This window comes from Mercenaria mercenaria, chromosome 3, assembly GCF_021730395.1.
Source record: "Mercenaria mercenaria strain notata chromosome 3, MADL_Memer_1, whole genome shotgun sequence".
Taxonomy (NCBI): domain Eukaryota; kingdom Metazoa; phylum Mollusca; class Bivalvia; order Venerida; family Veneridae; genus Mercenaria; species Mercenaria mercenaria.
The window spans coordinates 29,481,373-29,625,551 of record NC_069363.1 but is presented as its reverse complement, the minus strand read 5'-3'; the positions used below and the strand labels follow the sequence as shown (position 1 = coordinate 29,625,551).

Here is a 144,179-nt window from a genome sequence, read left to right as displayed (position 1 = left end):
TACTCCAAAGTATTTTTAAGATTCCTTATGGTTGGCATTCTTCTGTGACAAGACCGTATGGTGGGGGTATGAGTCACTCCTGTGACAGTTCTAGTTTAACAACGTTTTCTCGACATTTTTCGGGATGTCAAATTTTCAGAGACTTATATTCCCACAATGAAAAAGAAAGAAAGGCGTTCATCTTAACATAAGAAAGCTACACTTAATTAAACACAACCCGGTAAATTTACTCCTTTTCGCTTCTTTCAATGTCTCTTTTCGAGGCATAAATATTTTAGGCAGCCATTCTTACCTATCATGCGACAGGAACATGCTGAATTTGACAGAATGCTACATATACATACTAAAATGCATTTATCATTATTATGTTAGTTTCGGGGCTTATGTTTTTATGGAACGTTAGAAATATTTCTTCGTCCATATTAAGAACAGGTTTGTTTGAATTATTGTATGACATATCCTTCTGATTTAGTTAACAACACCGTGATTACAATTCAAGATCTGGGAAGGGAGGAAAGTTTCATTTACAGAAATGAGCTTGATTGCATTACTGTATATTACAGCATATTCAGTCTGCCATTATTCAATCAATAATCTCTTAATATGCCGTCAACAGAAATATCATTGATAAACGCAGTATGTCTGTTCCAGTACTGCATATAACTTTGTATAAATAAATTGACACCTGATTATAACAGAAAGGCTTATATCAGCTGAACTGAAATTTCTGACAAACAATTTTTTGATATTTTTTGTTTGTTAAAGCACATTATTATCATAAATAAAAACTCTCATCGTTTTGGATTGGATAAGATATATTAAGCTGACAAATTAGCAGTAATTATTAATCAAAAGAAAATACCAGTCAAATGTTGCATGTAATATGTTGATATGCATACATTTATTTTCAGCAAACGTGAAACTTGAGTATTAGAACGGAATAAGTTCAAATGAGTATCAAAAAGTGTATACCTTTTATATTCTAAGTTACTTATTTATGCTGACATATCTTAATTGAAAAAGCTAAATATATCTTTAATGTTATTGTTCTTCAAAACAATAAGCGATTGTTTTGATCACAGTGAATTCAAAACCTTATAACAGAATCACGCTAAAGACGATGCTAGAGGACTTGAGAGGTTACATCTCCTGAACAAATTGGGTCAATCCGGTATATTAAAAATTTTCTTGGTTGTGTTCTTTACTTCAAAGAAATAATCAAAACTACATAATAATGAGTTTTAATCTTCATAGTTTCAATTTGCAAGGTTTTACTGTAATCAATTCTGCAATGTTATCAAGTTAGTCTTCCAGCGGACATTTTCACAGATTTTAGTAACTGTCACTACAACAGTCTTGGAGTACTCCGCGACGGTTGTAATAAGTCTTTCCGTACTTGGACTCAGTGGTCTTGTATTTTCTGGTCATTTTGGATCAGGGAGTCCATTCAATGTTTATGGATAACAGAGTTACGCTTAAGTCGGTGTTAGGGTCCGAGAGGGGTGTTGCATACCGCTAATGAACAGACTCAATCAAACCGAGTCTGCCGTTGCTTGGTTACATTCAGTGCTTCCAAAGGATCTTGGAATAAATTTCAATATTGACTTTATTATAATACGAACTGCACTATCATCGCACATCTTTTAGATGAAATTCATATTCATTTAATATTGAAACTATTTTATTATTTCCAGGAATATTAAAACACATTTGTTCGCAAAGGTAAATTTGACTGTTCGAAGAGTGTACAATAATTACTTTTTATCCGTTTTCAGTTAGTATAGGAACAGGAGGCCCAGGATTGTATATATATATATATAAGACTATATTAAACCTAAATCTCGGTGGTATAACTCTTTAACATTTCTTGAATTGGCAGAAATAACTGTAAAGTGGGCATGTTTATCTATCCGGTTTTAGCAAACATCTAAATGGGGAATTATGCAGTAACTGAATGCTTTTATAGACATCAGTGTGAAGATTGCAGATTTATATGAAATAGCATTATACATACCAGCTTTCCATATAAAACGCATTTCGGAGCATTCAGTAAGATTTAAATTGACGTTCACTGTGTTTGGTCTGTTTTAAAGAACAACACGTATATAACTGAGAGTAAATACTTGCTATAATGTTCAAATAGCTTAATGAGAAGTATCAGAAAATAATATTTTAGCTGTTCAATTTAACAGTTTCCGGAAGAAGTACTCAGTTCTACATTTGCACAAAGCAGTCGCTAATTGAGCGTTTGCGTGTGGAGGGAAGTACCGTAGTAAGACAATATCAGACTGCGGACTGGGATGACTTGATGAATATTGTGAGATAAGTTTAGCTACTTGAATATACAAACCATCCTGTTTAGTAAACGGCGTATGTTCGCTCTTGAAGCAGACAGCAATGAAGTTATATATATCAGGTCATGGTTGTAGAGCCTTTCCTGGCAATGGGTTGTTTAAGAGGCTTTTGTTATTCAAAGTTTGACTTCATTTTCTCTTTATTTTATTGTTCAAACTATATCTGTGTAAATACAGAATAACATGCATTGAGTTAGTTTCTTGGTACCTCTGTAGTTTTGTTATTGAAGTATTTTTCTGGTTTAACTGTTATTTCGTAAATACACATAACCTTTAGATTTAGTATAAATGATATTCGCATGCGTGTTCTTAAATTGAATTATTGTATAAAAACTCCATGTGAAGTATTTCCTGACCTGGGAATCCTTTTAAAGATATACGAGCGCTTAAATGTATTGTCTTTGATTAGTCGGAAGACTGAACTCTTATCGGTTCAACACGTACACTGCGTGACTGCGTATATCATACAGAATTGTCACAAGTCATCATTAACTCTCTAGTTATTCGTCCTAATAATGTTCACAAAAAGGTCTGTGTTATTTCCGCTACATAAGAAGTAAAAATGAATAATCAAGCTGCCTACTGTTTTGTTAGCTATTTCCCCACAAACAGCAAATAAGGTTGAAAACAATCAAGGATGACTATCAACACGATTAGTCACGAAGTTCTAGTTTTACTTGTAGTTAGAAAATAAGGATAGTAACAAATGAGACCAGAAAAATGACCATAAAGCCACATGTGAATAGTATTAGTTGCTTATATAATAGGATAATATATATTTCTGCTCTATTTATGTTATATCAAATTTCAGCCCGCCCGCTTAGCTCAATAGGTAAGAGCGTTGGTCTACGGATCTCGGGGTCGCGAGTTCGATCCTCGGGCGGGGCGTATGTTCTCCGTGACTATTTGATAAACGACATTGTGTCTGATATCATTAGTCCTCCACCTCTGATTCATGTGGGGAAGTTGGCAGTTACTTGCGGAGAACAGGTTTGTACTGGTACAGAATCCAGGAAAATTGGTTAGGTTAACTGCAAGCCGTTACATGACTGAAATACTGTTGAAAAACGGCGTTAAACCCAAAACAAACAAACAAATATATCAAATTTCGGATGAAAACGTCTGCAAGCCAGACATACCATTAAATTCTATAAAATGAATTTGAAATACCATAAGAAAAATACATCTTAATACATTTGTTTAGTCGTAGGAAGATCAGAAAAACTTGTTCCTGTTTGTCACTGCAAAAATCAGAACATTCTAAACGAGTGTTCTCCAAAACGTGTTTTGTAAATCTATTGCATAATTATGTAAAAACAAACAGGTATATATGACTCCTGTGATATCACGTTAAAACCCACGCATATGGGACTCTCTACATGCAGTATAACATTCTTCATCACGGCTGCCGTATTCATCTTGCTACCACACTGTTAGAGGAACTGATTGTCTATTTTTAAGATGTTTCATTAATTCTTTTCATCATGCTGTTGATAAATTCTGTGAATATGTACATGAAAATAAATGCAGTCACTTACAGTTTCTTTCGTGTCAGTGTATCGCCTTTCACATGGCGCAAAATAACAAGTAGTATAATAAAATAAAACTCTTAAAATTCCTATTATTTTCCTTGAAAGCATGATTACAACCTTTCTAAGTTTTAAACAGTAAACACTGCTTTGTCAGAAATACTTTTATAACTGTTATGACACGACCCGCAACTCTTCCAGGGGATATGGCAGAATGAGACGTATAAATACAATTAATTCTAGGATGTGTTTTGTAAATTTGCCACTGTCGAAGTATAAAATAAGGCTACATTACAGTACCCTTTGTCGAAAAAGGTCAGGAAGTTTGAGCGATATGTTAACTAACGATGCAGACTGTAATCTCAAAGAAGTATCTTAATTGAATAGGCAACAAAATTATTATTAAAGGTTATAGTACCAACTGTATTCTAATTGTCTTATAACAATAATCATAGTCGATTCATGTTTAGCACATTTATCTGAGTGTAATAATTTGAAATGAGTTTAACGTCATGTTGAAACAGTTATTTATGCACAAAGCTTTTATCGATTTCGATTCTGTACTAACATAGTTACAACTTCCCCTTGAGGACGAATTACTTAATAAGATGAATCCATGCGACAAAATGTTAAATCAACTGGCATGAAAGAAAAACGACTAGTCTTAGATACACTGACCCTAAAATGCTTAAACTAGATTATGATATCTAACAGCTATTGAATGGAATAAAATAAAAGAAAACCGTTAAATAGAAGTACTGTGATAACTTAAAAGCAGAAAACAAGGACAGTATTTCTGGATTTCGCGAGCAATAAAATCGTTGGTTTTAAACAATAGACTATAATAATTGAATACTACCGCTTATTCAATTAACTCATACTATATTGTTTGATCGATATGTTTGCAGCCGCAGTATCTTTGTTAAAAATGTCGCTTCCGGAGATTTAATGGACGATGATAACTATTTATAAATATGTGTGCAACTGCACGTCTAGCTATAATTGAAGAAAAGTACGTACTTAAACGGTGTTTAATGTTAACTCTGTCATTTGAACGGAGACCAGCTTCTGTAAATTGCGAATTAGCGTAACATCACTTAGTTTCGTCCGGCAAATTTTAAAGTTGCTTGCTTGCACACCAATATTTGATTAAATGCTATAGATAATGTTTTGTCTGTATTCAAGACAGAGTCTCCTCTACTCTATTGTAATGTAACAGAACAGCAAAAATAGAATATCATCTCATCGATTTCACATTCAAAACTTCCAGGTGGGTTATGGAATGCTAAATAAAATGGTTCAATGCCAGTTAATGTTCAAATCCTAAGATATTTTATAGGACCAGAAAGTCATTTAACACTCCCAGCAGTAATTGAGTGAAACATTTAGCGTATTGAATGTACAGGAAAATGGCGCTTTCCTTGACCAGTGAATATATGACAAGATCAAATCAAACTGTGATAATGTATTAGACGGAAATAATTGTTACATGTATACTCCTTCGATACTTACCACAACTGATTTGACTGATTTGACTGAAACGTATGGTTTCATTTTTGTGAAAACTTATCGTATTAAAGATAAAAATATATGTCTGATTATGTTGTTTGGTGTTAATTTTATGGCTTGTGGATTAGGCGGACACTCAGGTTTCTTCCATTGTTAATAATTTTCAGGTTCATTTGAAACATTATTTTAGGGAACTGCATTAGTTTTTAGGTTTTCGTGCGAAAACATTTTCTTTCAATATCTGTATGGAAGAAAATGTTTGTTAAGTAAACAAACCTTGAGGTTTATTCCAATATAGTTTTTATTTATACTGTCTTGTCTAACTTGTTGAAAATAGGGGCAATAGTAGTAGTAGCAGCAGCAGAGGTTGCAGTAGCAGTTACAGTAGGAGTAGCCGTAGAAGCAGCAGTAGTAGCAGCGGCAGAAGTAGCGCAGCAACAGCAGCTAGAAGTAGTTGTTAAAATCCTCGGAAAGCGTTATGCGGAGCGGTTTATGTGGTCTCACAATCAAAAGCTAGGCTTCATAATTGTTTATCTCTTTCAACATCCGAGAATAGGTCAGTAAATCAAATTGTCTTCCTATATATATTGCACTTACAAAAAAATCCCGTAACTCTAATGACATTAAAGCGAACAGAACTCAAAAGCGATATGCGCAACTAGGCTTTGTACTAACGACTCGTGCTAAGTGTTATGAAGACAAATAGACAGATAGATGGACAGACAGACTTCAGACTTCGAAGACAAAACAATGATAATTATATAGTAGTATCTGCCCTTCGAGATGATGAGAATGATTAAAATACACTATAAAGGCGCAGAGAATTTTTTTTACAAACACATATGTCACATTTGCAAATGCAAAGAATATGATCAGGATATGATTTAATTTCTCATACGTAACTGGAAAATGTTTTCTGGGTAAAATGAGGTCACACAGTGAAACTTGTATCTGAAATAAGACAGTTTTTCATGTTTGCATACTTGTATTCCTTTTCTATACAATATACTTTATACACTGAAAAATTATGTGGCTAAACTAAATTTTTCTCAAACTTGCATAGCACTGAAGAAATATTGTATATCATTAACTCTCATATAAATGCCCAAATGCCTTGTCATAAGTTTAACTTGGATAATAATGTTATATTCCTCTGTGATTTCATATCTCATGCACAAAATCTTTATTATATTTTCTGGTTATGTGATATCATCAGAACTTAATATCACGTGTGATCTTATTTTTGATATTTCCCGTTGGTGATATGGTACGTTCACATTGATTAAAAAAGACTACAACAATCAATTTTGACGAAACGTTCATACATATAATAGGCTTAATCATTTTCCTAGTGTTCATGCATGTGTGATTTTTCTTTTCTTCATGATTTGCTCTCCGTACCAAAACTTTAGAAAACAAAATTTGATAATCGGATAGGAAATGATCTAACTAAGAAAATGCGTGCTCACATTTATATGTTTTATTTAGAAATAAGGAAGTTTTCGACTTTTTTCAATTCACTCTCTCAGGAGTGCAATGTTTATATACTCTTAACGGCATTCTTGCAGATAGTTATAGCATGTAATGACACTCTTGTGACAACGTTTGAAATAGCCCATATCAGTATGGCAAATAATTTAGTTTGGTAGCTAGCGATGCAAAGATGTATACCATAATGAACTGCAAAAATAAATTAAGGTTTCCCCGATGTTGTATAACAATTACCCGTTACATGCAGTTCAAGATTTCAGTACTTAAAAATTAAAATAATTTGCAAAAACATCGTTCGATGCTTTTTTCACTGTGATGAGCTAGCATTACCCATTTTTGTATTTCACATATGTTAAAATGTAACTGTTGTTGGATTTTTGAAGCAAACGGTCTGCTATATTTTTCAGTTACAGTTTCATTTTGTTGCGGGCCTACTTTGCGATGTGTGGCTCTTTGGCTTGTTTTGAGTGCTCTGTGCTTCTAGAAAATCTATCGTTACCTTTTATTTTGTACATGGTGACCAGACTGAATCACGCGTTATGGACGGACTAAATGTCTAGACGAAAACTGTAAAAAGCCATCACGAAGACCAATAATTTTAATGTTTCAATAATAATATCTAATAATATTTGCGTGTTCATGAATCGTCAGTTCCTGAGTTCGATTTTCCGATCCTCCGACTAAAATAACTAACATGAAAGTCACATGTGAAGGGATGCTCTACACCTGACATGACGCCTCTTGAACAAGAAAGTCTTCTGTATAAACTACTGTCAATCTTCTTGACTTTGACTATGGACTTTAATTAAGCATAAATACAAACAAATATATCATTTGTTCGTCAAACGAAAAGCTTTTAGTGACTCATAAAATTTACTTGTCACTTCTGAGGTAAACCGCAGCACATCGGTATAAATATTCAATAAAACAAAAACTAAATATGAGAAAGCAGTTGGCTAGAAATTTAACTGTACTAGTAATTTGTTAGTCTGAGTGATAAGAACCAGATTTACATTAGTTCGATGCAAGTAATTCGATGGCATATAATATTATCTGATACGGTCCAATCCTTGCATATGGCCCTTAACTCCTCATTTGAGATCAATCATCAACCCATATGAGGGTCAAATCACTTAGATTATTGTCATATTTATTTATCGTTTTTGATATTTGATATGCATTTCTGCTGCTAGCGGGATATATATTGAGATATATGACAACTGTATTGAAATAGAATGTGGCATAGCATTTATTTTCTCTAGGAAATATTCCACAGTCATACTTATGATTTAAATTTAAATGATGTTTTCATAAGTTTAAATTGAATAACAACATCTATCGCCAAGCTTAAGTACATAAATATCACGTTTCTTTTTTTTTTTTTTTATGCAACAGGGCTTAAGATCAAGATGCATCGAGGTTACTGGTTAGGACCCATTTACAGTTGTACTCATCTGTCTTTATAAAGCCCAGTACAAGTTAATGCTAAAACAGACTAGAACGCTGTAACACAACTGAGCTAAAACAATAAATGGTAGATAGATAGAAAAATACATTCATCTGTTTCGCTAGCTTTTCAATTAGATAAAGAATGTCAGCTATTATGATTTTGGGAACACTTTTGTAAATATTATCTTATTAAAACTTTTTGTGTTATGAAATTGTTCTTAAAACTTTTGGGGAAATTAATATCTTATAAAAATCATTATTATAAGTTTGCAATATTTACTGAAATAAATATGTGTACTGAATAAAATACTTTAGTAGTCTTTCGACGCACGAAATAACCACTCAAAAGATGATTAACGAACAAAGATGGTAAACTTATACTGATTTATAACGGCCCAGCTTCAAGCGTTATTGAAATACTCTAGAGGTCACTTTTTGGAAAACCAGTACCGATGTCATATCAGGTTTGGTATTGAACTCAGTGGTAATCGAACCACAGCCCCCTAATTGAGCAGCCTCAACCTTTACAACTGGACCAAACTCATCTTAATCGATTAAATTGAATTTGACTATTCAATGTAACTTGAGAAGTAGTCAAAATATAGTACTTGAGTCATATAACAACGTGACAGCTACATTTCATTTTCTTTTTAGTTTTATTGCGGAAATCTTAATTACTTCATTGTGCATTTCCAGGCATTGGTGTTAACATCTACATAAAATCAACAACATTTTTCAATTGAGAATTTCAAGACGCCACTTTTTTGTATTAAAAACAGATTCTTTTTCTAATATGTAATGTAATACCATTTTTTATGTGCATGTATGGGTTTCATAGCTTATTAAACAAAATCGAAAGTACTGAAATCACATCTTATCTCACCTAGCGGTTTGCCACCAGAACTCTTTTTAGAAATACAATTTTGTATTGCAATCTTTTAGTCCATGCGATTACTCACTTGCGGCAATATATATAACACAAGCCGGTAAATCGGCTGAAAGGTAAATGTCTTCTTTTCGCTCGACCGAAGCCTTATTGGAAGAACTGGATAGTCCCAGCATCTATTTTACTTGATGTATAACTCAAAAGCAAAACTAAAGCATGTCTTGTATGTTTGAAACATTACGTAAAAATGGTTTAGTACAGCAGTGCACATCAATTGAAGTCATTATTTTCTAGAATTTGAATCTTACTTCAATGTGAAAGTCGTCTATTATATATATGGTATACTAACTGGAAAGTGTGCAAACTAAACAATATCAAGAAACTATTAAAATCAATTACTTTCCAAATAAGAAAAATATTTCCAATAGAAACTAACCGTAAAAGGTATAAAATTAGTCGCTGCCTTTCCGACGTAAATCCGATCATGTACGGTTATTTACGCTTCCGCTTCAGTGGTCCTTTCCGATTGGTTCAGTAAGTGCGACGTATTTTGCTGGCATAAGAATTATGTAAAGTCAAATCTTAAAAAAAAAAAATCTTAATTAAATACTCTTTTTAGTTATGTCACTGTAGTTCCAGAATAATTATACAAAATGTAAAATCTTTTTTTTTTTATATTTCTTATATTGTCAGTTTTTTTAACAAGAATTTATACATTTCGCCGCGTAACGTCACTCGTAGTATAATAATGTCATAGTAATAAGCGTGACGTCACTTGCTTCCAGCCTCTAGGAATAAAGGCAGTTTAAATTCATTTCTTTCCAAAGATGTATTTGTAAAATAGTTTTATCAATTTACCAATTTAAAAACGCCAGTCTCATTTGAAATTTGTCTGATAGATATGATTACTCTTACTGAATAATTAGTTATGTCTGATCTTAACTGTGGAGCAGTGTCAGTACCGGTAGTGCCTCAAAAACAACAACAACAACAAAACGGTAACAATAGCAATAAGGTAGAAAATATTCACAAGTCCCAACGGTGTATAAGTTTTACTTTGATATATGCATTAACTATAAACAGAAGCGTCGGGGTTTCCGTATTAAAATCATATCCAATTTCAACTATGGTATTGAAATAGTTTTATCAAATTTTATTCACCGTATGTAAGAGCTGAACATATTTGTATCGCTACCTTTACATAGTATAACCTTAGGACGGCCAGCACATATTTATGCAATCTCGCCGGTCATATGTATGTTTTTGACAACACAGAAAATGACGTCACTCGACCTTCAGCTATTTCCGGAAGTAAATAAAATGAAAGTAGAAATGCTAAATTTGAAAACGAAAGCCGCATTTTGATTCGTAGATAGTCAGGGGTCACGCGCAGGGGTCACCCCGTCTAAATGTATGCGCGTGGACTTCTTTTTTTTTTTTTTTGCTATTGGGGAGCCAATTTTCAGCACTTTATTACAAATTGAAATTACCTGGGCTTAAGTACAGCATGTCAGCTTTTAATCTATGAAAAAATATTTGAGCTCTGGATAAACAGAAATCCCACAGGGGTCCGTAACGGACCAAGGGTACATTGCTAATTTTGGAACTTCATCAAATCGCTCAAAATGTTATTTTTGATGTTGTCTGAGAGTGTCAGTATATGCCACAGATGTAAGATATAACCGTATTTGAGAGCTGCAGACCTAGACATTTCAGAAATATTTTCAAAATAAGTTTCGTGTAATAAATGTTGTTTCTACGGAAGCGTGAAAGGGCCATCAGACGCTAATACGTTTTAGTACGTTTAGGCTGCGGAAAGGATATGAATGAATTCATTTCTGGAGTTTTGGCAGCCCTATCAGAATCGTTCTACATACATTTGTACTGCTACATACTTACAGGATAATAAATCAGTTGGTTTTCGACAAACCTAAAAGATCCTTATTTGTTATACAATGATAACTAAAAATATGGCTTAGTATGGTACATTTAACGAAAAACATTCATCTTGCCAAGCATACTCCAGTGTACAAAGAGAAGAAAACCATAACATGTCATAATGCTGGGATACTTTTTTTTATTTCATATATAATTCTTTAGCGGTAGTATCACATGGAAAATGAATGGTGCTATTTAATAATACAGAAGTACACGTTTGAACAATATAATGTATCATCTAATATAAACATAGGTAAGAAAAACAGAGATATTGTGATAAAAACACATTTTTAAATTGATAAATTCGCAATGTCATGCGTCTTTAAAAAGCAGCGGTAGTAGCACACTGGAAATGAATGGCGCTATTTAATAAAACAGAAGTACACGTTTGAACAATATAAATGTATAATCTATTATAAAAATAGGTGTGCTAAACAGAGATATTGTGATATAAACACATTTTTAAATTGATAAATTCGCAATGTCGTGCGATATTAATATTACTTCTTTAAAAAGCAGCGGTAGTAGCACATTGGAAATGAATGGTGTTATTTAATAAAACAGAAGTACACGTTTGAACAATATGAATGTATAATCTGTTACAAAAATAAGTGTGCTAAACAGAGATATTGTGATATAAACACATTTTTAAATGTCGTGCGATATTAATATTCATTCTTTAAAGAGCAGCGGTATTAGCACATGGAAAATGAATGGTGTTATTTAATACAACAGAAGTACACGTTTGAACAATATGAATGTATCATCTGTTACAAAAATAGGTGTGCAAAATAGAGATATTGTGATATAAACACATTTTTAAATTAATAAATCCGCACTGTCGTGCGATATTAATATTCATTCTTTAAAAGCAGCGGTAGCAGCACATGGAAAATGAATGGTGTTATTTAATACAACAGAAGTACACGTTTGAACAATATAAATGTATAATCTATTATAAAAATAGGTGTGCTAAACAGAGATATTGTGATATAAACACATTTTTAAATTGATAAATTCGCAATGTCGTGCGATATTAATATTACTTCTTTAAAAAGCAGCGGTAGTAGCACATTGGAAATGAATGGTGCTATTTAATAAAACAGAAGTACACGTTTGAACAATATGAATGTATCATCTATTACAAAAATAGGTTTGCAAACGACTTTTGCAGATATTAAGCTCCATATAATATGCCGAATATTTAAGACATTGCATTATGTTCTGCAGATACTTAGGCTTATCAACCCAAATATTCATATTCATTTTGACATAATGGCCTTTTCGGAAACATGGTTATCGCTTGATATTACTAATGATCAGCTCCTTGTACCAACTTTTCAACTACCCGAACGTAAAGACCGTGACTTGGGTGGTTATAGTGGAATTATTTTATATGTGAAAAGTTCCTTGTCGTATAAACGTCGGTATGACCTCGAAATTATTGGAATTGAGTGTATATGGATTGAAATTTTAGTTCATAAGAACAAGAAACTTCTTCTTGGCTTGTTTTATCGTCCACCTAATTCAAATGCTCTTACAGATCAGCGTGTTGAAGAATCTGTTGACTTAGCATACAAAACTGGAATCGAAGACTTAGTTATAACTGGGGACTTTAACTTAAATCCAGCCAATACTACTTCCGCTAGGAAACTTACTGCTTTATGTACCCAGTTTGGGCTTACACAATGTATGGATGAGCCGACACACTTTACCGAACATTCATCATCCATTATTGATCTTTTCTTACTTCGTAACAAGAGCTCCCTCCTTTTATGTGGAGTTGGAGATCCCTTTTTAGAGCAGAATATTCGTTTTCATTGTCCCATATTTGCTTTCTTCAAATTTGTGAAACCAAAATCTATTTCATTTAAACGACGTGTTTGGCTTTATGACAAAGGCAACTATAACGACTTCCGTCGCGAGATCTCTATTACAGATTGGAATGCTTTGTACAATCAGGATATTAATGTTTGGGTGAATAATTTTACTTCGTATTTACGCGACCTTTGTGAAAGATTTATACCTAATCGAACCGTGAGTATAAATCCACATGAACCTAGGTGGCTAACATCATCGATTAAATGTCTGATCCGCAAACGTAAACGCTTATACCGCCGTGCTCGTTTAACAAACCTTACTTCTGACTGGAATAAATTTCGCACATTACGCAACCAAATTATATCGGATATCAAACTTGCAAAAAAACAACACTCGGATAAAGCTATAGACTCTCTATTAAATAACCGTGGTAATAAGTCGTGGTGGTCAGTCATTAAAGCATTTATGTCACCAAGCTGTACTAATTCCATACCACCCCTACAAGTTAATTCAGATACATTGCAGGATGATGTTGAAAAGGCCAATGCATTCAATAACTTCTTTGTTGCGCAAACAAAACTAAACGCTGATTCTCAAGTTGATCCCCAACCACCTCACTACAATATTAATACCCAATTATGTAATATACATTTTGAACCTGATGAACTTGTTCCAATTTTGCAGCCGCTTCCACTCGGAAAGGCTACTGGTCCCGATCTTATACACAATCGTATTCTAAGGGAAGGAGCCGATAAGTTGAGTGTTCCTTTAAGCTGTATTTTTAATAAGTCTCTCGAGGAAGGAATATTTCCTACTCAGTGGAAATTAGCAAATGTATGTCTTGTATATAAAAAGGACGATCCATCACTGGTTTCAAATTATATACCAATTTCTCTTCTTTCTACCATGAGTAAAGTTTTTGAGCGTGCTATGTACAAACATATTTTTAACCATCTAGTAGATAATAACATTCTTACAGAGTACCAGTCTGGATTCTTACCTCGCGATTCTACAACTAACCAGTTGACATATTTATATCATAAATTTTGTGAAGCTGTGGACCCTGGTAAAGAATTGCGCGTTGTATTTTGTGATATCAGCAAAGCTTTTGATAAAGTATGGCACAAGGGACTACTTTTAAAACTTAAGGCAATTGGACTGTCAAATAAAGTTCTTTCTTGGTTTGAAAATAATTTGGCGAATAGATATCAGCAAGTACAACTTAATGGTAAATCGTCAAGGTCGGTCAAAATTGAAGCAGGAGTTCCCCAGGGTTCTGTTTTAGGTCCCCTACTATTTTTAATCTATATTAATGACATTGTGCGCGATATTCAAGCAAATATAAGACTTTTTGCTGATGATACCAGCTTGTCGATATTAGTGGACGATCCTATTCATGCAGCAAATATCCTTAATAGTGATTTACAGAAAATAGAATTGTGGGCTAAAACATGGCTAGTTACTTTTAATGCCCAAAAGACAAATTCTATGATAATATCTAGAAAAAATAACAAACCATTTCATCCACCAATAGTCATGAAAGATCAGAATATTGTTGAAGTAACTGAACATAAACATTTAGGACTATTTCTTTCTAATGATTGTACATGGCGTGCACATTTTAATTATATCCTTGACAAAGCTTGGGGTAGAGTAAATGTTATTAGGTCAGTCAAATTCAAACTTGATAGAAAGTCATTAGAAACAATTTACTTTTCTTTCATAAGACCTATTTTGGAATACAGTGATGTTGTATTTGATAACTGTTATTTATATGAAAAACAAGAATTCGACAAAATTCAGACGGAAGCGGCAAGAATCGTGACAGGTACAACCAGATTAGTATCACTTGAAAAACTTTATCATGAAACAGGCTGGCAAACGCTTGAAAATAGAGGTTATATTCACAAACTCACATTGTTTTACAAAATTCAGTATTCTCTTGTCCCTGGCTACCTAAACTCTCTTATCCCTACGAGAATTAGTGAACCCAGATATAACTTACGTAATCCAGAGTGTATCCCCTCCATAGCAAGTAAAACGTCTTTGTTTTACAACTCCTTTCCGTCTACAATTACAGCCTGGAACTCATTACCTGATGAATTAAGAAATGCCCCGTCCTTGAATATATTCAAGAACCTTCTAAGTAATATAAATAAGCCACCACAAGTCCCCACTTACTTTTTTCTCGGTCCAAGAAAACTTCAAATTCTCCATACCCGCTTGCGTACCGAATGTAGCGCATTGAATGCGCATCTATTTGCCAGGAATATTGTGGATTCACCTCAATGCCAATGCGGAAGTGAGGAATCGAATTTTCATTACTTTCTGTTTGTCCGTTTTACATTGATGAAAGAAAACTTCTACTGGATGGTGTAAATTCAGTTGCTTCGGATATTGATATTACTACTGATTTATTACTCTATGGCAATTCTTACCTTACAGATGATACAAATACTACAATATTTAAATTAGTCTATAGGTTCATTGAGTCTTCTAAACGTTTTGAATAATACTTGAAATTAACCATCTGCCCATTCTCGTCAAGTCTTTGTGTCTCACACTTATTATTTTCACTTTTCTACAGTTATAATAATTATTATTACTTCATGACATTTATGAAAAATGACTATTTGTAATCTCATATACTACCCTGAATGTGTAACTGTTTCATACAGGGAAAGATCTATATAAGCCTTAGGCTTTCGATCCTATCCTAAGCGTTTTTGCGAATTTTGTTGATTGTATACGTATTTTGTAAACCATTTCGCTAATAAAATATGTTTAAACCAAATATTCATAAAACGTGTCGTCATATTGAACCTGAAAATATGGACCAAAGCTTTTCCTTTTGTAATGTTACTGTTATGTCATACCCCGATCCATGAGACTGGGCACATCTCCTGATTGAGGTATAGTACATCAGTTGGATAATTTAACTTCGATCAGGGTTATATAGTGTGCAAGAACAACAGAAAAACAAAAGTTTCAGTAGCTCTACAGAAGTGCTACCATTTACATTTTATATAGTTAATATTTTCATTTCATCTTAACTGATATATCAGTAATATGTTAATCTGTGTAAACGGCAATTAATAGGGAATCGATTCTACCGATTTCGCGAAGCGACGAAAATCGGGATCGATCCCTCTACGGTAACATGCGATATACCGAATGAGATATATACTATCGAATCAAAAAATGTGTACTTCCGACACGTGCACAGAGCGTCTGACTTCGGATTTTTGGTAGAATACGCCTTTCCTTGTGCCTATTAAGCATCCACATAACTTGTCCGAACCGCAACGTCTTGCACATCAGTACAAATTTTTTTCCAAAACCTACCTTTAGATTGATAGGGAATCGACCCTGCGCGAAACGACGAAAATCGGGATCTATTCCTCTATAGTAACATGCGATATACCGAATGAGATATTTACAATCGAAAAATGTGTCCTTTGGTCCGTGCCGCAGTCATTAGACAGTACTTTTCAAATGTTATGGGATGAATTGAAGTCGGATCGATTCTCGATTGAGACAGTGCCTTATTATTTAAGTAGCGAAGGAAAAAACTAAATTTTTCGACAAAATTTCCTAAAACTGATAAAATGCCGTCCGTCGAATCCTGACTTCATGTTATAAAATGATGTGTTTGAACAATTTACTAGACACACATGGCTGACCTCAGAAAGAGACTAAAATTTCTCATGAATTACAAATGTGCACGGGTTGTTCTTGACATACAAATGTCATGTCTGAATTGTTGACAAACATATTTACAGGTACGTAGCAAGTTGGGCATTTTGTTATGTTAGTAGTACCCGACAATTTTCAGCACATGGTGTTGTTCCTTCTCTTATTATTTATTTTTAATGATTACATATTACGAACTCAAAACTAATCTGGACTGTTGATTAAAACAGATGAGCATGTAGGTAAGTCAGTTATCATTCTCGCATAGGTCTATAAACACCATGCAGACCTATTCCTCGAACAATAACTATTACTTATGTTCCATGAATATAAGAAATAAAAATTCCATCTTCAAGTTATAATTTTATTATTTTGTTTTGTTTAATCACCCCTAGGATATGGGGCATGTCTTTTAATTTTGTCTTTTTGCAGTTTCTGTGGTGTGCGGGCTCCGTAGCCACAAATCCCCTCTCTAAATTCCAGTTTTTTTAGTTCTATGTGCACCGCCGTATGAATACATCTGTGAATGTCTCTAAATTATATTCTAGTACTTATAACATGTGTAAATGTTGAGTTCTGCTCAACCCGGGGCTAGAGGGCGTGGACGGTAGCTTGAATTTCACTACCGTCCATGAACAGGCTCAATCAAGCGAGCCTGCAATATTTTTGTTCATGTAATGTTGGGCGACCTGTGGTTTCCACTTTTTTTTTTATTTTAGTACATTATAAAAGACCAGTCAAACTGTAGATTTATATAAAATCTCATGTAATAAATAAAAAAAATATTTTCATGGAATAGCAAACAGGAATGCCAAGATTGACACATACTGTACAAAGCCCCAGCCCTTCTTTGATTACGAAATGATATATATGTAACAACCTATTAATTAACTTATTGTTTTACCTCATTAATTTAGCACTCTTTCATGTTTGCAACGTCTAAAGTGCTTATATTATGCTTTTTCTATTATGGTCATTATATTCAAAAGAAATAACACATTTATGGGACCTTCATGCATAACTGCGAGGTTAAGGTCGTTGAATTAGAACAACTTTTCTCTCACCGATGTGGGGTTAAAATCTCGCTTCAGGAACAAAATAGTTCATGCATGACAGCTTGCTTACAAAAGGTTGATGGCTCTGGCCAGCTCGGGCCTGAAACACGAGTATGATCTATATGGATCGCTAGATCACATTTTTGTGGTAGAATAACGGTCGGTGTTGTATTCTTCCGCTGTAAAACATCGTGGGTTATCTAAGATGCTGGTTAAAAACGGTTGTAAATTGCATACATTTAATGCATATTAGTAAAATATCTTATTATTGTTATATTTTCTGGTCCTTTGGGATCATGGAGGCCATTCAATAGATTCTTAATACAGTTCCGCTTAAGCCGGTGCTAGGGGGCGTGCGAGTGCAAAATATTTCATTGTATCATAGCTCGGTGTATTTTCTTAACAAATTTGGTGCAGGTAAATCTTATACACTGAGCGCAGGGTGTGGTAAATAAAAGTGTGCAGGTATTAAATACCCGCACGCTAGTTACCGCACTGTTGGATAGGAAAGTATGCCAGCGTGTATGGGCGTGTCTGTAACAGCAGACAGCGACGTGCATTTTTATTGATTTTCTGCGCTCGCATTGGTTTATTTTACCTGAGCTTTACACATTTGTAAAGCAAGGATTTTAAGTACTCACTGAACTGCTGTGTATGGCAATCAGGAACGCCTACTGAACTACCATATATGGATGGCTATGATACAAAACAGAAAGAACATTAAAACTCTCGGGTAAACGATTTATACTCGGGGGCTACGCCCCCTCGTACAAGTTGTTTACCCTCAAGTTTCAATGCTCTTTCTATTACTTACCTCTTATGAACATACTCAGTCGAACCGAGTCTGCTATTGTTCTGCTTGATTGCATTCTTTGCTTCCAAAGGACCTTTTTACAGATTTTATTATTCCTTAAACGAAGTATTTTATGAGTGATCACGGACACTAAAATAGTTCAAAGTATACTATTAAATATATTATAATCGTGACAGGAATTCATCAACATCAAATAGACCGTCATAGCTTTTACTTACAAACACTCTGATTAAATTAATCTCCAGTTAACGCTACTTATTGGATCTGAAGACAGCCCATAGAGGGTCACGCTCAGACGACCTCAGAGATTTGCTTTCAACATTTTGAAAGTGAAAGTAGAAGTTGAAAAGATCTCTATTTAACCTGGGATTCAGTTCGCGATATTCAATTATAACGGGTTTTATCATTCTCATTGCTGCACCTTGCAAACAAATAAGATAATGAAGCAAAACGAATATATGTTATGCAAACCCATGAGAATGAGTTATTTTTCTTATTTTTCCATCCAAAATTTGAAGCGTTGGTGCCTGAATAATGAAGCTTATATTTAATCATTGTGAAGACCGTATTCTTTTTAAGATTTTATTGCCACGGCGGCATGGGCTCGATTCCCGACGCGGGCATGATTTTTTTTTGATTTCGCATTTTAAGTTAGTTTAGAAACAAACGCTCATGTTCTTATGTTCATAATATGATGAAACTGGAGTCCAGTCCCTCTAAGCCAAACGCTGACAGATTGGTTCAAATAAAAATAGACTGGTGGAAAAAATAGCAATATTGGAAATCCGATTATACAGAAAGGAAATTTGAATGTTAGATCGATTACTCCAGTCACATTGACTTTTTAAAAGCCTTCATTCCAATTTTGAAAGACTTTTCCACAGCAGTGAACAAGTACTCATAAGTGCTTTCGTGCAGCATATGTTTTTCGACGACGTTAAAAATATTGTTTTCTCACAGGTTTGTTTGATTCATCTTATGTGAACATAAACATCGCTTGAGCTTGTGCAGAATACTGTGCTATTAGTATAACACCAGTTTTCAAACAGCCTTCTGATTTACTTCAGATGAATTCATAAATGGCTAATTAATACCGTGATTGTAATTCAAGAACTGGAAAATGAGCAAAATTTCATTTATAGAAATGAGCTTGATTTCATTACTGCAGCTTAGAACACCATTCAATCAATAATCTACTTATGAACAATCAACGGAAAAGCGATATGTCTATTCCAGTATTGCATATAATTTCCTTTAAATGAATTGACACTCAATTAGACTTTGTTACCGAGCACAAAAGATATTTCTGATTGCGTGTGAAGGGACTAACGTAGGAAGACGCTATTAGGCGGCGCGCCCAGATTGCTCTTTTATCAAATAAGCTTAGCCTCATAAAGATATTAACCTACCGGTTTTATATGAATGATTTCAGTTCGCGCTTTTCCCAGACAATGTACTAGATAATGATGTGACCAATTCAAATCCATAATGAGAGTGCCATTGCAGAGAATGAAAGAAAAATAAGGAATCTCTGTGAAATATTTTCCCGGTATGGGAATTAAAGGCTCAACAGGCTAAATCTAATTCATAATATAAAACTATACAAATATGTTCTACATTTGCTTTAACTCTAAACTCTACAAATATATTTGGCTTATTAGGTAGACTGCATGTGTAAATGGTGAAGAATGGACATATGAAAGTGCTTAACGTCCCGGGTATTTCCGAAACATAAAAAAAGGATAAGACAAAATGTCAGCAATAACTCTTATTTGATGCTTCAAAGATAAAACAAAATACCCCATATTACGTGGTAACTGGTGATTGCCATTAAGTAACGAGGACAAACAAACACACAGAGTGAATAAGTTTTTATACCTCGCCAGGTATATTCGTTAACTAACCTTTTAAAGCAACCGAAAATATGCTACACACTACGGAATACATATTTCGTTGTAGGTGAAATAAATAAGCGAAAACTATTTCACGTCCTTCTTAGTTAGGTTAGATATTTTCTCTTCATATACAAACAAGGTTTATCATGTTTTGCTGTGCTGTAAAGGAAACAACAGAATTATTAATGACTCTGTCTAGATTTCTTATCAAATATAACACCATATACGACAACTTCACACAATGCACACTCTACAGTAAAGAAAAGTTACACCGTGTCTAATTTCCATCTTATCTTGTCTCCTTTGTGATGGGGATCTCAGCATAATACATTCTGTAACATTATTGAAGCTGGCGTATTTAGCTTGATCTAAAAGTTATTAAGTACGGCTAACGTTACCCAGCTTATGCGGTATTACTTTAAACTACACTAAAGCACTTTAACCAGAGCAAAAGTACTAGTCATAAATATCTTGAATCCCAATTACATTCATTCTTTTAAGCGTTACCTACCTTACTTCTTTTAAAAGAAAGTAGATGTTTCGTTGTGATACATTCAATTCTTTGCTTATTGCTCTCAAAGAGTATATACAACAAATGAGGCGTTTTATTACATTTGTTCTTATGATGTAGTTTGTATATTTGCCACGTATTAAGGTCAAACTCCTGATCTAATAAATGGATGCATTTATCCTTGCTATAGAGCAAGTCATTTAGGGTTAAATTATATCAAATTTATGGAACTAATTAAAACTGAAAATGTTTCTGATTTCAGCGTATGTATACAAGGCGTTTGAAAAACGAAACTTGGTTTTGAATTCAATGTATAATTATAAGTCTATATTATGTTGCAACACTTGATATTTGCCATAGTGTTAGCTAATGCTCTTACAGTCTCTCCCTCTCTCAAAGATATAACATGCATTTGGTATGAAGTGTTCATCTATTGATATATTTATTGTCATCTTGCTTACACATCTTGTATATTTGCACTGTTATTTCTTCTTTGATTTATGTTATAATGATGCATGTACATGGGCCAGAATTGGCTTAATACATAATAAAGTTATAGAAGGAAAATGAGCAAAATTTCATTTATAGAAATGAGCTTGATTTCATTACTGCAGCTTAGTTTAAATGAATGCGATTCCGTCACATATAGAATATACAAGCATTTTTATGAAATAGAATGCCCAGTAATAATCACAGCTGTACTTATTACGTAGATCTAAGTAATACCAGCAATTGTTCAAATCCACAAATATTTTGCAGCATCAAACAGCCATAACCACCCGTAGAAGTGATTGGCTGCAACATTTACTAAAGTGAATGTACGCGGAAATTGCTCTTTTCTTTATAATAGTATGTACGACAGGGTTAAATGGATTTATGGTTGTATTTGACGGAACCAATCATTATACTCCATAGATATTATCCATAACCGCAGGTCAATGCTTTGAATGTGAGGAGAATGTCAATCGTGTAAAGTTTCAATTTATAACATATTTGATTTGTACAATTAGCTTCAGCTTTGTGAAAATTGGTGCATTGTTGCCATTGTAATAGAAACAGGAACAATAAAGGTAAAACTAGCCTGGCTCCCTGGCTGCATGGTTATTTTTTTATATGAATACTGCAAGCAAAATAAGAAAATCTTAAGCCTCTAAAATAGTACATTTTATCTGGTGGCTGAACCATCTATGTTCGGAGCCAGGGGCAATAAAAAATGCCAATGTAGAAACAACCTGCTGGAGTTACTTCCCTCTTAATGAATAAACATATATATGTAAATAAGAACAAACATAGGGACGGGAGCCAGTCTAGGGTAAAACATGTTACGTTTCGATTTCATGTCTCTATGATTTAGATCTTACAGACACTCAACTTAATTGACAAAAAGGCTGTACCTTTTACGTTTGCTGTGCTCATATCCATTATTTTTATACAGATCTGTGCATGACATCACCCCTTAGTTTGAGAGAAATTTGTACCTTTCATGTTTGCGGCTCTAATAATACCTTTCATGTTTGCAGCTCTAATAAATGTATCAATACTTGGTATTTACATATGTTTCCTATACCGTACATTTAACCATACTTATGTGAAAAATAGGTAAAGAAAAATGTTATAAGTATCATAAAACTGTGTACTGCTGTTGAATCCACGTTTATTTGTTGTTGGACAATTGACAAAGCTATGAAGCCTAATTACGTATTTACATACGTCTTTTATATCTTTCCTAGGCCACAGGTCATACACAAAACACGTGTTTATTAATATTTTACTGTTTTCACAACGGTAAGGTGGCAGGGGCTAGTTTCGCATTTGGCCCGGGTACGTTTTTTAAATAAAATAGACAGATGCACTTTAAAGGCATTTATATTCAACTGGCTAATTATGATGTTTATAGAACTGAGGATTCCTGCGTGCGAGTAGTTATTGTGTAAAGTAAATATACTTGAATCGATTTTCCTAGCTCCGTATAGACGGCCGGGTCTAAAGTCTTACCTGAGATAACGGAATTCAGACAATATGGAAACGGTCATTCATCCATCCAGATTCAGCTCAAAATATGAACAAGTAAACGGTTAAGAGACACCTTTCTTCCCACCATTATTTTCGTCTGGCCACATGCTTTAAATATATGCATGTGTTTTAGGTCAGTCATTTGCAGATAATATGGTACAGGTCGCGCAAGGTGTGCATTTTGGGCCATTTTTGCCTCAAAATTTAGTGTCCTGAAACCTGCGTTTTACTCGTTTTTATCACAGAAGCAACATAATCGGCAGGCTGAAAATGTCACACAATGAAGTGTTAAGTCTATGCAATACATTCGCTCAACACTTGCCTTGAATTTATCAAAATTGGATATTTCATGATTTTTTTCGCACTGGTATCAGCGCAGATTTGTGGTATTTTCAAATTAACTGTCCCTTGCCCCCATAAGTGAATTCGGCCAAAATTAAATTTCGAAAAATCTTTTGATTTTGCGCGGTTTTACATAGTTTAGAACCTCAAGATTGATATTTTAAACTATCTGGGGACTTAAAACCCTGACTGACGGCACAGCAGCTCAAAAATGTTACGGTGAGGACACATCAAAGTATGAAAGTCAATATGTACAGATACGATTTTTTAAAATTCTACCACCATTAACAATGTTTTAGTACCGTAAAAACACCATTTTCATTATTCTTAACCCACGTAACGCATATTTAGCCAATCAGCTCTGCATTTCGTCAATCAGGGGGATGCTTGGAGGGTGGGGACCCCATGATATAGGCAAATAGGGGGTGGGGGCATATTATTTTCGCAAAATGATGCGAAAATGACTTTTGGCATTCATAATGACGGAATATGTGAAATTACGCCAGAAAATGATAAAAACGGACGTATTTTACATTCTTTGTCTCGTAGCGACAAATTGTAAATTTTGGCTCATTTTGCGCGGGAGGTGTGGGCTAGTTTAGATGCTCACATACAGACATCTTCCATGCTACTAGAATTATTTTTGTCTGGTTTTATTTGCAAAAGATGTATTAAAGTTCACAAACAGTAAAATCCGCTTTTGGTCATAAATTGAAAAACCTTAAAGTGGCAGGGGCCAGTTTCGCATTTGGCCCGGGTACGTTTTTTAAATAAAATAGACAGATGCACTTTAAAGGCATTTATATTCAACTGGCCATTTGTGATGTTTATAGAACTGAGGATTCCTGCGTGCGAGTAGTTATTGTGTAAAGTAAATATACTTGAATCGATTTCCTAGCTCCGTGTAGACTGCCGGGTCTAAAGTCTTACCTGAGGTAACGGAATTCAGACGATATGGAAACGGTCATTCATCCATCCAGATTCAGCTCAAAATAACGGTTATGAGAAACTTTTCTTCCCACCATTATTTTCGTCTGGCCACATGCTTTAATTATATGCATGTGCTTTAGGTCAGTCATTTGCAGATAATACGGTACAGGTCGCGCAAGGTGTGCATTTTGGGCCATTTTTGCCTCAAAATTTAGTGTCCTGAAACCTGCGTTTTACTCGTTTTTATCACAGAAGCAACATAATCGGCAGGCTGAAAATGTCACACAATGAAGTGCTAAGTCTATGCAATACATTCGCTCAACACTTGCCTTGAATTTATCAAAATTGGATATTTCATGATTTTTTTCGCACTGGTATCAGCGCAGATTTGTGGAATTTTCAAATTAATTGTCCCTTGCCCCCTAAGGCTGGATATGGATCAAGTGCATTCATTGCAGGAGACTTAGGTGTTAGTAGAAAAATACTGTACTTTAAAACTGCCTCCTTGAACAATCTTCATATAGTGTAGAAGAATTAATGTTTGTGTATGGTTCTTTATCTCATCACGCATTAACTTCAGAAATATCTCAACATTGGCGTAGGAGCAGGGGGATGGGGATGTAGGGTCGCCTCTTCTCACCTTTTCCTAAAATAAATGATTTTGTCATAGAAATAACTGTAAATAAAGGGAAAATCTGTTTGAAAGGGCATTTTCATGCATTGGTAAGAATTTTATACGACGTCTATTTGATCCCTTTTTCTTGTCCAAACAATTTCTGGGAAAATGTGGATAAATTTGGCTGTTCGACCCACTCTTTGATCCCCTCCCCCTTCCCATCCCCGACATTGAAATTGCCCATATATCAGTGCTGGGTGTGAACAGCAACTGGTCATTTGAAAACGGTTTATAGATCAAGTAAAGGCAAGATATTCCAATAGTATTTAATATTTCTTACATATACACGTCACCTTCCAACAGCACTATGTTCCCACTTACTAACACTACATACAGTCATAACAAATATTCACAGTTTACAAAGACATGACGAGCACATCAGAGTTTAATGTAAACATGCAATACACACTAATATATTTTTAATAAAATATAAGCAATCCAAACATATCTTGGGATAGTCGAAGTCATATATCTCCAGGCAGGCAAACAAGTCAGTGAATAAAAGTAGTATTAATACATTGACTATAAATAAATAACAGCTTAACATTAGAAAAAATGTATGTATATAAGTCTATAACATTGTTTCCACATAACGAATATACGTCCTCGAGAAATAAAAACAGAAGTTAAAGTTTTCACCAAATATGATTTGCAGTGCATGAAACTATAGCAATGTGCAGGTAATTTTACATGCAGACCAACAAAGTGTAAGACAAATTGTAGACGTTATATTCTGAAATGACAAAAATCATATTACAAATAAGTATATTTAATACAGTATACGAGACGCCAACTAGTGAAATGGATTTCATTACAAGTGGGAAAGCTAGCTCAAAATAATACATACAAAACATATGTGCCATTATGTCTTTTTGATACATAACAAGCCTTTTAAGTAAACTATAGACAGTCGTTTTACATGTCATATGGAACATGCTTACACACGTCGTTATCTTTAGAGAAGCAAAAGGAACCTTTACGACAAGAAATTGAAAAAGGAATTGGAATTATTTGTAGTTTAAATCATACGCAATGCAAATACATGTACATATTACCATGCTTAATGCAATATAACTTTTCTTAATGCAATACGATGCTATGAAGATACACAACAATGATCAGTATCCCATACTAGCCTGTATAGACTGAATGTGTATATTCCCCATCTTACTTCAATTATTTCTCAAACAATATACCTTTTTATTCTATTTAAATATATAAAATATATCAGTACATACATTAGTAATGATAACATACTACTATTTAAATTAAAATGTTTATTTAGTGCTAATGACATGTAGAGTGAACAATACAAAGGATAGCATACAAGTATGCACATATTTTCCAAATTATATATATCAGTCGATACTCACAAATATGAAAATATCAGCCAAACTGCGTATTTAGTAATAAAAACGCATTCAGTCTTTTAACTGTAAAGCAAATATATAATTATTTTCAACTAGTTTTGAAATGATACAGTTACCTGGTACATTTGTTACTCTTTATCATTTATTTTCAAAGGAGTATTACAAGCTCATGGCGATATATACATGCCACACTTAAACTATTTTACAACTGCTCGTGTTTTAGCAAATGCTTAAGCTTGAAGCAGACCATGTTTAATTCTGAATGATGCGATAATTCTGTGATTAATACTGCGAAATGAACAAAACAAATATTTTTAATCTGAAATCAATATTCATCTTTTGGCTGGTATCAGTAAAATGTTGAACTACAGAACATTCCAGGAAATACTGTACACTTAGATTTTTCACAAAGCTGTAAGTTCGACATATTTAAAACTTAAATCTAGAACTGATTTGCGAGGTAGAGTATACGTGATATATTTAGCCACCACCTGAAGAATAATATAATGCAATGCTATCTATTATAAACAACGTTCATGAATATTTTATTTGCGAATACGGGCAGTTAGTGAATATAGAAAATATATCCCTCGGTATAATTTCTAATTTTATTGGTCACGGGTTACAGTACCCATGTAGATTTTTCGTACAAGTCGTTAATTTTTTTCGAATTTGTTGATGCGCAGAGTTAATCATTGAACGTTACATATTAAAGCGGAAGCATCTTTACTGCAAATATAAGTATTAACTTATTCTTTCCAATGTTCATGCAAATGTAAACCCTACCTTTAACACACACCTTTAACATAAAACCTTTCCGTGCGTTATGTGTGTTTTACATAATACATGAACACTAAAACAAAATATCGTGCTTATGAAATTACAGTATGGAAAAGACAGCCTATACTAATTAAGTATAATACAACGCATTTTAAAACTGCGATCGTTTTGAGCTTCCTGTATTGTTTACATTCCAATTTTGTCTTGTTGAATACGTGTTCATAGAATATCGCTCTGATCTTGTTTGTCCATTAGTGCGTGTAATGCGAAAATTATACACGTTAACCGGTGCTTTCACTGGATCTTGAAACGGTGCGTGACATCTACTAAATGCTGCTCGAAACTCCTGACGGAATTTAGCTACAAAAGAAAATATAAAATATGAACTAAATAAAACTTTGTTAACAGTGAGCGACAAATGCCGTACAGAAGCGCTTGATAGGATAGAATATAAAATCAAAAAGAGGCAAACTCCAAAACAAAATCTGATATGAAGTTCTCCCAACAATGTGCATATCTACTTCATGCTAATGATAGATACCAAAATTCTGATTGAACTGGATGGAAACTGTAGGAGGAGTTGATTGCAAAAGATACAGATTTACTTGTACTATTGTTGAGTCACAAGAAAAGGGCATATTTGAAACAAATCATGAAAGTTTCGATAATATGCGCGTATTCACTTCAGTTTGACGACGTACACCACATTTTGTTTGAACTGGATGGAAACTATAAGAGAAGTTGTGTAAACAGTGTATATATGTTGTTGAAAAAAAATGGAAAAAAGGAACACTACTCAAAATTGATAACCGGGCATGAACGTCCCGAAAATATGCGAAAGTCCATTTCATCTTAATGACGTTACCAATTTTCATTTAAATCGGAATAAAACTGTAGGAGGTGTTAGTGTAAAGGACGGACAGACAGTTTATACCGGTAGTTTAAACCGAAATATAGGTGGTGGGGGGATAATAACGTATATGCTGACTTTATTGGCAGAATACTGAAGCACAAGAATGTACAAGAGACTTATTTTGGTGGTGGTAAATGTAGGGATGGATAAGGGTCAGGACTGGGGAAGTAATGTGGGTTGTTGCGCTACGCACATTTTAACCCCGCTTTCTAAGACTCCTAGTTTCAAGTAAATATCTTGAATATATTTTAGTAATGTTATTCAAAGAAATATGACGAGACGGACAGATTTTACCACTTGACTCAATTGTAATTTTATTATTATAATATTCTTTGATCTACCTACTCGATTTATTAGCTCTAACATGATGTGTCTCACCGCCACCTACCTACCTATATGTCAAATTTAAGTTGAGACTATGATTTTGCGCTCTGCATAATTATATTCTTATCGCCACCTAATTATACGCCGAGTTTAAAGTTAGTATCTTGGATGTTGTTTCGGTACGCTCGGAAAACGAAATATGACGTCAGATTTGACAAACCTCAACTTTTGACCTTTGACATACTGACCCGTGTGTTTGCGCTCTGCGTATCACCCGATCGCAGCCTACCTATATGCCAAGTTACTTTGAATGGTTTCTTGGACTATGCTCCTGGCATAAAATATGACATGACAGACGGAGGAACGGATGGACTGACGCATGCCCAATCACAATTCGTTCTATTTTTTTTTCAAAACAGGCGTATAAAGATAAACGTGTAAAGATATTCTTTTTCTTCTTTTTCGCGTAAGGGAGATTACGAGACATTTACATATTATTTAGATAAACAATATTTATCAATTCTGACCAGGCAAGATAAGAGTTAGATTTCAAAATTATTTAAAATCTTAACTTTGAGTAACTATCAGATTAGATAATAAATACAAAATGTATATATAACGGATAAATCTCTTTTCGTAGAATACTGTTAATAAAACATATTCCCTGCTCAGGTGTCAGTAGTTTGTTTTAAGTGGTTCTGCAAAGTCATCTATACCGGTCTGTTGCTCATGGACATTTCTAGCTATTGAACGTTTTTTAATTGAAACTAAAAAAGATCTCAATTTTGATACATACTCTATGAGAGAGAATAATTTATTTACAAAGTATCTGATTTTCGTATTTTGCGTTTCGTATAGCTTCTTACTGCTGTAATATATTCTAGCGTTAAATCATTTATGTTCGCTTACCGCTCATGAAATTGTATATTATGGGATTGAGCGCACTATTTAAGTAGCAAAGTCCACGGGCAATAAGAGCATACGTTGTTACCACAGCGTCATCCCATTCATACAGATCCCCATTGTATCTGAAAATAAACAAACACAAGGTCAGTTTTTTGTAAAAGCTGGCCAGCGGCCCGTTGTTATGGTACAGTTCAACATAACTGAGACTGGAATATCTGTGGTTATGACCTAAATTTGAACAGTATCTGCTTTTACTTCAGAGTCATAAAGTAAGTAAACACATGGGTTAATATCAATTATTGTTCCTTCTCATGAGGTGAACATGTCACACTTGACTGAGCAGGTAATGGATACAACGGTATCATCAAAGGCATCCGAATTCCAGTAGGCGCCGCCATTTTGTACTCATGCATATTCATTACAAATAGCCTCTTTGCCAATGTGTTTTACGCATCTTTAAGTCAATCTTTAGTGAAATACAACTACGTAATAAACAGACCTACAAAAAAAAAAACAGTAATTAAGTTAAAACTATCTAACCCCTAAATCTTACATGTTATATTGTAGAATCGAGATTAACTAAATGAATATTCATCATTTAAAAATAGACACCCGCCCAAAAATATCGTCTGCTATTATTCTTCTCGGTTACACTCTTTGCTGCTTCCAGAGGTTCCTTTTACGATTTTATTTCATACCAACTTTATTATTTTGATATTTAAGTATAACCATCAAAACACACTGTACTAATAAAGTTATTCGAGATTTTTTACTTGTCTGTGAATGCTATTACACGATACGTACCGTCACCGGATAACAACATTTCAATTACTTCCCTCGTTTTTATCTAGAACTGTATAATGCATTTCTTCACTTTACTGAGCTATAAATATTTCGAACTTTGTAATTTCATGCCTTTTGATTAATTGTTTTGTAATTTTCAAGTTGTGAACTTTTTGTACGCACTTTTTTCAAATTCATCAGTTTGTTTGTGCTGACTTATATAAAAGCCCTTTTTCTCCTGGTTTTGTCGTTCGGGAGCTGTAAGTATCCATTCATGCAAAGCAAATACTGGCATATGGCAGAACTTTTCTTCCACTCTGTTGCTAATTAAAAATAGGCAAACATACGACCAAATTCTGATCTGTGCCACTAGGACAGCATCGAGGGCTCAGAGCGAAACTAGTCCAGCTGCTGTCGACATTGGTTCCCGAAATTTTGACAGAGTGATGTTATTTATTATTTATTGTCCGCTGATAATATTTAGGTAGGATCGCTCATCTAAAGGTGTTTGTTTATGATTTGAAGTTAAATAAATGTTTGTGCGAAATAACTTTAAGTATTCTTATGATAAATAGATAAGAATGCACGTAAACTAGCAAAACACATAGTTCATAATTATTTTGTTAAAGATCCCTTAAAAAGAATATTTAATATGCGCTAGAAGGAACCTTTTGGTAAGCTAAATCTTGTAACAATAACATTAATGCTACAGATACAAGCACTGACACTAATATCAGTAACACTACCCATCTGTGACAGGAATATAGTTTTGATTTCGATAATTTTCTTCAACAAATGTTTTCATTTTCCTTAAAGACCTGACCTGATTAAGATTTAAGATAACAGGGAAAGCCTCGTTCCAAAAACACAGCCTCCCGAAGCGTTAACCCAGCACGCGGACGTGCACACGACCAACACACACGCTCCCACAAAACAAACATACTAGTACAAACAAAACAAATATGAAACACAGTGGGGCACCGACCAAGAATATTTTCCACAAATTACCTTACTTTAATTAAATATAATATCAATTTATTCTTACTTGTTTCATCAAAAACATCGCACGATTACTATACGTTTCAATTCAGTACACGTACAGCCAAATGTTATATAACACGGAAGATTTCACAAGTAGTCATTACTTTGACATTAGATTACCAATAAATAGTTTATAGGTCTTACTTCAACATACTTTGGGCAAACTTTCTTACTCAGACCATGTACATTATATTTTTTATCAATTCAATTAAAATACTCACTTAAAAATGTTCACCTATATATAATATGCATGATTTATGTGGGTAGTCGATTCCTGATAGTGATCCAAAGAATTTCTGAGTGTGTGTGTTTCTTACGTGTTCGAACTGGCCAAATCATTGATTTACCAATTGGAAACAAACTGAATTACCCAGTAGAGGGAGAAAAAGATTTTGGTTGACCAATAAACAAATATAATAATATCCATATGACATATCAAATGGCCCACAAAAGCAAGCATGCTGTTCTACTCTTAAAAGGCTAAATCACATATACATTTACATATGTGATTCATAAAGTGTATCAGACCGCCTTTCCAACATTTGATAGCAGGTTTTGGCACTGACATTAACAATGGACTCCTCTGTTAAAACTATTTTTATCTGCTCTACATCATTTAAAACCTCACATCCAGAGAACTACTGACTAGCTTTGAGCATCATTTGTAGTCTTATATCATTATATAAAGGACAATGGAGTAAAACATGAGCCTCATCTTCTATGACATTGATACCAATACTATTACAATAAGTACAGTTTCTGTTTTCTTGTAAAACATTGTTATATCTCCCAATTTCAACATTAATTGGTGCTGTACCACTACAGAATTTTGCCAACGCACCTCTGTGAGACCTATTATATGTATGACTGATGTGATTTTCTGCATGACTAATGATTCTGTTTATTGCATGTGTCTGTATGATTTATGAGTTAGTTTAATACATTTGTCTGTATGATTCATGAGTTAGTTTAATACATGTGTCTATATGACTGACGAATTTATTCATTACATGCATCTTTTATGACTGATGATTTCGTCCGCTGCATTGGTGAGTTTGTTTAAAACATGTGTCTCTAACACTGATGATTTTGAATGTGAATGTATGAGGGATGAGTTTGTCTGTATGTCTGAAGATTTTGTTCAATGCATGTGAATGTATGAGGGATGACTCTGTCCGTATGACACAAGATTGTGTTCAATGGATGTGACTATATGAGGGATGAGTTTGTCTGTATGACTGATGATTGTGTTCAATGCATGTGACTGTATGAGGGATGAGTTTGTCCGTATGACTGAAGATTGTGTTAAATGAATGTGACTATATGAGGGATGAGTTTGTCTGTATGACTGAAGATTGTGTTCAATGCATGTGACTGTATGAGGGATGAGTTTGTCTGTATGACTGATGACTTGGTCAATGCATGTGACTGTATTAGGGATGAGTTTGTCTGTATGACTGAAGACTGTGTTCAATGCATGTGACTGTATGAGGGATGAGTTTGTCTGTATGATTGAAGACTCTGTTCAATGCATGTGACTGTATGAGGAATGAGTTTGTCTGTATGGCTGAAGATTGTGTTCAATGAATGTGACTGTACAAGGAAGGAGTTTGTCCGTATGACTGTAAATTGTGTTCAATGAATGTGACTGTACGAGTGATGAGTTTGTCTGTATGACTGAAGATTGTGTTCAATGCATGTGACTTTATGAGGGATGAGTTTGTCCGTATGACTGAAGATTGTGTTCAATGCATGTGACTGTATGAGGGATGAGTTTGTCTGTATGACTGATGACTTGGTCAATGCATGTGACTATATGGGGGATGAGTTTGTCTGTATGACTGAAGATTTTGTTCAATGCATGTGACTGTATGAGGGATGAGTTTGTCTGTATGACTGATGACTTGGTCAATGCATGTGACTATATAAGGGATGAGGTTTTCCTTATGACAGAAGATTTTGTTCAATGCACGTGACTGTATGAGGGATGAGTATGTCTGTATGGCTGATGACTTGGTCAATGCGTGTGACTATATGTGGGATTAGTTTGTCTGTATGACTGAAGATTGTGTTCAATGCATGTGACTGTATGAGGGATGAGTTTGTCTGTATGACTGATGATTTTGTTCCATGCATGTGACTGTATGAGGGACGAGTTTGTCTGTTTAACTGATGATTTACTGCATTGATGAATTTGTTCAATGCACGTTTAATTATGTATGACTGAAGCGTCTGGTCAATGTATGTTACTATATGACTGATGCGTTTGTTCAATACATGTGACTATATGATTTAAGTTATTATATTGTAAATACTGAGTAGACGTTCACATGTCACACTTAAAACAATGATAACATTTTAAACTCATAAAAATACATTAAAATGTCTAAAATTAACAAACTAGCGAAAGATGTAATACGGGAAGAATAAGACAACAAAATATTGTCCTTGTCCTGTATTGTAACAGATAATTTAAAATATGGATGATACTTATCCATTTTCTAGTATAAATTCAAAATGTTTTTTGTTTACTACTTACCTTAAAATTTGAAAGATGTGAATAGGCAGATAACAGGTTCCGAACAGGACAACTATGGTCATTAACATCTTAGCGGCTTTCCTACGAGCATTTAATTGACTTTCTGGTCTAGAAGCCGAGAACTGTGGTCTCCTACCTGTAATTATATAAGGCAAATAGCGGATAGCGATGCGGTACAACCAATTCTACACAAACGTAACCTTAGTTCCATACACCAGCAACAGTCAGGAAGAGGTTTAAAAGCATCTATGCAATTTCTAATAATGCCTTACTTGTAACGTTGCGTAAAAAGGCAAAAGTGAAACAGTCAAGGTATCAACCCCCTTTTTCGTGTAACAAGTGTTTAGGCCACTGCTGACTTAAATCAAAATCTGAATTACAAATTACGAAATGGACTTCAAGCAATGCTTTGTTTTTTTTTCTACTTATTGTACATAGTTAAGATAGTATATAATGCTTTATGAATCTTGATATTCTTAATGTCTTCCAAATGTATACGTTTTCATTACATTTAAAACAATAAAACCTTTTTATTATCATAGTGATTCAAAGTGCTTAGGACGACGAACACATCTAGGTAACTAAAATAAATACAACGCACTACTATGTTTACAGCATTTTCGTGTCAAAAAAGTTCAAAATATGTCTTCCAATTCATTTGGTTGGATAGTATATACTATTACAGAGGTTACACCAATTTAGCATAAATAAGGACATGTAGCTGAGACAGGTAAGTTTTTATAAACTTGCTCAGGCTCATGAAGTGTACAAAATGTAGTAAAACTGTTGGCTACTGTGGTTACTTAAAGCTGCGAGCATTGTTCAAATAATGCTGATGGGTAAGACATTTTTCCCTTTAGTGAATTCCATTTCCTTGTAGTTGTAAGAGTTATAATCAGTATGAACTTATCTATTAAGAGATTCAAAAGATATATTGTTTTAATATAAAAAAGGTAAAATACCTTTGAAGACTTTTTATTAATTTATTAATAGGACTTAAAAGAACCTTACTAATTCCACTTTGTATTCAGTGTTAACAGATTGTACTCACTCTAATTTGTATTGCTAGACATGTACAGAATCATTCAAAGGCATGCGTTTTCGGCAGTTACCTACTCTATTTGTTAAATACGTCCACTAGTGATTAACGACATGTCTCAACAAACTACTTTGTTTTACTGTAACTCTTCAAGGAATATGAACCAACTTTTCTACTTACACAAAACATAAAAAGGGGTAAAACATAATAACTAGCGTCTAATAATGTCAACATACCCTTCTGTTGTCATTATTTAACCACATGCAGAAACAAGTATAATGCACAAAACAGTCAATTAGTTATTCGCACAGATATTTTCGCTTGCCTAATACAGTTTGTACACAAAATTACAGTTTGTAAAGTACTTTGTTGAATGGTCGCGTTTTTTCTTTGACATGTTCTACCTCAACGTGTAATGGTTATATTGTCTATCTGATATCAAAATATTGTTATTAGTATCTTTTTACTATATATGATACAGATTATATTGAATACGTCTAAACTGCTACTGATTTTAATGGAAATACGTAAGGCGTGTATTATAAGGGCGTGTGTACATTATCATCATTTTGCTCATGATTTCCTAGCAAACAGTGGTTTTGCCACTGACCGTTCCAAGGCGGTCCCCCCACCCCTTCTTTATTTGTTTGTTTTGTTGTTGTGTGTGTTGGTCATGTGCGCGTCCGCGTACTGAGCTTACGTTTGGGGAGGCTGCGTTTTTAGAACGTGGCTTTCCCTGTTGGATATACATCCTTGTTTTAGCTCACCTGAGTTATTGTGATCGCTCGATGTCCGGCGTCCGTCGTCTGTCGCCCGTCAACATTTAGCTTGTGCATGCGATAGAGGCTGTGTTTTTCAATTAATCATCATGAAATTTAGTCAAAATGATTGCCTTGATAAAGTCTAGGTCGAGTTCGAATATGGGTCATCTGAGGTCAAAAACTAGGTTACTAGGTCAAATAAAAGAAAACATTGTGTATGGGATAGAGGCTGTATTTTTCAATTGATCTTCATGAAATTTGGTCAGAATGATTATCTTAATGAAATCTAGGTCGAGTACGAATATGAATTATCTTGGATCAAAAACAAGGTCACTAGGTCAAATCAAAGAAAAACCTTGTGTATGCGATAGAGGCTGTATTTTTCAATTGATCTTCATAAATTTTGGTCAGCGTTATTGCCTTGATGAAATCTAGGTCGAGTTTGAATATGGGTCATCTGGGGTCAAAAAGTAGGTCACTAGGTCAAATCAAGGAAAACTTTGTGTATGCGATAGAGGCTGTATTTTTCAATTGATTTTCATGACATTTGGTCAGAATGGTTACTTTGATGAAATCTAGGAAGAGTTTGAATATGAGTCAACTGGGGTCAAAAATAAGGTCACTAGGTCAAATCAAAGAAAAACCTGGTGTATGCGAAAGAGGCTGTATTTTTCAATTGATCTTCATGAAATTTGGTCAGAATGATTGCCTTGATGATCTAGGTCGAGTTTGGAAATGGGTCATCTGGGGTCAAAATGTATGTCACTAGGTCAAATCAAAGAAAAAATTTGTGCATGCAATAGAAGCTGTATTTTTCAATTGATCTTCTTAAAATTTGGTCAGAATGATTGCCTTGATGAAATGTAGGACGAGTTTGAATATGAGTCATCTGGGGTCAAAAAGTAGGTCACTAGGTCAAATCAAAGAAAAACCTTGTGTTTGCGATAGAAGCTGTATTTTTCAATTGATCTTCATGAAATTTGGTCAGAATGATTGCCTTGATGAAATCTAGATTGAGTCCGAATATGGTTTATCTGGGTCAAAAACTAGGTCACTAGGTCAAATCAAAGAAAAACCTTGTATATGCAATAGAGGCTGTATTTTTCAATTGATCTTCATGAATTTTGGTTAGAATGATTGCCTTGATGAAATCTAGGAAGAATTTGAATATGAGTCATCTGGGATCAAAAAGTAATTTGGTCAGAATGATTGCCTTGATGAAATCTAGACTGAGTCCGAATATGGTTTATTTGGGTCAAAAACTAGGTCACTAGGTCAAATCAAAGAAAAACCTTGTATATGTATGAGAGGCTGTATTTTTCAATTGATCTTCATGAAATTTGGTCAGAATGATTGCATTGATGAAATCTAGATTGAGTCCGAATATGGTTTATCTGGGTCAAAAACTAGGTCACTAGGTCAAATAAAAGAAAAACCTTGTGTATGCGATAGAGGCTGTATTTTTCAGTTGATCTTCATGAAATTTTGTCAGGATGATTACCTTGATGAAGTCTAGACTGAGTTTGAATATGGGTCATCTGGACTTAAAAAGTAGGTCACTAGGTCAAATCAAATAAAAACCTTGTGTTTGCAATAGAGGCTGTAATTTTCTTGATCTTCATGAAATTTGGTCAGAATGATTGCCTTGATGAAATCTAGGTCAAGTTTGAATATGGGTCATCTGGGGTCAAAAAATAGGTTACTAGGTCATACCAAAGAAAATACTTGTTTAATCTCAAGAGACCACATTTTTGGTCCAATCCTAATGAAAATTGGCCAGATTTTTTCCATGAAATCACTAGGTCAAACATGTTTGTGTGTGTTTCTCAGGTGAGCGACCTAGGGACATCTTGGCCCTCTTGTTATACTTATGTAACGGTATCCTCAGATGCTTCTGTTTTGTCAATCTCATTATTTCATCTGACTGTAAAATACAACGGATGGGATAATGTGCCAACCAGAACGCGGATGTCAAACTGCTATTGCTGTTTTCTTTTATTCTCCCCGGGCATTACCTGAGTGCTTGAATCGTTTGAGTGTTTATTTACATTTTACATTTTAAGCATTAACACCCTTTCGTAGAAATTAAAGAACGTAGCTCGTTCACGTTCTTATGTATAACAGCTTTTGATTTCTTTACTAATTTGTGTATAAGGAAACATAATAATTTTCAGAACTATAAAGTTACTAAACAAAATATGTACAATTTGTTAACATTGTTATTTCTAGTTAAATAATGTACTTGTATGAACAGTTACTCTCAAATGTCTATAGTTTGTAAAATAAATAGCAAATTGATGCATATTGGTGGCATATTTAACCTGATGTCAGTAAAAGGAAAATGTTATTTCAAACGTCTGATGTATGTCATTGCTTAAACCTACATTTATTGTTTATAAATCTTAAATACATTTAACAATACCCGTAGATAGACAATTGCAACTACAGAAAATCTGTCTAAGGGCCTCTGTGCCGGAGGGGTTGATTTCAATTCAAACGACTTGTCCCTAACCGCTGTGAGTTCAAACGTTGCTTGCAATTTAACATTCTTTCATGTGTTGAACCCGTCCAGCTGACTGTACGTTCGTACCTGAAATTGATACCCTAAGGAGTACCTGGTGTCTTCCCCCACTATCAAAAGCTTAAAAGTCGTCATATGACCTATGATTATGTCAGTGTAATGTTTCAAAACTTTCGGAAGAATGAAGAGATTCGCTCAACAGTTTGCAATAGACAGTGGCAAATCGGTTTCATTTTGTGTATTTCTTTAACTAGATCGTTGAAATTGGCTCGTTATTATAGAAAGACGTAACATTAATTTAAAACAAATAGCATGTAAAACATCATAAAAAGCTTAAGGCTTCCGTTGAAACAAATGTGACAGGAAAACTAGGAATCATGACCTTTGGTCATAAATTTTATACCTCAAAGACTACCTGACATTTCAATGTTTTATGCTCTTTGTTAAATGGCAAAGCAACAAAAGATTTGCTAAACTCCTTTCGTTCGCTGATTTGAAGGGTTTGTATCAATACAAGATTGACATGTACATTTAAACCTTAGCTTTTGAGTATTTCAACCTTGAGTTTCAGTACAATACGCAGTTGGCAAGCTATGCAATTAACAAGAGAGGCAAACGTAAAGGCAAGTTGTTTGCTAATGACGGTATGCCTCGGTATACGCAGTTACAAAAAAAAAACAAAGACAAATATCAAACAGGGAATGCCACGTACCAAAATCGCAGCCTCCCAAAAATGAAACCTACAGCACGCAGACGTGCACACCACAAACATAAACACATACACATACACGTGCACACACACAAAGCCAACACACGAGGACAAAACGAACCAAGGAACACACACACATACGCGCACACACACAAAGCCTACACAAAAGGAGGACAAAACGAACAAACAAAGGAACACAGTGGGTCACCGCCTTGGAACGGTCAGTGGCAAAAACACCACTGGGGAGCTTTAACCGGTTTATGGTGCGCACCCAACCTCACTCTTACCCCCACCATGTTCCAAAGACACGGGACAGTGTAAATAAAAGTAATCCCTTCCAGGTGAATCTCTAACACACGTAATGGAAACAAAAAGGCATGGCATGTAAAACACAAAAATGCTCGTGTATAAAAATATAAAAAGCAAACCTTTAGAACCAAAAACGTATGTACTCAATGCCTTTTCAGAAGACAGAGCAACAAGAGAAACACCCTTAAGGGCCCGTCGAAACAGGCCAGAAGACAGATATCAAAACAGTTCAGTCCTCGTAGGATTTAAAAACTGCTTATCATAGAGTCCTCCCTCTCTTCCGTCAGACACAATCAAAGAGGGAAGCGTAGTGTCCAACTGTAAACGGGTTGAACACTAAACATGCGGTATGTCTCAAAACAGTTGGGTCGTAACCTCTTTTAATAAAACGTTTTATAATTTTACCAAATACATTGGGAAAATTACCATGACCCAAGATCTTACGAAGTTTGTAAACCACATCCCCATAAAAAACGGGTTTAGAAATACCTTCTTGCAGAAGTGTCTTTAAATTACTATTGAATTTTAAAACTAAATCAGAATTACGATAGTAAAATTTAGCAAAATATTTACGCAATTTGTAATAACGGTAGCCTTGCTGAAGAAGTTTTTTGTAATATAAAGATTACGTTCATTGAAATGCTTGACATGACTACACGCTCTGGCAAACCGAATTAATTGAGAAATATATACCCCATAAGATGTAGCCTGAGGTACATCCCCATCCAAATGGGGAAAATTTACAATACTAAAGTTAAAATCATCCCTCTTGTCATTAATTTTGGTATGTAAAATATTGTCATAAATAGAGAGATGTAAATCTAAAAACGAAGCATCAATATCCGAATTGTTAGTTTTAATTAACTGAAGCTCCCTAGGATAAATAGTACCCACCAATTGACCAAACAAACGGATTATCCATATTAAGAATATCATCCAGATAGCGTGATGTATTATTAAATGCCGTTATAATAAAACTGCCTGCGTACCTGTAGAAAGGCTCAACATAAAGTCTCTTTCATAACAATATAAAAACAAATCTGCGACAAGGGGTGCACAATTTGTTCCCATGGGAATACCAACTACTTGTCTAAAAAAAACTGCATTCCCAAACCTGATGTAAATGTTGTTCAATAAAAAGAAAAGTGCTTTACAAACTTCGTCACAGGTCCACATTGTATAATGTTTAATAACATTGCTAGTAAAAAAAAGCTTTATCAAAACTGCAAGCGAGAAATGTAGCATTCTCTCTGGCAAAAGTCTTTTCAATTAGGGCAGTTAGTTTGTCATTTATTAAGTTTGTGGTAAAGTGGTATACAAAGTAGAAAAATCGTATGTACTGACTGTAGATACCTTGTTATTATTAATTTTAAACTTATCCAGGATTTCGCCAGAACTTTTAATCGACCAAAATAAATGTTTACCAGAGTTTTCGTATACTTTATCACAGTATCTTTCCACGTGGGCTTTCACAGCAGTTAGACATAATGTTAATAGTTTTGAAATATTTGTAGCTGTACAAGAGCTTGAATTAGCGATGATACGGGCAGTCATTCAAAGCTGTGTATAGATATAGAAAAGACGCCTGTTGAAGAAAGTTATCTAAATGAAAACCATGAAAACCAGAAATCCTGTCATAAATGTGCATAATTGTTATTTTGTTTAAATGGGTCGCTGACAAACTTGCAATATAAACCTAACACTGTTAAAAGGTGATACTGAGTAAATCAAAAGATGCCAATAAATATTTTTGCAGCCAAAGTAGATTACGACGTTTCCCTAAACAGCACGCAGTTTGGTTGAGAGTTTCATAGGCAAAACGGACATATGCAGTTTTGTATTTATATTTGTATTTCAGCAACAACAATACCACATGATTAAAACAGATACTTTATTAAGTATGTCTTGAAATGAAACTCGTGATTAAAATGGCCTTCATAACTGTTTATGAGAAGTCCTACCTGTACGAAAATAGGACCTGTTTTACAGCTGTAAAACGTCTGTAAAAGACAGGTTTCAAAAAGACAGCTGAAGAAAATACAGTCGAAAGTTACAGCACTAAAATGGTCATGTCTCAAATTACAGCTGTAACATTTTTTGTGGAGGTAAACATGAGTTTTGTCAGCCATCTTTAATGCACTTTGGCGGGATATAACTAAAATTCGCAGAGACATCACATCATCTAAAATATTGGAATTTTAGCTATTATGGAGTAAGTGCAAATATTCAATTATCGAATACAATTGTAAAAGGACTTATGTAAGCACATGCATTAACAATTTACACTTTATTTGAAACTGATCAGTTTAAAAGAAATAATTACAAGATTGTCATATGTTTTCACGACAAAGAAAGTTTTATAAACAAGATTTGATGCATAGTTTCTACTTTGTATCCTACTCTTTAATGTTGCCATTGCTATACTATAAACATATTTCATATTGTTCTTTACTTACCAGACCATTTATTTTTTCTATTTGTGTAGTAATTGCTTTTTAGAGAATCTTATTTCATCTTAAAACGTTTCGTACCTCTGCTTTCGTTCCTTAAAATAATGTTCTCTTTTTCAACACCTGTAATATTTCTACAGCTGTAACTGTTCGGCATTTTTACAGCTGCAAGATTTTTTACAGCTGTATCTCATTTGCATAATTAGACCTGTTTTACAGTCGTTTTACAGCTGTAAATTGAAATCTACAGCTCTAAAATCAACGTTGTTATATAAAATCTACAGGTGTAAATTTGAAATAATCATGACTGTAATTTTAAACAAAATTACAGGTCTTTTACAGCTGTAACATTTCGCACAGGCACTGTCTACTACAGTCCCTATATTTTATCATTTATCTGCTATTCATCTCCTTCAATGCCACATCATTGCCTAAGTGAACGCTTTGTGGAAAGAATGGTTCAAATGAAATAATACAGCAAAATAAACTAACGTTGCGGTTGTTCTAATTAAGGAGTTATCTGTATGGTCTCATTTAGATACTAAGACAGTGCATTCATTTGTAGATTGTCTCTGCCTTTGATAGGCTAAAAAGCTACGTTAATTTCTAAAACATCAAGGTGAAATCTTACATTATTGCAAACACTACTATCTTCCAACATGAAATTGTTTTTTCCCTCAACCAGTATTTTATTAAAACCTGATATATGTTAATACTTTTATTTCATATATTGAAATGGATACGTACGGGTTCATTATTTCTTTGTAGCTGTGAATTGTTTGTGACTCTTAATTTATGTGATTGATAAATACTAATAACACCTGCTTTGTTCCCGGTTAGAATAACACTTAATATGAGAATTGTAGTTTTATGGTGAACAGAAAAATATCACTGGTTGCTGGAACAAAATTGATACATATCTGTTTTTGTTGTAGTTACTGTTATATCGTTGTTTAGATAATGGTCTTCTGTATATGTTTATATAATATTGTGGAGAGTTCAGCTGTTACAAGGGACATATAATTGTAGCATATATCATTTTGTTCGTTTGTTTGTTTGTTTGTTTGTTTTGGGTTTAACGCCGTTTTTCAACAGTATTTCAGTCATGTAACGGCGGGCAGTTAACCTAACCAGTGTTCCTGGATTCTGTACCAGTACAAACCTGTTCTCCGCAAGTAACTGCCAACTTCCCCACATGAATCAGAGGTGGAGGACTAATGATTTCAGACACAATGTCGTTTATCAAATAGTCACGGAGAACATACGCCCCGCCCGAGGATCGAACTCACGACCCCGCGATCCGTAGACCGACGCTCTACCTACTGAGCTAAGCGGGCGGGCTCATTTTGTTCGTAGCATATTAATTTTACAGCTTAATGATTATAACAAACTTGGCATTTACGAACATTCATCACCACAAACGGCTTTGAAGTTTTGATCTTCTTCATCACCTGTCGTATATTAATGATGCATGGATTGTGGGCGACATCAAAAAGGGACAACATTATTGGACACCATTATTAGAAGTATCAATGTTTCTTCATAAAAATGACGTGATTTTATGGTACACTGTACTAACATGTATTTAGAAGGTTTAAAAAAAAAACTCTTTCTATAAATGACTTGAAAAGTCTTTATTAGGAAGGCTATTGGACTATTAATAAATATCTACTTTCGCAAGGAAGATGTTTGAATGAGCATATAAAACTTTAAGAGATTTTTTTTCTTTTGGTTTATCTTATGCAAGTGTCACAGGCCTTTAATGACTCGACTAAAATGTAACGAGTAGAGATAGTACCTAAGTTTTTCAAATCATAGGTTTGAAGTTAAAAAGCTTTGAAATGAAGACAAGTGTCCATATATTTTTCAAAAACAGAAATATAGACAATATTTTAACCAGAAGTGTGGAGTTATGAGCATTTAATATTTTCATGTTAAAGAAAATTTTGTGATCAAGGAAATGTAACTCATCTCGAACATGGAGAGCATAAACATCAAAGGGACATAATATAGTGAATATTTACTAATTGGGTGCATTTGATTTAACATTCAACTTTGATCTGGATTGCTAAATAATGATCCATGATACTGTGTGCTAAAAAAATAGAACATCTGGAACAGTCTATTAACAGCAAAACTATGCTGTAGCAGAATGCAAATAGTGAAGCTCTAACTGGGACTCGAACCCAGGACCTCTCACACCTAAGGCAGATACTCTACCACTTCCCTATCCAGTAGCAGCTAATAGCTATGCAGTTTAATTGCCTGGATTACATTGCGCGAACTGGAACAATAATCGGTGACTCCGGATTATCGGCGTATTCGCTTTGTTACCTAACGGCAATTTCCGTGTAAAGAAAAAATATAATCTAATGCTGCCAACGTCATAATCGGTCAAATCTGCCCAAATTTCTCTGACGTGTTGTTCAGAGTATGAACTTACTAACTGGTAGTACCAGTGAAATATAACTTACACTGAATCTTTTATATTTGCCCTTTTAGCAGCTGTCGAACGGAAAAGACCGTGAGCTTTGTCCAAATATAAGTAATTATTTTACCAGTTTTGAGAGGATTTCAATTGATGGGAAATTACAGTTACAAACTAGATACCTTTCTGCAACACATGGAGTCATTAGCATTCACTGTCAATAAGTATTATGACTAAGATCGAGTGTCATTCATACATTTCAAAGATTATAGACAGAGTCTTTTGTTTACATTTTTTATCGTAACCGGTGCATTTGTAAAAATCACTTTAGTTTGAAAAATCAAAGTATGCGAAGAGCTATGGTACGGTCTCTATAACGAGCGTGATGTTATTTATCGCAATTCTGCTCCAGCATGTAGTAGTTCATCCACAAGACAGCCAACAAAAAGATATAACGCCCAAATCCTAGCTACCTGGCTGGAAAAAACAAGTCCAACTACAGCCGTCAGCGTAGAAATGATAAAGCAATCTACATCGTCCACATGTTTATTCACATACATGTTTATTTAAGGTATAAATCGCTATCACCACAGGGAAGGAGGACAAACTCGTTAAAGAATCAATCGGAAACGCTTAAATTAATTTTATAGACATTGTACAAAAATATTGCGATCATGGTCCTTGCAAAAAGATAAGTAAATTGTAAAATTAAAAAAAAAACTACAACGATTGTAAACTGGTAAAAAGAAAATAACATGAATGATTCAGCATGACTCTCTGAATTATTTAAAATATCGCATTTAAATGACAACTTGACTTTGCACGTGCAACACTGTACGGAGTTTTCGATATTAAGAGCTCAACTATTTTATAAAAAGCGTAAAAATAATGTCAAAAATACAGACACATATTATCAGATCTCATTTCAAATGAAATCACACTAACTGTACATATTATACTAATATTGTTGTGTTTGTTGTTTCAAATCAATTTATTTTCCTTCAAAGAAGAGTTAATATATTGTTTAGTGTTAATGTATCACTCCTCACTCTATCTATTATCTATTAACAGTGGTGATTTTTGTGTATGATTAACTTTTCTGGTATTAATATATCTCTATACGTCCAATCCCGTCAGTAGATATATCGTAAATATTGTCAGGAAATATATTACGTAAATGATTATTTGTAGACGCATCCGTTAATGTATGTATTACGCAGGCCATTGTCTACCAAATTGTAGATCTTATGTCATCTATCTTTATTCCGCCAACACTTCTACGTAAATCTGAGTGCAGTAATTTTCAGTCTGTCGTTGTGAGCAGAAATTCAACTTCAAAATATTTGTGTTTCGTTGGCTTGTATTAAAACGAAAACACGCATCTGTCGACAAAAAGACAAAAATGTTTCAAAAATGCAGAGGTGCTTATAAAGGATTCCTACAATCTATACGTTGGTCAACAACTTTTATTTTACATGACAACATGCTTTACCTCGTAGAGGTATACTTGATCTGGTACTTTTAATTAAAACAGTTGACACGTTGTAAGCATGTCTATATAGTTATAATAAGCTGGTACAAAAGGCATTAAAAAGAAAGTCTTTATTCTTAAACTTATGCATAGCACTTTACTGTTTAAAAATATTGCTTCTATTTGTTAAATTTATCTGACACACTACCGTTCTGTAACGTACCAGCCTTGTCAGATACTAAGTCGTATGAAAATCGCAAGATTTATCGGCGTAGTAAGTCCTAAATCGACGCCCACTTACATGGGCAAAACAGCCTTGTAGACTAATTGAAGAAATGTTCAAAATACTTTTTAATTACATATGATTCGGGAATTTCTAGACATTTTCTATTCTTTTTTATCTTGATGCGTACAACCAAAACACCATGCAAAAAATAAAAAAAATAAATGATCGACGTTCTTCCTATGAACGACAACTAAGAATTCAGTGTAAGGACAGTGGGTTTGTCAAAATTTAATTTTTTTGTATTGGTTGTTTATAATGAATATAAAATATGCCGTAGTGAAAGCAAGTTGTTGCCGTCACGTGAGATATATGGTACCGGGTTTAGAAATTTTCTCTTAACAAAATATCTTTGCAAACTTTATACAAATTAGTGCATGGCTCGGCTATTAATTGCAAAGTAAACATTAAAACATAATGACAGATTATTCCTTGTAGGTATGCTAATGAATAAACCTCAAAGCAAATAAATAGAATGACAAAAAGAACATAAACCCGTGTTTAGCTCGGACGAGTTAGATATACGATAAGCTGCGATTATGTAGTCTTTGTACACGATGGTGTATTCAGTATCCAATTAAAGATAGGACCTGAATTACAAAATATACTGGGTATCAACCTCAAGGCAAAACTAGTTTTTCTTTAAAGAAGTCTCAGTAGTATAAGAAATGGCACTTCTGGGACACTTTTTTCAATTTTGATTAACCACCCTCTTCTAAAAAATCCAAAGTCGACCAATTAAAAAAAACAAAAGATTTTAATAAATTATTTATTAAAATCTTTTGTTTAACCAAATGAAGAAAATATATATTTAAAAATAAAATCCAGAAGGAAAATTTAAGAGATTCTATATTTAAACTCCACACTTAAGATAGTTTAAAATAATTTATAATTGTTTGTTCATTTACTCTTTGATTGTTAACTTTTAGTATTCTATACAATAAATCATACAACGGTACTTTATCTTGTAACATTTTAATGAAAAATAAACAATAATATCCACAAAATGTACTTGTTTTGTCTTGATATTGTATGTTGTTATACTTGACTCCGGATATATATTTAATTACTTCTTTTGATGGAGGAAGTCTGAACGAGTCAAAATATATTTTATTTACATAACAAACCCAATGTGTTCCAAGCCCAACAGAGTCGTCCAAATTTATAATTCCACATTCATTATTCAACTTTGATTTTGGTAAATCATTTCTACTAAATACACCCCTAAAATTTTTAATATTTAATTTTTTAACCCATTGTTCAATTTCAAAGTTAGAAATTGGTTTGTTTATAAATTTTATTTTTTTTTTTACTATAGGAATTCGTTTGTAAGACCTCCGTTGGGAATCAATCTATAATCCTTTCCCACTTAACAAAGATGTAATCAAAGGTATTCCTAGACTAGCAGCCAGCATACCCAAAAAGCCGCCATTTTGTCTCTGTTTTTGTGTTAATTTAATCACTCCAGATCCTACCAGTTGCTTTTTTTGATTAGGTGTAAGATATGGCGATATCATATTTCTCTTATTATTGGCTACCGAAATCATACCATTCACAAGTAATTTACTAACACCAGTACTGGCCAACCCAGAGAGGGCACCGATGCCCAGAGGAGCTAATATTTTTGGAGCTATTTTTGCTGCCATTGGAAGAATTGTTTTTCCTAACAAACCAGCTAAAGCTCCTAAAAATCCACCATTTTGACCTTGACTGGACATTTGTTTTTTGTTTTTTTTGAAATTGTAATTTCTAACCCCTTATTATTTCTATAGACTTTTTAATTTGATTAATTTGTGTTTGTTAAAAGTAAAGGAAAGTTTCCATGCAGTTGTTCATATTTTAATCTAAAAGTATATGGAATTTTATTATTATAAGCTTGTGCTAAATTTTTCTTTTGCCCATCTGTTAGATTAACCTTATATTCAATATAATTTGATTACATTATATAATTTATATTTATTTTTTTTTAATTTTATTTTATTTAAACAATAATAAGTTCATTTCCAATAGTATTTATTTCAACTGTTTCTTCATACAATACAATTGCATAAACACGGACATTTGCTGCCGGCTGAACATTTAATTTAGCTGTTAATGTAATGTGTTTAGGATCTTCTGTAGTTACTTCCTTTTTATATTCCAAGTTAAAATGAACAAATCCAAATAAATTATTAAAGTTTTATCTATTTAACAGACTTCCGGTAGTCTTATTATTTTGTTTATAATAATAATTAATTACATCGTCATATATTCTTGATATACTTGTGTATTCTGTTTCTGGATAAAAAACACCATTACCAACTTCAAGACGACAAGATTCCAATATACAATCATCATCTGCTGCATTAGCTTTAAATGTATCTAATAAATGCGGATTCTGTTTTTGTGCATTACTTTTATCAGGTCGTTGTAAATAAATAAATACATGTTGTGGTTTTGTTACACCAGCTGTTATTCTAAAGGTTATATTATTTTATTGTGTATCAGTTGATTGTGTCACCATTTCCCGAAGGTCTGACCAACTTGCTTTTGTAAATCTTTCATAAATTAGATTAAACCCAAATTCATTAAAAATTAAACGTGGAACCCATACAATTAATTTTGTTACAATTACTCTACCAGCACCAGCAGCATTAACTCTAAAAATTAATTCATCATCATCAGCTGCAGTGTTATTTGAATTTGACTTGGAGGTAAAATATTAGTTTCTGAACCCTGAAAAAGTGAATAATTATTTAGTGAAATTTTAGCATTTACCTCATTACCACCCTGGATTGATAACTTTCTTGAAGCAAAACCTTTATTATATCCAGCATGGTCATCCCTACTTTCGGCAACAGCAGTAGTATCTAAATAGATAAATTCATTTGTTCCAGTTGATTCTGCATAATCATTAGATAATTCAACTAAATTTTTTACATTTATTACTTTGTATAAATTATTACAATCATATACAATTTTCCCATTTTGTTTAACCTCTAACTGATCAATTAATGAAGCTGCATTATTAATTAAAGCTATTTGATCTCCATCAGCATAATTAGCACCATCAGCAAGCTATTAACTTAAACTTACTTCAAAATAACCATTAAACCAATCAAAATATGAGCTTCTATCATTAATTGTAAAGTGATATCCGTTTTTTTTTTTGTTGCTTAACATATTTCCCAAGACAGTATTAAAGCTGTATCTAATTGAACAGGAGTTAGTTCGTATCTTTCACAATATTGTTTTGTTCTAAACATGTATATATTATATATTATTTTATTTTTTATAAATTAATCTGTTAATACGTTTACGCGTCCCCGATCCTGACAATATTCTATTTATTCTCATATTAATATCCTCCTTCTTATTATTTTTACTGTTATTCTTTTCTTGTAATTCCTTGGCAATTAAATTACCAACTGCCGGAGCAGGTTTCTTTTTAAATTTTTCAACAATTTTATTAGCAGCTAAATTTCCAACTTCCATTCCAACTTTTTTTGTTCCACTTTCTAGCGCGGCTTTTCCTGCTGTTTCCAGAGCTTTTTTCCAGCTGTGCTAATTGAAGATGCAACTCCACTTGAAAACAATTTCGTTAAAGTGTCAAAGATACCTGTACCAGAGATGGAATCTCCGGAGACTTCAGGCCTACCGTGTATATTTTCTTCTCCTGTGTGAGCATCAACATAAATAAATATTCCTTTATTTTTATCATAAACTTTCTTGTACATTATATAAAACTAAATTTTAATTAATTTCTTTTAATATTAATGTAAAACTTGTTTCAACCTCATTAAAATTAATTATTCTACCAAATATATCTGTAATATATATTTTTATTGAATTTATAATATTTTTATTAATTTCAGAATATCCAACTCTTTGTGGTTCTTTTGTAAACGGATAAGCTCTTGTTAAATCTGCAGTACTTAAAGCATAGATAATATCACTGAAATTACCATCAACAAGTGAATTATCAATAAGATCACAATGAATATAAATTGTATCCACAGAGTAAGTTATATTTGGTGTTGTAGTTCCCCATTCAGTATTTCTCAATGCTTTTTGCTCAAATCCAAGCAATGTATGAAAATTTGACATTCTTAAATCCAACATAAAATTATCTTTAATTGAAATCAAAATCTTAAAACTACTTAAATCAAATTCCAAACTTATTGGAGCAATGTCTGATTTATCAAATTCATAATCATCATTACTTATTAATGTTTCCCTTATATAATTATTAATATCAGTGTAACTGTAAGAACCATTTGTAAATATAATGTCTTTCCAATCCTTACCATTATTATAACGAATTCTTTTATTATCATATTCATCACTAATATTATGCCAAGAATAAGTCATAGTGTTAATACTATCCAAACCAACAGTATAAGTTTTATTTTTATCTAAAATTAAAGAACGACCAAATCTGATTGTAAAATCACTCAGAGTATTTTTATTACCATCTTTAACTGTTTCAGAACTTAATACTATTTTTTGTTCCATTTATATATTCAAGAAAAATATTTTTATATAACATTTCATGTTGTTCTGGTAAGAGTGAATTCATTTTTAATAATTGATCTACTACCCTAATACCTTCATTTTTTAGTTCTTCGTTATTATTTCCAGCATCAATCGAACCACAAATTAGTTCCAAATCGTTAATTAATTCCTCTGGAGTACATGGACAAACATCATAACCTTGTCCCCTAATTACTTTTTAAATTTCATAGATCTTTTATTGATAGGCAATCCTGATTTTTCTGTTAATTCTTTAGATATTTTTCTAGAATGAATTGAATGTTTTTTATTATTGTTATATCTTTTATTAATCAAATCAATTAAATCATTATCTACTTTAGTGTTAATTACTTCTTTTCCAGTTTTTCTATCCTTAGTGATTAATTTGTTTTGACTATAAAGTTTATTAAGATCAATAATTAAATTTCCATATTGACCATTTGGTGAAACTTTATATGGATTCAGAACCTTCGGTTCTTTAAGAAAACTTTGTTTTTTGATTATGATATCTTATTCCTTTTCCCATATATGTTTCAGTTGATAGAACATTTTCAAGGGTTTTTCTATATTTTCTTAAATTAATCCGACTTAGCTATAATTGCTTTCTTTTGCTTTAGATCGAGATTTGTGGGGTTTTTCTTTCTAGTTATTGCACCAGATTCATTACCCAATTTTTTTATATCCTCTGATACATTTTCTATGATATTATTTAATTCTTTCTTAGTTATTTTTTTCATCAGGATGTTTAGATTTGCTGTGAAAATATTCAAATACTTCTTGTGGTGTGTTATATTTTTCTTTATCTAAAAGTTCTAAATCAATGCCTCTATTAAAACTAAATGTAAATTCTTTTGGTCTTACTCCCAATACTTCTTTGGACATGAGTCTAACAGATCCATCTGCCCCATATATTGGTGGCAATAAAGTTTTTTCTAATTTTTTTTAATTTCTTCATTTGACATAAATTCTATTATACTCCTTCTCTGCCATTTTTAAATATCTGCTGGTGGCGGCCCTGAAGCCATTCCTCTTTTCTCTTTCCATACATCTTCTAATTTCTTAATTCATCTTCTTTTCCCCCTCTTAAATACATCTTGAGGAACACCATCCAACAGGTTCATCTCCCCAATCTATCGGTGGTAAAGGAATCTTTACAAGCTTGTTGTTTTTCTAAATCTTCTTGCATTCCTTAGTTTATTCAGCAATACCTGTGTTTAGATCTCTGATATACTTTTTGGAAGTAACGCTAATTTGTTTCCTTACAATCCAGGTAATGCTTTAACTGCTTTGAATAATTGTCTATTTGACTTTCTTATTCCTTCAAAATTGCGCTTTAATATTCAGTGCACATATCTCGAATTGTAGCTTTTTTAATTTTTTTCTCTCATTATTTCCTTCTCTAAGAGCCCTCATCTTTTGTCCAACTAAGTTTTTCTTATATCTTATTTCATTTACTTTCTTGATCTGCATTTATATAATAAAATGGGTTTTTTTTAAGATACATGTAAAATAATGTAAGATAAGGTAATATTATTAATATAAAGGAAATTCCAAATTATGATACAAAACAGTAATAAATCCTAACATTAAACCAACATAATCCTTATTATGCCGGATTCATGTTTTAGAATTTAATATGTGGATCTTCTGGCATCTGAAAAAACAAATACACTAATGCATATACTTCGAAAACCTCTTATATATTATGATAAATTCTACCTTGTATGCTAAAACCTAGAACAATCTAAAAATCAGGATTTAATTACACCTACCTTAAGCCAGAAAAGCAAAAGTACTAATAATTGACGATTTGTATGTGAAGATAAAAAGGTTCAATGAAATAACAAAATACGTCATTCAAGGACGCACAAACTGTTGTGTTATTTATTTAAGTCGTCTTACTCTAAAACACCAAAAGATATTCTGATTAACTTCCACGATTATATTTTATTTGAAAGATCTCAAGTAACACGAGAAAATGATATGATTTGTAATGAACAAAATATAACCCTAACTCTTTCGCTAATGCAACAAATCAAAAAAATGATTTCCTTATATATTTGACAAACATGGGAGTTTTTAAGAAAAAAACTTTACTGGTAATATATAGATGGGGATTTTTAAAATGATGTTAAAAACAAATAATCAACCTGACAGATACGTAAAGTTAAATTTGATATTGACTTTAAATGATTATGCTACTAAAAAACAATTCAAAAAAACTTAAAAAAGAATCGGACTACATATCTTCACAGAAATACAAAGGAACTGATAACACAATGAACAGAGCATTGGATATGGGAAGGTAATAACCTATGAACCTAGGAAAATCCCGATAAACCCAACCGTGGCAGTTTCAAGACGGTTTATGTTTAAAAAAGTTCAAGGTGTAATAGATGACTATAATCTTGAAGAGATTAAAAGTATAAAACAGACACTAGAAAAGAAGTAAAGAATATTGAAGAATTCGACAAAAGATTTTAAAAAGATTCATTATTAATAGTTTCAATACACAAGAAAACATTGAAAAGAAAGAAAGCTATGGTTTGATTCTATTAAAGAACTTGAAGAGACAATCTGATTTCACATGACAAAACATAAAAGAAGTATTTCGAGTCATTTAAACTTATACACTCAAATTCAAGATACAAGATAGTATATTAAACTAAGACTGCAAGACAAGATTATTGAAGCTTCGATAAACAAAGTTACAACATATGTATCGTTAGAATCAAACAAGAAACAAATAAACTAAATACTGCGATCCTGAAAAAAAGCACCAAGATCACTCGATACATTATCCCAATAAATTTGCATGACTAATAAATCTGAAATGGAAAATGCAGTGCTCACAAAGGAGGCGACTGACCAGATAACCACATTAAATAACCTTAAAAAAGAGTTTAATTCTAAAATAGATTGACTTTAAAAAAACAAATTCGAATTTGGATTAGTACTGTTGATAACCGTCATAATTTAAAGTAATGCAGACTTAAGTATAACTTACAAAAATATCTACAAGAAGATATAACGTACTAATGCCAAAGCTTGAAGAACATAAAAATGAACTGGACCTTGTAGTTGAAAAAAAATCAGTTACAAACAAGGAGAAGCAATTACATCGCCAATGCACAAGCAAATTAATATAATTAATGATCAGCTAGCAAATTTTAAAAGAAACAACTCCGGATCTTGATTAGTACGTTGACACACGTCAGAATTTAAAGTATGTGTGAGCGGAATTAAGTACACTTACAGGTTTATTACAAGAAGATATCAACGGAAATTAAATGATAAAAATAAGAAAATAATAAATGATTCGGACTCTGTAGTTGAAATATCAGACTAACAAGGAGAATCAATTACTGCTAAACTCAATCTTTCTACTAAAGCAGAAGAAATTACAAAAGTAAAAATGTATCTTAAAACAAGAAACACACAATTAACCCAGAACAAAAGGTGTCGACAATTTGTACCTGCTTCTGATGTTCACAACAAACGAGTTGATGATTTACTAAGTAATTCTCGAACATGAAAATACTTTGTAGAATATAAATCTGAACTGAAAAGTAAAGGTGCGTGAAGTTGTTTCTTTTTGCATAACAGCGAATATAATGAAGAAGAACCAGGTTCCTTTGTAGCCATCATATATAAAAATGAAAAAGTATTTTGGATCGCCACGGTGTCCTAGGATAAAATCATTATATGAAAATATAATTAGAGGTGGTCAGGGATATTTTGATTGCATTTAATTTGAAATCAGAAAATAAATCGTATATATACAGATGTTCTAACAAAAACCAAGAATATAAAATAGCTGTAACCGGATGTGCAATAAAAAATGTGTTTTTCAGCCAAAAAGGCTGAACTTAATAATAGAAATAAGGTTTTATTTAACGTCCGCCCCGGACAGTTGGAAAAATGCCAAATACCCATTTTCTTTTAGGTGGTGGCAAGATGGTTTTACAGGTACATTTCCGGTGGGAGGTGTAACTATAACAACCAAGTTTGGATGAAAAAAAGCTCGAATTTACCAATGTATGTGTGGTATCAAAAAACATTAAAATCTATTTAACCAGAAATGACAATGTTTGACATTCATTCTTATGACGATTCATCATTTACAAAAAGTATCAAACTTATTCTTATGAGTAATAGTTATGTCAAATTCTACTATGGAGGAATATATAAATTATACAGAAAGTAAACTTTTGACTTAAAACACTTAATTAAAACTTAATTAATTACTGTATTTTTATTTAACTGGAATAATTAATAGAATGGGAATATTTTTCCCCCCCCCCCAATAATAAAAACGAAAAAGTCAAGTAAAATAGAAAACGAATAATAAGAAAACTCCCTTGTTCTTAACATGTTATACTGAAGATACTGATAGCGATTAAATTTCAATGGAAAACGTAAATGCTAGTCCTGGTTTCTGTCTCAAAATGGTAATAATGTAAGATTTAATTTAATGTATTTAATCATTCTGGTATGATGCAATTAAATTAGATAAAGAGAAGCTAAATTACAACTAAAAAACAATGAAAATATAATTCTCAAAAGTTACGATGTAAAAAATAACAGAAAAAATAAATCTATTTCTATTAATTATGCTAATAAATTTAACATGAATGATGTTATTTATATTAATTCTGAAACGTTAAAAATATTCAATTAAAGTTTTGGTTTATAATTTAAGTAGAAACTTATGTCTCTCCTAAAACATCATAAAAACTGAAACTATGTTTCTCTAAACCGGAGCTAAAAATTGAGATGTGATGTCCAAAAAAAATTACATCGTAAAAGGACTCACTAAAAATAAAAACTATGTCTTCTAAGTTTGAAAACAGCATCGGTTAAAAGATGTCCCTAAAAATAAAAACGTTCTTTCTAAAGTGTGAAAAATTACATCGTAAAAGATGTCAAAAATAAGAACTAAGTTCTCTTCTAAAGAATGAAAGATGTATAAATCTATAATTTTTATGTATAAGCCACGTAGTAACCCCGTCCTCGAGGATATATTCTTTATCATCATTACATGATAATGATGTTTTATTTAAATCAATAACAGAAACATTATGTTTTTTTTCGGATATATTATAACTTAAATTTCATGCAACTTTGTGTTGAGTAAACAAAGGAAATCTTTGTAATCTTTATGAACTATTGTCTTCTTAACACACTCTTTTTATTTCTATACATTTTTTAATTTAATCTGAGCTTTATGCTCACATGAATTCTCCAAATAAATATGATACATTTTACTTCCGTAATCCAACAAACCTCAACTAATGGAATGCCGCAGCTTCATCTTTAATTTTCCTATTACTTTTTTAGTATTACCGAAGAAAAAATTTGAATTACTTTCGTATCACTATTATCACATAATTCTTTATCTTATAAAAGTCTTTATATACGCCATCTTTGTTTTAATTTCATAACGCAATGAGTTCTGTGTCAGTACATAAAAACTTTGCGAATCCCATACTTTTCTTTAATGAATAAATAAAGGAAATCATACATTCAATATTTTTGATAAGTCAAGAATGCACATTCCCGGACGTAAGCAAGTCTATTTTAATAATAAACTTTCTTTTATTCTATGAATCCCAAAAAAATACTTCGTTAATTTTGTTGCATCTAATAAATGCGGTTTGTCAACATGTTTTAATAAATATTTTCGTCATAATTAATTTAATATTAAACCCTCTTGCGTAAATTCTCCATCGTCTTACCGAATACAGAGTTTTCATCAACATAAAAAAGTCCTTTTCAAAAGAATTGTTTTGCTTTCAGATCTTTCTGTTATTAAAGGTCATATAGTCCTTTTAACCAGTATGAACTTTCATTTTCATCAAAAGTATAATACTCCTATGTATTTTGCTTACCTCTTAAAACCGAGTTGTGTATACAGTTACAAGATTTTAACAAGAACAACATATTTTTTCCTTTTTCATTAAAGTTGGAACTCAACTTACTTTTAATCATTGCTTTTTCTATTTTCAAATTTTCTTTAATTCTTTTACTGTAAATTAGATTAACCATCACATTCTGTATTTTAAATTTTACTGAGCTAAAAGGATACATCGCTGTGAACAGAAATGTAATTCTTTTGGATATTCTCAAATACATTCATTATAAACTTATTTTACCCTTTTGACTAATTCTTATATTGTTCTTTCACACCATTTAAAGTCTCCAGAGGGCAACATCATGGCCCAACCGACAGGTTATTGGCGTCAAGGTACATAATGTATTCTACTTTTTTCTTTTGCGGATTGAAACTTCTTTCATATATTTTATTATTTCGCTTTCTAAACGTTAGAAATATAGCTAATTCCGCCTCTAAGAAGCCCCTTTTCATAAATAAATACTATAGCTATCAGTTATTAAATCTAAGTTAATTCTGGCATTTTAAGCATTGCATCCCGGCTAACCCAGGACTACTAAAAATAATGGCACGGATCAATTTATAATATGATAAACACAACCGTCTACAATTTTCAAATAGTCAGCTAGAAGCAGTAATGTCAGTTTTTTTTAGGTAGAGATTAAGTTAACTCCCATTGTTTTTATTTTAAAATTTTTCCAGATATTTTCTAGCATGCTCGTTATTCATTATCAGAAATATTAGTTTCGTTAACACTGAATAAAATTCTTCTATGGGTGGTAATTTAGTTTCCTGAATTTCTTTTAAATGAATCCATGTATTCATATGGAAAACACCTTTTGATCTTTAATAAATAAGCTTTATATTTAGGAAATTCTTGGGATACAATATTTTAAAAATCTGGGATGTTTTTTACTAAAGTTCATCCAATGACTGCCATACATTGGACAACTGTCAATAAAAATTTAAACAAAATCATAAACGCCTGTATTTTTCCATATTGTTTGGAATCGACGTTAATTTCTTTCTTTTGAATTTTTCCTATTAGCTGCATAAATAAAAAGGGCTGTCATTAACTCTTAAATTATGCAAAAACACAACAGAATTTATCGCGTTATCTAAAATTATATCACACTCGAAGTGAAGCGCTCCTCTAAATTTTCCTTTACTACGTGACCGGACCTTTGGTCCGTTTGGAAAACTTGTTTTCATCTTCTTACGGGTGTTCTCTCCTTATTTCTTTCTATCCACAGATATGACAAGATGTTTTTGAGGTAAGGTAATTGTGATAAGCTCTTCATCTTTTTATGATATCTTCCCTCCAACTCTTTCTTAAAGCTTTTTCATTAAATATTCTCCTTACAATGCTTTCTTCCTAGACTTTCTATAAAATGAATAAACGCGTTGCGTCCTCTGTAAACCTCGTATGGCTTAGTATATTTGTAGTCGTGGGTGGAAGGGGGGAGAACAGGTGGCGCAACGTTGTACAACAACCCAATCTGTTTCTGAATATTCTTCGGTAAATGAAATTCTTGATTTGGCGCACTTGGAAACTTCATTTGTTACTGACCAAACAATCAGCACATCAGCCTAACAAAGGGTCACTTCTCCGAATTGTTTGTAGTAGTTCTTAATTCGACTTTACACCTTCCTGTGGCTTAACAACACCCTTCAATGGCACCTTGATACTAAGCAATTTTTCACATAGTTCTATTAATTTTTCTTCTTGTGAAAACTTTGTAAGCCTGATTTACAAACATCTCTGTTTTCTTTATTCGATGATGTTTTGTTATTTTTAAACACTTTAATCTATTAAAGCTTTTCCAACATCAATGATGGTATCTCGAGAGTTCCTGGTGACGTGCTTGTGATCTGTTTATCTTACAATCTTTTACTGATTAATATACATACATCACAGTGTTCTCGCATTGATATTTTGATAACTTGTACAATATCTTAAACTTCTCAGGTTCTCATAACCAAATATATTTAAATGCTATCTTTAAAACTCTATTTTAGGGTATTGATTTAATGCAACAGAAATTAATTACAGTAAGATTCAAGATCCCGTTATACGTTTTTTATGATGGGTAAACTCTCTCAAATCGTTTGTTGTCAGGACAATTTGTAAGCTAAATGACACCACTAAAACATTCGTTCTCACATTCTTATACATTTATTAATCTTTCTTTGGATTTGAATAATTTTGGTAATTCTAACTCTCTTGAAAGCAGCCAGCTGGTGCTAATATTTACCATCAATTTATATAATGAAGCATCAACGACTCATTCCAACCACGTTTCACCCCTTTTTTCTTGAAAAAAAAAACATCCCAAAACAGATTCTTTTAACCAATTCAATTTATTATTTCATCAAAAAGCTTGATGTAAAGTTTTTTTTATTCGCTTTGCTGTTACCTAAATTCTCAAGCCTTGAATGAAATCACATTTATATATCTGTATCAGTTTCTATTTCATTTCAACAAAACGTCTTTTATTTTAAAACAACGTTTATTTTCTGATACCTTCTTAAAGTTTTAACTTCGGATCAGAATACCAAATGATACTCGCATAGTTAAATCAATGATTCATTTGGCATCTGTCTATTCCAATCTTACATTCAAATTTCTTATCATCGTTTGCTGGAATCTCTCGATTCCATCATATATTATCGTAAAAATAAACTTCAAGCAAAACAGGATTAAAAAAATAATAAACAATACAGTTTACAAGATCTAAAATAGTCTAAATTTGTATCTTTCCATTAACTTTCTGATATCTCGCCATTTTACGTTCTGGAATTTATCTTAAAATCTAGGATTATATTCTTTCATCATACCCAAACTACTTTTTCCTGATGCACATATTACCTTCAACTGATATAACTTTTTACTCATTTATATAAAATACTGATAGAAAAAATCTTTAATTAAAGTTAAAGTTAATATAACTCTTCTTCTTTTTTACTTTTATATCCGTTAAGTTTAAATTCTTTCATATATGTTTCAAAGGGCATTGAATAGTTTTTTTCTTTCTGCATTTGTAACAGTATTGTAAAAATATCTTGAATAACATTTTTCTCTTCTTCTTTTCCAGGATCATTGGGGTTACGAACAGCTAAAGCTGCAATCCGTGCTTTTGTTATTAGTTGTTTTGTTTTGTGATGATGTGCTTTTAAAATAAATTTCTTGCCGCCAACTTTAAGTCTATTAATAAATATAGTAATTATTGATGGAACAGCACCAGCAACTGCTACAAATTTAGGAATAGTTGGAACAAGTGCTAATGCAGCTGAACAACCAAAGATACCTGCTGTAATCTGTAATCCTGTATTTACTCTTCTACAAAATTTATAACTTTTTCTGTAAGCAGCAGCTAGTTTAGTTAGGTGAATAATTAATTGATCTATTGTTTCTATTCCATTATTAGAAATTAGATTTTTATGACTCATTTATATAATATATTTTTTAAATTAAATTTCTTCCAGTTCGCTAAATGGTACCCAACTATTAAATTTTTCATTGTAACCTTTCGATTTCACTAAAGCTTGTTTTTTCTTATAGTCTCGTCTGATAACTTTTTCTATTCTAAAAACTTCTTGTGTAGTAGGTAAAAGTTCTTGTTCATAAAATGAACCCTGAATTATTTCATCATTTAAATCTTTTATAGTGTATGTTCTGGGATTTGTATTATTAATTCTATGAATTATAAATATCTCCTCTGTCCAGTTTGGTGTATATCCTTTTTCAAAATGTCTTTTCAGTTTGCTTAAGCGAACACGATCACCAATTTTTATACCCCCACCAAACATGTTTGAGGGGGGTATATAGGAGTCAGTTTTGTCGCGTCCCGTCGCGTCCCGTCCCGTCCCGTCCCGTCGCGTCCCGAAATCTATTATCTCAGTTATTACCAAATGGATTCGATTCAAACTTAAAATACATGTTCCACCTTATCACCCACATCATGTGACACAAGGTGCATAACTCTTGACACCAAGTTTTCATGAATTATGTCCCCTTTTACTTAGAATTTAACGTTAATTTTGTTGTATTTTCACTATATCTCAGTTATTACTAAATGGATTTGATTCAAACTTAAAATAGATGTTCCACCTCATCACCCACATCATGTGACATAAGGTGCATAACTCTAACACCATTTTTTATGAATTATGCCCCTTTTTACTAAGAATTTAAGGTTGATTTTGATGTATTTTCACTTTATCTCAGTTACTACTAAAAGGATTTGATTCAAACTTAAAATAGATGTTCCACCTCATCACCCACATCATGTGCCCACATCATGTGACACAAGGTGCATAACTCTGACACCAATTTTTCATGAATTATGTCCCCTTTTACTTAGAATTTAAGGTTAATTTTGTTGTATTTTCACTATATCTCAGTTATTACTAAATGGATTTGATTCAAACTTAAAATAGTTGTTCCACCTCATCACCCAGATGATGTGACATAAGGTGCTTAACTCTGACATAAATTTTTTATGAATTATGTCCCCTTTTACTTTAAATTTAAGGTTGATTTTGATGTATTTTCACTATATCTTAATTATTACTAAATGGATTTGTTTCAAACTTAAAATAGATGTTTCACCTCATCACCCACATCATGTGACACAAGGTGCATAACTCTGACACCAATTTTCATGAATTATGCCCCTTTTTACTTAGAATTTAAGGTTAATTTTGATGTATTTTCACTATATCTCAATTACTACTGAATGGATTTGATTCAGACTTTAAATAGATGTTCCACCTCATCACCGACATCATGTGACACAAGGTGCATAACTCTGACACTATTTTTCTTGAATTGTGTCCCCTTTTACCTAGAATTTAAGGTTAGTTTTGATGTATTTTCACTATATCTCATTCTGATTGGCTTAGAGCCAAAGGGAAGTAACCTTTTTTAACCTTTGTACTGAGTTTCTTCCCCTTAAATTCCAGGAATTAGTCTATTTTTAGAAATCCTATTTTTAGATTTTCAATATTTTAGGTATTTTTCTAACTTTTTTTATTATAAGTCCTATGTAAAAAGTAAAAACATTTTTCCGTGGTAACATGGGTTGGTAAGACACTTATTTGTATTCACTTTTAGTGTATCTCTAATATTAGAGATTTAATATATTTACTAGTATTACTATACTAGTATTATACTAGTATTACTTATATGTGGAAGCCCAGGATGAAGTACTCAAAAGTATTTTTAAGATTCCTTATGGTTGCCATTCTTCTGTGACAAGACAGTATGGTGGGGTATGAGTCACTCCTGTGACAGTTCTAGTAAATTTTGCTTTACTCTTTGGTATCTTAAAATTACCATATAAGTTAAAGTAAACAGTACCTTTATTTAAGTTTTTACTTGCTTTGGTTGGTGTCATTTTTATACTAGGGTGTTTTGTTTTGTTATATTTATCAACCATATCCTGCAAATTATCTAAATAAGTATAAGTATTATTTGCTGTAAAATATTTCCACATTATTCTTTTTAAACTTCTATTAAATCTTTCGATTACTACGGCCTTTCCTTCATTAAATGTATGATACATGTTTATCTTATTTTTATTCAAAAATGATTCAAACTTTTTAGTATAAAATTCTTTTCCTTCATCTACCCATAAATTTTGTGGAATCCTTGCAGTCTTCGGGGACTTGCGTCCCTGAATTCTATCTTTTAAAATTATTTTTTCAAATGCTTCAGTAACAGATTCTCCGGTTTTATTCTTTAATGGAATAACCCAAACATATTTACTGAATATATCAATAACGGTTAACAAGTACTTTACTCCTTTATTATATTTTGAAAAAGCTTGCATATCAACTAAATCGGCAGACCAAGTATCATCAATATCATTGACAATCACTCGTCGTTTTGTAAATTTTCTTTTAATTGGCTTATGTAATTCTTCTGCTAATTCATCACTCCAGCGGTAGCTTGGTACAGTTATTTCGGGGGTGTACTCTACCCCCTTTTCCCGTTTTTTGACTTTCGTTTTTGTCCAAAACCAAGTTTATATTTCGTTTTAATTATAGGTTTTACAACTAAATGTTTTGCAATCTTTTCTCCAAATGTTTTTGATTTAGTGTTATTTAAGTTGGAAAGCATTTGTTTGTCACATATACCCTTTTTTACACCGCTGTCATAGCAAAAGTCATGGGTCTTACATACTGCGTCCAGTTTGTCGACAGGAGGTCCATTATCTAAAGGACTTCCTGGTCCACAATAGTTATATCCTGGAAGTGTTAGCCCTTTTTTAGGTAATAAAGGCAACACTGCTTTATGGATGTCTAAATTACCTGCTGTCATAGTACTTTAAAAAAACTTTGATTTCATTCTTCCACAAGACGAACAAGTAGCCATTATCATTTTTCTCCCGTTTTTTGTTGTAACATAATGAGGATTTATATTATCAGTAAATCTTCTTTCTTTCAAACAATATATTTTATTTTGTAAACTCATCTATATTATATATATTTTAATTTAAATCATGCAATATCAAGACAAAACAAGTACACTCTGTGGTTACTATTGTTTATTTTTCATAAAAATGTTACAAAACAAAGTACCGTTGTATGATTTATTGTATAGAATACTAAAAGTTAACAATCAAAGAGTAAATGAACAAACAATTATAAATTATTTTAAACTATTTTAAGTGTGGAGTTTAAATATAGAATCTCTTAAATTTTCCTTCTGGATTTTATTTTTAAATATATGTTTTCTTCATTTGGTTAAACAAAAGATTTTAATAAATAATTTATTAAAATCTTTTGTTTTTTTAATTGGTCGACTTTGGATTTTTTAGAAGAGGGTGGTTAATTAAAATTGAAAAAAGTGTCCCAGAAGCGCCATTTCTTATACTACTAGTCTCACCTCACTTAACATTATAAACTCACTGAACGTCTTGCCGGTCAATAGTCTATACTATTGCCTGAGGTCAGAAGGACGTCTTGCCGGTCAATAATCTAAACTATTGCCTGAGTTCAGAAGCCCAAACAAGTCACCTTTTAGTGTTTTATAACATGAGTTCAGAAATACATTTTCAAATTTTAGGACAAATTAAGACTTTAGCCAAACAAAATTTAGTGTTGGACAATTGACCGGTCAATCACACAAACTGTGAAATTTCTGTGAAATTTCTTATACAAACTTACGCTCTTTATTGTATCTTCCTTTCAAATGACTGTAGAACTGTTCAAAGATAAAACAAAAGCTTTTCATTTTTGACTGCATGTACTCATATTTGTTCTGTTTCAAGCATTTTGGACCAAATGAACAGAGTACCTAAAAATCTAAAAGACGGAAAAACACTACAAAAGCTCAAAAACTGAATTTCTAGTCCTTCAAATTATCTAAAAGTATTTTACAAGTTTGTATTATTTTAAAATTACTTTGTATTAATAATAATGATATGCAAGAATCTAGAGCATTCATACCACCACCAAAGGTATTTTGTGAAAAAGAGTTATAGTGGAAATAAATGATACCCACTGCTTAAGCATTTCTGAAATTTTGTAAAATTAGAAAAATGGTGGTACTTTATAAAACATGTAATATCCCACTTAATTTTATAGAGATTTTGGGTGTTACAGGTTAATATGAATACAAGGTGATGCCAGTATTATATAAGCATAAATGTCACTAACAATTCTCTTTCATTTTCACATATTGACATAATTACCCCACCCACTTTATTGTCAATGGAAAAAGATCTACAAAAAATTTCTGACGTTAAGATTTTCAAAATATTTTGCAGCTTTAATGACCCACAAAAAGGCTTCAAAATGGAAAGAAAAAAGGTTGGTGCCACCGTGCATCTAAGAGATTTATTAAGAAAAAACTGTTAAAAATTGGTGAATTTTGATATTTTTTGTTCTTTTTGTTTTAATTTATGTTTTCTAGATAATATAATGTACTATCTTGAAAACTTTTATTTCAATTATAGCTCATCATTATATGTATCAGTCAGGAAAATTTCAAAACCAAACCTAATCTACTTTAATAGATATTTGACATTACCTGCCCCTACTCCATTGTAAATCTTACGTCAATTTTAGGCAAATTCGAGCCAAAAATAAGGGTGAACAATTTTTTTTCGCAAAAAGTAGAATATATTCGCTTAAATGGTACATTATTAGCTTAGCTATATTTTAATTATCTATCATTAATTTTTGGCAAAACTTTTGTTAGAAAGCACTATTCGGAGAAACAATTTTCAAAATGGCGGATATCCTGAAAAAAGGCCTCGAATAAAACGCCACATTTAGAACGATTGCTATATTACATCCAAATGGGAATTAATAACAGTATGAACTACTATATGTTTAACACATTTATTTTTCTATGACTTTCTTTGCTTAGACAAAATATTGAATTAGCAAATGAATTTCAGGCTGCTAGAATTAAAATTATCTACTATAAGGTTAGATTAAGGGCAGTTAATTACAACATTGGTGTTTTAGCTAAGTTCTATAAATGAAAAGAAGATGAGACATATTTGGGATACTAACATATATAACACTTACCAATGAACTCATTGATATAGTCTGAAAGTAGAATATATCTTACTTAGAAAACTTTCTTTTATATCACGCAAATAATTTAAAAATTTGCGGCTCTATTTACAAGATGTGAAGTGCTCCTAAGATTGAATCTATGATACACAATGCTATCAAAAATATCACAGCACTCTTTATGCAATATGAGATTACTGAAAACTTCTTAGAAAATATTTGATAAATTTAAAAACTGCCTGGATTCATGTAATGAAATTTCGAACTAGGCATATAACGACTGGTGGTAGTGCCTTTCACATTGTCTGATTAGCAATTTTATTCGATGTATTTAACGCGAGATTGTATTTATTGCGGCTGTTTATATAGTACTGAACAGTACTGAACAGTAACCGTGTGCATGCTCATACTACGGTTTTTAGCAGTTTTGAAGCAGCGTTTAACATACTCATGCAATTCTCTAAGGGATATTCGTGCCACTCTAACAATACTAGCTTTCCATTCCGAGTAAAAACTGACAGAGTTTATCTGTCTCCTCTGTGGCAGTTCCTACATTAATTGTGCTATTAAGGATGGCTAGGGGGAACAGCCATGACTCTATTAGCTGTATTTAGCATTTGTCTGTAAATGGCTTGTAGTAAGGATCTATTAAGAATTAATATCACCTGAACCAGTATCTTAGTTATTGAAAGAACAAGATAGAACGCAAAGGCTATCAATAATGCACACTTATAAATTGAGTGTTAGAATTTTTGATTTATTATGAATAGAAAAATAATGCTAAATGGTTTCAGTGTATCATCAACAACTTTTAATGAGATACGTCTTGTAGTCTTCATATGTCCAAGAACTCAATGTACGCATTTGCTATTATTTGTATAAATCAAAAATTCTAACATGACTCGGTTTGATTTCTAGTTAAACAAAGAATGAAATCAAACTCTGTATATTCTGCGATAAACAACGGTTGACGCGCGGACCGGTAAGAGAGCATTATGACGTCAATTATGACGTCAGATTGCCACATGACGTCCTAATTACTCCTTGGGTAAATGAAGTCCAGCATAATATTTATTAGAATATGACAATGAGCATGTCAGAATGAAAACAATCAAGGCCTTCTCGTGATTTATCGTCTAATTTACCACGGTTCATCGTTCAGATGCTTCAGTATTTAACCACTAACGCCCTCGTGATTCAATTCCTACGCATCTGAACTCAAAACCGTGGTAAATCAGACGATAAACCACTCTAAGGCATTGATTATTTGTTAAGTACTTTTTGAGATTAATCATTAGAATATTAAATACTCTTGAATTCAGTTTAAAGATGAACATAATTTTAATTCTTTTAAACAGATAAAAATTTAAAACTTGATAAACCCATGTTGTTAAAGTTGACACGTATTTAAAATACCGATAGTGTAATTTTTTTGGTCCCTTAACAGCGTTTCCCTTGTTGCTCTGTCTTCTGCAAAGGCATTGAGTACATGCGTTTTAGGTTCTTGAGGATGTTTTTTTAGATAAATATACAAGAGTACTTTTGTTTTTTACATTGTCATTGCGTATGTTAGGGTTTCACCAGGAAGGGATATTCTTTATTTATACTGTCCTGTTAATTTGAAACATGGTGGGGGTAGGAGTGAGGTTAGGTGCACCGTAAACCGGTTTAAGCTCCCCAGTGGTGTTTTTGCCACTGACCGTTCCATGGCGGTGCCCCACTGTGTTCCTTTATTTGTTTGTTTTATTCTATTGCTTTGTGTGAGAGTGTGTGTTGATGTGTTTTCTTTGTGTGCGAGTGTGAATGTGTTGGTCTCGTGCGCGTTTGTGTGCTGGGTTAAAGTTTGGGGAGGCTGCGTTATTGGAACGTGACTTTCCCTGTTGGATATTTATCCTTGTTTTCTATATTTTTCATTAGCTAGAAAAGTCCTGTATATATAAATAAAAGGGCACAACTCTGATGGTGCAAGAACTTATGGCCAGAACTGTTTGCTCACATTTTGTGTGTAAATGTACATGTGGTGTTGTATGATATTATTGATGTAAAAAATCAACATCATATGATTGAACTAGACACAGACATAACATCCAAAGTTTACGTTTTATTGTAATTCTATCGAATAAAAGTATTTTTTTTAATTTCGAGAACTGCCATAAATTTTCTGACAAGTAACTCTAAGAATGAGCGTCTAAAAGAACGGATACAGTTTTCTTTTTATAATTTACATGTTTATTTTAAATCATTATCATTCAAATAACTGTTGGTCCTTATATTTTGCAGTTGCACAGACCGTGTGGTCGCAAAGATTGTGCCACTATAGTATATAAAGACGCTTATAGGTTTAGCACTACAAAAACTTCAGAAAATTTTTTTACTATTTTTTTTTTCAAACTGAAATGGAAACAGCCATAGTTATTGAAATCAGGACAAAAAATCATATCATGGTTCAACTGTTGTCTAAATATCTGATCATGCAAAATAAGTACAAAACTAAACAGAAAGTGCTCATTTTTTACTTATTCAATATAAATACATGCATTTAAATCAAACGGCTTAGATGACCCCAATACTTAATGTATAAAATTGATCGATACTATAATTATTTTTAGCATAGCATATTGTGCAAACTTAAAATTTTAAGTAGTTATAATAAATTTAATTGACGGGTAGTCAGAAGTCGTTTTATGTCTACCCCGATGTATCAAATTTTCTCTTGTTTGTTTCCTTCACATCATCTCAGCTCCAGAATTTGACTTCTAAGTATGGAACAAAGCTTAAATGCAGAGATAATATTTAAAATAAATGTAATCATTTCGAAACCTGTGGTGCTAGAGGGCGTTCGGACCGTTGCACATTTCTATTTACTGGCTTTTTAATATGTTCAACCCGTTTATTTTCTTCATTATTCATTTTTATGTTTTCTTCGTAGAATACTTAATTGCAGTGTTTCTTACTCTGCCTTTTATAATTTTTCACAATGTAACTGTATTTGCTTTCCTATTGTATTCTACAGTTCTTCTTATGCCAGCTCTTATTACCCTGCGATTTTCACTTATTAGCAGAAAAGAATATTATTAATCTTAAAGTAGTTGTTATGGCGACAGAAATTAAGGCATGAGCCGTTTTTTACCTAAGTTTAATTTCACAGTTGTTTCTTATCATGCTGTTCTGTTACAAAGCAAGTCTAGTTTTTTGAAGATAGGAGTGTCTGTAAAAGAATGCCATGTATATTGTAAAGTTCTTTTGTCTCTAAAATTCTATAAAGACAAATTCATAATGAATGGATTAAAGTTTTTTCCTTTATTTAATAAATGTATCCTTTCTACCAGTTTACTTGTTTATGCTTATGTTAAAGACGGTGTTCAAATCGCACATAAGATAAAATTCTTATCATCATTTATGTGCATAAATTCTTCAAGTGACATTATCATCATAAGAGTAATATACATTTGATAGTGTAAATCAAGATTATTTCTCTTTAAATCGATTGCTACTAATTTTCCTTTTGTATTTTTTAAATGGATATATACATAATTGCTGACGTGTAGAAATATAGGCACTCCTGTTCGACCTCTTACCACCGAAAAAATCTTCCCAACACATCCTTTAATCCATTTGTCATTGAGTTAACGGTAGACAAATGAAAATAGTTTAGCCTGGTCTTATAATTTCTATCTATTCTAGAACATTTTTCCTGATCCACATTTTTTTGTTTGTAAATGGTTATACAATCTCATATTTGAAAATATTAAATAGGTCATAGGCACATAACATATTCTTCATAGTGTTTTGTAAGATATGGTTGGCTTCTCTTGATAAATCATAATATTCATAAAAAACACTTTAAGTTTTCAGGGCAACGTCTTTTAGTAATAGGAATATATCAGTGAAAAGTTATTGTAAAAAAGTTTAAGAAGGCATAACTTCAGATATATCCTTTATGATAGCAGACTAGGATTGATTGAGTCTGTTTGAGGGGTAATGAAATGCGACACGCATTTACTTATGTCTAAATAAGACATACCATACATTTGTAATATTACTGTCGAGTTATTAATACAGCACATTGTCGGCCTTTCTTTCAGCGGATGCCTCTTTACACTATGCTTCGAAGACGCAAATATAATGAACTTATCATAACTTTACACTCTGTAATAAACTTCTGAAGTTTATATTAAAATAAGACGTGTATTGATCTGTTATGACAAGTGCTTTTCAAAGAAAAGCCTAGAAATCACAACTTTACATGCTATACGAAAAAACGCTGTCTCAATATAATAAGAATCGCACGAGATTATTATTGTTGCATTCTGTAGGTTTTGTTATTTACACATGCAAAATCATGTCTAAATAGATAATCTCTGTAAAATAGAAACTTTCGCGAGGTTTTAATTTTCGCTATATTTGCGAGGCCCTATATCTCGCGAAAATTAATCCTCTCCGTAAATATTCACCATTAATATAATTCAAATTCATGTAGGATACTATTTTTACAATTTCGCGAATATTAAACCACGCCAACATTCTCAAAATTTCGCGAAATTTTGACCCAGCGAAAATATGTGATTTTACAGTATCATAGATACAGTGTCCAGTGCTTCCCTGTTAAACAAAGGTTTGTACAGACATATACATAATTTTATGAATAAGATCAATAGTACAGACTTAATGCTTACATGCTGTAAATGATACTAGAACTTTAACAGGATTCACAAAAATATAATCTAATGCATTGTCTATTTTAATAACATTTATGCTGGAATGTCATACATTACATACTGGTTTGAAACAGCTACATCGAGACATACATTTGCTTGCGTCTAAGAGAGACGTGATAGTATTGTTAACGTGTTAAATGAATATAGCCTTTCTTTTACTCCACTGGTTTGGTCCACCTTGATTTGAGCCGCGCCATGAGAAAACCAACATAGTGGGTATGCGACCAGCAAGGATCCAGACCAGCCTGCGCATCCGCGCAGTCTGGTCAGGATCCATGCTGTTCGCTAATGGTTTTTCTAATTGTAATAGGCTTTGAAAGCGAACAGCATGGATCCTGACCAGACTGCGCGGATGCGCAGGCTGGTCTGGATCCTTGCTGGTCGCATACCCACTATGTTGGTTTTCTCATGGCGCGGCTCATTTCTTTTTCTAGAAATCTCAAAGGTACACAATAAACACACATTTATACGAGCAATCTTTTTTTTTGATATTTTTTATTAGATGCCTTCCTGGACATTTTAAAAGGTTATATATATTGGATTAGAAAACTAATAATAATAAATGCACATTTTCACTGTAAAAAATATTTTATCTTTTCATTTTGCAATATAGCGTATTTGTTTCTTTGGAAGTAAACTTTTGATATGTTATATATTTATGTAATTACTACAGAGCTAATTGTATTCTAGATATCTCTAAAGCTCTTTGTTTCACTGGGGTTTGCCCTTATACATCGAATTTTGTACCGTCATGCATCAAAGTGTTAATGACTAAATTCTATTCATACAGATAAATGAATCTAACTTTTTCTTCATATCAAGACATTTCGTAATACATATCTTTTGCACCTTCGAGTTCTTCTTACAAACTTTATTTATTGTTAATGTGTCATTTACAAAGGATTGTGAGGTTTCGGCGCGGTATGATGTGCAAACAACCTAAAACATAAGGAAATAATTAATGCAAAATGTAGTTTCTATCTTACCCGCTATAATAATGCCATAATGAGTCTCTATATAGGAATACGTCATTTCGTAACAGAGCCAAAGATAAATTCGTGCCGAGCAAAAAGATGAAGAGATGTAGGTGCAACAATTGCCATTACGCAGTCAGGAAATGTTTTTAAACGCTGGCGACATTCAGATAAAAATACAAATGAAGTAATTACGTAAATTATGTCGTTATTTATTTGTAACAGATGGTTTGGTATTGGTTCACGATGTTGCATAAAATTGTGTTATAGACAAACGTACCAATCTGTATGAGGTGAACTGAAGTAACACCATTTCCACATGTCATGTACTCGAATTCTAGTATTCAGTGTCACTTACTTTGGTGTAGTGGCCAGTTTCACATATATCGAGACATTTGAACGAAACTGAGAACATAACTTTACGTACATTAGAAATACATGAAACTGACAGTGTATATAGTAGAGACAAGACTAATAATGCCTATGATCAATGCAGTCAAAACAAGAAATATCTTTAATTGAAAGATTGTGGGTGTAGGGTCGTTGGAAAATAAAAAATGTATGAATTTGAAGAAAATGGCGAGAACGGTTTACGTGACTGAAACAGCTAATGTAAAAACAAAACCATTCTTCTGAACTAAACACGAGACATTTTCCTTCGTTTCGATCATATCTTTTAGTCTACACCAAAAATGTTGTATCCGATATTAAAATCGTCTGAAGTGGTTCCTTATTACAGCTAAACATTGAACTGTATTTTATTACACACAAACGAAAAGACTGTCACCAGAAACCTTTCTTTACCTGATAGATTTACATTGATTGCGTCTGAAAACTACTCCTGTAAATGTAACATATAGTATGTACTAATTATACGACTGTATACAGATCTTTCTACATATTTATTAAAAAGTAGTACTTTTACGGGATTTTTATAGAACTATAAGACACATTATATTTTTGGACATACCAATATACGTGCTAAATATAATGACCGACACAGTAAACAGTTTCATATGATGAAAGCTTTGTCATTTCACTCAGCGTTGCAAGAGTCACAAAGTGAACAAATTCAGCACTTTCATCAAGTTAGCAAGACTGTTGCATAAATATTTCGTATAGGTAAAAGTACCTACGATACGCTTTCAAGCAATCTGATTAGCAACTTAATCACATTGCTTAGGTCATTATACACCATGAAAGCTAGCTTAATACGGCTGCGCCGCAAAAAACTCGCGTAATTGATTTAACGGAATATACAAGGTTTCTATGCTGATTGGTAGAAGTTGCAATTGACAATCCAATAAAGTGTGTTTGAGTAAGCCGGCGCCGTTAACCATAGGCATTACTAATTATCATTAGTGATATGTTCCTTACTCTTTTACTGGAATAGAACAATGCACATTTTTCCTCTTTAAGTGCGTATTTGCATGATATATTTGTAAGGTTTTTGGATTGATAAGAAGTGGGCATCTGTTGTTTTCTTTTTCCGTTTTTTTTTTACGAGTAATATCCATGTTGCGATTGTACTATGTTCCGTTCGAACTCGTTAGTTTAGAAAATGAAAAAAAATTCGATAGGTAATGTAACATGTAAATTTTGCTGGCTTTAACGCAATTATATTTTTCAGCTTTTGATGGTGAATGAAGAAAACCCCGGTGCCCCTCTAGACACAATTTCAGTCACAAGCGGCCGTTCGGTAGAACCACCAACCTACCGTACCTAAATATATGGAAAATTTCTGCACCCAAAGCAAGGTTTCGAATCCACAGCAGTGAGGGGCACGCGGTTCAAAATCATCTATCTTTACCACTCGGCAACGGAGGCTCCCCAACATTCCATTAAAGATATTGATATCCTACGACGTCGCAAACTGAAGTAAGAATACCGCCTCCAGACACTCAATCCAATATAACTAATTACGGAACTAAATACGATCACGTAGCAATCTTAACTGGAATCTAAACTGACAGTATCGATTCTGATCTAACTGGAGATGACACGTGGAAAGATTTTGATGTGGTAAAAATGTTTGTTACAGACACATCAGAAACATATTAATCCTGTGATAGAGCCACACCTTGTCTCGTTTAAATACATACGTTTCAAGAGCCTTGTTTTTCTGTGACCCCCACCACAACCAGTTACTAATAAACTTTGATAATGTGGCAGTTGATCAGAATACAATCGACACTGTTTATTGTCCAATACAGGTTAATCCAATAATTGCATTGCAATAGATCTATGACGGATTATCTTTGAACACCCCTGGACTTATTGGACTCAACTGCCACATTATCAAAGTTTATTAGTAGAATAATACACGTTTTTGTTTTTGCAAAAGTAACAATTTGTAACAGCATTTGATACATCTCGATTAATATTCTTTCAATATGATAAGTAAACTGTAAAAACCATGTTCAATATTGTTGCTCTTCCTACCAATAACAAATGCTCCATGAAACTAACATTAGGACAGTCCAAAATCGTCAGCATATCTAAAATTATGCAATAAACTGCAATACTTTGCTTGCTATTTTGATTCGGTCATTGTACAATGTTTCGCATTTCATCTTATTGCTTAACAAATGAATGATGACTTCTCGAAGTTAATATTGCATTTCAGTCACACTTTTATTTGTTAATCTAATGCACCTGTGCTGGGTATATCGTTGAAGTGTTTATTATATAGTATTTGTTACATCACTTCAGTCGTTCTGGGTTCCTCTGAATAACAGCTAGAGTTATGCCTTTAATTCCAAAGTACCATTTAAGCTTTATATCAATATCTTTTATCTTTCCCAAGCTATGAAAATTCACATTTTTTTTTCAAAACACGACTTTGCAAAGTATGGAACTTAGACTTGCAAGGAAATTCAAGCAAACGATATTTGTCTGAACTCGTTTCTTCTACTATATGGTCTCTAGTTTGTGTGTGGCGGTAATTACAGATAAAGTCCCTGTTTTTAATGTGTGTTATTCTAGTCTAAGATCTAGTCTCACGTCATTAAGGCTATACCTCTTAATAGTTAATGGTCTAAACATAACAGATATACCGTATTTAGAGACTTTTTGGTAATGCACAATTTAAGAAAGTACTATTCTGCCTTCTGAACTATATTTACATTATAGTTATTATCTGCGTGAAGTATAGTTTAAATACACCTAGTTGTAATTTATGTCTGTTTAGTATAACATTGGCCAGTTAAAATATAGTGTCTTTTAGAATTGATTTAAAAAATAACACTAACATTGAAGCATATCTTTTAAAGCAATTGACGGATGATTTAATATGGAAGATACATGAATGACTCCTTTATAATCCTGCAAGATTTATTGAAACTATCGTACCATTTTGGAGATATTTAATTTTGTGTCAGGTGTAGTCATATACACTAAGCAAAATACACGCGTCTTTGAAAAGCGATTAGAACGTACATTAAAGTACGTTGTTCTTAAGGAATACCGGCAAGGCAGATATTCAGTGAACTGCATACTTCGTAGGGTAAAGCTGCAGTATTAGTGAAAGCTGTGTACAGATGAGTACGTAAATTTAAAAATAGCCAGGCAGTCCTTAAATACAGGACTCGTCCTGGCAGGCACAAAACAGCAATGGTGTCAAAGAACATTGTTGCTGTGAGACGTCTAATTGATGAATTGGTGAAGACGCTAGGTACACCGTCTTTCCTTGGCATGTCAACGAGGAGAACTAATAAGATTTTAACCAAGCACTTAGGTTTAAGAAAGGTTTTGACTGATGAGTGCCTTACATGTTAACCAGGGACCAAAAGGCCAATAGGATCTAATGTGCTAAAGAAACGCTAAAAAAGTTCTCATATTTAGATTGTCGCACAATGTCAACATGGTTTTGTAATCCATCTTCTTTTAAGGGGTACTGCTGTACAAATTCCTACACCGTCAGGAAAGTTAGTCACTGGAAAGGTTTATTAAAGCTGTTAAAGGAAAATACAAAGAAATGCGTCCTAGTACTGGTCTACGCGGTCTCTAATTGACCCATAACCATGCTGCCCAAGCTGGAAAAGAGGCCGACTGGGCGCAAACATTTATCGAATAAAGCACTTGTGCGTGGTATTTTTCGGCAACTTAAGATCATCTAGGTTTTTAAATGGCATATATGGAAAACATTATAAGTGTAGGCTTGACAGAATAAATCACATTTGATGTCTAAAAGATCATTACATCATTCTAGTGTACAACAATAAATAATGTAATTTGAAACGTTTTAAGAAAACCAAGATGAGATGATAGAAAGTAGGAAACACAACTGAAATATGTGATAAATGTGTTTAATGATGTTTTTTGTCTAGACTTAGTTCAAAACCAATTTTGTATAGAGGAACTGAAATTAAATAATTTGATTCATTATGTTGCATCTAAACAACTTGGCTGATTTCTCGGCCGCCTCTAGGGGTCTGAAAGGTTATTTCCGAACGCGTGCTTCTGAGATACCGAAGTTAGTCTTGTAGAGGAATATGTGCGTATAAAACGAAAGTAACGTTCGCATTAGTGAGCAAAATTGAGTTTTCCTAAAACACCATGGAAGTAGATAGTGCCATTAATATATTGGCTGATTCGGACAAATGCAATTATTGGACACATTTTTTAAGATAACGACCTATGTGTCTATGTCTAACAGAGGTAAGACAAATCACGCGAATGATGTAAATAAATAAGTTCAGTGCGTCTGTTATCTTAATAAATGCATTTCAAAAGTATGTTCTCTGTGTCATACCAAATATAATGTGTAATGAAACTAAAAATACAATGTTTCTCACATTGATACAGTTTAAGATCATATGGCAGCTTTTCCATCTTCATATGGTAAAGAAATATCCAAGATGTCCCTCCGGGCAATATTTCAGGTTTTCTCGAGAACCTAGGTAGAACCACTGACCCTTGTAAGCCCTCACGTGAATGATTCTACCAACTAACCGAGTGAGGGCAAGTGATTTAAAGTCAGAGATCATAACCACTTGGTGACAGAGGCCCATTGTTATGAAAAAAGTACAGACCAATTATAGGAAGTAACGTCGGCTTTCCTTAACCTATTTTGTTCAGTTTGTATAAATTAAGGCAGTCATATATACCTGGTAAGGCATTTGGATGGACACGTCGTGGAACATAACGTTGTCTTATTTGTTGACATATTTCTTTATTTTCTCAGCAGAAAAGTGCCGGTCATAAGACGCTGGTCGGAAAATCGTCAAATGAAAGTTTTGACTGAAAGCATGTTGGTATTTAATTCACCACATATAATTGAGGCATTCATTTTCAGCAGTTTTTTATGTTTATATAAGCTTTTCCAACATACTATTGAACAAAGTAAGCATTGGAATTGTTGCCATGCCGTTACTTAGGCGTCTTTAAATTTAACTATAGACATACATGGTTTGAACAACTCTTAGTGAAATAAGATGTGCATCCACTGATGCCAGCACTTCTGTTTACATATTTGGACTAGGTCAAGGGCCATAACTCTAGTCTTGTTGTGTGAAATCTTAATTAAAACGCCTGGTACACACCTTCACTATTTTGTGAGCGTTGAATAACAATACTGTCAGGTTTAATGACTCTAGGTCAAATACTCTTTGAGATATGCGAGACACAAATTCAGACGGACAGGCAAAGACAACTCTAAGTCCCCAACCCCACCTCCATTCCCTCTAAATAAATTTGTGGACTGGGGGTTGGGGCACAAAAATAAAAACACCTTCATTTCACTGAATTTGGCATCTGCTTTTTTATCTTCTGTGTTAAACATTACTAAGAACTGTAGTATTTTAAGTGATGTTATTGACTTCTCACAAAAATCAGAAACTTTTAGTTATAACAAATAGTTTTTCAAAAACAAACGGATCATATAATGGTACTCAACACTATTGTACATTTTCAGTTATATAATTTACTTTTATTGGTGCGTTAGACAACGTATGCACTTCAGTTTAAAAGTAGCAAATGTCAAACAGCATATAAATGAAAATAAACTAGTGTAATTAAAATAACCATGCATTAGCAATCTAACTTTAAGCTGACTATAGCTAAGCCGCTACGAAATTTAGGGATTCTGTCAAATTTAAATATGCTAGGCAGAACAATATAAACAGCAAAAACAGGAACATTATTCTTACACTGGATTTTCTGGTATAATCTAACCAATTTAGGCACTGAACTCAGTTTCATATCGGGGTGCTTTATGACTGTTCAAAGCACTTACCAGCATTCAGACGACCATTGGTGTGTTCCGTTGAAAACGTGTCCTTCCAGAGCCGCAGTGCTATTGTTGAGTAAGCAAAGAAGATAAGACACATCGGTACATCGTATAGACCAATCATTAGAAAAATTTGGTAATATTTCTGCTTTTCCTTTGACAAACTCTGTTGACAGTACTGCAAATAGTCCGTAACATACTCTGGATACCAGCGGTTAAGTGTTTGGTAAATTAGTTCCGGAAGTGACACGCAAATAGCAGTTATCCATATGACAACAATAACTATGGTGACAGTCAATGAATTGAGGCGTCGGCGCAACGGATGGCAGATCGCAAAGTAACGTTCAACAGCAATAGCGCCTAACGTCAGAACTGACACTGCCACAGAAACCGTCTGAAATAAGACAATGAACATTATAACAATTTCATATATAAATAATCTTTACTGTGATAAACATGTATGATCTGTAATACATGGTGAGCATTTCCAGTCTCTGTTGATTTTTTTAAGATATTTAAGGTTACTCTTCCAATTAGGATTGGGCTGAAACTGAAACAGATTTACACTATTCGTCCATCACTTACACAGACATTGGACGTATTTTGTCATACTTTCTTGTCCGTTTTGCAATTAACTTTTGATTTGTTTTTTAACATCTCGCACTAGTCTCGTTATATTGAGATATGACATTTATAAACAGTTAAATACTTGAGTCGACCTTTAACTTAAATTCGCAATGTAAGTGACCTTTATCTAGAACTGACATAGGTTACTTTTTAGGTGAATTTATGAAGTTTAAACAATTAGAGGGCAATATAACTATGTTTTTAGAGAGATTCTGACGAAAGAAGTACATGCACCACCGTCCTATAGTGATATATATTTGTATTAAATTTCATGAAGATCTATCAATGGATTGCTTTGTTATGTGTGAATATATTGATAGTAAAACAGTTAAAGAACAATAACTGAAATGATCCTGAAGAAGCTGCTTGTGCACCACAACCCTATAGTTATCTACATTTCAGTTTCATAAAGATCCATCCGTAGGTTATTTAAATACCATCAAAATCTCTTTTCCTACCAAACCAATGGGGGAAATCCTCTTATTTAACTGGGTCAAGAGCGACAATACTTCATGTGAACAAAGGACATGTGCTAACTAATAAAAATATATAGTCTGATGATTCTAACAAAAATACCATTGAATAATAAGAATTTTCAATTTCACATGGACGTTCGGGTGCACGCAAGGGCGCAATGACAAACAATGACAAATGACAGCAGCCGGACGGACAACACCAAATCAATATCCCTCCACCTCCACCTCCGGCGGGGGATAAATATTTGTCAGTTTTATATATATAGATCTCTATTTTCCATATTACTTATAAAAATATCTACTGGAACATATTATTGATTTGCATTTTAACTGCAATTAGCATCTTTGCAATTTTTGTTTTTTTGACCTTTATCTGATCGCTCCGAAGGCATTTAAATTGTCATGCAGGTCGATAGATGCCGTTTAAAGCAACTATTCTATATTAATATTATTGCTTTGTCATTTCCTCTGAATGGCAGATCAAACAAATAAAAGAATAATATTTGCAAATTAATTACGTTTATTGTGGTATGAAAACAATGTCTTGTTCTTTATCAAAAAAAAAAATGAAATCAATGTCATCAAGGAGTCTTTTGATCATGAAAAAGCAACACTTACGATACTTCATTATAGCATAGGAAATCTCTACTCATAAAATTTTATACGCCTTTGAAACATGTCACTGATATCTTTTGCAACGAATCAGAAACAGAGGTCATGACTGAGATAGAATATCATTTAGCTGTTTACATTCTTAATTAAGAGTAACCTTGAACAAAACTTTGGACCGGTCAATCGAACCCTGGGTCAGGCCGAACGAATGAACTTGAACAAAATTGGGTCCAGCCAACCAAATGACCTTGAGAAAAACCTCGGTCCAGCCAAGCAAATGACTTTGAGCAAATCTTGGTTCGGCCGACAGAAACTGAAATCATACCTAAATGACAAATAATTTACAAACAAGCAAGTTGGTATACTTCGCAATGTTAGCCCCATACAATCTTATACAAATAGGGCTCCCATAAATAATAGGCAAATGTATCAAAATTAAGTACACGTACCTTATTATTTTATTTAAACATATAAAAGAAATTACGGCAAACGTTTTATTACAAATATACAACACTATAAAGAATTTTTATCAATATTTAACAATATTTAATTGTCAAGGAAATATGTGATCCAAACGTGCTGAAACACCTCAATGTAGTTGGATGTATAAGCTTGTTTTTTGGTTGTTTCATTTTCTTTTGTTACGTTTAGGTTACCTCGACCACTGGAACCAGACCAGAAAGAAAATGCCTCTGTACATGTTATACCCTTACCCTCAGGTATACTATAAAAACCATGGCCATGAACGGGAAAGTGCACTAACCTATTTCGATCGTACATTTCTCACTTAAAACGCACCGTTCGGTGAATGGATACCAAGCATATTGAACAAGTGGTAATTTATCTTCCATCGTGCGCCAGTCAAATTTTCTCAACATTTCATATTGCAGAGATACTCCGTATATTTTATGCGTTCGTCAACGTTACAGTGAAAGGTCATAGCAGTGTGCACATGTTTAGACGAAATGTAAACAAACAAAAACAGAATGCATAATATTCACAGTCGAAATGAATGAAATTCATTTTGGATATAATTTTGAATTTGAAGTCATACATTGGTATACATCTGTACTGTTTATTCAATTCATATTGCACATTTATGCTGCATATACACATTTTAGCGTACACATGTAGTTAAACGACGACTGACATACATTTTCACCTCAGCCAATCAGAAAAGTTTGTAATTTAGACCGGAACTTCACTAGGGAAGTTCAACAAAGTTTTTTGTGCAACGTTGAAAAAACTATAAATTATGCATTGTTTCTTTAAGGTAAGAAATATTGAAGAAATGTGACCGGTACACAATGGAAGATAAATTTCCAATTGTTCAATATCTATAGAACACATTTACCGAACTGCGCGTTTTAGGTATTCCCGTTCATGACCATGGTTCTTATAGTATACCTAGGGATATGGTATAACATGTACAGAGGCATTTTCTTTCTGGTCTAGTGCCAGTGACCTCGACATAATAATTCCGTTCATATGGCAGCCAGTTCGCTTAGCTCAATATAAAAGGGAGAACGCAGATCTACAGATCGCGAGCGCGTTAGTGCTATCATCGGGCAAGACGTACGTTCTCCGTAAATGCAGTTGCATAGAACATGTTAGTACTGGTACAGAATCAAGGAACACTGGACTGGTTAGGTTAACTCTCCGCAATACATCACTGAAATATTGTTGAAATAGAAAGCTACACCCAAACAAATAAACAATCAGGTCATATGGCCTCTTTCCAGTTTTCCATGCTAGATGAAGAACCCAGGTGCCCCTCCATTCATTATTTTAGATATAGGAGGGAACAGCTGATAGAACTATGAACCTGTAAATCATCTGTATGATTCCTTGCATGAAAGATTTCTATACCCTTAGCCAGATTTCAAAACAACAGTAGTGAGAGGCGCACGATGTTTAGCAAGAGACCTTGACTACCAAGGATGTCCTCCAGCTGGAACCTGAGTGTTACTAAAGCCCTTTTAAAAGTAACTGTACTGATCTAATATCGTGTATGGTCAAACAATATTTTACATCGGTTATACTTAGAACTATTATATCTTCCATTTACTTTTGCAAAATTTGCATTCTGTTTGTTGTTTTGCAGTTAAAAAAAAATAAAAAGAGATAAATTACACACACTATTATTTTGTTTCAACGGAAAGGAGAAAATATCTCATTAGACTTAACATAAAGAAATTGGAACAAATTCCTTGTGTCATCAGTCAATCAAAAACGTTATCTAATGGTTGAAGCTTGATAAAGATGTTTTCGGCTTTCAGTCACATGTATTTTTGTGTTGATTATATTTATGGTCTTACGATTATCCGGCTGCAAGCATAATTGACGTATACTTGTTTAATGTACTGGCACAAGATATGTTTTACTTTGAGCAACAAGGTAGTGTAATGCTGACTGGTGACTGGATCTGTCGTGTAGGTAATAAACCCGATTATCTTGTCTGTGACCGAAACGTTAGTAATATTGACAATGCAGATTATATCCCTGATGTTCCACTATGCAGGGCATCACAAGACTCTTTGTGTAATGTACGATGGGTCAGAATGATGTTTAATCTATGCAAATCAACAAATATGCATATAGCTAACGGCTTATTAGGCTCGGATTGATGATTGCGGGTCATATACTTATTGTAGTCGTCGATCAAATAGTACAATCGATTATCTTTTGCTGAAAGAAACTGATTTTAAAGTAGTGAGCTCTTTCCAAATTGGCCAATTTAATATGAATAGTGACCATGCTCCGTTATTGTTCACAATAAATGCATGTTATCCAGTTTGTCGAAGTCTTTATGAAAGTTCACATACATATTACAGATGGAAACCAGAGCATACTGATTTATTCAAAAGGGGCATTATAAGAAAACCGTTATCAGCGAATCAGTTTCATAAGACCATGATTGTATTGATTTTTCAAGCATACTTATAACAATAAACGCAAGTTAAACACAGATAATAAGTGGTTCAATGCTGCGTGTATCAATGCAAAAAAATGGGTATAAACAGGCATTACGTAGTTTTAATTGTGATAAATCATACGAAAATAGAATTATTTTGTGACCTTAAAATGTCTATAAAAATATTGTGCGCGAAACAAAGCGTTCTTTCATACGGAAACAGTCTCAGGAGCTGATAAATCTACGTAAATCAATACCTATGGATTTCTGGAAACATTTCAAAAAGAAGAGGTCAACAATTGGGGGTGATATTCCATTGGATGATTTCGAAAAAGAACTTCTCAGATATGTTTAATGACATACGAACCACAGTTATTGATGATGTAGAATCTTTTAATAAAGGGATGGATATAAATATTGATAACCCAACGTTTGAAGAATTAAATGTACCATTAACAAAGTGTCATTCCGTTGTACCTAAATCTTACTTCGCATTAACAATGTCTTATTTCGTTAAAACGAAATCAAATCATACAAATATTGCCTTTTAGTTAGGTCGATATGAGGACTTACGGAAAATGTGGTCAACAAATCCTCATACTGGCCGAACCTAAAATGCAACAATTGTTTTGTAATTTAATACAGCATGTTGAAAGTTAATTAAATACAGAGAAATCAAACACAAGCATATGTAGCTGTTGGTCATTTTTCCTGGTAAATTGTGCACGCTGTCGCATTATTTTGACGTCAAAATGTCACGAAGTAAAAGCTGCAAGTCAATAGTGCTTTTTGGCCCCGCCTACAAGTCAATACGATTTTTTATCATTAATCAGTGACTGTGTTTTGACCAATGTAAAGGACTGAAAAAATAGACTTATCAATAGTTTGTTTGATCAAAGTCTTTATCATCTTCTTCATCATGTCATTCTTGAAGGTTTATACTTTTCACTACAGTTTAGTTTATACTTTGCAGATTATATATCATTTTTGTTGAAACTATTACATTAGTAGCAATATCGGTAAAGAATATTTAAAATGAAGTTCCAATTTTACAGATAATTCTTGTAATAAAAGTGGTTCTGTTCGCAAAATAAAAATTAAATTGTTTATGCCAACGTCACATACACAGCAATTAACGCAGAAATAATAATGATATGTTTATACGTTGAATACTGTCTCATGACATTTTTTTTTCAATCTTGGATAAGCACGCTTTTGCACAAATAATAAATACTCACAAGCAGTGGCATTTTGTTTAATTGAAAACATTTTACAGAATCAATATCTAGACACAGTGTGTCTATGATATATTGTTTGAGCAAATGAACAGAACTCGGTATTTCCGTATGAGTTTAGATAAATGTCATGTCAAAATCTGATACTGCCTTAAGTAATGCATTATTTAATTGGAAGATTAAAATCATTTTGATTGCTTGCATGATTTATATTGTTTGTGTTTGTAGGAAATCATCAAGTAAATAGACGTAAATCGTGAGTTTACATTCCGACATATTCTCGGAAGACAATATTCCACATTTTTCGTTAAAACAGAAATTGTCACCTGTTTCCAAGCACTGTACACAAGACGCTTGTTGTCACAATGATGACAAATACCTTAGTTGCACAGAGAATTTGATTTTTGAGGAAAGGATTAGCACACACAATAACTTCAATGCAGCGTGCTAGGGCGTAACTTCGGTTTGGTAGCGTTCGAGAATTGCATTGGATCATTATACAGCTTTTGCTGCAGAATATTCATTGTGTTCGTTGTCAAATTGCATAACAGTCGAATTTCAATCTCTCGAACTCGACAGGACCGGCAAACTTTGTTGGAGTTATCTGTTCTTCGAGCAATCGAACAATATATGCATCATCGAGCAATATTTGCATTATATAAGGATTCTGTCGGGACCTGACAATGAGTTGGGGGGTGGAGGAGGGGAGGATAGTGTTCGAATTATCCGAGTTAGAGTGAACCTAGTTCCACTGTTCTTGTGTATTAAAGCAAGGCAAACGCTCCTTAAGGAAACACAATGCATCCAAAACGGTATCCAACAGCAGTGCAAGCATTGAATAGACAAAGTAAAGCATATGGACAACAGGAACACAATGGTACACAACCTCAATATGGTCAGTGTCAAATACACAACTAGGTGTTTAAACCTGTATGTTACTACAAACCTAGATGTTTAGATATACATGTTAAACAAACTGTATGTATTCGCGTATGACTTTTTCACTAACAGATTTGGTATCAGCTAAATCATTAGGTTGACTTACTTGTGAAAACTTCTTTAAAACTTTTGTCCTGGTGAAAGTTTACATTTTCCAATTGTTTATTAGCAAAAACATGCCTTTAACACACAAGTCCCATTAGCAGTATTTTCTATGTACCATTTTGCTATAAATATTGCAATCTACTGTTTACTATGATATCATTAGAAAATAATATACATGTATCGCAAATATTGTTGAATAAAATCCCTGTAAGGAGCAGCGACATCGTAATTTAATAATACATATCTAAATAAAAACAACGATTTTATTCAAGAAAAAATCACTGATTCACTGTTTCTGATATATTTATTTTATTCTATCACGATATCCAGGATTATCATCCAAACCTTGACAATATCAGCTGCATGTTTGCTGTTTTGTATGGTTTTCTTTCCAGCTCGCCGCTTTGATGGTTGGCGCTATTACGTAATTATTGAGACGTAGAAACAATTATTTTATTCCATTAAAAACAGTTTCAGTTTTCCTTGTTTATTAGGAAAATAAATCGGATTCAATAGGATTTTCATTACAAGAATGAATATTTGATCCACATATTGAAACTGCACAGCATATAAATGGCAATAGTGACTTTTTGATTTTGTTTTTGACCTCTAAATGTGACTTTGAATATCCTGATTTGCTAGATTATTCCACAGATGAAAAAAAATATTAACAGTTATTATATATGTAGTCCATAAATTGTCTTTAGATCTCTTGCCTTGATGTTGGTGACATCAAATCTGTAAGAAACATATAAAAGACACTCAAAACATTATATTTTTACCTCTAGACGTATATTTCTGTTACGTCTATAGGTAACAATGTGTAATTTGTAAATGCGTATTAATAAAAAAACTAGCTATTTTAGACCGAGGGACGGATATTTCTATCCGATTCGTAACACATGACTGATATTTGGTTTTGCATATCGTATACATATAAGCTTTTTATTCTGACAGATTATTTTTCCTGCATACCATATTTTACAAATGAGAGAAGAAATTTAGCAAATGGAAATACTTTCTTTGTAGTAATCTTTCTTTTAGAAGAGTATGTACATAAAACGCGGAAAATTAAAGTCCGTAAGCAGAAATGACGTCATGACGTTTCAGTGACACACAGTAACAAAGTTCTATTTAGTTTTATCGTTTGTAGCGTAACGGTATGTTCTTACCTTAAATAAAGTATTTTGAATCGAGAAATATACTATAAGGAACGGACAGAAACTATGAAGGTACCTGCCTTTCCGTATTTTACATAAACAATATATAATCAATGCATGCATGAATCGCTAGTTGTCATTAACAGCACGAGAGTCATCTGGCATGGGGGTGCCAGATGGACTTTGCCGACATGGGTAAAATCAACGGAAACGCCAGTCCGTTGTGCTAGATATGAAAATTCCCAATACTACACGGCAGTTGTATTTGAGTACTGTTGTCATATAGTTCCAAACTAATTCATGACTTATGTTACATAATTCCGGCTTAATGCTTTGTTTTATTCTATCGATGATTTTAGATGCTATCAATTTAAAACAATTATCTATTGCTTTGTTTTTTTCCAAACGCTGTATCATATTTATTCTCGCAAGTATAATTTCTTGTTTCGCCTAAGTACTGTAATTAATTATTCATGACAAACTTATACGTGTTTTTGTACAATACTGAACTCGTTTCCATGATAAATAATGTAAAAACGCTTTAAAATCAATAACCATAGTTTCAAAGGGAAAAGTATGAGTACACTGAATCATCCTAAAATTCTTTACATCAACAAGCAGTAGATGCCAGCCAAATGAACTTGCCTCCTCACTGGATGCATTACAGGGCGTTCTATCCAAGTATGTTACTTACCTAAGTATCTGTAAGCATCACCTTGCTAAGTTCAGACAACCATTTAATGACTTGTTCAATATCATCTTTTGATATATGATTCAACAATATCAGCTTTTGATATATATTCAGGGGGCTGGAAGGGTACTAGCTACTGTATTCTGGCATTACTTATTGTGTTACAGTTGTGATCAGGTTTGTGAAGCTCTAAGGTTTCAATTAGATAACGTATTTATCAAATTTGGCAATAAAACTTACAGACAAGTAATTGTTATCCCGATAGGAACTAACTGCGCCCCACTCGTTGCTGATTTATTCTAATACTGTTATGAACGAGATTTCATGTGAGACACAATTTGAAATTATTTAAGCATTTTAATGGAACCCCGAGGTAGCTTGATGATATTTTAAATATGGACAACGTATATTTTTCAAAAATGGCGAAGCACATTTACCCAAAAGTATAACAGCTTAACAAGGCTAATACTTCAGATTTAGAAGCGTCATTTTTGGACTTGTATTTTACAATTGTGAATAATAATCTAGAAACGAAAATGTATGATAAAAGAGACGGTTTTAATTTTGAAATTGTCAACTTCCCCCACCTTAATAGAGATGCCCCTCGAGTAACATCATACGGTGTCTATATTTCACAACTTATTCGTTTTGCAAGAGCTTGCTCAAATGTAGAGGATTTTAATGATAGAAATATTCATATCACCAAACAATTATTACAACAGGGTTACCGTTATCATAAGCTACGGAAAGCTTTCAGTAAATTTTACTACAGGTCGTCCGAATTGTTAAAGAAATATAAAACTAACCTTAAAACACTTTTAAACTTGGTATATTTCACACTCGGAATACTATGGAGATGTAGTTTATAAAATGCGGAAAAGTAAACATAGTCCTTTTTTAATCAGATATTTGTAAAATGTGTTAAAAAGTTTATCAAAAGAGGATACGATGCAAAAATCGTGAAGCATAGTGCATGTTTGGTGATTGACCCCTCAACTCTTTCATGTTTGATGGTACGATGACTAATAAAGTGTAAGACTCCTTGATGTTTTTCTCCTAAATCCTACATAAAACGGACGAAGGGAGTCGAATTTTGTCTTGCAGCTTTCTTAGTAGTGCCCTTAAAAGTTAGGCTCTTGATGCTCTGACTTAGACAAGTTGTTGAGTACATTGGTGTAATTATACCTTGACTTTACCATTATTTGATGTTTTACTTAATATGATCCGGTATCCTTTCACTAATGTTTGAGCCTTTCTCAGCGGTGAATGATTCTAATTACACTGTGTTGTCTAACTTGTTGAAAATAGGGTAAGTGCGAGGTTGGTTTGCCCTAAACGCGTTTTAACCCTCAGTTTCCTTTATATAGGTTACTGACCGTTCCAAGGCGGTGCCCCTATTTTCAGCTTGTTTTCTGTCTGTCTTGTATTTTGTATTGCGTATATTGTCTTGTTTGTTGTTAGCGTTTCTTTCCTCTTTCTCCTCCCCCCCCCCCCCCCCCGCCCCCGCCCCTATCACCCCATCCTTTCCCCTTGCATTTGAGCTCCCTTGTTTTGGCATTCCCTCACCTTTTATCGTTTATCGTGCCCACCTAAAATTTGGCTGCCGGAATCCTAAGACGGTGCCCGATTGTTTTTTTTTTCCTGCTTATGTGTGTGCATTTGTGTGCTTTTGCGCCTGTGTGTCTCGGGCGGTGCCCTACAGTGTTGTTATATCTTACTTGTCTGTTTATCTATGTAAGTTAGTTGTGTGCGTTTGCCTTTTGTACATGAATGTCTGCGCTGCTGTGGTCTACGTTGTTGGGTAACTGTGATTAAGGAACGTAACATTCCAATTTGAATATTCTTATTATTGTTCTACTTTCCTCTCTCTCCATCCCCCCCTCCCCCCCCCCCCCCCCCCCCCCCCCCCCGACCGACCCTCTCCCCTTTTTCTATATTTTGCATAAAATTAAAATGTACTTGTTGGATTTTTGAAGTAACCCGTCTATAATATTTTTCCGTTACAGGGGCCAACTTTGCAAATGCGTGGCTCTGGGGCTGTTTGTGGCGTTCTGTACTTCCGAGAAATCTACCCTTACCTTTTATCTTTTATTGTTGTTTAGAGAAATGCATTGTTGTTATATATTTATACTTGTTTTTCTATGTGCAAAACTGTGTTGTTTGTGTCGTGTGGCGGCCGTAAAAAGTATCCCCTTACATTCAATTAATTCGGTTTTTTAATCTACTTTTTCATTAATAAAAGTTAGAACTCCCAAGCGACAACGCTCTTTTCTTTCTTCTCTACTTCCTTCTCTTTCTTATTTTCTTACTTTCCCAAACTCTTTGCATAATATTCGTATTGAATCTGACGTGATTTTGATTCGAAACATGTTAAGTTCATGTTTTTTGGGGTTTTTTTTACTATATATATCATTGACATTGTATATGAAATTGTATGTCATATATATGTTATGCAAAGGAAAATAAACGGGGTTACCCAGCTTGGGCCTCAAAAACAAAAAGAAAAAAAGAAAAAAAAAGATTTTAATTCGTTCTAAACTCTTGGCCTCTATCAAAGATGTGAGTTTCGTTTTAGGGAGGCTTCGGTTTTGGGACGTAGCATTCTCTGTTGGATATTTATCCTTGTTTTTGCAAGTTAATGTTTTTTTCTCATTTAAATTAACATGATACTATTGTTTGTAAGACTTATTGTTCCAATTTAGTCGGTGTAAAGTAAATGCAAGTAGCTAACGTTTAATACTTTACTCATTCCAGTTGATCAAAATAAAAAGCTTTCACGAGCGAGTTATTATCTAACCGTATGTCATACGAGGAAATGGTAAGTGAAAAATCGTCATAATGTGGTTAGAAATAATGAAAGTTAGAAACACATGTTTTTAACGCTTAGATCCTCTGTATTTTAACTAGTTTGTCACAAGTAACTGACAACCTTTCGACAGGAATCAAAAGTGGAGGACAAACGGCCTTTACCTTCAGTCAGTCCTAACCACAGAGAACAAACGTATAAGCCTGGAATCGAAGACATGGCTTACAATTTTATACCTGTTGTTGAGCTAATAGTGTAGCTTCCAAACATGCAAGTGTATACTGTAGGACTGTCAGCTCTAGAGCATTTTTAAAGTTCTCCGCGTTACGTAGTTAATACGTCCTGACACGGTATAGCACAAAATCGCACAAACATAATGTAATGTATTAACTATTGTTGAGCAATGTACGTGTGTTGAAAGTCAGCTCTACGCTATGCTTCGAGTTGTCAATACTCCTTGTTTCACAAGTTACATGTCAACTTCGTATTGGTTTGAGGAACCAAGTATTAGAACTGTTTCAAGTAAAATTTACTATTTTCAAAGTAAGTTTGAAGAAGTTAACGTACTAAATTTTAAAGTATAGAAGTAGAGCAAAGCATGGGAGAATGATTGCTTCTGTATGTTCACGGTATACCACAAAGATGAGTGGTGTCAGGAGAACAGCTTTGCATTTGCCATGGATACGGTTTCTTCTACTGGTGTTTTTCCTGTGTGGTATTGTTGTTTTATTGATGGACATTTTAGTTACAGTCGCTTACAACTTTTCAATACAAAACAAACGATGATTAATTCGATTTATTAATGGTAGTTAGCTTGATTACAGAGATAAAATCTATATATACTGAACCATAGAGCTAACCCCGCCATTTGCTATTTTGCAAATATTTAAAAAAAATTACTGGCAGGACAGTTCTCAAATTAAGGGAACGGTTAGTCAGGGTGATCTTCAAATATAAACATTTCAAAATTTCAATAGTATTAAATTACGCAAAAATATATTTTTATCCATTTTACTACCAAAGCCCGTTTTTTAAAAAGTCACAAAAATACACATGAAAGATGTGTTTTTAGAAAATGAATAATATACAATTTATAGAAATAAGGAAGTGTAGATCTTCAGTTTGCACTAGGAAATGTTTAAATTTCGCACAATGATAATGCTCTTTTACGATGGGGCATGACAACGCCATTATTTTGTTTTTGTTGTCATTTTCTTCCCTCATAACGTTTTTCGCCTTTTCGTTTTTCGTTTTTATTGTATTTTTGTGACTTTACAAAGATGGCGTGATGTCGTAAAATGAACGAATTTATAGATAGCATAATGTTTTTCTTTTTTTTTGATATTGTGAAAACATATAGCAGTTCTGAGCGTAGACTAAAAATTGTACGTTCAATAATTTTTAAATTACTGGCAAAAGAACTAATGGCGGGATAGCTGTTTTGTTCCGTGTAGTTATTTACATTTATAACTTGCAAAAAAATATGAGTAGAAGTTGCCATTTGTATGTTAAACATGTTATGTAAATAATAACTTTCTCATAAAACTAATCATTTGCATCGAAGTTTTCATTTTACAAATATCGTGTTTTAATGTTTCTTCATTTATCTCCTGCTCTGTACACGTAATAAATTTCACGCCTAGCTTATTGCAAAAGGTGTTTTTTTGTTTTGGGAGGTATGGTTTTTAAGACGAAATAAGTCATCCCTTTACAGTAGGCTTGTGCTAACACGTCATTAATCAATACCAACTGTAATCTGGGTTTGATAAAGATAGCACTTAGATTCTTCACATAAACACGGATAACTTTATAAGACTGACAAAATGATAATCCCTAAGGTCATGTATATGTCATGTTTATCGGCATCGTATTTCATCAATATCTAATTAAGCTATTAGCTTTTGGCCTATGTCCGTGAATTGGGTGCATCTAGATTCTTTTTGATAGAAGTTGGAAGAATTAAATCAGACGGCTACATTTATTATTTAACACTAATTTTCCAAAACGAAATGAAACATACTTGTAAGTTGCTCATTCTGGAAGCTATTCCTTTTTAACTCTCCAGTTGGGAACTTGGTTAGATCAGCAGTTGATACTGTTCGAGCTCGTTCACAGGTATTTTGTAAATACTGAAGATATATTTTGTTAATATTGCACTCGGTAGTAAAAGTGATGGTGGGTAAAACTCTTATTTCAAAAGACTGTTTAGAGTTGCTATCCGTTTACATTACCATCAGAAGCAGTTTTCTACAAAGCAATCGTCATATTATTACATGTTATGCGTTTCCGGCTAAGGTTATATCAGTATTATGAAAATTTATTACTTTTGTCCGTGAACGAGTCACCAATGTTCGTGACATTCATGCAAAATGCATTCCCACCGGAAAACATTGCTGTGCAACGGACATTACAAGAATATCAATATAGCAGTACACGATGAACTGCAATCTTATTCTCGAAGTAACAAAGTGCAGCAACGGTATTTTTTTCTTCTTTTTTTTTTGACAACATTCCATACTAGAGTAATTATCTATGTAATGTGAAATAAAAAAAAAACATATCAGATCACGAAATGTATAAATAAACATGTCGATAAGTAATTAAATACAGTGGTGTGATTCAAGAAGGAAAACATTTACCTCTGTATCGCTATGTTCAAAACAGAACAGTATTTTGATCTGACTTGCATTTCTCGACATTAACAGCTTTATTTTTTTAACATGTGTTGCATGTAATAAATAGAAAACGTGAACCTCATTACAGTGAATGCAAGTAACATAAATTTTCTGAATACAGAAGTACTGTTTCTATATGAACAAACAAAGCGACATTATATACCTCAAAAGCATTATGAACTTGAGCGCAAATAATAGTTGAAATAATACAAACGGAAGCGTTAGCTGTCAGATATTTTCGTCTTTCGTCGATATTCAGAGTCCGCTTGCTGCTATATTTGTTGTTGTGTTAAGTTCATCTACAGAGCCTATCTTGCATAGTTATGATAATGAGTCACCTTAAAGTACCAAATAACATTTAGTTGATCGGCATCCTAGTTGAAACTGTTCGCCACCCTTTTTTGTTTACTTTCATATTTGTGTCATTATAAAACATTCACATTGCAAAACAATTTTTGTTATTGTTTTTTCTTGGCTGCACATTTAAGGTTCGTATTCAATGCCGGGGAAGGCAACATTCCTCAGCTTGGTCAACCTGTCACTGAAACCTTAGCTCAGTTTTAGGATTAGACCGTACCATTAAAGCTACTCGCCCACAGTTTTTGGTGAAATTTTCAAACTTGTTCATTTCCACCATAGAATATAAATATGAAACTGAAAGAAATGATAAAGTGGGTGAAAATAAAAATTAGATATTGGTAAAAATGCAAGAAGTATGTGAATTTTCTGAATTATTTCAAAAGCGTTGGAACGGCAAATATTTTTTTGGTTATTTAAAAGAATACTTGCAATAAGTTTGTACCACTAGTCTACACAATTTTTATGGATTTATGGGGTAAATTATTTTTTGGCCTAAAATGTGTGGGTTAGTCTCTAAAATTTATGAGCAGATGCCACAGTGCCTTATACGTATTAATACTTAAGGGTCAATATGCCTCCAGTCTTTCATATTTTGTATTCGTATAGATGTTTTAAAGTTGATCAGTGCTGAATCATCTAAAACTTGTACAGAAAATCAAAGCCAATATTCAAGGAATTTTGCTCCATTATAATGACCAAAGTTCAAGAACTTGTATCCAGTTTTATCTTTATGTAAATAAAATAGTACATGATAAAAGTTTTCGCTTTATAAATTTATGAATACGTCATTACATTAATATGATAAAAACCAGAAGTAAAGCGAAGACACTTCATATTCATTATAAGGACTTATATCCTCATTTTGGACAGAATAATATTTCCATCTGTTAATATAGGCATTGTAACTGAAAATACAAACTTCAAGTAGGAGCTATCTATATTATATGTATGTGAAGTTAACTGCATCAGAATACGAAGACTAAAAAATTATTAAAATATTATTTCTTGAAAAAGAGATTTTTGAGCTGAAAAAAAATGATCCCGGGTGAAATATTTGGAAAAAATGGAGACAACTCCGCAAAGACTTTATGACAGGCTTAGGTGACAATTGACCTAGTACCTCATGCAAACTACCCACTTTTTACCTCTAATCATGAAAAAAGCATGCATACTTGCCACATGAATTAGCAACCTGAATACAAAACTATGTAAAGATCAAATAATTGATTGCTCTGGGGAAAGTAGGACATTTTTTGTGGTGAAATTTGTCAACAAACAGACGATTTTTTTTTAAAGTCAAAACCCACAGAATTTCACAAGGTGAAATATGTTGAAAAAGCTACTGCTGGAAAGGGAACAATCTGAACTACCCATACATATGCGTCAAAGTATAGGAAAAATATCTAGAAATATGAGAAAATCGAAGAAATTAATTTCAAGACTGTTAGATGCATAACTGTGTAATCATACATGGCATTTATCATAGATAGGTTACTTTTCCTTTGCACTGATATAACACGGACAGGATTAGGATTAAGAAACGGTGTTCACTCAACAATTTCACCATATAATTAGATTGTTTTCCTTGCGTAAAAAAGGCTTAGGGTAAATCTCTAGTTAATACAACTGAGCATTTTCAGTGCTACTTTTCTGTTTTGCTGGCGTACGTTTTTGTACTATTTCGTCATATATACAGAAAGACATAAGAAGTAGATTGGAGTGGCCCAGTAAACGAACATTTTCAATATTTTGGCCACATGTCAGTGTCTTATCTGTGTTGTGGATCCCAACAATCATATTTTGGCTTCTAACAAAGTCAACTTCTTCAAATCTGTCAAAGGAACGGTGATCACTTTATCTATAAAACTCCAACAGATGGTTACTTCTCCTAATAGATACAATGTTTGACAAATCTTCTACGCGGAGGCTGATTCCCTGTCTGAGCCAAAGTATTCACGAAAACATTTACAAAAGTGTCTTACATGTCAGACAAGTGCTAGAATATTCACATAACGTGATTTTCATTTCCGCATAAATGAAATATTTCCTGTCTAAAATTTCTGGAAATTTTAATCATACCTAAATCAGGGATCTGAACAAGGATTTTTTTCTCAAAGTCTGTGCACTGCTACCTACCGTGTTCTTTTAATATATGTATAAAGAATTACCATTACTACAAACATAGAAAAATATTGCTGATGCTCTCATTGTTTTGAAAAACTAAATCTACTGTCAATTTTCTTGCGTGAAGTTTTCAAAAAATGCAAACAATTTAAGTTCTAAGTTTTCAGTTGACATGTTTCGGAAGAAGTAAAGATGTGTATATAAATGAGATACCGATATTGGCCAATCAGAACTTTCAAATTACGATTAGATAGAGTAGCCAGACAAACTTGCGATGTACTGCAAAAAGATGAATAAAAAATCGAATTTGAATTATGAGATCAGGTGCCGGATATGGTCAGCGTTTAGTTGATAAAATAAAATCAGACGGCCTGGCACCGAACTGCCACTTGTACAAAACGCGGGTCCTGTATCTGGGAAAGCAGGTAATTAGAAGGACATGAGTTCGATCCCAAAGGAAATATATGTTCTTTTACAGATGCCCCCTTCCTTTAGCAAAGAATAAATACCAGAGCGGAATTCAATACTGGAGCTTCATTTAGTACTATAATTAGACTCAGAAAAACAAGTAAAATATGAGTTGCAAACAAGACACCTATCTTTGATATCTGAATTAAGAATATTTTAACTGTCGATACGCAACTTTTCATTACTTCTCAATAAAACATTTTTGGTATATTTGATTTAGCTGATTTGGTTTCAGTTTCAAGAGATATTTGCATTTGCAGTCCTAGGAATTGGTGTTAATATGAGGTAATACAGATGTCGCAGTAATGATATAACTTCTAAGACATGAAATAACATTTATATACAACTTATGCGAAATATTCTTCTTGACTTCCTTTGGGAAATCAGGCTTTATCGTAGAACTTATGACAAAAACTGATGATGAGACTAGAGACGTATTTATTGTATTCTTTGTTGTCTTATGTTCTGTGATATTTCCCAGTCAGTTAAATATGTTTGCAGCTTATGTCGGTATTTCCCAGACGTACTATATAAAATCTATCAAGAGTTAGATTGCCATCTTCACTGATCATAATTCCGCTTGTACAACTGGACTGAAAATATTTGTAAACATTAAAAAATCTCCGAGAAGGGCTTCTTCTTCGAGTCATATTTGCCAACATATTTATACCTCTAGTCCCTTATCCGACAGGTCGTGCATTTACCAGTGTATGTTAATTTTGTTCATGGTATTGGTAAGGTTGTTTAAAATTGATTTATCTAACTTTTATTCAAGAAATGTGATATTCTAATCTATATTTGTCTGAATTTGTCTGTTTTGTTAAAACTGAAGTTTATCTATATTGTTGTTTTAATTCGCTTAAATTGATTACTTTGAACATCCCTTATTCTAATAAATATATCGAGATTTTACACTTTCTATGAACTGATGCTTTGGCAGCTTCATTTTCAAATCTCGTTAGTTGTATATTGTTTGTATGGTTTGGTATAACCTACGAGTGCTACTATTATGTGTTTGTAAAACATCCGCTTAAATGGAATGTTACCTTTTTTTATAAAAGAAAAAATCTGTGGCAGTAAAGGGTCATTGGCAAATCGGCATATATATTCCATCCTGGAATTTATTTATAAAGAGTAAGTGAAATTTCATGCCTAACTTTTTCTAAGAAGAAATTTTAGAAGAAGACAAGCACTATCCTTGATAGTGCTGTAAAAATTATATGTCCGCGCATGTTTGATGTTGCAATTTTCACTTTTATGGTAGACCTTATTCAGATAGAAATAAATATGTTTTAATTCTTTGGTTTATGGCGAATTTTAAAACTTATTTTTGTGAAATGTTTTGTAACAGTTACCTGTTCATAATATTGAGTATCACTCTGTTAACATCAGTTAGATGTATTGCTGGAAAAAAAGAATTGTTTCCCTTTTATCACTGCATAAAAAGGACATATGACTATTAACTCTTTCTTCTGGTAAGACAACCATTTTACACGATGACTTTGCACCGAAAATTTGTTTTTTTTGTGCTCTGAATGGTGGAACGAGGATGTAACTTACTTGTTTCAAAGATCATGTCAGTACTCATTCACCGTCTAGGTTAACTGGCCAAAGTAAGATAGCTAAAATCTGTTTTTTCTAAACAGTATTTTCTGCTGTAGCATTGAGCACATTTCACAGTAAAGCGGTCATGTTGTTATAGATTTACTGATTCGTATTTTTCATTTTTATGCGCGGCTGGTGATCCATGGATCGCCGATTACAGTTTCTATTTGTTCCGGGCCTACATTTACGATACATGGCTCTATGGCTGTGTTTGGGGTGCTTTGTGATTCCGGGAAGTCTACCCTTACCTATTTTGTATGTCAGACAAAAATGTTACATGGAGCGAAGCAGAGCTTTGTTAATTGTCATATGTTCGTCCTGGAGGTGCATATGGATGAAAGTGGGATGTCTGTTTTGATATATTGTACCAAACAAATATGCGGTCGCTTGCAACAGAAGATGAAATATATTTATAATTATTCAATGCATGCCATTATATATTATATGCGATTCATCTGCAAGATGAACTGTTTTACTTAACTCTACTGTACCAGTCCTATGGCGTGTTTGTCAATCGCCTTGCAAAGATGTATATTATAAAATAAATATGTTTAAACTAATAGAATATGTTAAGAAAGTATTTGGTATGACAAGAACAGTTACATACAAGAATGGTAAAATGGAAAAAAGCCAGACCGGGCGAATGAAGCTTATGGCAATACAAAAATGTACTGGTCAGTACACAGTTTTATAGCTTAGCTGTTGTCACACTGAATAAAAATGGATAACTTGCAAATGAGGCATATTAGCTGACATAAATCTTAAAGTGCCCTGTCTTTGAACTGCTTTAATTTATATTAAACAAATGGAAACCTTGTTAGTATTGACGAACTTCCCAGATGTAATTTATTAATGTCAATTTTCTGAGATGTTTATAAGTGATACAATTTACACTTTCTTAATTCATGAAGATGAATCATAAATCGAAAGCAAACAATAAATTATCTACATTTTACATAAGTACATATATCACATGTTTGACGTTGTGGGAGTGAAGTAAAGCCCGTTGACGTCATTTTAAGTATATGAGACGTTGGTTGAACTGACTTGGTCTACAATCGGTAAAGACAGAAGAAATTTCTACTTTTCTACATGTAATAAAAAGAATATTATATGTGTGGCTTTCTTCAATGAATTTATTAAATTCGTTGAATAAAATTGATCTAATGCTTGGCACTGTCTAGCATTCTATTATTCAACTCGATTAATATATGAATCAAATATGAAAGACACTATTCTATTTATTATGCATAACTACCTAAAAGTTTAATTGAGACACATCGTTTTTACTGTTTCTGTTGAATTTGTACTTGTTTGTTTTTGATTTGAAATGTTGAACACTTTTGAACGCGTACACGAGTGTGAACAGGGTGCTTTATAAATGTGGTATTTTAATAATGATGATAATAATTACAGCAATGACAGCAATGATTCTGAACAAACTACTGCAAACAAATCTTCTTGCTGTAATATTACATAATTTAAAAACTAATAGATCTTCATCCAATATCGAATTTCGTTCACTTAGATAAGTTAGACACTTGCTTACCCTCACAAAATGTCTAACGTCGTTTATTTAGAAATATTAGAGACTCAATATCGAATAAGGTTCTTTTATTCGATATCAAATGCCTTAAACTAAGATACGTTGGAAACTCACATACCCTGTCTTAGTTTGAAACTTATATACCTTGATCCGATATCGGCCGGTACCGAAATGTATGATGAGATGATAAAATGTGAAGAAAATACGCGTGCGTTGGACTTTTGCCGAATAAATGCAGTTTTTGTAAACTGTTTATTCGTTTGTAAGCATATTTATAGATCCAACCGGAAGCACATACAGGCGAACCCATCAGAAGACTGTTAGTAACGCTGTAGTTTAAGGTAGTGAAAGATACAGAAGACGATTGAATTCCAGAAGCTTCCCTGATTCTTTTGCGCGAGCAGACATATGAAGGAAAAAAATAAAAGGTGCAATTTCTTTTATGTTACTGTGCCCCTGTAAGTACCAGTTTTTTTTTAAAAACCGCTTTCCACGACAACAGGAGCTATAATTATTAATTGGCATATGGTTCCAGAATGTATGCTGAATAGCCTGTCGCAACCTATCTGTATCCCAACATATATTAAACACTATGCTTGCATAAAAACTACTTTTTCACTGGATCCGCCCATGTATTAACGGGAGAAAAATCGTGTGCAAACAAGGCAAATCATGTGCTGTTAATACCCGATTTTTATTTTTGAAATGCTTTCCCAGGGACGTAAATGTATTTCTGCGCAGATTGACATCTGGTATCTGCGTCTTGTTCCTTTCATAAAAAACCTCTTCTTGTAGCATAAAAGATGCAATCTAAACCATAGAATGTTTTGCTGTATCAGTTACCAACGCCAAATGCGCTGCCCCCAACAATGTTCGTACTCGCTTCTTCCCTTAATTGTTTACTCCCCTTTTAGAACTCAGCGTCGTTTCAGTTTTTGTAGATAACTGTGAATGTTTAAGAATCGCGTGTAACTAGAACGATTGTTTGTTTTTAGGAATCATATTTATGATTTTGGTAAGTATCAATCGGTATGTTTTTATCTAATTTCTCGAAGAATTTATATAAACAGTTTGAAACCATGATACTACGTTCGTACTCATCCGTACTCCAAATGTGTCCGTACTCAATTTAACTCGAATATAAAGTTATTCTTCTTGAAACTGTGCTCCTGTCCACCAAATTGTTAAGTTATATGAACAATTATTGGTAATTTCATGTTTGTAATAGCTAGAGATTAAAAAATCGTTTAAAAACCTTCAGGATGTACTTCTGATGGTGTTGTTTATTTCTGGGCCCTGGATACGGATATTTAAAACATGTTTACCGTTTCCAAGAACAACAGAATGGTAATTAGAAAATGTACCGGAATCGTAAAGTCATCATATATGAAAACAATACATTAAGTCGTCGTGTAATGTTTTTTTTTTTTGCAAGAATAGCGACAATACACGTTTTGTGTATTAACGTCTGCAGAAGCCCTTGAGATATATTTGTGACCTCGACCCTCGCTGTCGGTCACAAACAATCCCGCGGGCTTCTGCAGATGTTAATACACAAAAAACGTGTATTATCCCTACAATTGAATAAACTGCTGGTCAGCTGTCAAAACATGGACTATTTTACTATATCCTGCAAGCCATTCAACCAGTACTTTAATAAATGTCATCAGAAATCAAGTTTTATTTTTAAATGTTTGACGTATTAGCACTGTAAATATACATTGAATACAGACCAGTCGTGTAGCACTAACCATGTACCGGCGATATATATAACGAGTCATTTAATAATGTAAAATATGACCTGAAGTTTTGTTAAGATTGAACATTTTCTAATGGTTACAATGGAAAACAAGGGCGGTAATGTAATAAAGCATAAACATATAATTGTGAAAGGAATTTTTTAAAACAAGAATAGCTTCTGAAAAAACTTAAAAAACTTTAATGAAGTCTGAAGTTACGTTCTTGATTGCAACGATGATTTAAAAGGTAGTTACGCTAAAGTTATTGTTCTACTCCAATGTACTTCTTCTAAATCGATCTCTTCTCCTGGAGAATGGAAAGTAAGATGTAAACAAGTAAGCTGTATATCTTTGAAATATCGATGTGCGTTGATACGAAATAAGTGGATGAAAGTGGACTGTCCTGGCTTCTTCCTTTCTGACGGGATTCATCTGTCTGATGTTTTGTTGTCTTCATTTAAGAAGCCATTGAAATTTACGTTGAAATAAGCCGGAGAAGTAATTTTTGGGTACGGTACATGTAATTCGTAATAAAATCTGAAAAGTAGATCCCTCGGAAGCACCGAAAACAAGGCAAACAGTGAAAATTGCAGACTCGGTTTGATTGAGTCTGTTCATGAGCAGAAATGGAAAATGCAACACTGCCCACGCCCCCTTGCCCCGGCTTAAGCAGTATTCAATTTTCAAATCTAAATGAGTTGAAATCAATGAAAGTTGTATGGGACATTAGTATTTCATAAAAAATGAGATTTTACAATTTCTTGATACAAGTAAATAAAGTAATAATTTAGTGGCCCTTCAAAACAAAAATGTGCATTTTCGCTGTCTTCTGGCAAGATGATTAGTAAAAAGTTATAAAAAAGAAATTTAATATACGTTATTACACAGTGTTTCTACCAAATAATTTGCATTCTTGGCGTCATCGCTGGAGACAGTTTTCTCTGGAATGCTAATTGATTTGATTTGTTTGCACATTGGCAGGTTACGATGGAGCAAATCTAGCTAAAGATCTTGAAATGGTTAGTCAATGGTTAATTGATAATAAATTGTCTCTACATCTGGGTAAAACTGAATCTATTATATTTGGTTCCAAGCCTAAACTTAGGACTAATAGGGACCTTAATATAAAGTGTAATGGTCAAATTATTAATCCTACCTCAGCTGTCAAATACTTGGGTGCAACCTTAGATCAGAGTTTAACTGGTGAATCTATGGCTAGTTCCATTATTAAGAAAGCTAATGCCAGGTTAAAATTTCTTTATAGAAAGAAGGCCTATCTTAATGAACATACTAAAAGACTTTTGGTTTTATCCCTTATTCAATGCCATTTTGACTATGCTTGTTCATTTTGGTATCCTGGTTTAACAAAATTTTGGAAGGACAAACTACAGGTTACACAAAATTAATTGATCCGATTTGTATTGAACTTGGAACATAGATGTCATATTGAACAACATCATTTTATTTCCCTAGACTGGTTACCCGTTTCCAGAAGAGTTGAACAAATTACTCTTTGTCATGTTTTTAAAATAAAAAATGGTCAATCCCCTGATTGCATGGGTCATCATATCGTTAAACAGGATTCTGTTCACACATACCAAACTAGATCTAGCCAAAATGGGTCATTTGTGCCACCGAAAGTTAAAGGTTTTGGCCTAAAGTCTTTTTCCTACTTGGGCTGCAAGTTATGGAACATGTTGCCTCCCCACATAAGACAATTGCCCAACATATCTAGTTTTAAAAGGGCGGTAAAGGACCACTTTCTTAACGATAAGCTTCATTGCTGAACTTATGTGTTTTTCTGTTATCTAGTCCCTGGTTGTAATGCATTTTTTTAAGAAATTATATTTTTACAATGTACTGTGATATTGATGTGATATTGGTGTCTATTTATTCATATGTCTTTCATTTAATTAAGAATCATAAATTGAGCAATTATAATTACATATGCATAACATATACGTTATTTTATAATAATGAACTCGGTAATTTTTTTATATATATTCATGTTAATGTTTCATGCCTCTCTATGTCAGACCATTGGTACCAAGGACCACAATGGAAATAAGAGATTTTTTTTTCTCTTTCTTGTGTCATCCTTGATATTGATGTGACTGACATAGTTCATAACACATTACTTCATATGACAACTTTTATATTTGATTATAAATTTTATTATATGCATGTATTGTAACTATGTTATGTTTTGCTCAATTATCGAAATAAATCTATCTATCTAAATAACTATTTACAGTACCTTCAACTGCTTAGGCGTAAAAAGTGTTTGTTTCCGGTATCCCTACCTACCCTAATGTTTTGGCCCGACCCTAAATGTTTGGAGAATATTTTTTTCAATTTTTTAACAAAAAGTTCCAAACTGCACTTTTAATGCTTTAAACATGGTCAGTGATGTTAGAAATCAACTTACTGATGCTCTAAAGGCATAACCCCCTTATTTGTATTCATTTTTTGACACAAAAATAATTTCCGAAAAGTCCTTTAATATAAAAAATTACACAAAAAAAAAAATGAATTCAGACCTACCTACCCTAATTTTTTTTTTAGCATGTTACCGGAAAAGAATTTTTTTTAGGCCTTATATGACTGGTCCCTATAGGAGTTAAGAACTGGTGTAATTCTAATTTTCTGATCCAGACACAGTACTATCGTATATAAACATTTCCGGAGCAGGTGCTGTAAAACGATTAAACGTTCTGCACTAGCAATAAAGATATGAAATCTTACTGTTTGCATATAGGCTTCAGCTGAGTTCAGGGCTCGTGTCTTTAACTTGTTGAAGTAAAATCTGCTCTAAGATTAAATGTAATTAAACTTGAACACAAAACACGTTTGAAACAAGTAACCAGTTTTACTGCGGTCTCGAAAGGGGACTCGCTGGGTGGATATAAATGTTGCTTGCAAAGTTCTGTAAATCTGGAATGTGGTGGGTTGGGGTTAAAATTGAGGTTTTGTGCTCATTATGTACAGATTTTAAACATTTTAAAGAATCAATCAATGCAAGTTGTTGTGATGTAATCATGTTCTACAAAAAGGTGTATGAATATAGTCATAAAGTCCCGGTGTTTCTTCGGTGACAGAGTGAAGTAAAAATACAATATTAAAACTTCACTCTAATTTAAGATGGAATTTGAATTAAATGTAACTGAAATAAAAATGAGTCCGCCAATATGGGCAGTGCCATTAATATCAGGTCAATGACGTTGTAACAAGAACATTATCAGGCAAGCTTGATCGGGTATTTGACATTGTAGGGGGCTAATCCACTAAAACTAGAAGCTTTTAAATTGTTTACGACATCATGTTCACTTGTAAATCAATCTCACTCATATTTGCTTTGTTTCCTCTAACAGTAGCGTATAGAGATAGCTCTCCTTGTGTTCAAGTTATAATTTATTTTGCACCCTTGACAATTGTTCTTTCCATAAAGAAATGACATTCTATAGATTTATCAATATTTCATACATCTATTAACGACTGCATTGAGAATGCGCTGCGGAACTTTAGTACAGTAGTTATATTTTCATGTTCTTTCTTTAATGAGGATTTATCATAAAACATCTGTATAAAATCTTTACTTTCGAAATCTGATAGCAAATTGTTAAGATTCTAAATATAGAGCGTTCACTTTTTTCATTCATTGCCGATGTGCACCTTTACGTTTGTTTTATTAGCTCACCTGTCACGTAGTGACAAGGTGAGCTTTTGCGATCGCCCTTCGTCCGTCGTCCGTCGTCCGTCAACAATTTCTTGTGAACACTATAGAGACCACATTTTGTAATCAATTTTAATCGAACTTGCACACAACTTGTATTGGCATAATATCTCGTTTCCTTTCGAAAACTGGCCAGATCCCATTATGGGTTCCAGAGTCATGGCCCCTTAAAGAGCCAAAATTTGTTATTTTTGACTTATGAACACTATGCAATCAACTTTAATCAAACCTGCAAACAACTTGTATTGGCAAAATATCTCGGTTTCTTTCGAAAACTGGCCAGATCCCATTATGGGTTCCGGAGTCATTGCTCCTTAAAGGGCCAAAATTTGTAATTTTTGACTTGTGAACACTTTGCAATCAACTTTAATCAAACCTGCACACAACTTGTATTGGCATAATATCTCGGTTCCTTTCGAAACCTGGCCAGATCCCATTATGGGTTCCAAAATTATGGCTTTAAATGGCCAAAATGCGCTATTTTTGGCTTGTGAACACGATAGAGACCACATTTTGCAATCAATTTTAATCGAACTTGCACACAACTTGTATTGGCAAAATATCTCGGTTCCTTTCGAAAAATGGCCAGATCCCATTATGGGTTCCAGAGTCATGGCTCCTTAAAGGGCCAAAATGTGTTATTTTTGACTTGTGAACACTTTGCAATCAACTTTAATCTAACCTGCACACAACTTATATTGGCATAATATCTCGGTTCCTTTCGAAAAATGGCAAGATCCCTACATGTGTTCCAGAGTTATGGCTCCTTAAATGGCCAACATTTGCTATTTTTGGCTTGTGAACATGATAGAGACCACATTTTGCAATCAACTTTAATCAAACTTGCACATAACTTGTATTGGCACATTATCTCGGTTCCGTTCGGAAACTGGCCAGATCCCATCATGGGTTCCAGAGTTATTGCTCTTAAAGGGCCAAAATTTGCTATTTTTGGCTTGTGAACACGATAAGGACCACATTCTGCAATAAACTTTAATTAATCTTGCACGCAACTTGTATTGGCATAATATCTCGGTTCCTTTCGAAAATTGGCCAGATCCCATCATGGGTTCTAGAGTTATGTCCCCTTAAATGGCCAAAATTTGCTTTTTTTGGCTTTTGCGGCCATATAGAGACTTCATTTATGGTTTGATTTGATACAAACTTGCAAAATATCTTCAACAACAATAAATCTTGGATTCCATGATGAACTGTCAGATCCAAACATAGGTTCCGGAGTAACGACCTCTGATTGACCCCTGAAAGAGCCAAAATTTGTTATTTTTTACCTTGTGAACACGATAGAACTGACAATTTATCTTAGATTTTAACCACACTAACACACAACTTAAGTCACAATAAGATATCGGTTCCTTTCGAAAACCGACTAGATTCCATCATGGGCTCTAGAGTTACTGTCCCTGAAAGAGGCAAAATTTTCTATTTTGGCCCTTTCAGCCATATAGAGGTTTCATTTATGCTTTGATCTGATACAAACTTGTACAGAATGATTATTATGCCCCTCCTCCTTGGAGGGGTATATTGTTTTGCAGATGTCGGTCGGTCGGTCGGTCGGTCGGAAGGAATGTAGACCAATCCGTTTCCGGATGATAATTCAAGAACGCTTGGGCCTAGGATCATGAAAGTTTATAGGGAGGTTTGTTATCACCAGCAAATGAACTCAATTGATTTTGAGATCAGTATGTCAAAGGTCAAGGTCAGAGTGACACGGAACAGTAAAATGTTTTACGGATGATAACTCAAGAACGCTTGGGCCTAAGACCGTGAAATTTGATAGGGAGGTTGGTCATCAGCAGCAAATGAGATCAGTAGATCAAAGGTCAAGGTCAGAGTGACCAGGAACAGTAAAACGGTTTCCGGGCGATATTTCAATAACGCTTGGGCCTAGGATCAGGAAAATTGATAGGGATGTTGGTCATGACCAGCACATGATTCATATTCATTTTGAGGTCATTAGGTCAAAGTTAAAGGTCACATTGGCCAGGAACAGTTGAACGGTTTCAGGACAATAACACAAGAACGCTTTGGCCAAACATCATGAATGTTGATAGAGAGGTTATTCATGACAAGCGGATGACCCCTATTGATTTTGAAGTCAGTAGATCAAAGGTCAATGTTATAGTGACCCGGAACAGTTAAATTGTTTCCAGATGATTACATGAGAACGTTTGGCCTAGGTTGATGAAACTTGATAGGGAGATTGGTCATGACCAGTAGATGACCTCTATAGATTTTGAGGTCAGTAGGCCAAAGGTCGAGGCAACATTGATCCGGAACACTTAAACCCTTTCCGGACGATAACTTGAGAATGCTTAGGCCTAGTATCACGAAACGTAATAGGGACGTTGATCATGACCAGCAGATGACCCCTGTTGATATTGAGGTCAATAGGTCAAAGGTCAAGTTCACATTGAACCAGAACAGTAGAACTTTTGTTTACAGTGAGCAAATAATTTCTGTTTCTTGTGCGATTACTGAATACATCAAGGGGTGTGGGGGGGGGGGGGGGGGGGGGGGGCATTTCGTGTTCTAGGAGCTCTTGTCTTGATGAAATAATTATAAGGATGACATAAACAATCTATTGACTGAGAAATGAAAATCTATATATCGTAACTTTTAGTAACGTATATAATAATGGTAACGTACTTGTTCTTAAAACTGTTGAACAATAAATTTTCAAATACTAATGTATTGTGTATCTGAAAATACTACACTTTAGACATATCTGATGTTTTTTGACAATTAAACCTATTGAATTAATTGATACGAGTATTTTTTATAAATTATAATGGTAACGTAAATTACAAAATGAATTGATCAATTTAGAGAACAAAACTAGGCGGGAACATTGACAACAGCATATTCTGCATATCAATGAACCCACTTGCTAATGATTCTGGTTGTTTCTACCATATAAATCACCACATTCCATTTTTATCATTTATTAGATAACTGTTAAGGTAACGTAAATAACAGGCTGTAACTCATACAGAACCCGCTTGCCAGATGGCAGAATTCAGAAATATGATCTACATACAAGGAGCTTAAAACTAATTGGGTCTACAAAAATTCCTAGAGGGGGGGAGGGTTTCACCTTCCAGCTCTAGGCCTAGACCTTGAGCTGACAATAACCCCCCCATCCCCCCCCACCTCTAGGGATATTTCTACGCTATGATTTTCTTAAAGCATATAACATGAGCTGTCATTCCAGAAATTCTGCCATCTGGTAGTCGGGTTCTTTTTACGTTACAGCCTACTTTATACGTTACCATTAATAATTTCTAGAAAATACTGACTGGCACTACAGTTACCCATAAATGGTTTACTAGCTCCACAATATATCAATATAAAAAGACAGAATATACAGATCTATATCTTGAAGGTAAAATTGACACTTATAGGCATGTGCTTTACGTTATCAAATGTACGTTACCAAAAATTGTGACGAAAATAGAAAATATAACTATGTGATTTTATATTTTATTTGAAATGTCTATGTCAAAAGTGTTATAAAAAGAGGTTGTGGTTATAACAGATAAGAGCTTGACATAATTTTATCGATTGTAAAATATTTCTTATTATTACGAAAAAATAAGCGATAAAGTATAGTAAAGAAGATAAAATGATATAATGTTGACAATATGAGTTTCAACTTTATAATAATTATTATATTATATTATACATGTACAAACTCCATAAATATGTATTATATATTTCATAACATATAAATATATCACAAATTATAAATCTATGTAACGAAAATTACTAATTACATAAATTATATATAGTTTTCTTTAAACAAGATTAACAGAAAATCATTTTTCATGATGGTGAAATGAAACTGATTTCATTGAGTGGAAAATGAAATGAATTGAAATAGAATGAAATAGACTTTGAAAGCGAACAGCATGGATTCTGACCAGACTGCGCGGATGCGCAGGCTGGTCTGGATCCATGCATGGGTCGCAAAGCAACTATGTTGGTTTTCTTATGGCGCGGCTCAATTGTCATTATTTTAAAACAGAGTTCTTCTTAACGAAAGTATTGCTTGAAGAAACTGATAAAAGTAGAAAATCTGAGCATATATGAACTTCTCAACATCTTTTATACAGTTTGCAAATATATGTAAATCATTATCGTAATGTTTATAATATTCTTTAGAACATACAATTTTCCACACCTTTTTCTGAACTTGCATATTTTTTCCCGCCGTCTTTATTTATGCTGAACTACATCCTCGAATGCATCTTTTTAAATTCAGTAACTATTTCTATGGAAATTTCTGTGTTGAACCCGTGTATTTTACTCTTGATTTTGCCTAGGAAAAATGATTTTGATTCTTCACCACAAGTATCATGTACTAACGATTTAGTCCTATTACAACTCCCAGCAATGTCTGCTATTCAACTACATCTAATGTATCCTGGTGTTCATATATGCAATACATGCACTTTTGTAGCAGGATCATGTGTTGTTAGAACAGAATTGGTAGTAAAATATATCGCGTTAGTTTTTTATATAAATGAGATATATTTCTATAAATTAAGGAAGATCAATGTGACCTCGAAAGTGCATGTCCTGCAGTGAATTGTTTGTTTGTTTGTAAACTTATTTATATTCGCCACTGGTAACCTATACGAGCGACTCCTCCAGAAGACTGACAGTAATGTCAGTGGGATTATAGTGCAAGATACAGAAGATACTCCAATTCCAGAAGCATCTTTGATGTGAAGCACCTATACTTTTGACTCTTATCCCAATTTTAGTATTTAGTATTTGTAAGAGTGGAGGAGCGGTGGTTCGAACTCACGACCCCTGGTTTCGTGATTAGATAGTGTTACCACTGGACCACTGTGTCCGATCTTTCTACAGTGAAGCACCGTTAGGGGGCTAATTAAACAGGCGCACATGAGCTATATTGAGTTTCTTCTCTGTCAAATCAGAATAAATCTTCTGATTATAATCAAAAAATCATTTAAGAAAATATATATAGCACGAGTGTGTTTTAGTTAAATACTTTCAGTATTGTAGTACGTTTTCACAAGGGGCGTAGCTAGACAGAAAATATTAGGTTTGTCTTATAAATTTGAATTTATTAAGTAAGTCGAATAAAATATAAAAGTTGAGGCTTTAAGGTTTCGAAGTAGGCCTTGAGAAACAAAAATCAAATAACACCAAATCATAGAAAGAAAGAGTTGTTTGACATGAAAATTGAACAGCACTTTACGAAACAAGTGTCAGTATACTGATATAAACATTGAATTCCGGAAAAGGTCTGCCTGAAAGAGCTCCACTTCCGGACAGTTAAACGCCTTTAGAAACTCACCCCTTTCAAAGAACAGTAACACATGTTCGTTTTGATGCATTTGCAATAGCGTGCGAGTGGTGAAATTTCGCATAACAAGGTGGAACACAGTTTTCAGCAATTGTTTATCTTTAATTTCTTTACATATGGTATTCATTTTCAAAGGGAGACAACTTTTTCCAATTATTTTAAGTACAAATGACATTCATTTTCAAAGGGAGACAACTTTTTCCGATTATTTTAAGTAATCGTCGAGAAAAAGTTGTCTCCCTAATATACAATGACCCTTTTATTATATACCTCTATATTTTTGTTTGTTGTTTTGTTATTGAACGAAATCTTCAATGTTAATTTAAAAGGTACAATACGTTTCTACCTGTTCATATTTAACTGTGAAAACCAACCCGATTTTTTTACAGAATTTATATAGGTATATGATAAACAGCTTTATGTAAGCGATCGTTATGTATAAATATTGGTCAAAACGGTAGGAAAGTATTTTATTTCCGAGGCAACCCGTTTCGATTCCCGACTCAAGACACGTTTTTCCTTGATTAAGCGTGTAAAAGACAGTTTACAAACAAGAACTCATGGTATGACTTAACTTCAAATTTAAAGAAATGTCATATTTAGCCGAAATCTGGAGTCCAGTCCCTTGAAAGCATCCTTATACTCTATAATATTTCGATGACATGCACATGTAAAATAGAAAATATAACATTAGTTAAGTCCTTATTGCTTTGCAAAACGTCAATTAAATCGAATCTCTCTTAATCTGAATATACTCAGATTTAATAATATAACAAATCCTTATTAGATAGAAAAATGCTAGTGTAAATATTTAGGAAGGTGCAAAATATAATTAAAACAACAGAAAGCAAGTTTTTAATTTCCTCCTTGGGATAAGAGATTACACAAAAAATGTAATTTGCGTTTATGTTATTATCAATACTTATTACAGCTTTCTTCCCGGGATAAAAGAGATTACATAAAAAACATTTTATGTCTATATTATTATATTATCATTACTGTTTGTTACATCCTCTGCAAAAAAAAAAATGTAAACTGAATCGAATCTCTATTTTCTAAAATAAAACAGAACATTGAACGAAAAATGTCATTGATATGACGTTGCTGTCAGTGTATATCTTTAAGAGCTATATATAAGAGATGAAATACATATGGATATTTTATACTTTTCTACACCTTGGTAATGGACATACCAAAATGCTGACTTCAAACAGTGAATTTCTGCTAAAACTTGAATGAAATATTTATTTCAGAATGATGTGTACGCAAGAATGCGGTTAAGCCGAGCAAAGTTTGTGCTAAAAGGGGGTTAAGTCGAGCAAAATTTGTGCTAAAAGGGGATTAAGTCCTAAAAGAATTCAAACTTTTCGGGATATCAAGGAGATTGTAATTCAGTAAAATGTCTATAGCATTATTTGTTACCAAAACAGTCGAAACTGTTGAATAACGCAATTAGTGCATGCATCTTAAATGCGTATCGTTTAAGAAATGAGTCCTGCTACAGGGTGGCTATAAAACGTGACTTTTTCTTATCGTTCACACGGGAAAAATGACTCGATCCAGGTAACATTTTGCTTATATCTTTTTATTGCTTGACAGATTTGTCCGTGAAAAAAATGTCAAGTGTTTGAGAAAAGTATTGAGAACGTACGAAAAATGTTTCGTGTCGAGGAAAGCACTCGTTTTCTTGTATTCGACGCTTTTCATATCATTAAAATCAGTCAAGTAATAAGGATATTATAAACAGAACGGTTAATTTCTTGCACGCAGGCATTCATATAAACGTAAACTATGTTTCTATGTTTAATCTTAAGTACTGCCTGCATACTCTGTGAACAAATACACTTCTGTACGGTGTTCCGTTTGGACAATCGTGACATTTTATTTAATACTAAACCGCGATGCACGATGGTACGATGACGAAAACGCGATGACGCGATGGCGCGATGGCACGATGATGAAACAACGATGGTACGATGGTGAAAACGCGATGGCACGATGATGTAATCGCGATGGTACGATGGTGAAATGTCGATGTAAAATCGCGTTTTCAACATCGTACCATCGCGTTTTCACCATCGTATCATCGTACCATCGCGTTTTCATCAACGTACCAACGCGGTTTCACCATCGTGTCATCGTGTTTTCACCATAGTACCATCGCATTTTCACCATCGTACCATCGCGTTATCGCCGTCGTACCATCGCATTTTCACCATCGTACCATCGCCTTCCGGTGTTCATGCGCAGTGCTACAGTACATGTGTCAGTAAAATACAGGCTTGATACAATCTCATTTTCACTTTGCACTACGTATCTTCTACATCCTAACAAGAATAAGCTGAGTTTGAATAATACCATGTGACTATTACACCCAGCCTTTTAATTTCTTTCATGCATACATAAAATACAAAGGACGTGGCCTTGAAGATTTTACAGTTTTAATGAACTGAGCACTGAACATTTTGTAATACATTTTGCAAAACAGCAGAATCTAAATGGTAAATCTTCTCACAAAATACATTGAGATACATTCATCTATTGTTGACAAAATTACAAGTGTATGGGACTACGCATTTCTAACCGGAAAACTATGGTACGATTGTGAAACCACGATGGTACGATGATGATAACGCGATGGCACGATGGTGAAAACGCGATGGCACGATGGTAAAAACGCGATGGTACGATGGTGAAATCGCGATGGTACGATGACGAAAACGTGATGGCACGATGATGCGATGATGAAAACGCGATGGTACGATGATGAAAACGCGATATTACATCGACATTTCACCATCGTACCATCGCGATTTCATCATCGTGCAATCGCGTTTTCACAATCGTACCATCGTTGTTTCATCATCGTGCCATCGCGTCATCGCGTTTTCGTCATCGTACCATCGTGCATCGCGGTTTAGTAGGAAATAAAAAGTCACGATTGTCCAAACGGAACACCGTACTTCTAAGTATACATACATGGGCCATAAGTATTTCATAAAAACAAAATTGGTTTTCATTTTCTATATTTAGCTATTTTTATTCCACGATTTTTCAGAGTCTAAAACAAGTCATTATTTAAGTGTATCGTACAAGAACAAATAACATCAAAACATAAGAATAAAATGAGATGTGAAAAAAACTTCCTAATAGAATATTAATATCGATTCAAGCGTTTTTGTTGTTTAATGTACTTTTCATTGCAGCTTGTGCATCAAATTCAGTGCGATGATTGTTTTTTGTGCGTATTGATAATTATGCAGTCAATAGTAAACATCGCATTAGAAGTTATGCATAATTAAAACTTTAGAAGAGTGATTATATTGTATTTTCATAACATTTCGTGCATGTGATTATAAAGTGACAATATAAATTTAAGTTAGAATCACAGCCCGGATGGGCTTGCGGATAAGTTCCAGATAGCATCCATAACGCATCCGTAGAACTCCTAACTCAGTCGGAAGTCATCCGGTGTATCCGTTCAGAAGTTAGGGGCAAGGGTGCGAAGTTTTGAACACCACGGATAATATATCCGTAAGGAATCCGTAATAAATCCGCAATAGTTCGGAAAAGATCGTAACATATCTTCAAAGATCGTAACAGTCCGGAAGATAACCACTGTGGTCAAAAATACGAGCTATTGCGGTTTTATTCCGGTTCTGATCAGGTTAATTAAGGTTCTGTTACGATTGCATTAGAGATTTACAACGTAACAAATTCGCAAAACCCTTTTTTTTTTACACATCCGGAGCAATCCGGGAATGGGAATCCGGAACTCATCCGCAAGCACATTCGGGGCAATGCGATTCTAGCGTAAAATACAATCGTCGATATATCGTTACAATACGACAGACATAAAAATGAAAACGAAATTGAAAAATCAGACAGGCAAATATTGTGGTGAAAATATCTAGCTGTACTCTTCTGCTTTTTTGCAAACATATTCAATAAATATCCTCTGTATGTTTGTGCATATACTGTAGTAGGGTGAAACTAATTTCCAACCCGCTAAAAGTTGCACGTACTTTAAATTGGTTTCCATTACATAATATAAAACGCAGGTCCATAACGAGTCAAAATTAAGAATTAAAAAAATAATATGACGTCACGTAATTAAACACTTATTGAATGGCGTATCGGTAAATAATTAAAACTGTTATCCGAAGTGTGGTTCCGGCCAATTGTTTTGACTATTTACCGGTAAGTCATTCAATATATTTAAAACGTACCACTCTGACAAATACGAAGGAAGAGTATCAATATAAGATCGAAATGTATTTAAGAGCGAACACCGGACGTAATAATTACATGAGTGATGTAGAAATGGGTATAAATGTAATTTAGTTTTGAACACGCTTTTTAGATATATTTTATTATCAAACTCTGCTGAGACTGAAAATATTTCGTAAACACGGGGCCAGATCTACTTCACGTTGACACAACTACAACATACTGAATTGAAGTTCTGATTGTCCGTAAACACACGGAAAGTAGGAACGTGGCAAACGCGTCATTCTTTCAATGTGTATACAAATATTCTGATTTATTACATACTCGTTTCTATTCCCCGTTAAGTTACACTGGTACCGGAAACGTCAATATTTTCCATACGACGCCTGAATTTCATATCGGGTGCGTGACGTAGTTCAGTGTTTGTTGTTGCACTTTTTTAATTAGTACAATATTGTCAATTCTATTCAGGCTATTGAACAAATTTATGATATTTCCATCATATTTATACGTGTAGATGCGTATGTAATAAAAAGGTTATTATCTTTGCATCGGGAAATATGCGGTCGTTCTTCGGCGGAAGAATATTGCGCTCGCGCAATATTTCCGCTAAAGAACTCGTGCATATTTCCCGATACATAGCTAATAACCTATAATTATCATATTAACTAAATTCGATCCAATAAATGGTTTCTTTTGTAATACTCTGTGAAATATGCACATGGTGCTCATATTAGAACTCATGTAAAAACAAAATTATAAGCATATGTTTACAAACCCTAAGTTTTAATTAAAGTTAATGTTGATTACAATTTGATGAAACAACATTCCTTCAAAAACTTTTCTGTATCGTAAACGTTTCTTAATTAAATGTGAATACGATATGGGATATACATTTCTTAGAGTAGTCATATTAAAATTGGAAAAACTTAATAATAGGGTTCCGTTATATTAAACTTTGGTTCTATTTTTAAACTGTTTCACGTTTCTTTTTTTTCAATAACGTTCAGACAACAACTCAGTTTAGATAAATTAGTTTCCACCTGTTTACTAACTGAAATATGTCATTATAGACGCATACACTTCACCTTAAATATGAGGTAAAGTATTTAAAGCTCTCCTGTGATATTTTAAAGAACAATTAGTTAGTTATATAAATTCTATAACAATCTTCACTTTAAATAGCATTGCCCGGTAATAATTTCAGTACTGATTAATTTAAAGATACTGCCGATTTTATACAAAATAAGAACAACGAATTTGAAACCGGAAAAAACGTACACAAAGTATGTAATACAAAATAAAATAAAAAGGTTTTGGAAGGATCAAAGATTCGAACCGCCAAAAGAATTACTACAAACTGATTACATTGCTATCCATTCATCCCCTGCGTTATTGATCTAACTCTGTATATCTTTTATTTTAAATAAGGATGCTACTGATTGTTTATTTACATATTGTTAAAAATAAAAACGCCATGATACTGTGCGGTACATATAGTAAGCTGTCCCCACGAAAATAACCCGATAATCAATGCCAGTTTACCGGCTGATAAAACTTTGAGCAATAAATGATAAGGGAAGCTATACTGAACTTCATGAAAGAAGCATAAATTATCTTACTAATCAAGATGCACAGTGTCCAACGCCCAGGACACTATGTGAAAGATTAATGTGACACTTGGGGCCAAACATTACAATGCAATGTCCAGGTCACTAAGTCCACTTTCCTGTTCGAAAACAGCGTCTTGGGGTATTAATAACCTTCAGTGATAGTTTTATCTAGTCTGAAAGTACCTACATATGATTCTTATGCAACGACATGTTTTACTGATTGTTTATAAGATGCAAATTTAGTAATCTCAAAAGTCAAGTATATATTCAGGACCAACGGCTCCATTACACGTAAACGGAATGATATTAATTTTGATATCCAGTTTCTTTTTAAATTTCACTAATGTTGCAACATTATTATGTCGGTACTGGACAATTAGATATTTATTGTAAACCAAATTGCTTTCTTCCCTAAAAATCACTGTTTAATACACCCAACGAAGACTGCATGGAGAATATTCGCTGTAAAACATGTCAATAATTATACATTTCAACTTGATAAATGGATGTGACTGTAGCTCATACAGAAGCTTTGGGAGTCTGTTTTTAATGAACACAAATTGCAGTCCCACAGACTTGCATCGCAAATCTTTAAAGCTTTAACCAATATTTTTCTGTTTTTTTTTATGGCAATGCGTGAATAAAGCACCAATATAATTTTGATATGAATATTCGACTTTTATTTATGGGTGTAAACCCTTATGGCATATGGGAAAAATTGATGCAATGTTTTGTTGAAATAAATTCAGTTAATATAGTTTCTCTGATTTTGTAATATTTGAATTGCAAAATGCATTGTCTTCGTACAAAATATGTGTTTTGATAAATTTATTATTGATGAGTTCATGAATAAACCTATTGTTAACCGCAAAACTGAAAACACAATATGTTTCTCGTTGTAAGTACTGTTTGTAAAAGAACTGTCTTTGATTATGTTACATACACAACTTGACATTACCGAGAGTGCTCCTCTTATAAATTTACGCATGCGTACAATACATACTTTATAAAACTCAAGTATATAAAAACTTTTTGTATTCCATATCAGTCTCTCTGATACTTAAGACCAGTTTCGTGAATTGTTGTATCTGGTTGATATGTTCCACTTTGATAGCAGAGTTTTGCAGCTCACTACTACAATATCATTCTCTCCAAGTATGTGTGAAGTATCACAGAGAATTCATAGCGGCGTCCTTAATAATGTGTGAGCCGACCAGTGTCACTATGCAATGAAATTGTTATAATTATATTTTGATCATACAGCAAAAACTTTTGCTGACTGATACCGAAGTTAAAACGACAATTTAATCAACAAATGGATATTTGATTGTAGTTGAAACTCATAGCGGCCCTTAAATGTTGCCTTCTACGTGGGCTCTGTGCTGTTATTTTTTGCCGGTCTCTTTAATAACAACAGTTTTGTTAAAGCTAGTGCTAGAGTGATAGGGGCGACAGAGGTAGTGTAATATTTACAACCTGTCATTAACAGACAATCAAACCGAGTCTGTAATTACTTTGCTCTGATAATTATGTTCTCTGCTTCCGAATTATCGTACGTATCATATAACAAAAGTATACCGTACTGTGATAAGGAGAATACAGAAATGTAGGCCATCAACACATAAATTGTACGAAAAGTTAAAAAAAACGTTGCCGTCAGTAAATGTTTATAAATTACCGGTTATCGTGTATCACGGAAAGGATATTGAAATGATAAAAAGCCTAGTTGGTATTTTATTCTGACATATTCCGGAAGCAGTCGATTCCTAAAGGAAGTCTTCAATAGTTTGGAATTATACACTAGTCATATAATTGAAAGTTAATTAAGTTTTCCCTTCAGAAACGTTACATAGTGACCGCTGAATCATTTAAATGTTACAAATGAGTAGAATTACGAGCCCTCTTGCGGTATATATATTGTTAATAAAAAACGTGTGAAGTGGATCAATTTTGAAAAAAAAAACGAGCTGTTTTCTTTTTGATGCAAATCCTAATACATTTAATGTTGTTTCTTTTCTTCTTTTTTTGCGGGATTTGTCACAACGTCACTTCCACCTAATGTATACACATAAACAATATTTTGATTCTGGCTTACAAGGAAAACTGGTTCTTAAAAAGAAAAGGTAAGGGTAGATTTCCCGGAACCAATGAGAACTTCGAACCCAGCCAGAGAGCCATGCATCGCAAAGTAGGCCTGCAACAAAAAGAAACTGTAGTGGGAAGAAAAAGCAAACGGGTTGTTTGAAAAATACAACAGATGTACATTTTAATCATATGCAAAATAATAAAATGGATACGTGGTAGACAAAGAGGTGGGGTGTATGGGAAGTGGAAAAAAGCAAGGATGAACATAGGAAGCCACACTAAAAAAATACATCCAGGGACGGCTGGTGGCCAGAATTATGGCGGGCAATTAATCTTCCTTATCTATAAAAGAGACGGGCCGTAAGCGCATGGGGGCATTGTGGGAGTACAGGAAAGATACACCAAAAACAAACAAGACAATATACGTAACATAAAATACGCAACTGACAAAACAAAACAAGTTGAAATTAGTGGCACCGCCTTGGTACGGTCAGTAGCCTATATAAGGCAATCTGGGGGGGGGGGGGGTTTACACGTTTAGGGCATGCCAACCCAAGCTTTTTCTCGAATTTCTTTTGAAATTTGGTTATCTTTTGAAATACATTCTACAGTCTTGACAATGTCATAGAGAAAGCGATGAAAGAAGGCCGTTACAAGATCGCTGGAATTAGATACCCATACCTTACAAATACAGTACAAAAGTACAGTAGTCACCCATAGTTAACAAAGACATGGATTTAATATGAAAAGCCATGCATTCCCTTAAAATAAAAAAAAACAATCTCAGTATATTCATCTACGGTGGTATGTTTAGGACATGCAATTATTTTTTTAGGATTAAATTATCTTGAGCGATCAACATCTTATCTCGAGCGATCAAAATATTATCTTGAGCGATCAACATATTATCTTGAGCGATCAACATCTTATCTCGTGCGCACGAATCTTATCTTGAGCGATCAAATTTATCTAGGATCAACATTTATTCGAGCACACATCTTATTGAGCGATCAACATTATCTTGAGCGATCAACATTTATCTCGGCGCAACATCTTATCTTGAGCGATCAACATTTATCTGAGCGATCAACATATTATCTCGGCGTCGACATCTATCTTGAGCGATCAACATCTTATCTTAGCGATCAACATATTATCTTGAGCGATCAACATCTTATTTCGTGCCCACGACATCTTATCTCGTGCGATCAACATATTATCTCGAGCGATCAACATATTATCTTGAGCGATCAACATCTTATCTCGTGCGTACGACATCTTATCTTGAGCGATCAACATCTTATCTTGAGCGATCAACATATTATCTTGAGCGATCAACATCTTATCTCGTGCGCACGACATCTTATCTTGAGCGATCAACATCTTATCTTGAGCGATCAACATATTATCTTGAGCGATCAACATCTTATCTCGTGCGCACGACATCTTATCTTGAGCGATCAACATCTTATCTTGAGCGATCAACATATTATCTTGAGCGATCAAATCTATTCGTGCGTAACTTATCTTGAGCGATCAACATTTATCTTGAGCGATCAACATATTATCTTGAGCGATCAACATCTTATTTCGTGCCCACGACATCTTTTCTCGTGCGATCAACATATTATCTCGAGCGATCAACATATTATCTTGAGCCGATCAACATTCTATTCGTGACCCGAATCTTACTGTGAGCGATAAATTTATCTGAGCGATCAAACATATTATCTTGAGCGATCAACATCTTATCTCGTGCGCACGACATCTTATCTTGAGCGATCAACATCTTATTTGAGCGATCAACATAGATACATTATCTGATATGGCGATCAACATCTTATCTCGGCGCATCAACATATTATCTTGAGCGATCAACATATCTCGTCGATTTCTTGAGCGATCAACATCTTATTATCCTTGAGCGATCAACATCTTATCTCGTGCGCGAATCTTATCTGAGCGTAATCTTATCTGAGCGATCACATTTATTGAGCGATTAACATCTTATTCGAGCGTCAACATATTATCGAGCGATCAACTATTATCTGAGCGATATTTTCTCGGTCATCTTATCATATCTATTAAGGACCTTTGTGTGTGAATTTTTTGTGTGATTATACTTATATCACCGAGTTTTTGCTGCCTCTTTTATCAGTTTCCGTATTTAAATGTCTAACCCTGCAATCATGTGAAACGGTTATAAGTATAATCTAAATAAAAACAAAAACGGTGGCAGCCGTATGTTTTTACTAATGATCTGAATTCACACAAAGGTCCTTAATAGATATTAAAAAGATGACCGAGAAAAGATGTTGATCGCTCGAGATAATATGTTGAACGCTCAAGATAATATGTTGATCGCTCGAAATAAGATGTTGATCGCTCAAGATAATATGTTGATCGCTCAAGATAATATGTTTATCGCTTGAGATAAGATGTTGATCGCTCAGGACAATATGTTGATCGCTCAAGATAAGATGTTGATCGCTCAAGATAAGATGTTGATCGCTCAAGATAACATGTTGATCGCTCAAGATAAGATGTTCATCGCTCAAGATAAGATGTTGATCGCTCGAGATAAGATGTCGTGCGCACGAGATAAGATGTTGATCGCTCAAGATAAGATGTCGTGCGCACGAGATAATTTAATCTTAAAAAAAAATAACATATGTCCTAAACATACCACCGTATTCATCAATGCATGCATGTAAGTTAAAATTTCACACAAAAATTTTGTTTTTATTTTAAAAATACGATTTCAAAACACATTAAAATTTTTAAAGTGACTTTTGAAAACAAATAATATTTCGGGATATTTTCTAGCATGAACGAGACATCAGGTGCTGTAAACGAGGCCTCATCTCGAAAATACAAGCAGTATCTCTAATTTATAACAATAATGTATAACGACTTAGCTTGAAAAAAAAACCAACTCGTTATTACAAGTAAATTTCTAGCAACAATAGAAGAACAAGCGATTTTGACTTTATGCATGTCTGTTCGACTTTAACACTTTTAGTAATAGTGCTACTTTTAATAACTTATAGCACTTTGTAGACACATGGACTCTTGTGTGGATGCTTGAGACAAGCAGAGCAGTGATAACAATGCTATCTGCATGTCCTAACAAGAGAACTAAGATTGCACTGTATCATTCAACTGACCTTATTCTATCCCAAGGTAACGTAGGTTAGAAATACAGGAAGGTTTTTCAATAGGATCTTGATTAGGTTCTACCTGTCCTCAAACAGCTTCCTATTTAAAGCATCATGGATGATTCCAGCACTTTCATGAATCACCAAGAATAAAAAAGAAATTAAGGAAAAACAAGAATAAACCATACTTTAAAATAGTGTTAACATCTTGTTTATCAGTAATTGTGGTTGAACCTTCTGGAAAACCTTAAATATAAATAACTTATTTATATACATGATGTCTCAAAACTAGGAACAATGAGTCATCAATATAATAAAAAATAATAAAATGAAGCATAATGGGAATTGACATGTACATAGCAATTCATAAAGAGTCACAAAAGAAACATTTGTGTACAGTTATTTTAAAATTGGGCAATGCTGTTTCTGACAAGAATATTTTTTAAAGATTCCATTATATACATAAATGGAAAAGTAACCACGACCCCTGTCAGCTTTATTTTTTTCAAAAATCAAAATATTTTATAGTCACAAAAGGACCATTTGTGTTGAATTAACCTAAAGTCGAACCAGTAGATTTATACTAGAAGAGATTTAAAATTTCCGTAATTTACGTACTGGGGAAGTGACCGCGCCCTCTGGCGGCCATGGCTTTTAACAAATCAGAAAATCTGAAACATTTGTGTAACATTATTTTAATATTTGGCCTGGTTTTTCAAACAAGGATATTTTTAAAGTTTCCAACATATACATATATACGGGGAGTGACCATGCCCTCGGGCGGCCATGTTTTCGTTTTGATGAATGGAAATAATTTGAACAATTTATTTAGAGGATCACACAAGAAGCATTTGCGTTAATTTTTGTTTGAAATTCGGGTTAGCAGTTTCCTACAAGAAGATCTTGAAAGTCTCCACTATATAATTATATATAAGTTGGAAAAGGAAAATTGACCACGTTCTATGGCGGCAGTTTTTTTAGAATGGAAATGATCTCAACAATCTTGGTAGAGGATCACACAAGGATCATTTGATTTAAATTATTTAAAATCTAGCCTGAAGATTTTTAAAGTTACTACTATATACATTAGGGGAAAGTGACCATGCCTTCTGGTGGCTATGTTTTTTGACTAATTGGAATAATTTGAATAATCTCTGTTGAGGGGTCAAACAAGGACCATTCGTGTTAAGTCATTTTAAACTCCGTCCAACATTTTTATACTAAGAAATGATCACGTCGTCTAGTGGCCATGTTGTTTTTGACAAACCGAAATAATTTGAAGAATCTTGGTAGAGTGTGACATAAGTGCCATTTTCAAGAGATTACTTTACAATCGGACTAGCGGTTTAGGAGGAAATGTAGATTTATTGGAAAAGTTTAAACAAGTTTTGAAGAAGACCATCAAAAGAACATCCGTGCAAAATTTCATCAACCTCCAGCACACTGTTTCAGAGGAGATATTTGGAGAAATGTGTGGACGGACGGACTACGAACGGACGGACGACAGACGGTAAGTGATCACAATAGCTCACTATGAGCACCATTTGCTCGGGCGAGCTAAAAAGACGGACAAAAAGAGTTTATACAAGACGTTAGAGGTTTTGAAGGATAATTTGATTAGTAAAAAATGGTATCTAGTGGGCGTGCTTATCTATTGTAAATATAAAATGGATTGAAGGTTGGCTCTAGGGAAAGTGTCGTTTGACTTATATTAATCGCTTACTCTTGTACAATTAGAAATGTAGTCAGGTTATCCTGATCAGAAAGGTCTGGGTTTCCAAACAGAATGGTATCAAAGTCAATGTCAAACTTGCATAGATTTTTTTGACAATCATTGTAGAGTGTGCACTTAAAGAAATAATGTAAATCAGATTCTACTTTTTTCAGTGCACTGCATTTGGTATGCATCTGATATTTCCCTTTTCCATGTTATAATACATTGGTAGCGTCGCTTAATTGTTTAACTTGCGTTTAAAAGAAGACAGTAATTGAAACTTGCAAATATCAGGGTTCAGTATGTTCCAGTAAAGTACAGTTGAAGGCACTTACTGAATGTTGTAGCAGGTACAGAGAGGATATCGTCAGACTTTCTTAAATTGTTATGTGTGTCACCTGAGCAAGGACCTCCAGAAGACATGTAAGTTTGACTTAGATTTTGCTTTAGTTTAGAAAACATGTAGTCCGTGTTTAAGGTGTGTATTTCACTTTGTAGGTTTTCCAGTAAAACTAGTTTAGTAGATGCAAAGACAATGCTTACACATTCATTTTGAACTTCCACACATCTGTGCATTCAAGAATAGGTTTTATGAAAGACAGATTAAAATTCAAGAGATCTGATAGAGATTTCATATGAGTTAATGTGTTTTTAGTAGTTACAAGCACTTACCAACATGTAGTTGCACAGTGACAAAACAAATGCCGGACGGTTGTGGAAACTGATGGGTAATAAGATGTGTGAGAAAAAAGTTTCACGGATTGATTATGAGCATGTGATTGAAAGATGGAGAGCAAAAAAAAAAAATTCAATATCGTTGTGATAGGTAAGCGAAAACCTAATTCCATATTTTTATAACTTACAGACCAAATTGTGAGAGACGATAAGAGAGAACTTGAGACTATATCAAATGCAAAGTATTTAAAAAGAAGGTAGATAAAGAAATCACGACGACTTTTGTTGGAACTGATAAATGCAAATCTGGGGGTATGTGAATGGAGAAATGAAGAACAACAAATGTGACAGAAAAAAGAAACAAAAGTAACATGTGATACAATATATATAAAATGATATTCTGATTCTATTCTGTTGTCAAATTTTCCGCATACTTTTTAAAGAATAGTGCGATTTTAAGGTATAGGTGCTAGTTTGCTAGATAAATTCTACTGACTAGTTAACATCACAAGATCAATTGAATATAACATAAACGCTAACATTCACAATAACTGAATTGCAAGAACGTCACAAACAACAGATACAAGATAATCATTAAAAATAGAATTACATCCGATATAACTCTGTTATGTGTTCAGTCAAACTGGCAGTTCTTGACACATGTAGTTGGTTTTAGGAATTTATACACAGAAATGTGAAAGTGGCTGTTACATCGACCTATAGTTGTCATTATGATTATTTCAAGGGAACAATAGAAGAGAGTAAATATACTGAGCAAGCGCCTTTGAACGTATATTCCATATGAAAAGGGCGCTCAACAAATCTGGTATAATAATAATATCGTACTTCAAAACTCATTGAGGTCTGGTGATACTCGAAATTATTTGTAGAAATCATCTGAATTAAAAGTAATTCATTGTATAATTTTACAGGTATAATACAGTTGTACTACATGATGACAGAATATGTTATCATAACTTCACCTGCTAATTTATTCAATTATATTCTTTTAAGCATAGTTTTTAAAAACGTTGCAAATGTAACTTACATATATATCTTACATGTGATCTGATATGAAGTTACCGCAGCAAGAACTATGCATATTGCTAAATTAATTGCATAAAATGTTAAAGGCTTGACCTAAGATAAGCCTTAGTCAATATGTAACTAAGTACTTTTATTTCTCTTATTTTTTCATGCAAATAATGTATGTTCTAGGGTAGAGTATAAGGGAGCACATACACAACAACCTACTAACCTACTTTTTCCACCTAACGAATTCTTAATATAAAGGTATAATACAATTACACTACAAGGTGACAGGTGGACAATTTAAGTCATTCCTGTAAAAATTTCACAACTTTATCAACTGAATTTTTAATTTTTTTGTTTTTATTTAATTGAACGTTCTTCATGATCCAAAAGGGCTAGAAAATCTAACAACTTATGCAATGAAACACAAAAAATTACAATCGAAACGTCTAGGCGAGTAATAGATTTAACTATATGTTCATACAGTTGACGAAAAATGTAGGTATTATTCACATTTGTCCGAAAACAGTAGTACAACATTGCATGGAAATAGGCCAGCAATTTCATGAAAAAGAAAATGTTAAGTTACCTAAGTTGACTAACAATATATTTCTCTTTTTTTCTGTGAAATTACCAGGTATATTGCACTGTTATATCTTAATTATTCACTAACTACCATCTTCTACATCTGTTGCAGTTTTGATGTTAATGGTTGATAGTATTGTTTTATCGTGTTTATTTGTTATTCCCCATGTCGTCTGCATTGCAATGCAATCTACATTTCTTCAGTCAATGGAATAACATTCAAATTATATAGCTATATAGACACAATATTCGTCTATACATCAATAAACGGCTGATATAGGAATACGCTGTGGAATTTTAGATAATTGCAAAAGAATGATGTGGAATCAATCTGAAAGTCTTTTCCGACTGGTACAGTACATTTCTTATAAAAAATAACTACTAGTATTATAATTATATAACATCTGTAAGAATACTAAGAAATTGCTCCGACCCTTACTAGTCATTAGCAGCAATAATCCGTCCGATTGTGCTGTAGAACTGTCATGACTTATAAGAATGTTTGTATGTATCTATTTCAGTGTTTTTATACTAGCTTCTGTGAGCTTCCATAATGAATTAACGAAATAAGGGTTTTCTTCCATTTTGCGAGTTTATACTATTTTGCTTGGCCATCTTGTAATTAAGATATTCACTATTTTAATTGATATGAATACAAATTACATTCGTTGAATTTTCTATGTTGAAAACCATTGACTGGATCAAATGTTGTTGATGTTGATTTCGGCTTTACGGTGCACACTGTACAGGTAATGTGACGCCAAAACAGGACTAGAACTTTTGATTTCACATCTCAATTTCATCGAAATAAAAACAGAGTATGATAATATTTTGCTTTCTGTCGAACAAATGTATTGAAGCATAATTAAGAAGAAATTCGTCTATGTTTACAATCCTTTCTAAAATAGTAACTGAAGAAAATGTTTACTGTGGCTTATTTTAATACGTATGGAGACCGAGTCGATAATGCTAGTGTTTGTTGTAAGAAGAGTGAACATCCCTCTCTTTGACAACATTATACAATCTATCAACGAGCCATGGCCCTTGTCTCTGTTTAAAGGGATGGGTAATTGTATATATCTGGAATGACGTACTCAAAATAATGCGGAGGATGTGAAATGGTCATTTACTGACGCACATCTTGAGCTGAAAAAAATGTCAGAGCGCATATTATTCTTGTTAGACATTTAAATGCGTTTTAAAGTTGCAAAACAAACAAGAAAGTAAATTAAAAACTCTGTTGGTAATTACATGAAGCCAGTCTTGTTTCAGTTGTCCAAAACGTGTAATTATGCAAATTAGATCCAGAATTAATTTAGTTCGTAGATAGCCGAGATGTTTCTTTTCTGGCTTCAATCCATCCATTTTCCAAGTAGGGTTTAATAGCAATACATTTAAGTACATTTGTACAACAACTTGCTGAAGAAATTATGGTGATAAAATAATATGCATCGTTTTCTAAAAAGCTTTTGCATCTAGGCACTAAAATAATCCATTACTAAGGTGTCTCTGGTAGTTTAAAGAATGCCTGAAATAACCTGCATTCGTTAACTTTGTGAAACGAAACCAAATGAAAGTTGTCACTGATGGAAAAGGCAACAAATAATTAAGTCAGTGTTTAAGAACATGCTAAAGAAACAAGGAAAAAGATACAAAATCTCGAAGTCAAACCCCTACAGCATAGTATGTAAGGATGTAGTCACAATAGTCATGCAGGCAAAGTAGACAAAGTAAGCTAAGCGCATAAATAAACACATGAACATAGAAACTGTTCATTGCGCGTTCATACCATACCGAAAGTCACTGTTTTGTGTGCACTGGTAAAAAGATGGTCACCTTGTGCAAATCTAGCATCACTTATAGAATCCGTATGTGGTCGCATTGAATAATCATCTATGCTGATATAGTGATAAGTATTATTTCATATAGTTAAGCGTTGAAAATGATGCAATTAAAAGTCAAATATGCATTTGATAGTACGTAAAATATGTACCTGACCCGTCCGTCATTGTTGGACTGAGAATACCATTAGGATGAATCCAGTTGGCTTTCCTGTAGTATTTTTAATTATTTTTAGCATATTGATTATTTTCTAGACGTTCCGTCACCGCTTTTAGACTGGCTCAGACGTACAGAACAAAAGTCTACGTACAAGAATACCTGCAGTAAAGCACCATCGTGTATGCATCCGTTACTATCAATCAATGTAATAAGTTATACAACTAATCTCCTCTAAATTAAATATTTTCTGCAGAATAAACTGGATATTAAGGGTTTCAAATCTGGGTCAATCTAAAAAGACTCGTTTTAGTTCTTGATGCATTAGTTTCTGTAAAACGAAGATGAAAGGTAAGGGTAGACTATCCGGAAGCACAGAATACCCCAGACACAGCCTTTGAGTAAGTTTTATTAAAGTAGCTCCTATAATTTGTAAGTTATCTTAGGGCAGACATCAGACAGACGGTTGGATAGACTGTAAAAGTGATTACACTCGCTTGGGGATAGTTAAAGACCAATTTATATTACAACTTTCAGGTTTCTTGAATTATGTGTGCATTTGTTGCATGTTAAACGATGAAATCACCAGAATAGTTCCTTTAAAACATTTACAAACGTTTGGAAGGCAAACTATTAGAAGAAAAGAATATATGCTAATTCGAAGCAAGTGTTTAAATGCAATTGTGAAGAAACTGGAGCACGCTATACGTCTCCTCTTCGTGGCGGGAAAGAATTGTCTACATCGGAACAAAATCAATACGTCAATCATTCGCTCAAGAAACAAAGCAAATGAATCAGTCTGAAATGTACAAGTTGATTGATACATGCGGATTTAAAGATTTGCTAAGAAGCCATGTATGTAAATGACAATAAATAACAAAGCAATGAAGCTGAATACCGTCCCGTCTATCTAATAATGTATTCCCTTCACTGTTTTCAAAAATAATAATTATTAACCATAATGAAAATGTTTATTACGCAACTGAGACTGAATTCCATAAGTGATACATCGATGGCGAAATAATGACCGTGAAGGTATCGACAGGGACGAAATAGATTATGTTATACTATGAATTGTCCGGTCTGACATGCAGCCAATCGGTTCTCAAAGCACCTAAGTGTACGCTTTTACTACAGAAGAATACGTTTTATGACTCTCTACGTTTTTATTACGGTTCAGTACATTTTTACAAGGATCACTACCTAGGTAGAGAAAAGAACTTAATAAAATGTAGCTTCTTGTAGTAACACGTAATAATAAGAAGTGGAACCCACAACCAAAGTGAAAAACGTAAGAAAACGTAGCTACTCGTAGTCATATGTACTAATACTAAGTAATGCCCAATAAAACGGAACATATAAAGTAGCAAGACGTAGTAAAGACGAATTAACGCCTAGTGTACAATTTTGGGGACGAATATTCGCCTGATTATTATTCTATACTTCTGTTTGTTTTGGTATTTTGTTACTAATTTCCACACACAGCTACCCTGAAAGAATGAATTATGTACAAACTGAGTGTTTCATGTGAATTTTGAATCTTGAACTACTACAAGTGGTCATCACAACATATGCATTATAGTAACTGAACGTTTATCAAAACAAACACGCCGACAAAACTTTCGAAAGAAACAAGTGAATGAAGTATTGCCATGCAATACAAAGTCCCCTACTGGAAGGCACCTAATTTTCTCTACTGCAGTATAATATAATGAATGATATCTGTTAATGATGTTTAAACAATATTGTACTATATATACAACATGTTATAAAAAAACAATTGGATTAAAATTTGCATATATAAAATCCTGTTTTCGTATGGAATTTTTCGGCCGATTATAAACAAGTTATCGTATAAGTTATTTATAGTAACAACAAATGGAAATTAATCCTAAAAAATCTATATAATATAAATCCACAAGAAACTCTTTACCAGGTAGAGATAGGTCGAAATTCGCATAAACATTGGATGTAACATGCATGTTGTACCACAGAAAATTGGTCTCGATTTTTCCCTACGGCCAGTAATAAAAATGTTACAATATAATCTATTAATAGTAATAACAAAAGGAAGTAATTCTAAAAACAAGGCTGCCTCATGGTGGTGAACATTTGTGCCAACTTACATGAAAATCCCCCCATGCATGAAGAAGAAATGCTCCGAACAAAGTCATTCTTGAATCTGACCTTTGATCTCCAAGTGTGACCTTGACCTTTAAGCTAGTGTTCTGGGTTTGCACACGATACGTCGACTCATAGTAATATTGTAATAAGTTGAGGCATGACAGAGTTTTAGACCGGACAGGAAAAAATCCTATTGACATTTGACCTCCAATTGTGACCTTGACCTTTGAGATTGGGGTCCGAGTTTTGTGCATGGCACGTCGTCTCATCATGGGGAACATTTGTGCCAAGTAATATTAAAAACCCTTCATGAATGACAGAGTCATGGACCAGACAGGAAAAAAGTCCTGTAGACTTTTGACCCCCAATTGTGACCTTGACCTTTGAGCCAGGGGTCTGGGATTTGTGCATGACACGTCATCTCATCATGAGGAACATTTGTGCCAAGTGATATTAAAATCCCTTAATGAATGACAGAGGTATGGACCGGACACGAAACAGACCCTGTTCATGCCATGTTAACATCTGACTGCCAACTGTGACCTTGACCTTTGAGCTAGACTAGGGGTCTGAAATTTGTGTATGACAAATTGTCTGATTATGAGGTACATTTGTGCCAAGTAATATTAAAATTTAAAATCCCTTCATGGATGGCAGAGTTGTGGACCGGACAGAAAAAAGCCCTGTTGACCTTTGACCTCTAACTGTGACCTTGACCTTTGAGCTAGGGGTCGGGGTTTTGCGCATGATACGTTGTCTTATCATGGGGGAACATTTGTATTCAGTAATATTGAAATCCCTTCTTGGATGACAGAGTTATGGACCGGACACGAAATTGCAGACGGACGGACGGAAGGACGGACGGAATGACAGACAATGTACGCCGGACAGATTCGGGCTGTTCCGGAAGTCAAATGAATGCCTTGCCAGCTGTCAGTTTAATTTTACATGACAAAGCCCTCTCCTTTCGAAACAACCTCATATAAACAGGGTTCGATTCTTCGAAAATGGCCGCACAAAGGGGATCATCATAATTCATCTTATTCTACAAGATTACAAAATCGCTCAATATGCCTTTAACGATACTCGTGAAATTATGCCTATTTGCCCTTAAGTCTTAAGAAAAATGTTCATTTATTGAGAATAATGACTTTCAGCGGGTCAAAAAAAAGAGACTCATGCCTGAATTAATGATGACTGAATGTTCAGTATAAGCACATCACAGCATGGGCAGGATATTGAAATATTAAACTGTCAAGTTGTTATCTTCTAAGTCCTACACTGACATGTATAGGAAGCATTCTTTGAATCTGCCAAGATATATGTCTCAGATGTGATGTATATGAGTTAACGAGATGACGGAACAATTTACTTCTATCGTATCATGAATGATACATCCCTCATGAGCAATGTGTTTTATATAGCGTAAACTGATATAGAGACAGCTCTATTAATATCATCTTAACAAAATAAAATGAAATGTGCCAACTTTCATGGCAAATGTTACGGATTTCAAACAGAATGGAAAATGTCAACTTATTTTCAATTCCTCTGACCGTAAATAAAATGTCATGAAAATGTATAAGGCATCTTTTGCATTCAAATGCGAGCTTTGGACCAGAGTAAGTACATTTGAGAATAAGGAAGCAGTCAATTGAACCATATCATGGCTAGAAAGAATGAAATTTCTCCATAATCTGATAGGTTCCTAAAATGATCATCAATCGATAATGCTTTACCTTATAGAATTATGCTTGTCACAAAATAACAAGACATGTCTTTCATCTTAAAAAACTCTTACTCAACACACCGGACATGCTCTCTGGCTAACCTATGCCAGTTTCCAGTCTTATTGGGGCCACAAGTAGTGTTCCGTATATTCTGTTCCGTATTTTTCTGTTCTAAAAATAGAAATGTTCCGTGTTTTTAACCTACGGAACAGACACATACGGAACAGCACTGAATGAAATTAATTACGGAACAATGAAATTCATTTAATAACAATTATTTATTTACACAGTTTGGGCATACAAATGACATTGATTCATGAATGCTTTTATTAATTCCCACACATTCTGGATGGTACTTCTCTGCACAATTGTCGCAATACACATACAAGGTCCCTGTATCTGGCATTTTCCATAAACAATACAGAGGTACTTGTATTGTATTTTTATTTGTTTGCGTCTCTTCCCAGCTGCAATTGGGAATGGTTTCAATTGTCTTTGTTCCATGTGTTTCTGTTCCGTGGTTCCATCAAGCTCCATGTACTCCTGTTCCGTCGTCCTTATTTGTTCCATTTGTTCCGTATTCCTGTTCCGTTGTTTGTTCCGTGATTTTTTCCTTTGATTTTTCTGGAGAGATATCTCTAGGTCTAAGACGCTTGCGACTGGGTTTGAGTCTTGCAGGAGCTCTTACGTTTTTCCTGACAACTCCTAGGTTTTGGAACTCAAAATCATGTGGCTGAAGAGCAATACGTAGACCAGTCTTCACCGCAAGTATATGAATGCAACTTTTCTTTAGTGGACAATTACAATTTTCTAACGGGAAAAATTTAACTACAAACATTGACTTGCAGTCCATTATGGTAAGAATGAGATATGGTCCTGTTGAACCAGCTCCTTTGCTTTGAGTTCTCTTGTATTTGACGCATGTAGGCTTGGTCCCGGTTTTTCTTCTTCGGAACCTTAGACAAATTCTTTGTTTTTTATACAGGAAACTATGTCTCTTGGGTCTAGATTCAAAGTTTTCAGTTGGTATTCCGTAATTGAAGTACTTGTTTTTCAAAGTGTAATTTCCCAGACCGGCTTTCCCAACGTCTGCACTCAGTTTTAATGATATTAAAAGGCAGTCGAGTGGAACCACCTTCCAGTTCTGAAAATCCTTAAGTAAAAAATTGAATTTCGTAATTTAAATACTCTTCTACCCTTGGTTACTCCATCTGAAATATACAATTCGTATAAATAATTACTATTTTAAAGAAGAATTATATAGAAATATTTCAGCCTAACTTGTCAATAATCAATATTCTCTAAGTAAATTAACAAACTTACGAATGTCCATCTGCTTTCCAGTCATTCAATGGATCTGACGTTTTGTATATAAACAAGTCTCCACCTGCTGGTCTAAATGGTATTTCAAATACAGTTTGATCATATCTGAATAATGTAAGAAGTTCGTTTACACCTAAAGCATCTGTTTTAACTAGTTTTCTGTTATTTTCTACCTATTTTAAATTTGTATTCAGATCCATTGTATCTAGATGCTCTTATTTTTGTATTAAAATAATTGTACATATTTGGGAAAGACAATTACATCATTTATTAAATAAAAAATGAATTAATTTTATTGTACTAGCCAAAAATGTGGGTGGGGGATTTAACTATGCATTTTATTATTATTATTATTATTATTATTATTATTATTATACCAGATTTATATAGCGCCCTTTTCATGATAAACACGTTCAAAGGCGCTTTACATATAGCCTATCGCAGCCACACAGGGCGCGAAATTCATCCTCTACTAGTTCAGACACAGAACGATCTGACCAGAGGGACAGAGTGAGATAAAGCCCCCAGAACAGATAGAGAGAAATCATTTTAGATACATGCCTGTATTTTTAGCCAGACTTTAGAATTTCGGTTGAGACACATTAATATTTGCTGAGGTTGTTAGTATTTTTTTATTTTATATTACGTTTTTATATTTGAATCAACACAATAAATGTAAGTTTCGTTCTTTATAGTGAAAAATTAATAAAAATGCGTTTTTATAAGAATAAATGCTAATTTTAGTCTTAAAATGCCCCAGAATGTTGTAAGACCGGTCCTATTTTAAGTTTATAATTAGAACCATGGTACCAAGGTGCTCTTATTTTTGTATTAAAATAATTGTACACATTTAGGAAAGACAATTACACCATTTGTGAAATAATATTTGCCTGATTTGCTTTAAACTTTCACCGATGAACAATTAAGGAAGTTTTTTTCTGTGACTTTCTTTACCGCAGTTACGGCCCTTTGATAGTTTGTTTGCTATATTGTGGATGACGCAGTATGTGGGGGCATCTGTGTCCTATGGACACAATTTCTAGTTTACAAATGAAACGTTTGATGGAAGTGTTAGATAAGAGGTGAAGTTATATAATTTCTTTGTAAACCACTATTTTATATATGACAATAAGGTTATTATATTAGTAGCTTTATCTTAGATGCTATATGCTTGAGGAGACTTTGCCAGGTCGGATCACATGAGGTGCGCGAGCGCCGAGTAAGATCCGGCCTGGCAAAATCCATGATAGCCAAATACAGCATCTCAAATCAAGCTACTGTTATAATGACCTTTTGTTATATACGTTGAACATTTTGTTTGTTCTTTCGGAACACTGAACAAATTCTCCAAGTTTTATCGATATTAAATAGATACTCAAAGGAAAATTAAAGCTATGTTAGAACAAAATTCATATTGAAAATACGAAAAATTACTTTATAGTATTTAACTATCATGTTTGTGTTTATAAGCAGTACTGTGTGTTGGTTTTAGTACACACGTAATATTCTTATAGCTAAGCACAATACATGTGGCTTCTTTGGAAATGAAGCCAAGGAGAAGTCAGCTGCTTTGCACAATGTGTGAGTCTGAGCTTCTCACAGGCAGATCAATACCACATCACAAGTATTTCAAATATAAATGGTCGTAATTTTTCTCCCTTTCCTCGTGCCCTTTCTCAGTAGCATCGTGTTTACTTTTACTCATTTCAGTATGTATCACTTAGCATTCTATCGAAATCAGCATGTTTCTATCGCATGCTAGGTAAATATGGCGGCGTAAGTATTTAATGTCTTGAAAAGAGAAATTGAAAGAAGCGAAAAGGAGTAAATTCAGCTTATTGCTTTTTTCTTATATAAAAGTTAACACCCCCTTTTCTTTTTGTTTTTCTAAAGTAGCGATATAGTTAGTTCTTTATGGGAATATAAGTCTCATAAAATCTGATATGCTAGAAAATGTAGAAAACCCATTATAAAGTAAGTGAATTTTATATGAAATAAAGAACAGCCGCATTTTGTGGTGTTCAGCCTTGCATAGTTGAATTTCCCGAACTGACCCAACCTCCGCGCGCGCAGGAATATTGTCAAACAATCTACTGCACCGATAAGGGGAAGTAACACTGTGTTGGAGTTTGGAACGGGCCATGTACAAAAGAAGAATTGCCACTGTTGCTGTGGACGAATTGTTTTTTTCAATACCTGTGCAGTAGCATCAAAACGTTTTCCTTTGCATTTGTGCATATGGAGAATATGTGTTAATATCAGTTTAGGTCATTATGTGCATAATTATTGTAGTTCTTTTTAATACGCAAACATTTTAACAATGGTTCATAATTGAATTCTAATTTTGTACGCATCCAGACAATTTTAGACTGTGTAACTGTTATTTAGCTAAAAAGATACGGTCGTAATATTGGTTTGAAACAAGGTCTTGCTTTCGTCGTAAGCAGAGTGGAGAGGTCTGATGATATTTCTGTTACTTTCTTTACATTGCAGGATCGTTTCCATCGACAACTTGGTAATATGAGGTATAATGAAGAATACAAGTTGTTTTGCAGAACCGTCTTAAAACTACTCCAAAGATTAAACAATTATACAATTACTTGCATAACAGAGGCCACTTTTCTGACGCTAACTTAAAAGGGAAGAAAAAAAGCTTATTGACATTAAAAGAAACAGTTACTGCATAATGTGACGGGAGTTAAATACTCCCACATAAAAGACTGGGCATTGATACTGAAGTATTAAAATAGGTTCAATTATGACAGATTTATTTTTCAAAACATTATTTCACCAGAAATTTTTCAAGAAAAACAAGAACGAATATCCAACAGAGAAAGCCACAATTCAAAACAGTAGCCTCCCCAAATGTACGCCCGCACGCGGATGCGCACAAGACCAACACACACTCACACAAAGCAAACACACAAGGACAAACAAATAAAGGAACACAGTGGGGCACCGCATTGGAACAGTCAGTGGCAAAACCACCACTGGGGAGCTTAAACGGGTCTATGGTGCACCTAACCTCACTCTTACCCCCACCATGTCCGAAAGTCATAGGACAGTGTAAATAGATAGAAATGACATATCTTGTAATAACTGAATTGTGCAAAATATATTCTAAGCATAACACATGGGCACTTGATGTAAATTCTTTTTTTCGTATGAAACAAGCAGTGAGTTGTTTACCTTTCAGAAAACGTAAAAATAATATATATAAAGATATAAAGCAATAAAATATTTTGACTATATTATTTGTACATATTAAATATACTTGTACTATGCTCTATGAAGTTTGAAGGGTCTAGTTCAAATGAGTCTATTAAGTTACTGACAAGAAACCACTTTAAAAGTTCTTGACTTTGGAACAATTGACACCAAAATCAATAGGGTTTGTTCATCAATTGATCAAGGCTTATGTCTCTATGAAGTTTAAAGGCAACACGAGTACATATTGTCATGTTTGTTCTTCTTATTAGAGAAAACCATTTCCACACTTATCGTCATCATAGTCTGTGTTATATTATTATAAAACCTCAAGGGTGTACATGTGGCTGGACCTGTATTTGGCAATGGCTTGTCTTTAGACAGTTTCTCGGAGCCGCTGTAATTGTAAGTTGTTATTTCGTGTTCAAATTGGTGCTTGTTGTTTTCAATCGTACGATTCAGAACTTTCCCCATAATGCAAATAGGTGACGGTATCGAGAGAAATATGTTCACGGCATGCATTTGTCAAATGATAAAGTTGTCATTTTATCACAAATTTTAGCGTTTCTACTTAAGTTTGACTCGTGTTACGCTTGTCAGAGCATATACACAGTATTTGGTTATTAAAAGTATGCTCTTTTCCTCTACAGTAGTAAAATACATCAGTAAATTAGGGTTGTACTTACCTTGTTGACAAAAAATAATCATGTCTTCAGAAAGTACCTTATCACTAAATGGCAATATCGGATGAACGCATTCTAACCGTGTTTTTGATCAAACTGATGCTGTTCTTTGTCAGCAAAACATGAAATACATTTTATCATTGATATTAAATAGAAAAGAGAATACTAGTAAAAGGTATCTAATAAGTATTAAATAGCAGCAATTAGACCAATGGATGATCTAACGTTGCGTTTGCGTTCTTTATTGGCAATCAAATGCAGCAAAGAAGATTAATTTTACGACAGAGACGCGCAATAACAAACGTTATCTTGTCTGAACTATCTTGCAAAGTAAAAGGCTTTCTTCAAAGTAAGTAGTTCTTGTTACAACAAGTGCATTTCATTCGTGACAACCGCAAAGACAACTTTAACCAGTAGTTCATGCCTTGTACTTGCATACGCTTGACAGGGTGACTTAGTTTTTACACCATTTTTGTACTTCGGACTGTCATATCTCTAAAGCATTGATTAGTCAATAAAGGCATAGGTTTGCTCTGTCCGTCCGTCCTTCCGTCCCACTTCATTTCCGATCATTAACTGGAGAACCATTTGACCTAGAACCTTCAAACTTGACAGGTTGGCAGGATTTATAGAGTAGACAACCCCTATTGTTTTGGCGGTCTCTCCATCAAAGGTCAAGGTCACAGGGGCCTGAACATGAAAAACCATTTCCGATCAATAATTTGAGAACCACTTGACCCAGTATGTTGAAACTTCATAGGATGATTCGACATGCATAGTAGATGACCCCTATTGATTTTGGGTCACTCGATCAAAGGTCAAGGTCACAGGGGCCTGAACATGGAAAACCGTTTCGAATCCACTAGGCCAAGAATGTTGAAACTTAATGGGATGATTGGACATGCCAAGTAGATGACCCCTATTGCAGCAAACCATCAGTGTCTCTTTGATTTTCGCTCCTGTCTCCTACTGACTTCTTGCCTATATTGTAACGACTCGAACAATGAGGACTTACCATTTTCATGTTTTATAAAATAAGTCATCGATCTTGGCTGTGATTTGAACTGTTTTAGAGACATTCCCTCGCAAGCTGACAGTAACGAAACACAGAATTGTACACATATGTGTTGATCTACATAATATGACAGACCAAACTCATATTATACACCTCCATGTTCGTTTTAATCTTATCCGAACTCTGTTTACATTTACCGAGAGACATCCGTTTCGGCTGGTGCACATTTAATCCAGATTTTGTAACATTTTCCTACATGTGAATCATTATAGACTTTGCACAATTAATCTACAGTACTTAATTGTTTGTTAAAGATAAGTGTGATCCTTTTGTACAGTCTGAATTTTGCATAAATGACAATATTTTCATGATAACTCTCTGAATTTGTCACATTTCCTGACAGGATATGCATCCTTATTCGCATTGCATTGTTGGACTATTTACCGTTACTAAGCAACATAAATTATCGTTGTCATCTACAAAGATGTTTAAATCACTTGAACATGTTAGAGTTAACCCAGTGGTGCATATTTTGATGTTATTTTCATGTAAACATTTCATAAAATCGTCATTTTTATGATACGGCAGTATTCAGTATAGAATTCAACGTTTTAGGTCACTGTGACCGTTTGGTCACTGTGACTCGTCGGTCACTAACCATTTGGTCAATTTACCCAAAATAACCCATTTTTACTGTTTTGGTGACTTTTTTGGGTCACCTTCTTTGGAAAACTATAAAAGGGCCCGATTTTGGCCATCTGCAATCACTTCAGCTCAAGCTTTCAGACCTAAAACCACGTTTGGCTTGTTTCAATAGATTTTCATTAAAATGAACACTATGCTGAACATAGATGTAAGAAAGTTGCTCTGCAATCAGAATTTATATTAATTAAAAGCCATTGGTCTATAAAAGCCCTTTTGATACAACATTTAGTAACATTTCTATGAGTTTTATTTGCCCAGATGTATTTCATATTCGTTGCTTATTTAAAGTAAAGGCAATTAATGGATTTATATAGAGTACTGAGAATATAAGTGACTATATTTTTATAAAACGAATTTCTGTTGCTGAACAGTGTCTTTGAATCTGCATCAATATTTACAAGTTATGGAACGCCAGATCAGTCATAAATAGATTAATCTAAAAAGAGATGTATATTAAATCTTGCATTTTGTACCTGTAAAAGTGCTCAGTATTGATTTGTAAAACATTTTTAAAGTTCATTGAAACTCGCTTCGCTACCTGTAAACTATGGAAAGCTGGAACAGTCTTAATCTCATTTGACAAGTTTGCACTTTTACTGGCAGAATTTAACCATCAATATATGAATACATTTATTATCAAGAAGAATTTGTGACTATATTTGTTATCAGTTAGATGTGCTTGTTTAATGTGATGACTTCACCTGTATTTTCTGGAGTATGATATATCAACATTAATAAATTTCATTAACTGTTATCCTGAGTCTTATAGTCTCTCTGGTTTAGTTAGTTTTACGGTACTCTGAGTCAACCTGGCTATACCCTAATTGCCTTTCCGACTACTTGAGTGAAGTTTACCCAAAGTTCTACAGTACGCCTAGTCTACCCATCTCCACAACACCCCTGAGTCGTAACAATATAACTGTTCATTTCTAAAAAAGTATCTTCTAGTTTAATATTTCATTTTATACATCTTGATTATATCAATAAGAAAATAATCTTTTGTTATTTATATTGATTATTACAATAATCATATATATGTACATTTTGATAGGATATTAGAATGTGGCATATTTGAACATGAATCCGCTTGGAAGAAATACTGCATTTTTGTTATAATGTTAACATATTATATAACAGGTTTCACGGTCCTTTCAGAATAGACCTTTCTTGACTATATTCGATACAAATGATAATTTATTCACCAAAAATACCACATTAAGTTTCAATGACACGCTTGGATAATGGTTTAATAAATGTTTCTTCATGGGTAAGACTCTGAACTTGATTCAATAATGGTTCTTCCTTTCAGACAGTCAATAACGAAGGCAATAATGAGAAGAGGCTAGGCTTAGGCTTTATTTTTATCGGATCCGAATGACGTTATTTTTGTAAGACGCAACACTTCTCACCACAACATATTGTAGTTTCCTGTAGATGTAACATTTTTCTAATTTAGTTTGTGGGACCAAAAATAACGGTTTTGTTATATTTATTTAAGTCACAGTCTCAACAGGAGGTGGAAAAGTCACGTTGGTACTCAGTACTTCATACGATAACAAGTTACTTAGACGAAAACTGAAAGTTTCTTTTTTCATCAAAGAGGAAGCTTTCATTATTTTTGTTGAGAAATATTTGTTTTATTGTCACGAAAACCAGGAGAAATAAATCTGAATTTCCTTTTTTTTCTATTTTGGGACTAGTACACAAACATATTAAGTATTGAAATTGTAGTTTTATTTTCAATAATTCTTTTTCATTTTCTTAAAAACTTTGATAAATATGTTGAACACTATTTTCGAGAAAAGAAGTGAAATAGAAGACCAGAAAAGGACAAAAAATGGTTTCTCATTTTGTAATAACGCTAATTCTAATGCACATGCACTCTTTACGTATGGCAAAAAAAACATTCAATGTCAGAAGGTACTAAATGCCCAAGCTTCTATGTTCTTGTTATTAACGAAACATAACATGTTTCATCAGCATTTCCAGAATTTCCTTTCTTGTGAGACTTCCATTGTCTTCAAAATCTGTCTTTAGGCAATCAAAAAAAAAAAAAAAAATAACCATGATCACATGACTGAAACACGTGTTGGAAAGGCTACCAGTGCATAGGTAGACATCAAGAAATACCAACTTCCACTTTTATTTTACCAAGCAGCTTGTACATAAAGCATATATCGTAGATTAAAATCAACCGCAGACATTACTCTTCACAACCAAGATTCAGTAAATCTTATATCTGGCATGAAAGTGTCCTTTACAAGGTGGAGAAATGGCACTCTATACTGATATGGATTGCATTCGAGGAGGAATATTTAGCGAATACTACCTTCATACTAATCAAACATAAAAATCATTATTATATTAAGACGTGTATTGCCATGATAGAAAAAATTTGATTACGTAATTTACTATTTTGAATGCCTTAATTTAAGATATGGTATTTGGTATTAATTGAATTTTACCCTTGGGGCCGCCTTTATTAATATTTTCGTTCTCCAGTGAAGATCCACGCACAAAACAAACATAAAACTTGTTCTTTACATTTTAAAATGTCATATTTGTTTTATTTTACCGTTCAAAAGTATATATGAATGATATTTGGGTGACCTGTGGTTTTCCACTTTTTTATTTTGTTATATTGTTTAAGGATCGCGGCTCTTTGTCACTAAATCTGCTATTGTAGTGTTATTCAACTGACATGATAATCGTAGGGTACCTTGGTAATCAAAACCACAACAATTAGACTGTGTTACTGGAGCATATATGACTTTACAAAATGTCATAACTAGTACACACTCAGACAAACACATCACATGGCGCGACTGTTTTTTTAAATCCAAAATAAACATATCATACAATATCAAAAATGGTATACAGAATCTGAAGAAAAAGGATCCTTTCTTTTTAAAATGATGTTTATTGTGGGAGAGGGGATGGAGAGTGAGGGAGAGAGTTTAATTCGGAGTCTAATTTATTTACTCAATGGAAATACCTAATATATCTCCGTCTCGTGTTTATATTATTGATCATTTGTATGTTCTTAATATAATCAAAAATATATTGTGCGCAAAAATTAACAACCTTCAATTAATAGAATAATTAAAATTAAACTGAATTCCACAAAAGATGGCTAACAACAGATAAAGAATATGAGTGTAGAACACCGACTCCCCACGCCCCTATCCGGAACTCCCCCTGTTAAATTTGACCGCTGTGGTCACCTACTCACCTCAACGTAATTTTAAAATCAACAGAAATAATTTTTAGAAAATAGGTTGATAATTTTCTATTTGTATACGGAATGACTTGATCGCCATTAAGATATAATTGGATAAAAAGGGGGATTATGTGCTCGCCTTTGTCAAATAAAGCATGGATGACTCTGTGTGTGTGTGTGTGTGTGCGTGCGTGCGTGCGTGCGTGCGTGCGTGTGCGTGTGCGTGTATTCGCGCGTATGTATGTGTTGGAATTTGATTTATCTGTAACCTCGTCAATTTTTCACAAGATATGATTTTTCTGTTTCCTCGTCAATTTTTGCACAAAATAGGATTGATCTGTTACCCCGACGAATTTTAAATTTTAAACATCCATGAACGGAAATGAAATGTTTACTTCAACGTATATTGTTTAAATTTTTCATTTTTAAGTTCGACTTTTAATATGATCATGTTAGTTAATTGCGACAGGATGTAAGTTCTATCAGGTCATGTTATGAAATGTCCATAAAGGCCTAACTAAACTAAAGGAACCAGCCTGGGAGCCATCTGGTCTAGTCGCGTAATGGCTGCCAGGTATTTGAACACTAATTTTTCACTTGGCATGGCAACAGAGGTCTAAATTGAAGCTAGTTTCTGTTTAAATTTCATTGTGGATGTATTTTTGACATTTTGGTAGGAAAAATGGGAGAGCAGCTTGTATTTGGTGAAGTGAAGCTCAATTTTAGTATGAGTAGTACTTCCAGGTCACAGCAGTGTGATTTTGATGCCAGTTTACAGTAAGCAAATGTGACCAGAGAAATCTCTCTTAGAAGATACATGACCCCTACTTATCTCTTCATTTTATATCAGTTTTATCATAACTCTCTAATGGGTCTAGCTATGTTTGGTAGCTCTTTATAAAAGGTCAGTTTTATATAGAATATATATTGGGAAAACTATTTAGCTAATTGTGACCTAAAAAAAAAACAAAAGCTTTAATATGATGAATAGTATTAGTTTCTATTTTTCCTTTAACCTTAATTTGTCCAATGAAAGAATAAATAGAGCTAAAGAATAGTCCAATGCTTGTTTATTATGAAACCCTTTTTATCAGTTATAGTGCGTGTTAGTATAAGATTCCCATTTTGAGCAAGGCGGTTGTGGATGTGCAACAGATTAATATATATATATATATTTTTGTCCTATAATATAGATTCATATTGACCAACTTGAAGTTGCCCTCATCGAAAACAAACATATACCTCTTTAGAAATATCTCGTATAAAAACATACTTGTTTCGATATAGAAATTCTGATCAATAAATGTTGAAAACGTCCATACAGTTTAACCTAAATCAATTAAGTTTGTTTTTAGTGTTACATTTTATTATAGTTAATCCTCCTCAATGCTCTGTTCAAATCCTTCTAACATTAGCCAAGATCTATTGTTGCTGGACTAAATAGCAGCAATAATATCTCATGTAAGATTCTTTCATCGGGTTGACAGCTGTGTTATAATCCAAGTGGCAGATTTACGTTGTATCTGCCTCGTATGTTAAAAGGTCCATTACTAAGGGAAAGTGAGTTGGCAAATTTTTTTCATAGCCAGTGCATAGACTTCTGCAAGACAATAAATAATGAAGATTGGCAGGTCAAAATTTACAGAAGGTCTTTGGAACTCAAAGAAATGTATGTGTATTATGTTGAAATTTCAATGAATCGACAGAATGACCCCCCAGGTCTTTTTAACTTTCTTCATACTTCATAGAAAAATAATTGTACATATACTGCGATTTATTTCGAATTTCTACATACCAACTTTCACTTTCCAATAAAATGAAATAGTTTCTGTGCTTTTTAAAAGAAATTAAAATGTTCACTTTCCTTAGTATTGGACCTTTAACAATTCATCCGTAAACGCAGGTATATATATTCACTAGAGCGTCTGCTCAAAAACATTTTTCGGCAATACTGACTTAAATATTAGTAATAGTAGTAAAAACTATAATAGTGATAATAGTTATTATTACGGTAATAGAGTTTTAAAAATCAAATAATAATGATAATAGTAAGAAGTAATAGTAAGAAGTAATAGTATAGTGATTATGAGGAGGAGGATTTTTATAAAAATGAAAAATTCTGAAAAATAAAAACAACAACAACAACAACATCAACAATAATAATGATAATAGTAGTAGTAATAAAAATAATAATGATAATAATAAATGAACAAGGTGAAATGTCATTTTTCTTCCACCAAAAAAAAAACATATTCTTTCCAATATTTATTAACTTAAAAACAAATGTGACAAAATGTTTTGACATAATAGTTTTGATAACCTTTTACAACAATAAAAATATGAACAAAGAAAAAAAGAAATAAAGAAAGACAAATACTAATACATCAATAACATTATTACACTAACCTGTAGAAAAGGCACCACTTTACACATTATGTCACCTAAATACCAAGATTCCGTCGTATCTGTCAGCACCGACGGTGGCATGCAAATCAGAAGTACCAGAAAGTCGGCAACTGCTAAATTGACGATGAATATATTCACAATTGTTCTCATATGGGACACCCTTATGACAACAAAACAGACCAATCCATTGCCAATTAATCCAACAAGAAAAATTACACTGTATATCGAAATTATGACCCATTCGGTAGCACCTGGAGTCACATGTTCTTCTATATATTTCGTGCATTCCACTACAGGGATACATATAAGACCCAAACATTCTTCCATGTATAAATCCGAGGAGTTGACATTGTATGAATTGTTTGTCAACTTCTGGGTACAGCCATTTATCGTAATATTTGTCATTTTTGTCTCATTCATTTCCTGTTCTCTAACAGTTTAGAAATAATATACGCTAGCATTTAGCACTCTGCTACAAATACTAAAAGGTAGCGAATAATAACCGATTTCTTTGAATCACAATTTTATTTTATTTTCACTATTACACATTTCAATTGTTAAGAGAGTACAATCACATAAGATGAAATAAAATTTTCAAAGAAATGTCTGTCATCTACCGCTAAGTTTAAGTAAGTTTAAGATAGGAAATTCCTGTTTACGCGATATATTTTTCCAATAAATGTCTGTGATTTTAAAATTATTATTTCTTAAACATTGTGTCATTCGGAAATAAATGACATTTAACACATGAACAACGCGGAATTTTTCCTTTTCAATACCATTTTGTTTTGAATATTACAGAAAATGAAATAACAAGCCTAAATTGTTTTAAACCTGACTAGATTCAAAACTAATATTGAATATCCGTTGACAGTAATTTACCTACGCACACTTACAATCTGGCTTTGAAGTGTCGGATTTATCACACAGTTAAACAGTTAAATACTCCACACTGAGTAGATTGGCAATTGTTTCAGAACCAATGATACGCCGGCTCATCTGTGAGAGAGACTAACAGAAGTTTTTCAATACTTTATTTCAGGCTAAAGATACGCATTCTGACAGAAAACACAGAGGAGCCTGTAATGCTCGTCTTAAAGACAGACAACAACAGTATGTTTAAGACGCGTGTTTTCTTCAATACAATTCATTAAGTCAGCCTAAAAACTTAATGTAGGTGCTCTGTTAAATATAACAAACTTTTCGGAATGAAAATTTTGGAACAAGTCATGAGTATAAACACTTACATGCCAATATAAATTCGAAATAAAGCGAACCAGCAATAAATTCCATATTAGCGAATAAAGCAATAAACAGCAAAAAGGCGAAACTCTTGAATAAGAACCGTTAGATTTTATTCGGCATACAATCATGTTAGATCAAATAATTAGATACAACTCGACATATACAATAGCTATGTTTGGAATGATTTTGCTTATTGCAGACCTAGAGCGGTCTTCTGATTATGTACGGAAGTGATTATCAGTTGGAGGGCACGGCAAAGATACGCAAATGATTGCATGTCCGCACGCTTTTAATATATACCTTAAAGATACTTATCATTCAATTCGCTTGAATCCGGTATATACCGGAGTCTGTTATTCATCAAAGGCGCCCCAGGTCTGCAGTGAGTCACAGCCTGTTTGGAAACTTGTAAATTGAGCAGATGGCGAGTTCGGACCAAAGCATATGATTACATATAATATTAAGTTTTGTTGCAGTATTCCTTGTTATGTAGATGGTGTCCTTTGTCACAAAGATAATTCTGAATCCGACTTGACTTTTGCAACATTTAAATCTAATAAGTAAAAGATAGTTTGAACTTTAGTAAAGATTCATTACACAAAAATGGTACTGGAAAATTAAGATACTATGAATAAATGATTAAAGTTTAATGTTAAGTATATTGACTCGGCAATTTGTAACACGTGTTTACGACTTCATAAATAGTCATGTAGTGACTAGCATAGCAAGATGAAATTCAGAAATCAGCCTTTTGCTATTCCCGTTAATTTGCATGGTATTCTATACGCTTATAGTTTTATACATCTTTCCACTTACAATAAAAAATTTCAGGTCTTGGAACTCATATGACCTTTATTAAAACAGGGTGCACTGATCACATAAGCTAAGCATTCATAGTTGAAGAAGTTCTGCTTCTTAAAACAATAGTTTTGTCTGATATCATATGATAACTTGTTAACAATGGAAGTAATTAAAATGGTAAAGATTAAAGATTAAAGATATATATCACGAAATATTTTCTGAAATTTACTTCTAGAGTATTCTTCAATACAAGGCTGTGTCAAAAAATATGAGACGAATATCTATGTAGTTAAATTTTGAAAAGCACCTGTACCTATATAATTTCTGTAAAAATACGCATGCATTTCACAAGTAAATTCAAACAGACAGAAAACAAATTCAAATTTTGTCAAAATCTAATCTCTCGTATCATTACTTCTTAAGTGCAGTGTGGCGGCCGTAAAAAGTCACTCCGTACTTGGATAAGTGTTGTTATATTTTCTGGTCCTTTGGGATCATGGAATCCATTCCATATATATGTTATACAGTTCCGTTCAAGCCGGTGCAAGGGGGCGTGAGAGGTATTGCACTTTCCATTACCTCTCATGAACACACTCAGTAAAACCGAATCTGCTATTATTTTCCTTGGTTGCATTCTATGCTTCCAAAGGATCTTTTTACAGATTTTTTATGAACTACCGCAACAGCAGTCTTTAAGTCTTCCCGTACTTGGATTCATTGTTGTTATATTTGGGATCATGGAGTCTATTCAACAGATGTGTAACAGAGTTCCGCTAAAGCTGGTTCTAAGGCGGGTGGGGTGAGGGGGGTGCGTGCGAGGTGTTGCACTTCCCATTACCTCTCATGAGCATACTCGATCAAACCGAGACTGCTATATAATTTGCTTGTTAAGATTGCTGAGTCGTTAATGAACAAAATGTCTAAATATATATGTGTACTAACGAATTCGTATTGGAACGAAGTATACGACTAGACAGTCAACACACCCTATAAACGACTGTATTCCCCCTCTTCCTGTTGCGACCGATCAAAACAAAAATCTGACTGCTAAAAGTTGAAAAACACCAT

At 33.5% G+C, this 144,179-nt stretch overlaps 1 protein-coding gene across 1 annotated transcript; it reads right to left on the bottom strand.

Moving 5' to 3' along the window:
* Positions 1-25,199: 25,199 nt before the first annotated feature.
* LOC123525190 (orexin receptor type 2-like) lies at positions 25,200-142,028 on the bottom strand. The gene is made up of 5 exons (XM_045304035.2): positions 141,066-142,028; positions 76,398-76,785; positions 33,563-33,698; positions 29,203-29,321; positions 25,200-27,416 (listed from the first exon to the last, which is right to left on the bottom strand). Exons 1-5 carry the CDS (start codon positions 141,483-141,485, stop codon positions 27,208-27,210), a joined length of 1,272 nt encoding a protein of 423 aa, XP_045159970.1. The 5' UTR covers positions 141,486-142,028; the 3' UTR covers positions 25,200-27,207.
* Positions 142,029-144,179: the final 2,151 nt, after the last annotated feature.

Coding starts and splice junctions, on each gene's coding strand:
- LOC123525190 (XM_045304035.2), bottom strand. CDS start 141,485: ATGAATGAGACAAAAATGACAAATATTACGATAAATGGCTGTACCCAG. Junction 29,322..33,562: donor CACATCTTTCAAATTTTAAG/GTAAGTAGTAAA, acceptor GTTTATTTTCAG/ATACAATGGGGATCTGTATG. Junction 27,417..29,202: donor AATATACAATTTCATGAGCG/GTAAGCGAACAT, acceptor TTTCTTTTGTAG/CTAAATTCCGTCAGGAGTTT.